The following is a 144,179-nucleotide window of genomic DNA, read 5'->3' as shown; positions in this document are numbered from 1 at the left end:
GTGAATAGATTCAAGACTGGTTCATCCGACCCTCTTTGTAAAATAAAATAAAAAAAACAACAGCATTTTTGTAGCTGGGTGTGTGTGTGAGAGCTGGAGAGAGAAAGAGACAGACAGACAGAATTGATTATTTTCTGTGGTAGTTGGCATAGCTGCATTGAGAGCTCAGTGGTGCTTTTGTTTAACCTTCATATGGCTCAGCAGTGCCAACAGCTGCACATTACCGGCCCAGTACACACCTACATTGGCTGCCAGTCAAGACTGTTCTGTTATTTTGTAATTTTAAACTGGTCACAGTGTTATCTTTGCCTTACCATTTTTTGTTTTTAGTCTATATATAGTTCAGTTTCATCTGAGATTTTATTCTATTTTATTTTAATTTATGCACATTTCTCAGTGGAAGTAGTTTTGTGGACTTGATCCTTCACAGATGCAGACTTGTGTGTGTGTGTGTGTTTGAATATACTGCCCTGGAGGTGGGCTTGGCAGTGTGACAGTGTTGTGGTTCTCGGGTTGTTTCCTGCAGGTTGAAATAGCTCATATCAGCAGAAAAAATCATGCCTTTGCATTGCAAGCAATTTAGTTTATGGGTCGCTTTGTTTTTCAGTTAAAAAAAAAAACACACACACACACACACATCATTGTGTACGGCATGTTGCCAAATTATCATGAAAAAACTGAAACACAATTACAATAAAAGGATTATTTATGCATTAACCTTGAGTCCCTTGTGTTCACAGGGGTGTGTTGTTTCGTGAATGACCCTTCCTTCAAATGAAAAAAAACAAACAAGAACCATAGAGCAAGGTTTGCAGTAATGATTGCCAGGTTGCCATTAACAACCATTATGTGAAACTGGCAACTAATTCTTGGACCTTGGTTGCCATCAGTGGCAACTACATTTCAGCATAAAAAAAAAAGAGGGACAGCAAAACATGCAGCAGAAAATTAATATTAGTGATATTTAAATATTAACAGTTACAGTTGGACAGACATCACCAGCATCTGCTTTAAAATCAATGTTCCACTAACATAACAACAGCTGCACTACCAGTATTTCGTATACCAGGAGTCGAAGGTGGACACATTAACTGATAACATGAAAGGTTCAAATTTTGTGCAGTTCAAAGAATTTTGTTCAGTTACAGTAATAAAGCAGCTTTGAAACATTTCTTAGGTCACAATTTCATTATTAAGCTGATGTATAACTGCACAGTATTTTTCAGTTTTGGCAACCAAAAGTTGATGCCTGGCAACCACTTTTAAAAGTTGAGCCCTTTCGAGTGTTCTCAAACCATTTGGCTAAATACAGCTTCCAGTTTTATCACGTCATGTTTGATCCCGTCACACACTTGCATGAGGACTGAAGCTTTGATTATATAGTACATAGATGTCCTAGGCCATGATTTATGAATAGTCACTTACAAGATAAGAGCGGGGGAGAGTGACTGCGAGCCTGTCTGCATTAAGGCCAACATTTTATCACACATTTTCTGTGTAAGCAAACACAGAGTCAATCCACTGAAAATAATACAACAGGCCATGAAAGCATTGATGAACAGCAAATTTATGACTAATAGAGTTAGAGGAAGGAAATACGAGTCTTTTGCCTGCCATATAATGGGAGGAAATGGTTACTGTCAAACAGAGTGTGGTTGCTACTATGAGAAGCAGCTGAAAAACACAACACACCTCTGTTTCAGCCTATTCATGAGACAATGTCTACACTTGTCGCTTCATGATCTCTGCGTCACCTAATGTAAATGACATGTTAATTAGAACATGCCACATACTTTGTTTTCATTAGTGCCATAAAGAAAATGATGTTTAACTTGGCTCATGCTATTCTGTAATCCATGTTGGTCATTTAAATTTAATTTGCTGCTGAGTATGAGGCATTTGCTGAAGCAAGCTATATCTTGAACACATGCCTGCACATAATAATGTCTGGTCCACTGGGGGAATTCATTCACCTGATACGCTTGCATTGCCACAAGCTAAGATTGTCTAATGTAATATAGTTATTCCTAAGTGGTATAAAGTTGTGTAAGTAAGGAATAATGCACCAATGCACTGCACCACCGTGCCGCCCCTCTTATAGTAACATAATCTCAATAATTAACTGGCGGCCATTGACAAGTAACCTATAGTAAACACAATCACAATATTTAACTGGCAGCCATTGACAAGTAATCTATAGTAAACATGATCACAATAATTAACTGGCAGCCATTGACAAGTAACTTACTGTAAAAAAAAGAAAAAAAATGTATTTTTATTGTGAACTTACTGTAAAAAAAAGAAAAAAAATGTATTTTTATTGTGTTTTTATTTTCAGTAAAAATCAAGATCAATCATGGTTATATAAAAAAAGTGTATCATGTTTCTACATGCTGCATGTTTAAAATGTTTTTGAAATCATAATAACAATCACACAATTGAAATAATAATTATTTAAAAATAATACATTGCCTCAGTGGTCTTGCCAACAACTCCTAGACATGTCATTAATAATTGTTAATTGATAGTAATGATAATGATTTATGTTTCTTTAATGGGTTCAATGAATTGTTTCCTTGCAGACATGAAACTTTCCATCTACAGAATAGTTCAGCAGCGGCCCAGGGTTCAAATCTGACCTGTGGCCCTTTGCTCCATGTCTTTCCCCATCTCTCTCTCCCCACATTCCTAAAAAAAAAAAAAAAAGCTTGAAAAAGGCCAGAATCATGCCCCGGACTTCGCCTTTGTTGTTTGATTGCCAGGTCAATAATCTGCTAGTTAGAGTGGAGAGAATTGCATCTTGTGGACCTTCAAGTAGTCTTGATAATGAAATTCAGGAGAAACTTGTCTGGATTTTTCCAACATAAAGCATACAAGCGACGTATTCTAAGTGAAAAGGGATATTTATATGCAGTGTTCATTTCAGCCAGGACTCAATATAAAGCAAACTGGGCTTAGTGAACAAGATTTAGTACAGGACACAATGGCTCCATTGTTGGCATTTTGTAGAGCTCAGCACTCTGTGTTTGGGCAGTCGTGTAACATTAAAGGGCATGTTGGCATCACTAAATTAAGACAACCTGTTCTCAAATACACACACACAGTGAAATACAGACCTTTTTGTCATTCATTGAGGTGTATTGATTTGATTCAGTGTGTAATATTGAGGCAGTCTCATTTCTCAGGTGTACTGATACTCTGACAGCACAAAGAAACCATTCATTGCAGTGTGTCTTGGTTGTTGCTGGATTTCTTTATAGTGTTTTTCAGTTTGTGTTGTATCACTCTTAAACATACAGCTTGTGGATGCCTCTGGTGTCTTTCTCGCTGCACACGGTTGCCGTAGTAACCTCAGCCTCTTGGATTTGTTGTTGTGTGGTGGACTTAGGTCAACTCGTTAGCATTATAAATGTGGCCTTTATATTTGTGCATCAAAGAAACACATTATGGGAAAATTACCATTCTAGATCTCTAGTTTCCTGAAACAGAAAACTATATAGTGTGGGTGGCTTTAGAGCCAAATTTATGGATTGGGATTATTTCTTGAAGTGAACTCAGTGACAACATGAAGCATCTCAAGGGGCTTGGCAACAAGCTGAGGTTGTTTCAAACACTTACTGGGGTAAAACTACTTTTAACTGAAGCTGAACTGAACAGTTTCCATCTGCTTCAAATCTTTGAGTTAAAACTTGGAACAATCTCTGAACACGCACAAATGAGACTCATATCTATAAATAAATGTTATATCTATCTAAAGCTGGGAGAGGCAGCAAACAGGCATATTACCCCAGATTTTTGGAATGTGACATATTTTCAATTATTCACTTTAGTGAGCTGTAGAGGGAGAAAATGAATCAATTAAAGCATCAACACATTCATTTTAATATGTAATTTTTTCAGCTAAAGTCCAACACACACACACGCACACACCTCTGACCCACAATATTTTTTCTGTTGCCTGCTACAATCAGCATACTAATGGTGAAGAGTGTTTTTCAGAGGGGCGAGTTGGCTAGTTGCCCCCAATTGCATTTGATTGGATACATTTACGTGTCTGCCCTGTGATGAGTGCAGGATGAGTCATCAAACATATTGAAATATTTTTCAGGAGAAAAGAGAGGGGATAAGAAAATGCAAGAATAATATCTTTAGCTAATATTTTTTTTTGCTTCTAACAAAAAATAACTGGATAATTAACACAAAACACAGGATAATAACTTTTTTTTTTTTTTTTTTTTTACTTCACTGTCTTTATCCAAATAACCAAAAACATTTCTGGTTCAGAGACACTTCTCTCCTCCCTTAAATGCAATTTAGAACAAAGCTGTCAGCCTCTGCCACCAGGGTATCATTTGTTTAAATCCTCTATTACACAAATGATTTTCAATGTCAATGACTATAAACAGGACCAAGTTAGAACTAGGATGCTTGAAGAAGAAGAATGCAATCTACCAACCAAGGCAGAAAACCGACTGACTTTACGACTTAGATCTCATTTCTGTTGAAGAATTAAAATGGTAAAATAAGGAGAAAATCTAATACAGTTGATTAAGTCATCATCGAAACCGTTTCCTAAGAGTCGTTTCTGTAAAACATTCATGCGTAATCCCCTGTCTGCCTGCATGGCACCTTTGGCCACTGACGGTGGCCCTCCTTTCATCATTAACCTTTACCTCACTTTCAAATTACTGTATAATAGAGTAAGGTAATCTTTTGCTCTGCTTAGAGGAGACCTTATGCACTGCATTTAGTTCATCGGTTTCTACAGCCTTCTTAAGATAAAAAAGTAATTTCTAAAACACAGACAGATAAGACCCGACTCTTTCATTTTCTGCACTATGGCATTTTGAACTTAAGGCAGAATCTTTACTTTACTATCTGTGAGTCTACAGACTATTATCCTCTGCATATTGTCATTGGCCCTACTCTTTTTGCCTAAGACACGTGCCATTGTGTTTGCCCCGAAAAAAAAAAACTCTTTTCTGAACTTCCCCTCTTTGCTTTCCGCTAGGTGTTAAAGTACAACTGCAATAATTCAAAACCCTGTGTCCTGAATAAATATGAGCTTAAATATAAAAAAAAGATTCATTCATTGTCATTTAATATTAGTGAGGAAGTGAAGGTGAGACTCCATCCTGCAGCTCTTCATGATTCTTTAGCCCCTGCAGCCATAGCAGTATTCTCAGATCTGCCTCAAAGTGACTCATCAGCCCGCGGGCCCACTCCTCTTCTCAAAGCAGGTCTGCCTGTGCCAATGTCTCTTCTGGGGGATGGAGAGTTCTCCTGATCCTTGGAGCATCACAGTTGTTTTACTTCAAGGATGTTTTCTTTGTAGGAAAGTAAGGTCACTCTACCGCCTGCTGTAGATACACAATAGACTTTGTGCTCATACACTGTTTTAAGTGATCCCATGGGCCATTCTACAGTGTGCCCGATTCACAAAAAAGACAGTGTGGCTAAAAATCTGAAGCAGAATGTAAAATATCTGTGAAGTATTTTCAAAAATATCACCAAATAGAGAAGCACTTACTGGCAGGATGAGGATGGTAATTACTACTTCTTATGTTCATCTTGCGTTTCCTTTGTTGACAGTTCAGCTCTACTGTAACTATTTCCAGTGTCCATAATCCTTTGAATGGAAGTCTTCATTGGACATTTGATCACATTCACTTTCTCCTTTGTTCAAGTTCCCTTCAGTTCTTTTAGTTTGAGTGCACCCAATAAAAAAAAAAAAACTAACAAAAGAAACAAGATGTGGCTCTACAGCCCTACCACACAGATGAGGTTAAGTAAAGACGTAAAGGAAGGGAGAGGATCGATCGGCATCAAAGTAAATGGACAATAAACTTTAATTGTTGACTTGTGATCTCCTTTGCCAAACAGAAAACGCAAAAGATCCTATACATGTCTTTGGAGACTGAAAAAAAATAAATTAAAACCCATTAAAATAGGACATTTTCAAGGCTTGGTGAGTCAGTACATCGGAGTATTCAACACGTTTCAATAAAATAGGTGAAATCAGGGAGAGAGTGCAAATGAAAAAAGAGCTTTTGACTCAGACTACAACCCCACCATCAAATCCTTGAGCGAGAAAAATCTAACGGTGGTTAGTCTGTAATTTCTTAATGCTAAGTACTAACTTGTCATAAGTCTAATTATAATCATTCATGCATAACAATAAGTTTAATATTTCCAAAGTATATTCCAGCACATAAAACCTATTTTAATGTCCGAAATGGCTCCATCCAGGCTGTGATTGGTCGGTTGACGGAAAGTGACATCGTTCCAACAAAAGGTGCTCGATAGAGCTAAATAGCCAAACCCATACCTTACTTATCTTATCCATCATTGTCTTCTGTTTTACCACTTCAACTGAAAAACCTCAACTAATTAACTTTTTTAGCCTTTCTTTATTATTGAGAATCCTAAAGAGGAGGCTGTGGACTAGTACAAAATCAAAGTGGGCTTTTTCTTCACCACTTTTGTTTTTTTTTTTTACAGTAAGCTGCTCAAGTGGCGCACAGTCACGGTCACAGTGACTCTTTCTGATCAGGGATCCTTCTGGCTTTTGTTCAGTTTCCAGTTTGTCAGCATGTGAAATATATTTTAAGGTTTCTACTTTATCAATCACGTTTTATGTCATCATTACTGTCATTTTACCATGTTTTATCATATCCTGACACCTGTTCCTTTCCACTACATTTCATTGATATCTGTATTAGGGAATCAATAAAGCAATCAAGTGATCTGTATTCAGAAATTCATTCATTGACATGTTTTCGTGATTTATTTCAAACAGATAAACAAACAAAGGGAAAAAAACAAACCTCCTCAACTGAGGTCAGAATGAAGGGTGAAATCATCATCAAGGCCTTTTAAGTTGTTTTTCCATTAAAACACAGTGGACAAAAAAAGGATACAAATAAATAAATGAAAAGCAGCGATGTGGCAAGGTGATTTCTGCGTTATCACTTCAGTGTCATGACTTCTGCTAATGAAAAATAATAGCTAATAACGGTATTGTTTGTGGAAAAACACAACACTCTATTCAACAGGATATTACAGGAATGGATAAAGAGCTGTTTAAAATCTTTATCTTGAACTCATTTAACTGTCTTTCTCTGCATGGTTGAGATTATTTTCTCCAACTTTAAAGCTATGAATTCAAAAAGCAATTTACTGCAGAGACTCTTAGCAGCCATCTATCAGCAAGCAGTGTTTATAGAAAAGTATGTTTTAATACAGATTCCCTTGGCTTGAATCTTTTTGACTGCTGATCCTATTTTTTGTTAGATTAGTGGATGTGCTGCGTCTCTGTTGAAAACCACTGAAGAGACCTTGATAGCACTCTCCATATGTTCATCTAAATGAGTTCAAACATTATGCAGTCACTTGAGTGATGAAAGACACCATCGCTGGTGAATGTTGTCAATGCTTCATTACAACCAAAGTGTGGGCATGTAGCGCTCCCAGTATGGATGATACCGCGTTAGCAATAAGACGTGGACTTGAGATGGATGAGATAGTCTGTAATAGAGTATAAGACATAATGCGGAAAATGGGCTACACACTGTACACATACAGCATTATGTGCCTATTCAACAAATGACTGACATTAATAGATGAAAAAAGTTCATCAAAAATGAAGAAAAATCACTCAGTCATTTTAAATCATCTTTAGACTCGGATGCAATTATTATTATTATTATTAATGTATTCCACACATACTGTGTGTATGGCATGCGTTGCCGTCCTCCAGTTATACAGTGTATAAACGACACATAATTAACTTTTGACTAGTCTCATTACTGTGTGGTCTATTTTTTCCTTGACGCAACTTTTATAACTGATTTCAGGGAAACTATAGAACTTGTGAGAAAACTGTGCCAACGTCTGTTTGTTGTGAATAATGAACGTGACCTGATAAGGTTGAAAAAGACGCTACTTTCACTTTAATTTATGAAGCTTCACCCTCGGGGTAACAGAATATAATATTTCTCAAATGACTTTCTGAAAAGCGCTTGTATTGTAAAACAACAGGGAATAAATGTGATGTGTGTGTGTGTGTGTGTGTTGTTGTGCTAAAACAAAAGATTTCTGGGGAGCTGTAAAATGTAATAATTCATTTTTTTATTTATTTTTTTTTGTGTGTGTGTGTTACATGAAAACATTTCAAGTAAAATACATGCAGGCTATTGTGACAAGTCTGTCTTTGCTGGGATTGTTAAAGGACAAAATGAAGACCAGCATTTTCAGATCTCTGTTGAAAAACCTTATTAAAAAAAACAGTTCAGTCCATTTCTTACAGCCTCACTGGAGGACATAAAGAACATTAAGATCATTATGAATGGCATATGTAAGCACTGTTTACTCAGCTGTTAAGTCACCCACTTAAAGCTGTGCAGTCCGCTCAACTGAGTCACCAATCACTCTTCAGTCGCACATGATGCCTGTAACGGCACCCTGCTGCCACATAACCCACTAAATAACATTCTGGGGAGTCATTCAGCCAGTGACCGACTCCCCACCGCCCCATATAGCATGAGGAAAAATCTGCCACCACCATGTGCTACCCTGGGCCAAACCTTCTTCTGCTTAACCCTAGAACACTAACGTTAAAATCAGTAACGTCGGGTATATTTTACCCGATATAATATCCTGGATAAAATACAGTTTTCATCAATTTATGTAAAAGTACAACACTGTAGGCCAAATTGTAGTACTCTTCTTTAATTTCCCAATATATAACATCACATAAAATAAAAAAAAAGGTACTGTACCATGGGGGACCCTTTAAAAAGGCAGCAAAATTATTGAAAAATTAGGTAATCCTTAACGAGAAATTTCCAAAAACAAAAAATAATAATGCAGCTTGGAACTTGTTCTTTGGTCCACCCATTCCTGGGACATGTGAGCCTTGTCTGGTGGAGGCATCACTGACAACTGTGAGAGAGATAGACAAAAAATGGCACTCTCTATCACTAACGTCAGGTGAAAATCACCCGAACGCATGCCTCTTGAAAAAACCATAGATGGGAGGAGGGAAACAAATTAATGATATCAGTGAGCAACCTGAAGCTACCCAAGGACCCATGCAACTCAAACAGCAGCAACACAATGAAAATCACATGACAAGAATTGTGTGGGTGAAAATCACCCGACGTTAGTGTTCTATGGTTAAAGTAATGTGAGGCAAGGACCCGGCAGATGCTCGCCCTGCAACAAGCTACCAGAGTGATCTACTGTACACCACAGATGATTAAGCATTGTTGGCAATAGAGATTACGACTCACCTGATGGTCTCACACTATAATGTGACTGCATTGCTGTACCAATGGTTTCCTGCTGATATCTATAGCAAAGGATATATCTCGCCAACCAGATGTTGAAATGTGACAGTATCACTAAACCTGAACCAAACTCAAAGAGACGTAGTAAAAAAATGAGCTTTGCATAGAACACAATGGACTGTGGAGACAGTGGAATCAGCAAAACCAGTCCGAAACATTTATAGAAGCTGACCATTAACAGCAAATAAACAGAGTTATATTTGGCAGAAAAAGGCTCTGCTCTTTGAGGGAGCTCTCACAGAATACGAGCAGTGACGAGGATTCTGCTGAGGGAGCTAAACTCCTTTTAATAAACACGCACATGAACATAAATCTTAGTTAAATCAACCACACAAGATACCACATAGAAAGTGTTTGGCCTGGTGGAGGGAGCTGCGACAGCTAATGATGTTGGTATGAGTGTGAGAGTGATAGGTCATAATGTCTGTTCTGCACATTTGTGTGAACAGTATCAGACTCAGGCTGTCTTAAAAAAGTGCACCTGCTGTGGTATGATGATTTAAAGATTTAAAGGTCCAGCGTGTAACATCTGTAACACCTACTGGCAATAATATTGATGATTATGTAGAATTAGTGTTTAATCACCTGAAAATAAGATTTGTTATGTTCGTGTATGTATACCTAGAGTAGGTTTTCCTACACAGAGTCCTAAATCTTACACACTGGACCTTTAATGTATAATTACTACAACTCAGTAATAAAAACAAGGAACTATTAGTCTATCAGTTTAACCGTGTAGAGGTACATAGAGGAAAACTAACTAGCATGTAAGGTGGGTGATATGGAGCTGTGTTGGGTTTCCTCCATTTTAAGAGCAACCATAAATGCACTTCATCACATTTTCTTGCTCAATGGGTCACCATAATGGCTCTTTATTGTGTTTTATCTACCACAGGGGTTTCAGAGAGTGCACTTTTACTTGTTTTTTTTTTTTCGAAGATGAGCCCCATCCACCAGTGTGCATGGATATGATTGGACTAGTCAGCCAGCCAATACTAACGCAACTTCAGTGGTCTGCATGAAATAATGGTTTGCTTATTTGCTTAAACTCAGATAATAATAAAAAAAGAGCAACACAGTCTTATAGTAACCAATCCAGCAGTATGTCGACCTGGAGCATCAATTCAGCATCAAATTGGGATCATTTATCTTTCAGCAGCTACCCCAGAACACACAAGACCAATCCCTTTGAGCACTATGCATAAGCACAATGCAGCTACATTAGTCATATTATCTGGTGCACATATAACTCCCATCACTGCGCTGTCTATTTCTGAGAAAAGTTCAGCGAGGGTGTGTTTTTGATGTTTTCTAGGGGGAGCAAACACATTAGCCAAACACTGTTGCAAGCACTGTTACCCCAAATAAACAAAGACCTTCTTTTTCCATGCTTTTAGTAGGCTGAGGTGGTAGTAAACCTGCGTGACTGATACCCAATTTTCATCTCATATGTGTTATCATCTACATGCCACCTGTTGTGCAGGTGGTGGTGTTTCTCCATTGTACAGTATAAAGGTCTCCAGTAACATCTCTCTATATGTGTTGGCCTTCAAGTTCAGGATGTATTGAATTTCAGCAGTAGAGGGCACAATGGCACTTTCACTTAATTAAACCAGTCAACCTAATGGCCAGTGTGAAAATAATTAGAACCGTCTCTTTTGCAAAGAACTATCAAGCCTGTAAAATAAAATTGTTTTCTACAGTATGGTGTCATTTCTATATAATATAAATGGTAGCCTCAATGTAGCAGCCAACTTCTCGTTAAGGTTCATATTCAATATCTTCTTTACACTGTGCCTTTAACTGATATTGCATTCAGCATACTGTATGCAGCCTCTAAGGACTAAAGTCATTTTCAAATCATAGTCCTGGATATTCAGATCAAATTAAATAAAACAGCCACTGGTTCTAGGTCTGCAGTGATGCAAGTCCTTGAAATATGCAAAGGCCTACATTCGTCTTAAACAGCATTTAGACATGTATTTAGAGCAGTTTGATGTCTTTCATTACAAATATTCAGAAAGCTGTAGAAACTTAAGGGTTTTTTTGTTTGTTTTTTAGCATTAATCTGTATGTAAATTGTACTCTACTAGCTACAGTATACAACCTGGCATGCATGGCAGACCAAACACATGTCACATGTAGTTTCCTCTAAAACATATAAGCATGTGACTAATTTGTACCAGCTGTGATTGAGATTTTATCGAATAATATATTGTGATCGTAGATATAAAACAGAATTGTGTTGACGTCTTAAAGTGAATCAGTTTTTCATTTCAAATTATGATTTTTGTTGCAGTTTCCTGATTAGTTTCTATCTTCAGAATATTTTACATCTTGGGGTATTCGTTCGTTGCATTTAAAGGAGTCAAATTGAATCCTTTCTTTGTGCTGAGATGGCAGAGGACGAATTTCAATCAAGGATTGAAAGAATCAATCAGGCGAGATGGTCTCTTTCTTCCTTCTTCTTCCTTTTACTGTGAGCACCTTCTGCACACTCCCTGCAGACCATGCCTATCTAAATGTGGACCCTCTCACATGATTAAATGTGTCAGGTAGTAGGTGGTCTGTACATCACTGCAGTGATATCAGATGCCTGGAGGCTTGTCGTGAATGTTTCGTGACAGCTTCCACATTTGATCCTGATTTTTTTTACAGACATGAACACAACATTAGCAGCTGTGGATTAGCAGCTACAAGGCTCACACAAGGCTACATTTGTTCGTACTGTTTTTTCACTAGCAAGGACCACGGCATTAACAAGATTCATTAACAAAACAAAAAAGGCTGAGTAAAGCTTGAAGTCTTTATGTATGATCTTTGATCTGTTGCTGTGTTGTGTGGAAGCTTTGGTGGGGAATCCGCCGTAGCACCTGGGCACAACAGAGGCCCCTCAGGACCCTTTGGAGAGTATGAAGGAGTGGAAGAAATTGGAAAAAGAAATGGGTTGGTTGGGAGGGGTGCAGAATACGAGAGCAAAAGAGGACAAGATGGTTAGGAGGGTATTTATAGGAATGTCGGAAGTGGAAGGGTTGTGGGGTGGCTACTGAAACACGGACAGTTTTAATCAGTACAATGTCACATAGTCGTCCTCACAGCCTATAGTTTCATCTATGCCATATCCAGTATCAGCAGTGCAGACATGCGAGAGTCTTAATTAACTTGAATGTGTTTGAAAGCTTTGATGTTGAACATGATCAAAAATGTTGAATTTTCCCAGCCGAACATGCTCCACTGACTTTACCCTTTTCATAAACAGATGCATCGCACGTTTCTCATCACAGCCAGCAAAGATGTTGTTCAATTTCTTAGCCCAGTAGTAACTCTCCAAAGGACTGGTTGTCTTTTTTGTTGAACCACCAAGAGTATTGTTTGTGATTATTAAAAGCATTCTTTTCTTCTGATCAAACAAAGCCTGATTAGTGTGTGTTGATATCTGTGGTCACTGTCCCCAGGTGGAATCAGTCGATGGGAACTGTCACCGGCTGATTTAATTTCCATAGGCTCATTCAAAGGGACTCTGGGAGACGCTTGCACCCCGCTCTCTCTCTCTCTCTCTTCATTACACTCCCAATGCACATTCCCTTCATTTCTACAGACAATCCATCTGCCGTTCTAAACCCTGTTTTGTCAAGAGTTGTTAGCTGCTTGGCCCCAGGGATGAGCACTGCGGGCTATTATTAATCTTGTTTGTTTCGTGTTTCTCTGTCTCTGTGCAATAGCGGGATCGAATGCCCAGTGGACTTCCTCTGCCACAGACATAATCAGCAATGTAAGTAAGTGCAGATTATTATTGAGACTTGTGAAGGAGGGCCGCCTCTGAGGTCTACAAGTGTCACCTTGTGAATGATTAGATATTTGCACAGAAGCAGTTTTGCTCTTGTAGCGTTGGATTTCTACCAAATTAAGTCAAAATACAAGGGCAAAGCCTGAGACAAAAAGAGACGCGTCTGAAGATAAATTTTGCCAATAGGCCTATAGACGTGCTGTGTATCAAGAATTCATTGATATCATACAGTATAACAGTTAAACACGAATCTAGCTTGATCTTTTTGTCATTTACATTTCTGCTTTGTGTATTTAATACCAAGGGAATGCTCCTGCAAATGGAATATGTAGATATTAATTAAACACCTACAGCGAGTGTGATTTCCAGTATGTTATGCTGACCAGTCAGCACTGTGAAGCCAATGGTGGGAAGGGCTGACAGAGTCAGATCCCTGATAATCACGATCTTGTCGGAGAAGGACGAGGGGGCAGAGGAGAAGGACACTGCTGATTCTGGCTCCAGATGCTTTAATCTAGCCAGAGGCAGTGAGGATTTCTGAGCACTCAAAATCAATATGTTTACACCCATGTTTCTCATGTAAGTGAGATCTGATCTGGAATCAATCGCACTTTGGTGACTCCGATGCCTTGCTGACCTCATCTTTTTTCCATCACATTAGCATCGAACAAATGAGCTGTTTCCTTTCATGCTGAGAGACATCTCAGGAATCAAACTGAAAAAAATGATGCAAAAAAAAATGCTAAAAGAATTGCACTGTGGATGTTTTTCTTTCAATTTAACTGCTGTGTATTTCCCTGAACTCATAAATCTTAAATTGTCACTGTAAAATTGAGTTTCTGCAAAAAATGTAAAAAAGGACTGAATAATAAAACAAAGTCTATTTTCTAAGAATTAATTTTGAGCACGTAATATTGTAAAGTCTAAATTGCAAAGGCACTGCAGATTGAAATTCACCATTTGGTATAGTAATAATTATAATGTACACACATTCATGACTCAATTCATCCTATAACTTTGGTGATCCCATGAATTTCCCTCTATTTGTTACATTTTAAATTTACTTTACATAACAGTTATTCATTTGGCAGACATTTTTGGCTAAAGTGATGTACAAATGAGGTACAATCTAAAGCAGAAAAGATCAAGGATGAGTCTGTGAGAATTCTTCAACACTTCCACCTGGCACAAGTGCCACAAGGCTCACGGGTGCATGAATTAACAAAGCAAATGACCTTTTTTTTTATGAGAAACAGCTGGAGATAGATCAGAGGTAGACATAGAGAGAGCTGCTAGCATGGCTGTAAACAGACATAGAACTATTCATTTGAAACAGAAGAAAATAAAAATAACAGCGACTGCAGCAGGAAATGTTGTGCACCATCACATCTTATGATTTAAAGCATTATTTGGCGTACCCACATTCAGAGCGCAATTTAAATACACACTACTGTCGCAAAGGTTCTCGTTAACAACTAAAGAGATTTACTCCTGTCTGTTTTCTCTTTCTTAGCTTCCTTGTCAACCTCTTCAGTCTCTTTGCCTCTGCCATCATGTCTGCAGAGGCTGTTGAGCCTGGTTACATTACCTGCTCCCCCAGGTTCGATTCTGGCATGACAGCAGCTGCACCACCGCCCCATCCCACACCTGAAAACATCCTCCACCCAGTGGTCCAAAGCTCTTGTGCTTCCACTTGTAAACACCAGCCATCCCCTGGTGCTTTGAGCACCCAGTCTGGTCAGTATGGCCAAGAGCTAACTAGCTAACAGCGACTACAGTGCACAAAATTTCTTTTCAATTTGTGTTGCTGCAAATCACAGCACTGCGGAGCAGCCCCGAGGACATCAGAGGGAAAACCAGAAACATTTTCTTCATAAAATATGACCCAGTTTCAACATAATCAGGGACATAGTTGGTAGTGTGTGACATAGTGGCATAAAGCAATAAGCACTTGTGGAACACAGCCCAAAGTTACATGGTGCGAGAACAGGCATACAGAGCGGGAATGACAGAGGCACCATCATTCATCTTGGTGTTATTTTAAGATAGAAATGTCAGATAATGTGGCTTTAATTCATTCTAATTTGTCAGTTATCATTGCATAGCTGATGGTTAGGACCACAAAACAATTCCAACCATGAAAGATGTCATTTATAGCAATTTATGTTAGTAATTAGTCATGTTCCATGGTTGCTGTTTTAGCATGCTGCTAGATACTAGGTGCTTTGTTGGGGGAGGGCGACACAGAATCTGGTCCCCAGACACCACATAAAAGAGGCTCACTACTATATTTCCTCGGTGGTCTGAGGTGAAGTCGATGCATTGCTCATTTGCAAACGTCTGTCGTAACACCGATGCATACATTTTCTGCTACGGTAGCTTTCGCTGCTTCATTCAACATTTTAGTATGTCACACGTAGCATTCGATAAGGGGTTATTACTGTCACTCTCCGATCTCTGCTGTGTTCAGCTTGGTTTATGTTTGCACAATGGGTTTGAAGGCAGAGCTCAGGTGTCAAATATGAGCTCTGTATACTCCATGTGATTTGGCACACAAACTTGCCAGTATTTTGCTCACCCTCAAAATTAATCAGTAATATTTAGCCCAGAGCTTGTTTTTAATCAATTTTGTTTTCACACAACATTTGTCAGATTGTTTCCTGGAGAGTGAGATTCTTTGACTAAATACTGTTTTGACGTTTTAAATGGTTTGCAGACGTATTTGCAGTGATACAAAGTCACTAGTGATCCCCGGCGGAGTTTTAAGCAGAATACCTCATTAAAACAGGTTTTGTTCATGACCCTGGTGCGATTACTCATAGAACAATTTGCAGCTACATGCATGAAAAAGCCATTAAAGATGGGGCTGGAACAAAAGACTGACATCTCCCAAAGCACTAAATTATAATTGTGTCCTTCAGATGAAGAGACCAGAAAAATACTTTTATGCCAGAATGGACATGATTGAAACTTTCATTAGGATTTGATTTCTATGGCATTTACATTGACACACACATACTGTGAATGGTGAAGAAATGTAGTCATCTAGAGATTTTTTTATTAACTTTAATGGAATAGCATGCATCTAGCAGGTGTCAATGACTTTCAACTCGCTATTGTGAACCACATGCAAGCATGTACAATGCATCCTCTTCTCTTATAGCCAAATGTAATGTTGGAAATTCATTTTGAACATGAACAACAGCTTAAATATAAATTGAAATGTGACTCATATCGATGCTGCTAATTTCCCCTGTTTTATAGTTCATTTATTATTTTGTGCATGCGGATGTAAATGTATTTCTCATTATTTCGCTTTTTCTATATTGGACCTCATTTGGCACATCAGTTATTATCACCCTCTTGATATTACCATTGTTGTAGATTCTTACATCAAAGATGTGGGGATCAGTGAGTAGAAAAAAAAGTGGGATTTTGTCATGCAGAGTCTCTATGCAAAGTGTCCCGATGCACACAGTAGGTGATGAGCCACATCTGTAGGTTACCTGTGTACTTAACCAGAGGCAAGGTTTTAATGAGCATTTACAAAACAAAGAAAACACTGAATATTAAATGGGTGGATTATGTCCCTCAAGAAATGAACACATTTTTATACAAGTACTTGACAGTTGAAGATCAAGATCGGCAGTGAGGAAAAACATGCAAGTTCTTTTTTAAGACCATATTGCACCCGCTACTTAATAATGCATATATTAATCAGTATTCAGTATGAAATAAAAATTAATCATAAGCATTCCGCTGCATATTGCAATCTCATGGCTGTGGGGCTTTTTCCCAATGAGACTTTAGGACTTATTTCCTACACAGCATCTCTTCCCAATAGAAAAAAAAGCTCATCATAATGAGCCTCGTCTTAACTAAAAGGAAATGTTCAAAAATATATACTGCATGACTTTTGAAGGGGAAGGAATCCTTTTGCAAAACAAGCTTGTCCTTTTTATTTGTATCCATTAATCATGGTTACAAGCTCTAAGGGCCCGAACAACAAACTGTACAAATAAATGAAAACCGCATCACAATCCGAGCTTCTCAAGAGAGAGCGAGGGAAACTAAGAAAACAGTGGACCACAAAGAAAAACAACAGAAACCTAATCAAGCATTTGATTATCTTGCTTGAGACCTGTTCCTAACCGGGACTTTGTCACTGAGCACTAATTTGAGTGGAAATGAATTTCTACCTTGACACTCTGATTAACAAACTCTTTTACTTGAAGGCCTTGAAAAGGTGAAAAGTGGTGGTTTTGTTCATTAAAAGCAAAAAGTATGTGAAGTATCAGCTTCCTGTCCATTATACTCTTATCTCTCTTTAGGTTTTTTATTGTAGTGGCGTCCAGCTCTGCAGAGGAGCTGATTAATGCACTTTTTTCCCTCAGCTTACACCTATTTTGTAATGATGGTTATCTAACAGTGAACTTGTGTATCTGTATTTATATGTAAAGTTTTACTCTTGGGGTTTTGTGTTGCTGAATTTGTTGTGGAGCATTTGTTCAGGAGAAGACCACTGACAGGGACAACAGGGCATACAGTACCCAATTATCCAATAAGTTGTCAGCAGTGGTTGGTGAGTTGGTGTTACTGTGTGCATAACTATGGCAAGATATTTTTTTCCTGTGTATGTGTGAGCTATTTAAGTCGTATCTTATGTAAGTTGTTTTGCCAGTGGGTCAGTGGGTCATCCTGTTGATAACCCAAACAAAGTCTAGCTGCAGTTTATGGAAATATTAGATTTGTATCTTTGTTAAATGGTTTTATGTTCAGGCTTTAGGATTCCACCGATACTAATGCGATTACTTTTATCAGCTGCAGGCAAAAGAATGATCTGGAAACAACCAGTATGCCATTGAAAGTAGTGATGCTGTTTGTAATCACATAAGAAATGCATTATAAGTTAAGCTTTTGTATGAGTGGGGTGTTAGCCTTATTAATAGCTACCAGTTGTAGATTGTGAAGCCACAGATTGGGCCTTGACACAGGTGGTTTAAATATTCTTCAGGTAAGATGAAACCTGTGAATAAATTCACTGAAATTACTGAAAGGTGACGCTCCGGTGATGATGAATTCTAATACTGTTTGCTTTTCTGCTTGAACTTGTACTAAAAGCTTCATTTTAGATACAAAGCCGGCAGTTTTGCTATGGGCACCAATACGAAAACAATAGAGCGGTTGCACAGCCAGTAAAAACACTGAACTAACACAATCAGCCGGGGATTTGTTCACTATCAGAACTGAAAATAAAGTGCAGCGATTTTAAAGGACAACTCTTACACCCTGTATGTATCGTTTAAATTCCTGCCCTCAGGAATGCCTTTAGCAAAAACCAATATTTACAGAAACTAATGTATTCCCAGTGCAACTCATATCTTAAACTCAAAAATTGTTTGACTATTATACAGTACCATGCTTGTATTATTATACTGTTCCTTTGGACTGCACACTGACCATGAGAATTAGTCACACATAGATTTGAGGTCATTCATGTATGCATATGAACCTTGAAAACTGTTTAATACATCATCTTGTGAGATGCTAAAATGCAATACTAAATAATGTTAAGCGGTTAACTGTTACGCAAAGGTTAGGAGGAACCAGCTTGAGCTAAAATGTTTTATTAACCAAAAGAAAATTCACCAATTCATCAATTTTCAAGCAAAAGTAACAAATATCTGCTGGTTCCAGCTTCTCAAACGTGCAACATATGTTATATAAGATACAGAATACCTTTGGGATTTGGACTGTGAGAAAACAAGGAGTTTTGAGATGTGACCTTAGGCTCTGGTAATTTATAATGTGAATACTTAGAGATATTTTCGAGGCAGAACAATCACTTGAGAACTAGAACTAGATTAAATAATATTAAAAGCGATTATTATTTCCAGCCTCATATTTTGTCTATAGAGCTATACACTATAGAGCATTTAAAAGGAGCCAAATAGTTATTTATTTTTTTCAAGATATCATTATTTTTCTCAGCTGGTAAAAATATCCACACATCTACTTGTAGTCCATTTAATTAAAAAAACTAAACAAAACCTGAATCCTTTCATGTCCAAGTGTAAACAGACAATTGTGTGGAGTTTTTTTCCCCCCCTGCATAAGCTGTATGAATTAAAATGTGACGTGCTGTTTAAATTGAACATTTCACTCTCAGTGATTCATTATACATGCAATGAGATATGTGATTACCATTTTGAGTATCAGCTCCACGTTCAATCATCCACTCACCACCCCAACACACACACCCACATCCACACACATACACAAGCATGTTGAAGGTCAATTAAAGGACAGATTTGCTGTTTTGATTTTTTTAAAACACTAGACGTTAAAGCCATACAGTGTCCGCGTATCTCATATTATCTTTTCTGACTAACTACTCAACATCCCTGGCACCTGTTTGGGGTTAAATGCCAAGCTGATGGGCATGTAGCCAGCGTGGATTTCCATATTAAAAAATAAATAAATAAATAAAAATACTAATGGTTCTGCTCGCAGTGATGCTGATGAAAACAGTAGCATCTAATCTCTGACATTATGCGGTATTTGCCATTATTTATTTATTTTCCGTGTTTTTCCTGAGCTCAGTGGACTTTCAAAAGCCATCTGTCAACTTACCTGTCAGCATCTGTTACCGTGACTGTTCAGCAGTTATTATCATGGCATTATTTTCAGCACAACTAAAGTAAAGGAGAAAAAAAAAATATTTTAAAGAAAAATAAATTATGACATGATATGACAGGTAGATCAAGAGAAACAGGCTGGCGAGAATTCTCTAAATGTGTCATTCCTTGACTATTTTTTTCTGTCTTTACTCCATTTGTGTTCGCACATCAAAGGAAATGCTCCATCTGTCTCGGACTGAACCGGACTCGGTGACCAGTTTCTCTCTCATGTTGCATTCACGTATAGTTTCTAAGAGCATTTGGAGCATGAAAAAAGGATTTTTAAGAGCTACATTTTACTGCTTTTCTCCTGCTGCTCACCATCTCTGTCGCACCTTCCCACTTAGTATGTCTCTTCTTTCCTCCCGTCACATACAGTATTCTGTTTCTGTATCTGCAGAGGAAATAACTCAGATGGAAGAAGGGACCTGCCAGCTGACTTCCTCATCATTCATCACAGTCTGTTTGTGGCCACTGTACGCAGTGGGTGAGTCAGCAGCAGCAACCTGCGTATCAGGGTGAGACTAGCCTGCACCACGACTCTGAGGAAGACTGAGGGGGCATTTGCGGTCTTTGGAAAAGTGGACAGCTGTGCTGCTTTTGGCATGCTGTCAGACATCCTGCTTGCTTGCCTGCCTGCTTGCCACCTCTGACCTAGCCCTGTGTGGCTTTGAATGCTAATGAGGGCAGTATATGAGCATTGTCATTGGAGTACGCTCCGAAATGTCATTAAGCGACGAGGACAACCCGTACTAATCGCTAACATCTTGAATAGGCTGCTTCTGACATTGGTGCAGGGCCTGAATGAGTTGTGATGGCTGATGATTGTTATCTGCTCACAGTGGAGACGCAGTACTCTCCTCGTTCTCCGTACTGCAGCACCTATGAATGCACCGTCACAGAAAGCCTCACATCCTGCAAAGAGGATTGATAATGCAGCCAATGGTAAAAAACATTGGTGGCAAGTTTGTAATTTCTCATTGAATGGTCATACAGGGTATCAGGAAAAGCCGTTTATGTGATGATTTGGCGAATAAGCGATTTGTCGTAGAAAATCCTGCTTATCCAGGCTGGCTTATTCACTGAAGAGTTATATAACTTCGATAAACCCCTTCCTGGATCTTACATTGAATTATGTTTGCAAGTGCACAATGCATTTTTATTCAAAACTAGACACCTGTGCAACAAACCAAATAACTTCCTGATATTATTCATACACTTTCCATTTCCCTCTCGCACAGACATACGCATGCATATTGAGTAAATGTTTACCAATTAGCATTTCAAAACAAAAGAGAATATATTAGATGCTTATCGAGTGTGTGTGTGTCTCATAATGGATTGTCATTTGGCTTATTCTGTACCCAACAAACATACTGTGTACGCAGTGGTGTGGAAATGTTTAATTTCACCACAGCGTTGGGGTTACATGTCCTTCTCAAGGGAACAGAGGCAAAATGTTTCCATACCTGTCATAATGAAGCAAGGGGGTCAGGTAACATCTAATCAGCCACCCACCAGCTTACTTTTCAGTACCTAAGCTTCAGTACCCAAACAAAATGTTTTCAATGTCATAAGGTGGTTTCAGAGAGTGGGTAGATACTGCTGCATCTACCATCTGTTCTGTTTTGGTAACAATTTAAAGATATTTTGCTAAAGAAAAGGAGAGAAATGAACATCAACAAAGCATGAGAACAAAGCCGGGTATACATTACTTACTTTGCTTTATATTCACACTGAGCTTAGCTTTATGCAGATCTGATCGTGATTGCATCCTCATCGCTGATGATTCATCTCTCACATTTTCTGGGAGTGGGGTCTCTTCCATATTCCTCAGAGTAAACATCAGTTTTTCTATCACCATTTTATTATTGTTGTTATTATGTATTCGGCTTTTGTCAAATGAAAACTTCTTTTCATTCGACAAAAGAAGTCAGTCTTCTCATTATATGTTAAACCTCATCCAGACAAACTTTGGCTCGGCAGAATGCCATCTGAAATGGCTAAACTATGTTTTCAATCAAAAACTGTGAAAGACTTAGAGAAAGACAGTTTTCAGTACTTTAGAGTTTTATATATTCAGTTCTAACACAGACCATGATACTCTAACCGTGGTTTGGTTGCCATACAATTGTAGTCTAACCTTAACCATACTAGTTCTCATTCCCTCCCACACACATCACTCTTGTTCTGTGATGTGTGTCAGCAACATTTCAGTCAGTAACAACTCAGTTTGAATACCCAGCCATCCTGGGGCGGCAGTGGCTCAGGAGGTAGTCATCAGATAGTAGTAATCAGATGATCGGCGGTACAATCCCCGGTTACTCCAGTCTGCATGTCGAAGTGTCCTTGGGCAAGATACTGTGTAATGTGTGATAGTGTGAAAGTGCTTTGAGAGGTCAGGAGACTAGAAAGGCAATATATATCCTTTGCAACTTGGAAAAAAGTTTAAAAAGTTAAAAATCAGCATGCTTAATTCATGTAACAGTAGTGTTTACATTCTTCAGTATGACACTGACAAGCCTGCTGAATCTCAGATGTAGGAGAATTAAACACAATATACTTAAACAACTCACTAGTGAAGGTCAAAGTCATTACTGTAGCTAACAATTAATGCTAAGGTGAAGAAGACGATACTGGCAGGCCCATATCTTATTTTATGAATACCAATCAGATAGTAATGGAGGGCCTGCGGTGCCCTTTCACTCAAGCAGAACATTACTTGCAGTATTAAATTATTTCTCATACTGGTTGTGTTGATGATCATATAAATTGACTGTTTGGCTCTTTAATTGAGACAAGCAATGCCTGCTATTTTTCTCTTGATTAGACCGAGCTAAGAACAGTGACCTGTCTTAATGAATCCCAAACACAGCACCTTGAAACGCACTTTCAATATTTTCTGATCTTTTTTTTATTCCATCCAACCTCGACTCCTCCTCTTGTTAGCGCAGTAAGTGGAATAAGTCGGAATAATTCATTCTAACAGAAAAAAAACAACAACAAGAAAAACGTGCAAAGTTACAGAATGTCAGCCAGTGAAAAAGTAAAGCTGAAGAAATGTTTTTATTACCAGTAATAGAAAATGAACTTACTTTCTTGTGTAATTTCTGCCAGACAGCTACAATTACCAACATCCTCATTTACATTGACGGCCCATTATACTGCAATTACCACTACAGCATCATGCCATAACTTAGAGTAATGATCTAAATCTGGCCAGCTGCACTTACAGCTTCTTTTCTATGACTCATTGTATTCGTGACCAGATTTTAATGTTCAAACCGGCCAATAAATACTGACATGTTTATGTAAAATGAGCACAAAACAGGTTCCACCAATGCTCCGCTTCCTCACTGTCGTCTGTATAATCAAGCTTGCATATGACCCGGCACTCTCAGAGAAAACCACTCTCCATCTGCTGCTTTAGGAAAACGAACCCAAGCTGTTTTCAACACATCTAACTCACACACCTGTTGCTGTTAAGAGAGACTTGCATCTTGCAAAATCTTATAAATTATCTTCCTTCTGCCTCGGCTAAATGTAATGGGCTATATCAAGTTTACCAAGGAAAATTGCTTCACTCCTTCATGCTGCTATGATTTTAGGTGATTGTGACCTTTACAGAAAATAACTTGTCATTTAGATTTTGTTAGCAACAAACTTTCTCCCATTGGCTCCTGTTGTGTTCCTATGGACACAAAGTAGTGTGGGGTTATACTATTAGCCAGAGAGAACTGATGGAACCGAGGAGGATGGAAGCTATTTACACCCAATTTACACCCATTTTTATCTTAAATGACACTGCAAACGATCCTATCTGACAATATATCTATGCAGCTTTACGGTTTCTGTGGAAAACAGCCATTTTCAACTTCATTGTGCCTTCCATATCACATCATTGCTAATCACATCAAGTGATGTCAACAATTAGTTTTAAAAAAAAAGTTGTTTTAGAGTCAGATGCTGTTTGATGGAGCTTTTCAGAACATTAACTGAACGCCATTTCTTTTCTATTAAGGTTCTGCCCATGTGGCCTGAAAAGCATTTTACCTACCTATAAAAATACAGCAATGGAACAAAGTCAATTATTATCTGTTGTGTGATTTTTAAACCATGAGGTTACTTGTAAAACTTATTACAACTTTCACTTTTATGTGTGAGATATCATTTCAATAGGAAATCATCTTTTGTGTTCAACGGTACTGCCTGTGGAAGGATCTGTTATGTCCACGTCTGTGCTGCCCCTGTTGTTGTGCCGGGTCCCGGGTACACCTGAGGCATTTACTAATCACTCTCCTGTTGAAATACTCCGGCTCTCCACTCACTCATTGCCAGAACTTTGCAGTTCACCATGCGGTAACTTCTCAGGCTCCTGGTTCCTTGTGACTATGACCTTAGTGTTTTCCTGAACTCGTTGTGTTTTTTTGTTTTCCGGTATTTCTTCTGCCTTCCTGTGTTCCTGCTTCGTTTTTGACTCTGTTCTCCCGTGCCCTAAATCGCCTGTCACTGCTCCTCTGGACCTGCTCCTCTCCCGGACCCTTTCCTCCTCCTCGCCTCCCCGTCGTCATCTGCCCTCACGAGTATCCCAGCTTCCCCCTCCTCACTTTCCCTGGACCCCATCTTTGTGCCATCTGGACCTCCCTGCTCTTACACCCCCAGTTGTTAAATAAACCCTGTTTGCTCGTAAAGTCAGCGTTTGCCTCTTTGGTCCACCTAGCTACCCGTTAATCACAAGACCTCAATATCCATCACTGAGGATGCATGATCTATCTTTCACTATTCTATCGTTTAGGTGATACCGTAGTTTTGGATTCTGTAGGATACTGATCAAACCCTCATACATCCACTCCTGCATTCATTTGCTGCAGATATTTTATACCTGGCATTAACATGCAATGTCCTCCAGGAAAAATGTGTGTTAATGCAAAAAACACATCTAAAGGTGGGCTGGCTTACGTTGTGATCAGATCCCAGCCAGGTGCAAATGCAATCCATACATCATGCGCACAGCAGGACACAGAATCACAGTTCATCTATTTAAGTCACTAACCTCTTCTGCTAGCTCATGCAGGCTCAAGTCCAGACTTTGAAGTGTGTTTCTCTCTTGAGTTGTCTTATCATCAAAGAGTGCTTTCCCTTACTACTGAACTGTGGTTGTTGTTACCGCTTGGTTAGGTTATGGTTAGATATTTCAGAGTTGAATTATTTCAGTTGGAGTAAGGTCGATTGTGGTTAAGCATAACTTTGTTATAACATTGTTTGGGCTCAGGTTAAGGTAAGGGTAAACACAAATCAATGGGAAATGGACTTATATATAAGACTGCTGCTACAATAGCAAGATAATGGAAAAATAGACTGAATGGATATAAGAATGCTGTGTTGTCATAACTAAAGCAGTGTGTAAGCACAAAAAGAGAAGAATATACATTCTTTTCATTGGATTTATAAAGCGTGAATTTCTATATTTCTATAAATCTCACTTGTGGAACTGGACGTCTGTGCATAAGCCTTATTTCTACTCTCCGAATTCCCAATTCAGTTGGCTATAAATGGATGAAGAAAAGCCCCTAACCAGCCATTTACATATTGATAGTTCTGCCTGCTCCACCACTACAGAGACCAGTCGGTGAAAAGAACAGCTAAGAATTTGACCAACTGCGTCATGTCTGCGTGGTTCTCAACAGTTCCAGAGCATCTGCGACCATGTGCATCCATTACACACACTTAGGTCCTTTTTGTACACAGCTTCTTTAATTTATTACAGGTACCTGTAAACTTTCATAGGCAGCGATATCTTAATCATCATTATTATATATGCTGTATGTATATAAGTACATACCAAGGTATACATGTACATAGATATCTGGGTATATTCAAATATCCAACAAAAACACACCTTTTTAAAAGTGCCTTTAATGTTTATCTCAGTCTATTGTGTTTTTAGTATACTAGCTCATATTGTTTTGATGACTTGATGTTCTTCTTATGTAAAGCGTCTTTGAGTACCTTGAAAATCACTTTTAAATAAAAAGTACTATTTTTTATTATTATTATTATTATTATTATTATTATTATTATTATTATTATCATACTTGCATATGGATATAGATACACACCTATGTATACATGTAAGTAAACACCTGGGTATACATGTTGGTACATACCAAGTTGTTAGCTTGAGGCAGAGGTTGTGTGCAGACCAACCAGGTGTTTTAGTTCACCAACATTGAAACATTTGACATAGAGACTTAAAAATACTGTGAACCGCATGCAAAAGTGGTCCTACCAGCAGCCGCTTGTGGTAGAGACTGATAGCGGTATTGGTATTGGAAGATGCAGTCACATCTCACTTTACTGAAAACTCTCTTTCTCCCTCCATCACCATTACCATCGCCATCTGTAAACATACATGTCTCATTAATGCATGTTACTAACTAAACTGGCTGCTGCTGTGGTCCTGCATGACGTCCACTACATATATTATTATTACTGTCATTATTGCTACCATATCTTTATTACAGTTTATAGTTTATAATTTATGATTTGCTGCTGCTGTGCATCTGTGTCTCTCTATCTCTATCACAGGTTCCACTGCTACTGTAATCATTTTATCATTCATTGTAATTCATTGTCATTTTATCAGTCATTGTAATTGTACAATATGTTTGTGTTGATTTGTTCCGTACACGTGACATCTATTGCACGTCTGTCCGTCCTGGGAGAGGGATCCCTCCTCTGTGGCTCTTCCTGAGGTTTCTTCCACCTTTTTTCCCTGTTAAAGTTTTTTTGTGGGCAAGTTTTTCCTCACTCGAACCGAGGGTCTAAGGACAGAGGGTGTCACTCCCTGTACAGATTGTAAAGCCCTCTGAGGCAAATGTACTTTGTGACTTTGGGCTATACAAATAAAATCTGATTTGATTTAGCCTTATATAGCCTGCTGCTGATCCCAACCTAGACCCTGGGTATAGAGGTGAGTGACTATGCCTGGGTAGGTATAGGGTAGCCTTTAGCAGTCCATAGATATGTAACTGACTAAATTACAGAGAAAATGTCTTTTACTCAAGAATGCAGTGAAAACATGAAGATGGTACTGACAGAGCTTATTAAGCTGTGGGTGTTGTGAGGTGCTAAATGATGTGGCTAAAGGGCCTAAATATAAGGTTGCTGATACGTTTCTGTTTTTTCTCGTATGGCACAGTATGTGATTATATTTGAAGCACAGAGAAGAAAACTAACAAATCAAAGTGTATGTGTGTCTGTCATTTGAACCCTGGCACAGAAACGGACTGTTCAGTGGACTGCTTAGAGGGGAGCAGACCACAGCGGGGCCTCTCTCAGGTGATTTCTGTTATGTCTTTTTGGCTAAATTGGTCCCAATTAGGAGATTCTTTCTTCAGACAGATGTCAGACCCAAGTAACACGAGAGGAAAAATAAGTTTTGATTTGCCATTTGGAAACTTTTGCACCCAAGAGAAAAATAATGACTGGTATGTTAGAGACATGTTTTAAAAAAACATTTTAAAACTCAGTTTAGCATTTCTGTAATTATGACAGTGGTGTGACTTGTTTTATGTTTAATCATATTGGAAATAATTGTGAGTACGAAGATATTTTTTTCTTATGTTTTCACTGCTCCCAGTTTTACTTTGCTAAAACTGCTGTAGCTTTAGAGCAAAGAAACTAATCCAGGGCTGTTCAGTTGGGCCATATTTTGGTGCTTGTTCGTTCAAAGTAACACTTTGTAATTTTTCATAACATAAATCATAAAATAACTTTTTTTTTTAATCATGTTGATGCTACACTGGCTTGTAATTAGGTGAATGGTGCCTCTGCACCGTACCCCTGTTTTTGCACTGTGTAACTTTAGAGCTGTGAGAAGTACGTAACACTCTATGGCACTAAGTCCCACACCACCTGATAGTGGCAGCTGCTATGTCTTCTGTTGTTGTTGACTAGCTAGTTTTTTTAACATAACTAACATAATCATAACAAATATGCACGTACAGCTGTCTATAAAAAATACCAATGCAATGGTTCTTTAATCCGTACAAAAACAGAAGTGTAAAAATGACACATCACTTTGCCAGGTAGTGTGGGCTGGACTATTCGGCCTTGGCCTGGACCAGTAACTTTTTGTTGGTTGCCTGGCAACTAGTCCTGGATAAAAGTTAGTCTGCTGCATAAATCTCATCTAACTATCTGTAAAAGCAAATCATCATCTTTTCAAAATCATTAAACTATTCCCTTTACAACGACGATATGCAAGCAGACAAATTGCTATATAGTGCAGGCAGCTTTTATATCAGTCACCTGCAGCATCTCTGTCATGATAAAAAATATTTTAAAAATGTCAGTTTAAAGTAAGAAAATATTGTAAGACAACTACCAGCAAAGAGAACACACGAGAGTTTAGTCTGTATTGATTTTATGTGTTGATCAAATAGTGAGACAATAACTGTGCAGCATCTGTTCAAATGTCAAAGTATATATGAAAGTATGAGTGTATCTGCTGCAAATGTACTCATGTGTAATGCCATCTGTGAATCAGCATGTGTACCAAGCAACATGAAGTCTGTCTTTTGTAAATGTGATGAACAGTAAAATGCCTACAATGGTTATTTTACTTACTTACAATGGGTTTACTACTTATTTTGGGTTTGTTTTGCAGGTCAAAAACCTTCGTGAAGTGATCCAACTTTTATTTTTAACTTTTCACAATGCCAGAGACAATTTTCAGTTTGATAATGAGCATATTTTCTGACTTCCTAAGACCTTTTGGATATTTATTATGTTCAGTTCTTGGACACAAACCTTGACCTCATCTCTGTTGTTGAACAATACAATAGACTCATTAATGTTTAATAATCAAGTTTAATTTTCCAGAGAGACACTTATCTTTTTAAAAGTCAATAGAATAACTTTCCTTAGAGAAAGCTTTTATCATCAGGCCAATTCCTCATCTTTGATGTAAGATAAAGCAATTGAGAATCGCATTAATACCAAACAAGGTTGGGTAGATTTATCTCAACCAGCTAATGAGCCTGGGAATGTTTCCAGTGTGGATAATCAAATGTAGAGGGGGAAAAAAACAACAATAAATAATTAGCATATAACAAATCCACCAATGCATGTACAAAAGAACAGGTAGACTGTGACAGAAATGGAAAGATTATAGAGGATTTACCTGAGCACATAAACAATAATGAAATACATGTGTGTCTCTCACTGATATTTATCATCATTTTCCAAATAAAAGCAAAAGAAAACAAGCAGCTTATACAGTAAGAACAGCTTGGCATTTAGTCCAGTGGACATTTGGTAAGTGGGATTCACACATATGGCTTGTAATAATACCATACCCATCAAGTTTATTGCAGACATCTAGGAGTGTGGTATTATTTCTTAAAATGAAGTCATGGTCAGTCAGGTTGGAAGCAAATTTAACAGTTTAGCCATAAAAAAAATCAACACTTACACACTGCCGAGCAGAGCACTGATTGAGACATGTGCAACCTTATCCGTGTAAACTACGTATCTATGCCAACATGATACTTAGGTCTGTGAAAATATATATAGTTCGGAGGTTAAAACGCAGTATAGATCCAATAGATAGCTGCTGTGGTAAACTATGATTACAATGAAGTTGCACTCAGTCCTTTGTGTGTCTACACTGCTTATCTCAGCATCCCCACATGTTTGTATATATCTTCAACGACCCACTTGACCTGCCCATGACATTATCTTTTTCATAGTCCTTGTTTTTCTCCTTTTATCAAACATGTTCAACGTGTATTAAAATGCATTCTGCTAAGTTTAAAACAACCTCCAGAGAAAAACGTCTAGACCATTACTTGACATTACCAGTGTCTGTTTAACGTTAACTAACCCACATTATGTGTTTATTGTGAATCACGTGCAGGAAGTGGTGAGGTATCAGTGGTAGCTTTAAATAAGTTGGCTTGCCATTTCAAATAATGAGAACAGAACAGAAAAATGATTTGATGTGGATCTGTGATGTTCAGCAAATAAGCAAATAATCTAAATCATTTTATTTGGTGTGAGTGAGTAAGTAAAATTCATTTGTAATGCACCTTTCGGAACCAACATTACAAGCTGCTGGATAATGCAAGCTTGAGAAAAATAAAACAGAACAATAAAACAGTGAATTTACCGGAGCTGGAACACAGAAGAGCGAATTACAATAATCTAAGGAGGAGGAAACAAAGATATAAATGACTACACTAGAATATGGGAAAAAATAAATAAATACATTTTTGCCGTTTCTAAGATGGAAGAAACTGCTCAAAATGAATATGTTGGTCGAAGATAACTCTTCTGGACGTTTTGGGACATTCTGACAGGGCCAATGATACGGACTTTGGTTTCATCAGAGTTAAGTTGAAGGAAATTGTCTGACATCCATTTTGTGATAAATGTCAGACAGTCTTGTAGAGTAGAGTTTTGACTGAGGTTATTAGAATTGAAGGAGAGCTAGAGCTGAGTATCGTCTGCATAACAGTGATAGGAACCGTACTTAAGTTATCTAATTAAGGAGTCATGGGTGAACATGTACAGAGATTAAAAGATTGGGGCCAAGGATTGAACCCTGTGGTACGCCACTTGTCAGCTTAGCAGATAGTAGACAGTACAGTTTGGGTAATGTGTTTTTATTATTATCTCCCAACAAGTTTGGCTAACCTCAGGGTTTGTTTACAACTCGTATGATGTATGATCACTTGTGCTTCTTGGTCTGTAGGACTTCTTTGAGAAGTCACTGTGTTTAACTGAGTCATTTAAAATCCAAGTTGTAAAAAAAATGTAATAAAACTGCAGGAATTAGTACACCCTTCCTGATGAGTTTTGACTTGGCGTAAAGTTGGGTCATGATAAATGAAAGAAGTCACAGTCCTTGCTCACTAATCATCACCACAATTAGAGCCTGACAGTGTCACACAGTTAACGTTACACAGTCACAGCATAGGCTTTAATGTAGGCCATCACAACACAGCTAACTGGTCGCTAAAGTGTGAAAACACTTGCATGATATAGGAATGATTAAATGGGTAGCCGACTAAATTACAGAGAAAATGTGTCTTTCTGCAAAGCATCAAAAAGATGCTGTGAAAACATTCAGAATTGCAGATGATACTGACTGAGCTAATTAAGCTGTGGGTGTTGTGTGGTGCTAAATGAGCTGGCTAAAGGGTCTAAATGTAAGGCTGCCGCTACTGTCATCTTTACACAGTGTGATTATTTAAAGCAGAGAATAGCACATTAAAGTGTTTGTGCCTGTCGTCTGAACCGACCTGCCGCAGACTTTCGCTGCATAGTTTATCTTAAGCAGGAGCTTGAAACAAGGATGAATCTGTTGTTAATTTTTCTGTTTCTTTTGTTCATTAAAAATGTGATGTGATTAATCCAAAATGCCCCCCCTGTGTGATTTATTGTATATCCCCTTGTTCTTGTTCCTGCACATTATTGATGCACAATTTGTATATGAAACAAGAGCAAGATTAACGACCCTTGACAGTGAAATATTAAATGATCCAGATGCAAACACACTGTATGGCTGTGACCGCTTTTTGTAATTCAATTCAAGAGCAGAAAATTTGACTTGCAAAACTTCACATACACAGGGAAATTACACTGAGATGTAGCCTTGCTGTTACTGGCAAACAACAGGGAAATGAAACATGCACCAAAAAGAAGGGACAATCAATCTAATGGGATTCTATTGCAAATTCTCTGCATTTCAGTATTGCCAGCTCTCACTGGGGGATAGTCAACAGTGGAATAGCTTTCATAGCTTTCACACTTCAGCACACACGCAGGAGGACTGCAGCTCTCTAGATCACCTATAAGCATTATTGCTTGCAACAGTGTACAATGAATATCATTTTTAATTTTATATAGAAAGAATAACAGCTTGGATAGAATATTGTGGGATCCAGTTAAAAATACAAATCAGCTTCATTAGACACAGTAATAGTCTCAGTCAAAATGACTGTGACAAGCATTAACTATGCTCATTAGGGAGGTTTCAGCCTCACTGTGATCAAAACACGCTAGCATGAGATGAATGGCACATTATGCCCCATTTATTTATAACATTTCTGTACTACACAGTAATTATTTTTTTATTCTTGACCTTAATATAGTCATGCGTCATCATGTGGCGCAGATATTTCTCTTGGAGGGAACTAATGGTGTCACCGTAGTGCAAAAATGAAGCTCGAGAAGCAAGAGTCTGTGGGTGCATTTATTTGTGCTGGAAAAGAAAGAAAGTAGAGGGGTGGATGACAAATTTGGAGGAGGGAACGTGATTACCGAGACACTGGCAGCATCAGTTGTCACTTCTGCAAAGCTTCAAAATACAGACATCCTTTTCCAAACTCCCAACTTCTTACAACTAGTGCAAGAAGGAGGAGAATAAGTTAGAGCTGCTTACACATTATGACTGATAGTAATATATGAAGGTACCATTTGACCTTCTTAGTACTTCAGTAGGTGGCCTGATGCAGTCATGTCACGTCACGCAAGATGAAAGTCCAATAACCTTTGCATCATTCTTGCTCTCAGCTACAGAGAGACATCCTGGGAATGAGATACCTGGGGAAAAGAAATTGTGGGCTGATGAGTGAAAAAAATTCACCACAACCTGTACAACAGAAACATCTGCAAAACATTAGGAGGTGGCAGGGCTGTGGACTTTACTGCATATGGATCGGTGTTTATAGCTACCAAGACTATTTCTCTAAAATAAATCCCCTGTTAATTATCATTTCTGGTGGAACGTTGGGTTAAGTGGTATGAGATCACGAGATCAAATCTCACCAGGCTTCTTAATTTAAATTATGGCAAATAATGGCACTGACAGGCGTAGTTGATGGAAAGATTCTCTTGCTCTTCTCCTAACTAACTTGCTAAATTAAATAAATGATTAAATATACAGTATGCCAAGAAAATAAATTGGAGGTATAAAAAAAAGACTTGAATTAAAAAAAAAAGTAAGACTTGAGATGAATGAATGCAGTTTTAATTTGTTTCATTAACTGGTGGGTGGATAAAAAGAAAAAAAGAAATGTTTAATATGTTTGAGCCTTAAAGTTTAAAGGAAAAACTTATTTTTTCTTCAATATTTAACTAACAGTATTATTCCCAGCACCCTCCTGACACCCTCACATATACCAACTCAAATAAAAGATTCACTAGGTACACCATTAACGCTTTCCTTTGCTGTTTTATTCTTTATATATATCCTATTTTGAATCTGACACCACTGAAATTAATTCTCACTTAGTTTCAGTTTCCTTGTGATAAACCCAGGTGATGTTAAAAAAACTCCATTCACCATAGCGGGAATCACTGGTGCTATGAAAAGCATGGAGAATAATTAAGTTCCTGGCACCAACAGATTTCCAATTAAATTTTTTAAAGATTTCAAGGTAAACTGGCACTACTGTGTGTATAAGGAATGTCGGCAGCCCGGCTCTCTCCCTCCTGCTTTAAGACATAAGTCTGCTTCCAAAAAAAGACACAAAGGCCCAAATCTCTGCAGCTCTTAAAGACCTCCCGTCTTCACAAATGCGGATGGTAAGATCCTTGCTCAGACCCATCACTTGGAAAATATCCTCCCAACTATTGTTTCAGACAACTAAATTTAAAGAGGTGCCAGCTGTTTTATAATGTCTGTAGGACTACCTCTAAAGTATTATCCACTACCACAAACTACTTGTAATCTCAACTGATGCTAAAAAAAAAGTGTTCAACAGAGCTGTAAGGTATTTTTTATTTATTTTATTAAGTAAATGCCAACTGTGCTGAGGGTGTATTTTTATACAACACCTGTTCAGATTATTTTACCTTAAGGCTTAATGTTCTGCATAATTAGGAGTGTGGCTTTGATTGACAAGTGGGTGCCATTATAGTTGACTTTGTTTCATTTAGCCCGCCTCAGCACCAATCCACGCTCGATATTTTTGGATTGCTGGGACGGCGATGGCCAGAGCTGACCACACTCGTACTGGCCACACTTATTGGTGATGATGGTCCATGTTTTATACAATCTGTGGTGGTACCTGGCAGGGATGTTCCTTATACCCCCTATTGTTTGCACTAGCACTAGTTCCCCTGCAATTTGTTTTTATATCAGCATAGGATCACTTTGTGCTTAAGATTTACTGTTATACATCTTAAACCCAGACCATTTTATACCAGCAATTCTGTCCAAAGAGTCGGCATGTTCTCATGTTATAGAGAAAATACATAAGGTCAGAAAGGTCGGCCACATTTCACATTTATTTCAGGATCTTCTTCAGCTCTTTACTGCAGAATGATTTATTCCAATCAATGTTGACACGTGAATCTTTTTTTAAAGAGCTGTATAAGGATGATATTCTTCATAACTTTTCAGATCCGTCAAGTAAATTTCAACTCCCACTCTTTCATCTTTTTCAGTGTTTTCAAAATAGACGCTGCATGAAATCTTTGTTTCTTACTTTCCTACTACTCCTCGCCTCAGTGTCAACTATCTGATGAGTTTCTCAGTTGTAAACCCCTTCAAATGTCACTTATTTCGAAAGGTTTTATAACAAACTCCAGTCCTATGACTTTTCACCAGCTACCGGTGTCAAAGCAGCCTGCGTGACCTGGGTGTGAACCTGCAGGATAACTGGCGGGAGATTGCTCTTAACAAAATTCACACAAGCTAAACTTGTGCTCATCTCACACCCATACAGTTCAAGGTACTGTTTAGGATTCAATACTTCATTTATCCTGATATCACCGACAGCCGTGACAAATGTCACGCTTTATCCTGTAATCTAACCCACATGTGCTATTTCCGTCCATTATTATTTAGCTTTTGGCAAAACTACTTCAAATTATCTCAAATATACTTTTCATAACTATTAATGGCTCTCCCCATATTGCCATATTTGGGTTTCTACAAATACACCTGGCAATTAGGTCTTCTAGCTTCCACTTCGTTACACTTCTTCATTGGAAGGCTACTAAAGCTCCCTCTAGCACTCAGTGACTCATATCATGTCCTTTGTAAAGAGAAGTTAAATATTCAGTGCGAGCTGTTCCCTGATGACGGACATTCTCGTAACTTTATTAGGTGCTTGTTCGGGATTTGTTTCGCCATAATGCAAAAGCTCTGGGATTCCAGCTTTATGTTAGTGTAGCTAATGACACACAGGCAGGGTGCCTGAGGCTTTTAAACGTGACTCTGTTCTGAAGTATGTTCAGTTAATAGATGTATGTATGGACCAGTAATGTAATTCAAGTATTACTGAATATATCTGAGATAAAACATCAGTTGCTGGTGTTATTTTTGCCATTCTTCCACTGGCTGTGTAGGTTTCTTTACCTGCAGCGTCACACAGGAGCAGAAACACTAAGTGCATCTTTAAATTAAGAGGGATGTATGCATTTACGCATATGGCACAGCAGTGGTAGCTTCATTAACATGCTGCCCAGGGGACAATGCCAGTAAATTCAAGTACAATACAGACTTTGCTTATCCCGTGAAAATGCACCACACAGACGATGTTGGGGTTGTGGGTAATTTCTAAATCACACAAGGTCCCGTGGTAATAATAGTCCCATGCGAATAGGGCTTTAGAAGGTTTTTTAATGTATTCACAGAGTGGATTAGCCATGCTGTATTGACCAGGACTGCCAACTCTGACGTATTGACTGTGGCATGGGACTCACACAATTGACACTATTCACATGCACCCGCACCGCTTGGCCTCAAGTTTTGTCAAGTGAAGAATAAATTTATAGCTGATAACGTCGCGGTGCGAGAAGAGAACACTGGCAGCCCACGACGGGAGAAGAGAGAGCAGCATAACATCTCTCCTTGTCTTCTCACATCGTGCGCACACAGGCAAGAGTGAGAGCGAGTTACCATGGCTACAAGGATGCTCTGCGAGTGTTGCTCTGAAACTTTCTCGTGACAATACCGATTGAAAACTGGGAGATAGACAACACAGGAGGAAAGCAGAGAAGTAGACAATACAGTAGGTGATCAGGGAGGTAAATGGACTATACTGAAGGCGCCTTTACACTACATATCACAGTTAGCCATTCATACACTGACGGCACTGGCTGCCATGCAAGATGCCAACTGCTCATCAGAACGGAGCTAATTACTTTCACACACACGGCACTGCCTTTGGGAGCAATTTGGGATTCAGTATCTTGCTTGACATGCAGACAAGAGAACAGGGAGGTAGACAACACAGAAGGAGAATGAGGTAGGGTTGTAGAGAACATAATTGCAGCAGACTTGTAGCCCAAGCTGACCATGGGTCAACTTCGATTGGAAGAGAACAATGGATACTTTTAAAGAACACACAAAAGGCAGTCTAAGAAAGCTTCATTTAGTACCGTATTTTCCAGACTATAGAGCGCACCTGAATATAAGCCGCACCCTTTTCCAGACTATAGAGCGCACCTGAATATAAGCCGCACCCACTAATTTTGTATTTTTGTTTTAATAAAAATGTACATATATAAGCCGCCGATATCCAGGTTGAGAAATTAGATATTTACCGGATACACAGTGTTGTTATGTTATATTTTTTCAAAATATAATAACACGAAGAAGTTTAATTTGATTTGTGTCCGATGATTAGACAGCGAGCGAGACAGACAGACAGACAGACAGACAACAGTAACAAAGAGCGAGCATTGGCCTTTACGGCAGTAAAAGTGTTCACCATGGATTCATTAACGCCAAGTTTGCAGCAGCTCTATTTCCTTCCTGGATAGCCAGATCGATGGCCTTCTGCCTGCTTTCCACGATGAGGGGGGGAGGGTGTGAAAATAATTTGCTGTTAATAATTCGTTGTGCGTGTTGTGTTGCATGTGCTAAATAAAAACTGTTGCATGTGTTCTTCTTTGCACTGACTTCCCCTGTCTGTCTCGTTTTTGCACTTCCTGTTAGAGCGCATGGCGGCTGAAGAAAAATCAATAGAAAAGCTGCATCTTTGTATAAGCCGCATGGTTCAAAGCGTGGGGAAAAAAGTAGCGGCTTATAGTCCAGAAAATACGGTACTTTAGACATACTGGGTTGGATCTGAACCAGGGGAAAAGCTTCAAGATACCATTGGCTAATTCATTATTATTTTTATTAATTTATAAATCCCCAATAATTTGTGCACAGATCACTTCTTCTCTTTAGTGCTCAGTGTTTCAAATGTCTGTACATGCCCACGGCACCATGCTAACACTAATAAATAGAGCTTAGGCTAGCTGTGGAGCAGGGGAAGGAAATATTGAAAGTGAAGCTACAGTGAATTACAGTGTGTGTGTGTGTGTGTGTGTGTGTGTGTGTGTGTGTGTGTGTGTGTGTGTGTGTGTGTGTGTGGCAGATCTTATCTAAAGTGGGGAAGAAAACCACTGGGAAAAGGGATCTTTTTTCATTTTGGTCAAACCGGCACAGTCTAAGTAGCAGGCTGATAAAGGGTTTAATCCCGAGCTCTGTCGAGGTTTATTGATTGTTGTGTTCTACATTTGAAAAGACATTTCCGTTTATCGTTTATTTTGGTGTTGGTTTTTTAAATGAATTGAAATCTGTGTTGTCAAAGTCTAGAATGCCTTCATCTGATTAAAGTGATCTTGACTACTGCATGCATTCAATCATTAGTTACTAAATATCAGAAATGTAATGGGCATTACTTGTGCCAGTGAGTTTTTGTCAAGCGCACGCCAGGTCATTTAAGCAGCTATTCTAAAAGCTTTTAAACTGGAAACTATTGACACTGGAGTGTTATTAAAAAAAAACAAACACACAAATCCAGCCTCACAGTTATGCGTTTGACATTTTAAATGTGCAGTGAACGGCTGTTCAGACACCAGAATGCAGGAAAACTGCATCCTCTAGAATTTACAGTTTTCTTGGAGAAGATCATCAGATATCTGGGTCAGGTTGGGTATCCTGATTTAGGCAGTGCTGTCTGGAGGTTGACTGACAACTGCCTTGGTTTTATGTCTTGCTTAAAAATCGTGAATCTTACAGCTGTATTTTTAAAACAAAATCCCTGGGTGTTGAGGAGGGATAACCCCAACCCCTGTGGTCAGTGACGTCACAGAAAATGTCCCCACTTACTACAATACTAAATCTCACTCCAAACTAAACTGAACAGTTGGTAGCTTGGATACTGACCGTCTCTAAAACAGATGCTTGTATGTACGCACTGCCAAACATTTAACTAACTGTCGTGGCTTTTTTTTTTTTGTGATTGAAGGCATATTAGTTAACGTTAACATGCATTTAAAAGAAATTATGTTGAATCCTGTGGGCTACACACAACTGGATTAAATCCATGTTTGTTTTGACTTGAAGTATTTTAAATTTTGTTGTTTGCGGTTTTATTTTGTTGAGTTATCTTTGTTTATTTTGGAGCATATATGCTTGTATGGTTAGAGAGACCTTTGCTGTTGGCTTTGTGTCAATATGCCTACTTTTAATGTACATTTTGTCAAAATGATTCTGGATGTAGTGACTAACAACAATAAAAAAAATGTTGCGCTCAGTGAGTCATCCACCACTAAAAAAATATGAAATTGTTGATATCCAACCAATTAGAAAAACAAAGAAGGAAAGAGATACTGTCAGCTTGATAATATAAACCTACCAATTAATATCTATGTGGATTTAACCGTAATGGACTCTCCAGGTTGATACTTTCTGTATTTATTTTTGGTCAGACTCAGAGACAAGTGTTTGAGATGATTCATGTAAAAACCATCTTTATTTGGAAAGCCGTAGGAGGTTCGTCCTCATTTCCCAGAATTTCTACAAAAGACATGGCATGTGCAAAGTTAGATCGACCCATAAAGCCACAATATCCACATTTTGGGGAAATACGGATGAAATAAACTCTATACATTTCCTTTGAATACCCAGTGACAGTAATCAGCTAGACAACCATTTGAAAGGGAGACCAACCTCCTTGGTTCACTTCTGCTTCTGGCAAATGTAGTAATTGTTTTCAGCTCCATTTATGTCAACTCCCATGACAAGATAATCGCTAAACAGGGTGTCAGTGTTACTTAGCAATGCATATCATAATGTCTGAATGTAGGTGTGAATGCTGTGGCGATACTTATCCGAATGCTGATCTGACTTGTGAAATGGCTACTGAAGTGTTGAAAATGTTATAAAGTTATAGTTCCAGGTCTTGAACGTGTTTACATTATTTCCCCATTTTTTAAACAAACCCATCCAAGCATTATTCTCATTACTGTTTGGGCAGTGAGTTTGGCTTGAATTAATGTGAATTTCTGTCAGCGTCTGAATCCAACTTTGAATTAACTGCAAACTGTTGAAATGATGCCACCTCCCACAGTCTCTCTGAATTAATTTGACAGTGCTGAATGGAGGGAACATAAGCTTGACTGTAGTGCAAACATTTATCGTCACAATTCAGAACTAATGAGAAGACGTCTGGATATAGAACAGAAGTTACTGTATGTAATCTCCACCACTTCTGTGAGGATGATTGTTTTTTTTATTATCTTGCTTACTGTACATCTGATGGATTTGATGGAGTGCTTGATTTAATTTCATATGCACAAATGTCATTTTATTGAACAGAGGATCAAGTTAGATGGCACCATGTGGGTTAGAACTTTTTTTTTTTTTGCTGCATGTAATTTAAAAGTGCAAAATCTTAATTTGGTCTCATCTACAGGCAAAAAAACAACGTTATACTTTGCTTGAATACTCTTGGTAGAGGAAAAGGTCTAATTGTTTTTACTGAACTCTAAACAAGGTGCAATATCTTGAAACAAGCTGTAAAGCAAAGTTACCGATAGTTTACAGCAAAATCAATAAAACAAGTTCCTGAGAGATATAGCTTTTCAGTGAACCGAACATTTTAAATCTCAGCACTGGATGTATTATATGGCATATTTAAGCTCATTCCTTCGCTGGAAACCTTTGGAAGCGGCTGCATTATATTAATTACACAACATCTTTTGAGCAAAACATCTAATGAAAATGGAAAAGAAAAGAAACAAATGAGACAATTATTATTACAGAGTGTTGCATTTTCAAACAATTTGCAACTCCCAGATTAGTATGAGGCGCTAATTGTTGTTACATATGCATCTTGTTGGTGGGAGGTGTAACCAGTCACGAGGGATCACATCCATAATTCATTAGGTTACCTTCAAATTTAGATCATAAAGAGGGAAAAAATACCTACATGAGCACTGTAGAATAACAGCGTGTGCATTAATATACACTGTGCATACGCAGTGTCAATAAATTAAATGAAAACATAAAAGATGGTTAATTGATTTGAGGATCGTCATTTCCATTAGCTCCAGTAAAAACTAATTGTATTGTACATATTTTTCTTTACAATGGAGCTAAGTAACCAAACAAGTCTGTTGAATTACACTGAGTTTGTGCTATTTTAAGTTGCCTACCTGTCTGTAAGCATGAACTGTAACACCTCAATTATTTCTTCATGGATGTGAAAAGGTCAAAACAATATGAGTTTTTAACAGGCCATATGCAGCGCTGGGTTAGAATGACATACGCCAAACTGAAGGTTATTTTACAAAGTCAGTTTGGCAACACTTTATGTTAATCTAGCATTTATAAACAGTACTTAAGTGATTAATGGATGTGTCAATAACTATAACTCCTTCTTTGAATTCCCATAACTGATTTATAAATGAATTATGAATGATGAATAATATAGCACATTTATTTTTAATGTTATCTTTACATTTTTTAAGTAATTCATAAAATTACTAAATAAATACTTGTTCTTCACTCTCCATGCCACCTTAGCAAAACATCTGTGGATGACGGCCACAAGGTGTGACTGAAAGAGATTTAATAAGCTGACCTTGAGTTTAGTTTTTTCTGCGCGTGTGTTTGTATCAAAGTACCATTTCCAAGGTCAAGAATTAATAAGTTCAACTTATCTTCACGAGTTTTAAACAGTGTTAAAGCTGCCTGTCAATGCTTTGCACCTGTGTATTAACAGCCCATATTTTTAAACGCACTGAGGATTTGCTCATGTGTGTATCATATTTAATATATGAATTGTTAATGAACTGTTTATACAGACTTGCTTACACTTAAAACACAATGAAATGTCCTTATCTGCTTACAACTGCATGAGTGTGTATCATGAACGGGTGATGAAGTGTCCATGTATGCCTTGTATGCTAAACACGAGTTGTCAGGTTGCTGAATTGCAGTGTGAATACTATGGGAGTTGAAATGTTTCTTACTGGGTGAATGGACTGTTGTTGGCATCCTCTCTTGAAAACATACAGTCCCTGCCATCTATGTTAATTTGTCAATATCACGTGTCATTTTTTTCTTTCAAGGGCACGTAAATGAAAGGTTGAGCGCAGACATTGAACCTAATTATGCTGATGGTTGTGGGACTCTAAAAGCCGTGGGTCATTAGCTCTCATAAAGGTCTACATGCCGTCCCCTGAGTGACGTTCTGCTGAGGACAGGGAGATGCATCTGATGCATTTTTATTATAGACTCCACAATGACTGCGGAGGGAGGTTGGTCGATAAAACAAAGGCTTGGGGAGTGTCAGGAGTGAATTGTTTTTTCAACTGTCAGGGCTGCCATCACACATTTATATTGAATATATGCTCTGTATGCAGGCCTGTATCACATATCTGCAGAGTAAGCCACTGCTGTTGTCGCAGCAGTGCGGCGAAGAAATTTGATGCATGCTTTTTTTTCTCTGAAAGGGACTTAAAAACAAGATAAAATCTGTTTGTCTGCTTTCCTTGTCACAAATATATTTCCACTTTTTTCACCCCCCCTCCAAGTTAAGTTTACAAATGCAAGACATCTGGACAACATAATTGAGAGAAACGTGCTTCATCTATTGCTATTGAAAATTGCATTTGCAAATTCTTGAACATGTTTTTGCGCTGGCTGTTCTCCCACGGGACATGCATTCATCTTTCTGCACACATAAAAGCTTGATTTATTTACAGTCTACTCCGTGCATTCGATAATGTTGTTTAATCTGATTCAAGGCAGAATCCTGGCATCCAGGTAGGGACCGCTTCTATTTGTCTGCTCTTGGATTTGGATCCATCTTTTTTTTCTCTGGGACGCAAAACAAAGCAATGTGCTGGATGTGAGCCACTACACAGACAAGTAGCTCAGAAAATGATCTTCAGCATGCATCAATCCAGCAATGATTCAGGTGGGGAGACTGAATGGAGATTGTCTGCAAAGCTCCCATTGCAAAACAAACACATTAAGGTGTCTGGATACCTGCACTACCCATAGCATTGGAGTGATTCCAGCTCATGGTAAAAAAAAAAAAAAGAAGAAGCTTCATGATCAAATGTAGTGTCTGTTTATGTTTTATACATATCTAATATATTTTGAATACGTCGAATACTAGGCCAACTTTCTTGCATAGAGTTATGTAACCACGGCATAATACATCAAAGATAAATTATGTATTGCAGAAAGGTCACACATATGGATTCTAATTAGTATTCATTATTACAACCAAACCACTACAGAAAAGCAGTATAAGACCTTTAAATGCACATAAAGAAGACTCGCAAGGGTGTATTGACAGTGAAATTGATTTTTGTCCTCCCATAGCCATATGATATCATATCTCCTATATACAGAAATACCACAGTATATCAGTAATCTCACACTTGACTGCATGGTTTTATAATGTTATCCTTCGCCCACATACAGCCAACGTATGCCTGTACGGCTTGAAGCCAGGTGACATATTGCAATGAGAGCACATAAAAAAAGTGTTTCGCAGGTGATCGCATGTTAGGGAAAATACGAAAGTACATAAACCCAGAACTAGGCATGAATGTCACATCAAAATAAAAATCCTTATTCACAGGCCAAAAAGACATTAAAAATACCTCCACAGACGCCGAGCTGTTGAGCTGTGATTTGTTTGTCTGTTCCAATGATACGTACTGCACATCTGTATACTTTTTATAGACCTTTTTTTGTTTTTGTTTTTAAGCATCACTCGACCGTCACTCAAAGCAAAACAGAAGCAATATAAACATGTCAACGGGAGCAATAAATTTAACCTCTAAATGGATGAAATATATCTTTACAAAATAGATTAATATTCTCAACAGGGTTGATCTGGATAACAGGTAGCAAAGTAATACAAGCAAGCAGAATAAGTAGAATATCCTATTAGGGGATACTGAGCCAACAGTAAAAATGTGGAATTTACTTGATGCACAAAAATGCACATTTAATTCCATCAAAGTAGACATTAGCACAAAATTTGAATTGCCAACTAAACTCAAGTGCAGAGCCAACAGTCTCCTGCATTAGATACACAGTGTGTGCCCTACCTGTGGGTTACTTGTCTGAATGAGAATGAATGCAGACAGTGTAACGGCAATTCAGTGCTGGAACATTTAACAGTTTGCTTTCATTTAAAACATCAGGGAGAGAAAAGATAGATTGTTCCATTATAAGAGTAAAGAAACCTAATTCCAATAATAGAATAAAGTGCTGTAAACAACATGACCTTGCTGCTGGGGTGTTTGTAGTGCTTGTGCTAAGCAAGGCTACTGCCTGGAATCTATTTTTTCTTTTGTTTTAACTCGACAGGGTCAATAACACCATGGACACATCAGAGATATTCAAGTTAAGCCTGTTCATCACAGACACAGAGTTGTAATTTCTATCAAAATATGTTCTTCTTTTAAACTGTGCTTGACAAGAATAGAGGACAGTGACACATTTCCCAATAGCAATCCTTTTGTTCGTCTGCATAACTCCAATTTTCATAATTGCATTGCTCAAATGGAACTCCAGGCACCTGCCCAGCAGCACTATTTGGCACTCTCCCACATGCTGCATTCAGACTCTGGATAGTGATTTTTCACACTTGCGTCGGAGATAGAAAGAAACAGAGGAAAAAAGCAAACTATTAAAATATTTATCCCTCAGTTTCGCATAAATTTCATCGACTTATCAGTTGAGGATACAGTTGCATACTTTTACAGATATTAATGTTGTAGCGCTACCATCTGTGACTACACGGAGCTTGTAGTCTCTCCTTGGTGAGTTGTCTCTAATTTTGTGTACTTGGGTTCGTCATCATGGAACGCTTATTTTCAGCGAAGAACATGTAACACAGCATATGTTCTCTGAGTACATACCCTCTCCTACGAATGTCCTTCATCTGGTGTTCCTATAAATTAAAATAGATTCACATACAGGCTAAACCAAGAACTTCTCATAATCCTAGAATAAGAGTATTCCACAGTACAGGGATGGAATGTAACTAAATACATTAACTCACAATTTTGAAGTACTTGTACTTTACATGATTATTTCCATTTTATGCTCCCTTATACTTCTAATGCGCATTTTGGAGACAAGATTTTTTTTTTACTCCACTACATTTATTTGCAGCTTTAGTTATTTGTAAATTAATACAAAATAACAAATCAACTAACAACTTTTTTTTTTAAAGGATCCCAGATTCCATCAGATTTAGGGTGAAAGTGCATGTCTTTGGACTGTGGGACCAGGAACCTTATGATTCTGAACATGTCTTTGGACTGTGGGACCAGGAACCTTATGATTCTGAATAAATACTTTCACTTTTGGTAACAATATTTTAATAGTTTTGTACTTTTACTTATAACTGTGTATTTTACACTGTACTGCAACTTTTACTTGAATACATCTTTGTCCACTGCTGATTTAGCGTTGCGCTCTTAAAACACAGTCTAAGTTTTAAAAAAAAAGAAAAAAAAACAGCAGCACCTGCTACAGATATCATCTGTTTTAGTCTATGCATTATTCTTCCATGTCAAAACCTGGTGGCTAATGTAGCCTCAAGTTGCAAGCCTCAAGCAGAGATGAAGAGCGGTCTGCAGAGATCTGGTAAGATTGCTTCTTTCTGACTACACCCTCAGATTAATTTTTTAAAACCCTTCGGAGTCAAAAAAGCTTTTATACAACTTCTTTTTTTTTTCACATACAATGTGTATTACTACTCCTCATGAGTAAACAGACTTTGATGTGTAACATTGAGTTCCCCTGCTGTTTTGGTATACTATGCTTTTCTAATCTGGCTGCTAGCCAGGCTGGCATAATGGGAACTCCCCGAGGAAGGGGCTCTTTGGCGTTAGGCAAGGCACTAGTACCACATACATCTGAAGCCAAAAGACTCAGAACCTCCTAAAATTTATCAAACCCAGCAACAGTTGCCTGAGGAACAAAAGTATGTCAGGTCATCTCCCACCTCCTGGGTCCTCTGGAGTTAATGGAAGTCAATTTAAAGTAAAAGCTCCTGCTTTGAGAATGTTAAATTTAATTCAATCGAGCAAGAACGGGGCAGACAAAATTGAGACAAATGGAATATGTATCACTGCTATCCTAACTTTAAAGGTTAAAAATCTGTCCTTTTTTTTTATAAAAAAAAAAATCTTCAGGCTAACTCTTGCCACTTCAGCAGGTTTAATTTGCCTTGGTATAAATTGTCTATGAGTTCACTGATGGGATCCAACGTCAAGTTTGTATGTGGTGTTTTATATAATGGAAATTATTCAGGTGAGTGGAGTCTAATTTAAATAATTAGTTGTGGCAAGAGGGCCTTGGGATACCTGATGTTTGTGGGAGAATGTGAATGGACTGAAGAACACTTTACTCTTAATGTTCACTAACGCAGAGCACTCCAGAAGATCCACAGGCTGAAGCAATGTAGGATATCATGCTCAAATCATGTCATAGATGTTGTATACACACAGAGAATAAAATCCTCTGCCACGATGGTGACGAGCTGATTGTGACAGCTTATTTTATAGAGCGCTCGTGTGCCCATGAGACCAAACATCTGCCAGCTCTATCAGGCACTCTGCATCTAAAAAAGACTCCAGCCAGTGCCAAGAGGGAGATAAATGCAGCAACTTCTGAATTATTGACAAAAGTCAGAGGTATCTTAATTTTAATGACATGAGGGGAATTTGAGGATTGTTGTTGCTCTTTTCAATCGGAGCAAGGGCATAAAAGCATCGTCTAATTTAAGAACTTCTAATCTATTTTAGAAACACTGGAGATCCCAAAGCAACTGAAAGCAGGCTTAATGATGGGGCACAGAAGTGTGTTGATTGTGGTGGGTAAAGCCAGAACAGATCACTGTTACAGCCATGATGAGAAATGAATGTATAATACAGGTGAGAAATTAGTATATAATACTTTCCTCTACAGTGTATTTCAATACCCCATATATTCGTGCTGTATCCATCCTAGTTATCGTTTGAATTAATTCGACTGGAGATGATCCACGTATGCAGATTTCTCGAGAAATTCAAGAAATATTCTGTAATTCCCTCTCTCGATTTCTCCCTAGCAGTTTTGCATCATTTGATAAATGGTGATAACATTCAACAATCCTCGGTGACTTGCAAATTAGCGCAAGTTGTTGGTAGTGAAATGAAAATGGATCCCTGAGCTTTGTTACAAATTATATGTAAAAGGAAAAGAAAAGAGAGGGAGAGGGGGAGATGTAAGACACACTTTCACAGAATATTCTGGGATGGTTTTTTCTTCCATGTTGGGTGAAGACAGCATGTGTTGAGAATACACACAAGCAAACGTAATAAACTGGTTTTCTCAGAGCTCAGTTTTATAAATAAATCACAATGGAGAGGGAACATCATGTTTTTCTTATGTCTTGCTTGTTTTTTACACTGAATACATAGTGGCCATCTTCTTTGGAAAGTGGTTTCCAGTAAACACTCCACACACTTCATCAAGTAAATTATTGTGACTTCCATATACCATATTAAAGATGTTGACACCATGACTCTATATTCTGGATTTCTTGGCTATTAAATCATCCACCCAAGTTCTTTCCTGGGATTCGTTGCCCTTGTGTGACAAATGAATCTATTATATTCTTCAGGAGCTTCACTGATGGTCCTAGGTGGTTTGAGCAACTGCAGTGATTAATAGCAACATGAATTTTGCAGACACCCTCTACTGGCTTCAAATAGTAACTACTACAGCCTCAAATCACTCAATTCATAACTCTCTTTTTCTCACTCTGCCAAACTAATTTTTTTCTTATGCTCACATTTCCTTTATCCAGTACTGACCACCCGAATCTACAGCTTCTCATGTCTCTCTCATTATCTCCACATTACAGAAAATGATTCTCCATCCTCCAAAATTGGGTCAACTGCTCCAACATATTACATCATGGCAAACGCCTCTTTATGTAACTGTGATAAATGAAGTCATTTGCACATATGAAACAACTGCATGATCTTACAGTGGTTTAAAAGCTAGCTGTAGAAATTGGAAACAGGGTGGGTTTAATTAACACTTAGAGTACACAAAGACGAAGTTTTCACAGAGACAGATGACAACAATAATCAATACAGGGGTTAATGGTTTCCCCTCAGGAAGTGTTATCATCCTGTTTCCTCTGTTCTTCTCAGGGGCATCCTTGTTTTGATGCACAATTTCAAAAGTGCAATGCAACCCCTTAAATTCCTGAGAGGAACCACGAGGCACATTCAATATCGAAGACATAGCTCGCTGCTACAAAATTCACATTTTACTTTGCAACATCCACCTCTTTGCTTATCAACTGTCTTCACGCCTTCCTATCTGCATGATGAATGCAATCCTGTTTGGCAACCGACTTCCCACAGCGCCATGAACACAGACTTTTCAAATCAAACCCTGCATTACAACACAAAGATAACAACTCTGACAAAAATAAAATCAAACGTACTGTTCTTTGTAAGGGATTAAGTTTTGTCATACTGTGAAGACATTGATTCCGAGGAGGCATCACGAGCATGTTAAAATCGTTTGCCATCTATCCCAAATACTTGTAATCTCAGTAAATCGGATAAAAGATGCAGCACATGGCATATTCCCTTTAATCTTTGAATCAATCACTCAGTGGTTGCCATAGATTTGATTTTAACCTTTGCCGAAGTGCCATTATAGATTCTGAGCCTCTTATTGTCTCCTAAAATGGGTTTCAAAAATAACTCATCCTCAAAAGGTTGAGTGTTATTTTTTTCAATTCTAATGGAATATATGTCATATAATATAAGATAGGTTACGTTTTTCATATGAGATAAACTGGAGAATGTTCACTGTTAATCAATGGGCTGAAAGATCATATTGTGTAACTGGAGAGCATCCATTTAGACATTTAGTCAGTGCAACAAGGACATACTGTGAAAGTACTAGAGTGGATAGATCTAGCAGGTTCAGTTTTGGTAGTAGTGAATCCCTCTTCTTTGACATTTTAGTTTCAAAGCATATTTTTTCAAAAACAAAAACAAACAAAAAAACTGATGACTCCTTTCCAGAGACTCACTCTTGAAGCCCTCTTTGCCATTTGCTGAGTGTCACCCTTTCTAAGGTTTTCCTGCACCAGCTGACAGACACTTGTAACGCCGTCCTGAAACACTAATGCAGAGTAGATTCAGAATGAAGAAACATGACACATCTGATCTGGAGAACTAAAGGAGGGACCAACAAAAGATAAAACTATTTAGGGAGAGTAATAATGGTAAAAATAGGGTTTTACTGAATAATGTAGGAGATTGAGAATCAGATAAATTATATATGGTCATAGCCTGAATTGCATTACATAATTGATGCACATAGTCGTACATTATGTACCAACTGTCAACATGTGAAATGTGTTTGAAAAAATAACACAAGTGTGATTCTCAAGCCACTTAAGGGCAAAGATGAAGGAGATACCCAGGGGACAATGCTGGTGTCATCGCTGGACTCGAATAAATCATGTATATCTCCGTTTTTCTTTCCTTTTTTTTACATCTGAAGTAAATTTTAACTGTCAGAGAAGGTGTTAGGATGCCTTTAGGATCTCGACTCCCAAAGGGTGCAAGAGATTAGAACGTCAGATGTCAAAGGACACATTATAAATGCCTCATGGCGCTACTAGAGAGTGCAAAGAAGTACTGTGGAGAGAGAAGGGTAGTTTTGAGCTTCTTTGATTCTTCAGTCGTGGCATGAAGCTCTGCGTGATGCTTTCAAGACAAGAAAAATAATGTTCAAAATTCAATTTACACTATGTTGGATGCAATTGCTTTTATGTGTTTGCACCGATCGGAGAGGGGAAAAAGCTGTGGCTCTGCATGAAAAGGCATGACTTTGACTAAATTAATCACCTGGGCGCACTTGTCAGGTTTCCATGAATGTAACTTATTGATTTATAATTAATTATACTGTTGCCTTTACTTTTGCATGTTTCAGAAAGCCACAGTGCACTGCATTCTGGAAGACTAATAAGTGTTACTGAAAATTGAGATTCAACAGGGGCTGAGAGGCAACCGCAAAATGAATCTACAACACTCATCTCATGAAGAACTCCTTATTTGCATTTTGTTTTTAATATTCTCAAGTTAAGAATTATCATGAAGAACGTGTCACTCGTCTGATTTGTTTTATTGTTGTTTGAGCGTTATTGGAAATATAATAAAACACTGTGGAGCACATCCATTTTTTTTTTGGTTTTTTATTAAAGCTATAGGCCTGGATTATGTCATGGTTGATTTCAAAACAGCTGCAAGGCAATGTTTCACAAAACACACTACATCCCAGCCTTGGCTTTGAGGAGCCATGTGGCTTATTGCTTAAATTATAACCACAAATGTTACCGTGGCCTTTTAATATGAGACTGCCCCGTTGTTTAAGTTTACACTGGTTGCCGTTCATGTGCTACTTTTGCTGAAACAGTAGTAAGGAAGGACGCTCATGGCGCCACCACTGCATGTTTCCATTATAACATTAGGGCTGCATCTCATGGCTATTGTCACTATTAATTAATCTGTCTGTTCTTTCATAAATTAACCAACAAACTGTTTGGTCTTTAAATGAGTTTGTTTTGCCCGAGCAACAATCCACAACTCAAAAGATATTCAGTTCACTTCTTGTATTAAGAAACAAAGAAAAGCAGCAAATCCTCACAACTGAGATGCTGGAGAATGTCTTTCACTTGAGAAATTACCAAAACAATTGCTTGTAATTAATTCTATTCAGTTTTATTTTTATAGTGTGAAATTATAACTGAAAATATCTCATGGCACTTGGACCTGGACCTTACTCTCTATAATATTATTTAGCTCAGGAGGTCGAATGGGTCGTCCACTAATTGGATGATTGGTGGTTCAATCCTATGGCTCCTCTAGCCTGCATATCCTTGGGCAAGACACTGAACCCCAAAACGGCTTCTGAAGGCTGTGCCATTGGTGCGTGAATGCTTTTGAATCCCTTCTCTGTAAGTCAGCTAAATGTAAATGTAAACCCAACAGTTCTCACAATGAGCAAGCACTCTGCAACAGTGGCAAGGAAAAACTTCCCTTTAACAGGCAGAAACTCGGCTTATTGCTGGGCACCAGCCGTGAATTAACAATTTCATAATATGTTTAAGAGGTTTAGAGGTAATATGAGTTACAGTTAACTTAATATGGTACAGATATGCTGGTTTGGTGGCCTCTACACATTAGGTTAAGCGTGCTGAGTTTGTTGCAGAGAGATTTATGGAATCTGATAAATGCCTGATAAATTTAAAGCACCATCCAGTTTTGGACCTAACATGATCATGACAGACAGCAAAGCTGGAAAGTATTCAGAAACTTCTGTTCAGGTTAATTGCACTTGATCGCTCAGAGTACTGTCAGGTATGGAGTACTGTTAACCACAGCAGTGCTGTGCAGTGTGCATTCAGGTAGTGCAACCTGGAGGATCGTGCGAGAATGCCCACGAGGCTGAGGGGGCTTTGAAAAGGTAGGCATTTTGGAGAGGAAGCAGATGGCCCACATTAAAAGCAAAGGGCCCTTGTGACTGTCTTCAATGGCCCTGTAGAGAACTGGGTAATTAAATGAGAAATTTAATCAGATTCCTCAAATTAAATGTCCAGCTGGATAGTTCTGCAAGAACACCACTGACTACACATTTACCTAAGGGAGTGTCACCGGTGGATGCATAATTCTCCGATCAGTACACACTCATACATGATGATATTCCAGGTGATGATTACTGCTAAAGTATTCCATTCACAGTTCTGCCAGCAGGAGGCAAAGGGACATCACTGTGTGGCCACAGGAGGGTCATTTTAATAATGGGGCCTGGGAGGAAGCAACAAAACAGTGGGATGACGTGATGGGGGGGTTTTTGGAAAAGATACAGAAAGGAAGACTGTTTCAACTTCCACTGTAGAGTCTGGATTGAGCCTGGGCTTGATTTGATGCAACATGTTTAATGCAACATATACAAGAACAACCCAGTGATCTGACATAATCCACTGACTTCTGGAGAGTCTTCCTTATCATATATGGCACGTTTTAGACAGCTTAAACCAGCCTCTGGGTTCGTTACGAGTCATTTTGCATTCAGCAAAAAAAAAAAAAAAAATCGCAAGAACCGCCTCCACCACCACCACCTCCCTCAGCTGCTCCCCGCCCCGTGCTGCTTTGGCTCCCCTCTCACAACGCAGCCTGTCCGGGTAGGATGGGACCAGTAGCCAGATATCCATGCATGCCCTGACCGCTGAGTCTACTTCCTGGATGGAAGAATGGGACGTTTCCACTTTTTCTTTTTTTTTTCTCTCTCCGCCTTTCGTCACGCCGTCGCCTCGGATAATCACTTAATAACGACCACGTGTAATCAATAATACTTCTTTTGTGTTGCCTTTTTTTCATTACGTGTAGTTTAAAAGACAAGGCGATTGATCGCCGATTGACCCCCTCCACCCTCCTCCTCCACCACCTCCTCCTCCTCTCTCTCTCTATCCACACTTCGGGAATGTCGCTATCTGGGAGCCCGCTACAGGCACGGCGGAGTCCAGCAGATTTTCAACTGTTTTTGCACACAGCTGCTGTGGCGTTTCGTTTTATTATTCCTCGCAGCTAAAAAGCAGAGCAGCTCCAGCTCCAGCTCCGGGTCGGAGGCGAATAAATGTCTTTTTTTTGTCGCCCCTTAACACCGTGCTAACCAGTACTTTGATGCTCATGCCTTCGTGGCTTCGCCGTGCCAACTTCAGCTTCGGTTGGTGTGTGTGTATGTGATTTTTCTTTTTTTTGTCTTTTTCTTAAAAGGAGAGAAAAGACTTTAAACACACAAAAACAAAAACTTTGTCACCCGTTTGCCTTCTTGTTACTCTCGATGAGTAGTCTAACATGCGGAGAATACGGGAACCGAGTTACTGGTGGATTTTATCCTTAATGTTTTTAACCTTGCCCAAACACAAAGACTGTCACCCCGGTAAGTATCATTTCATGTAAGCCTAACTATAGTGAGTGTTGAATTTGTGTTTTTTGTATAAAAAAAAGGGTAAAAGCGAGTTTTTGTTGGTGTCGAATAAAGGCATTTTTTAAAAAAACAAAACAAACGGTTACACTAACGGTTAGGGCCGAGTTTAACGTCCGGCCGTTGCTGTTAACGGCCGTTTAGCCTTCCGTGATTTGTGTGCATGTTATTGATTAAGCAACAGCGGGACTATGGCGCAAACTATCCCCGGTGTTTTTCACGTCAAAGCTGGGGCTTTTTTTCCCGGTCAGCTTTCTCCTCAAACTCCAGTTTGACCCTGACGGGTTTTTTACACGTTAGCTACAACACAGGTTATTCACATACACACACACACATACATTATGTGACATGAAGAATTCAGCATCAATCCCAGGGAAATGTAGCCACCGTGACATTCACGCAGTAGATTTGTGGTATCGGTTGAGTTAGTAGTCTTACTTTATCCTCCTAAAGGGGGGATTTTCTTAACCCGTAGTTTTGTTGTAGTGTTTATAAGGTGTCTGGAGTTTTTTTGTTTTATTACAGGCTTCCTATAGTTGTGGGTTTGGTTTAATCTGTAGTCTGCTTGCTGTCATGTGCGTAGGTAGAAACAGGGGGGGGGGGGGGATACTTAAGCGCTGGCTGGCTCGTTGGATGTGCTGTGCATGTATGAGGGGCGATTAATGCCGCTGGAGCATTAAATATAATCCTCTGAATATCACCGGTTTGGGATCACTTGGTGTTGCACTGAAATTTGTGACCCGTCAGATTCTGTGCCACCAGAGGTTTTTAAGCTACTAATGAAGACTGATGGAGGGCTGATCTGAATATTAACATATGCTGTACCACCCAGAGCTTAACACTCCTCCTGTCCTACTGGACACCGGTTTATCACAGCTACCTTGTGACTCATTGGGGTCAACTGCTATGACAATATAATATGAGACTGATCTATTTTTTTTTTTTCCACTGGAATGATCAATCCGCTCATAAATATAGTGCAATCAATGTCTTTTGGGAAACAGACATTGATCAGAGAGCAAGGAGCAGCAATTTTGGAAATCTTATTTAAAAAAAGGGGGGACTTTCCAAAATTGCTGCTTTCTGTGTGTTTATTATATGATTTTATTAAGGTTAATATAACTGGATAGAGTACGGGCTACAATTGGTTTGAGGCTAAGCATCAGCAATACGACAGGTTGGGTTTTTTTTACAAACCGGTACTGCTTTCTAAGAGTAAAAAAATGACAGAATAGGTAACACTGTATGTATATGGTATGTCTGGTGGCAACAAAGGATGATGGAAGGACCCACGCAGATATAAAAGTTAATCCTTTTTCTTCCCACATGGACGTTAAAACAACCTAAGAACAGACATAAATCCCCTGCGTGACTATGGTGTAATACGTCATACATTGTATAGAAACAACCATCTTTTTTCTGTGTTCCTGGATTTCACATTCAACCCAAAACGCATTCTTTTATTTATTTATTTATTTTGGGACGGTATACTATTTCCTGTTCTCCATTAGATTTTCCCAATAGCTCCAAATTTTGTTTTGATGGACAGCCCGACCAGTACTTAATTTTGGAGAGCAATACTTGAGGTAAAAAAAAAAAAATGGTAATCATGCGCTGTATTGACCGAAATGACATCATTGGAACTTAAATGTAAACCAAGTGGCAACCTCTGTGACTGGGAAATAAAGCCAATGCAGAAGTGCCAACAGCTGTAATTCCTCGAGCAGGCACTTAAAACGTCTTATTAAAAGCGCCCAGCTTCACAACAGGAATGTTTACAACCTGGTTCAGAAAACGCTCTCCATAGCTAATATCCCCATTCAACTGTACAGGGGGTTGCTTTTGTTTTTGTAACTCAAGCGTTCAGATGATATTAAGGCTTAAAGTTGCGCATAATCAACAGTGTGGCCACTTTGATTGACAGGTAAGTGTCATTACAGATGGGCTTTTTGGAGTATCCAGATGTCACTCGGCCCACCTTTAAGGTCTGCCAATGATCCAAGTCTTTGTTGATATTTAGATCAGCTGGGAGGCGGTAGTAGCAGTACATTCAACATGACGGCGACTAGCACCGCATCAGGCTCTGTCCATATTTTTTTGTACTGTCATTGATGTAGGGCTGTCAAAATTGCTCCAAAATGACGTTTGAATATTCCCTCTAAAAAAAACAACAACAACACATAGGTTCAAACCATTCGAATATCTATATTTGCGCATTATGTCAATAACAGTTAACAGTCAGCTCTGCATTTTTGACATCTACTGACCAAAATCCGAAGTATTTCCAAACGGGGCTTTTTAGGTTGCTTGGAGGTCCAAACCGCTCTCTCTGCTGCCGAGTTGGGCTCTGAACTTTCTGCCATTTTGGTTTTCTCTTTGCCATCTGCCTCTGCCACAGTTTTGGTCGCGTCTCACTTTCAGCAGTGAGTGACGCTGTGCAAGTGTAACTGCTGTGACCTGTCCCTGATCCGTCATGCAGTGCGCCCACTCGCAAAGCAGCCGCTGATGTTTTTTTTCCACAGTCGAATAATAATTTTCACAATCGAACCTTAACCCTTATATTTATTGGATTAAAACACTGTGAATAAGATATGCACTGAGCGAGAAATTGTATATTCAAAGGACCTGTTGGTGCTCTCTGGTGGACAAACTGTGCTCCCATATTACTACAAACAGTTTTGTAACTTCTGCCCTTTTAAAATTCATATTACTTGTCAGTTAACATGCAACATGCAACAGCAGATATAGAGAGATACAGATATATCTTGGAGATACTAATATCGGCCAATAAAGAATTAACCAAGTTATCAGTCTGGTCTTTTATTGTACTATTAGAAACAATAACAAACTTGGATTACAACAGTAGGTTCTTGTATAATCAGCTATATGTTAAATTATATTTAAACACTTTAGTAACTGGAGAGACTGTGGCATAACGTTATTTAGTTAATGTGCACTCCGACTTGTGTGTTGGATGTTTTTACTTTGTGGCACCGTTCATCCCCCATATTGAGGCAGCAGTGATGTAACACAGGAGAATGGTTCCTCTCTGAGTCACCCCTCTCTGCCCCACAATCCCCCAGTTCCATGCTTCCACGTCCTTAGTGTGCAGCTTTATTGACTAGCAGCCTTGCAAACCCCTAACACAGTTGAGTTTTCTCTCATGGCATGTCTCACCAGACCTCTGACACACAGTCGAAAGGCAGTACAGCCGGTAAAACAGCTAGAAAGTGGTGGAGAACAGATTCAATTTAACTACTCGTACAATGTCACATAACTGTATTCATTTACCGTTTTAGGCTGGCCCACATCATAGACTGCATTACCCAGCCGGAGCTTAAATTAACATGGAAATAAGATTTCAAAGGAAGGGGGGATTATTTCCTGTCTCAAGTCAATGCATAGCAGATTTAAAGGCAGAGTTGTCGATAAAACTGGCCTGATTTTCATGTTTTCCTATTTGGAGAAGCAGTCTTATCACACTAGCACAAACCTTAAAGCTGTCGTGTGGTTTAAAAAAAACTGCAGATCAGTAAATGTATATTACAGCCTTGGTTTTAAAGTTGCAGCTCTGTTTGCTGTTTGGCGTCAGAAGAATAGCTTGTCATTAATAATAGAGGGGTTCCTGATTGCATCACTTCAGTAATGACGAAATTAGGGGTTGTTATGTAAATACTAGCTATACAAAAAAAGTAAAGTATAAAGCCTGGTGATACGGCTAGGGAATAATTGGCAGCATTAAAAATATGACTTCAGTGAACAAGGATTTCCAGAATTTAAAAAAACAATTGCTTCTTTTTTTTTTTTTACAAACATAATTGTGTGTACACAGGGATGTCCCTTTCAAATAACACTAACAGTGTCAACTGCAAATAGAATATTAGTGAACAAATATATTATTAATGAGGTCCTGATGTACTGCTGTGCCAGCAGGATGCCAGCTGTCTGGACATCACTGATGTTGACAACAGCATCATTATCATCAAGCCCCTCCTTCACCTCCTCTGGATAATTGGTTCAGTATGTACAGAAGTGACAGAACATCTCAAAACTAACTTTCTCCCGGTTTTAAAAATAGCATCAGTAACATATGCTCAGTCTCGATCATGGATGGTCTCGGCACACTGTTATCTGTTGTCTCTCCACCAGCTGCCCGTGCCACCCACTAAATGGTCCGATGGGGAAACATTGCAACTGTAATCACTTTTCACTCGTGCAGATAATTCGCTGTTTATCCCTTTTTGCTAGCGATACTCATCCTTCGCTTATTACATTCAACGTTAATGACGAGCTTATCTCTCTGTCTAATTAGACTGGATGAGCCAACGGTGCAATTTTGTTATTAATTACACAGTTTGAACTATGATGGTGTCGACTTGAGACTGTGGTCTGGTTTTTGGACAACAGGGTGTTCTGTTAATATTATATTATTAGCAACCACTGTTGTGGTTTGGGAAAAGCACCCCAGAATGTTTTCTTCAAATTGATCTTCTGTAGAAAAATTGTCTAAGAAAAACAGCTACCCTTTTATTATTCTACGGTTTCCTCCATATATTGTTGTTTCTGATAACCTCAAGTTAATTTTGTCTATGCTACAACACAGTTTAAAAAAAGATAATTACATTAAATCCAGGAAATTTAAAGTAAAGGTAAACAGTATTTTCAGAGTCTGCAAAACTTTCAGAAACACTTAGGAACCATTTTCAGGTCTGAAATGATTTCTTAGTAGTTGGGTATAACTAATTTTATTCTGGTCCAGTTCTGCTGTTGCAGAATGTCTTTTAATGCTGTTTGAGAAATTGGTCATAATTTCCCTGATGTAGCCAAGGCAAGTGTAAGGAAACATTCGCAACCTTGTGTTACTTTCTGAATGCATGATTTATTCAATCATATTTTCCAAAAAGCATTTTCTGCCTGATTTTTGGCCCCGAGGCCATTGATTTGAAAATGTGTGGTCATGTTGAGCATTTAAAAAGGTATGCTTGCTGTACGTCCGTCCTAGATTGAAATACTATAGCTGTAGCAGTTACTGCAAGAAATCACTCTACTTCACTGTTTGTAGTAATTTTTCTCTGCCTGGCTTCAGAGCAATGGCACCACCATTAAGTTTAAAAGTTTTTCAGCTGTCATGGTTCAATAGTAATAGTTGCCAGGTTGCCATTGGTAACCATTTTGAGAAATGGTCAACCAATTCTTGGTGTTTAGTTTCCATCAGTAGTCAGCCTCAGGTGGCTGCTCGAGGAACTGCAGTTTTTGGCACTTCTGCGTTGGCTTCAACTCACAGCCACGAGGTTGCTGCTCTTCACATGAATCACAGCATAATAGTATCCAACAAAACCACATAAAAAAATCCCCCACAGATTTTCTATAGTATGAATAATCTGTTTAAATGATAGTTTTTTTTTTTAATTTTCCAGTGCGAGCATACAACAAGCTAAAAACATGACAGAAGATATTTTTCTTTCCTGCCTTGTGTTGCTGTTGATTAGCAGAATAACGTGAGATCGGCAGCAGGAAGTGTATCATGTCACCTGCATGCTTGTGTGTGTTTGTGGGCGTGCGAGCAGAATGCAGATGTCCTTGTAAAATTCAATTAAATTCAGGTTTATTTATGTAGTGCCAAATCATAACAAATGATATCTCATGACACTCTCCATTTACAATACCTATTAGTTTTGTTTTACTAACATGTCATATACATATTTGCAGCTCATTTGAGCGCTGTGGTACTGTGTGGCATTTCTCCGCTAATTTTAATTAACTGTACTACAGCATGCAATCTTTTTTTTTTAAACCACAGCAGATGATGTCCTGCTTCCCAGTTATAGGAGACATTAACAAACAAGAAAAGATAGTTATAGCTATACGTACATAAAGATCAAGCCAATAACAAACAAATCTGCAATAAATCGTCGTTAAATTTTATACTTATTCACAAGTGAACACGCTCAAGAGAAGTGAACTGCTCTGGCAAAATATATATGTGTATATAATAGACCCAGTGGGTAAAAATAGCTAAGCAGAAAGTAAAGAGTCACCACTGAGATGGTCTGTTCACACATCTGGTGCAAATGGGCACACTCGCAGCGTCCGGTTTCCAGGAGCCGCAACTGAACCGGAACGACCAGCGGACATTGCGGGCGAGGTCGTCCTCTCTGGGCATTAATATATATCGAAGTGGAATATTTCAGGCAGTTCATATGAACTCAACATAATGAGAACAGCGCTTTATTTCACAAGATAATTATAGTTATTTGACGTTAATTGTGATTAAACAGTTTATTTGTCTAACTTATGTTAATCAAGGCAATCAGTCATCACTTCGTTACTCGGCGTGTATGGTTGAGTTCGCTCAGTGTTTCAGCCAAGATACTCCAAGCTGGTCACAGCAGCATTTTAATCATTTAGAATGACTCATAGACACTTCAGACTAAATCATTTCATCTGTCCTAGCAACATACAGCTCAAAACATGCACGCACACACACACACACACACACACACACACACACACACACACACACACACACACACACACACATTCACAAACCGGATTCGCAGAGGATGGTTGAAACAAGGGAGGAAAAATGCTGTTGGGGAATTGAGTGCACTTAATTCTTGTGCTTCGTGACAATAGTGATTAATGTCCAGGCAATAAGGCACTGTCACTGAAGGACATATAGTGCTGCACTCAAGGACTTGGCCATATCAATAAATGTCCTGTGTCCTTCAGTCACCACGTCCTCTTTCCCCTTTAAACAGTCTTGCTGCGATGTGATACCGTGTCAGCTTTACTTACAGCTGAACTGTCAGTCAACGTTGCCTGCGGAGACTGGAGACAATGGAACCTTCAGGCTCCCTTTTCCTGCATTGTGTTATTGTGGGTCAACAGAGCATGTGTTTGCTTTGTGCTCATTGTGTTTTTTTTTAATTTGTGGGCTACATTCAAGATCGTCTTTTACAGAGGCGAGGAAAAACAAATTGAAAAGTAGGCTACCCCATCCACAAGGCTCATTTTCCATGTTGTGAATTATGGCGACAATGACTGGAAATATAGGATTATAGGCTGTGCATGTATCAAGCTCAAAGGACTCTTTTTTTTTTTTTTTCTACTCACATTTGCATAACGTATATTTTTCATTTTGAGCAGCTATAGAAACACCTGAAATATACCTGTGTACTTCTGGTCCCAGGTCACTTTAAGCTTAAAATGCAGTCTTTTCTATATAAAATGCTGTTCATCACAAGTCTATGGTTGTAACTTCTGTGTACAGTAGTTATCACTGTCAGGAGTGTCAAGTGTTTTGTTTAAATGGAACAACAGCCACAGAATGCTTAAATGAAATTGAAACGATGCCATGCAAACCTGACAGCCCTTGGATCATTGGCACTGGCTGCTGTTTTGCACAAAAAAAAAAAAAGCACCCGAGGACATTGTGTTATGCAACTGGATGTTTGAACAGCATTGTTATGTCTTTTTAGTGGGCTGCTTTCAAACCTATTGATTATTTAAAATCCTGTAAAAGATTTCTTTCGACATAATTGTTGCTTTTGCATAGCGCTGTTTGACTGTTGGATTTTTGAAGGCCGATATCAATATTTGAGATTTGAGAAAAAAAATCTGATGACACTATGTCTGACTGTGACAGAAAATATGAAGCTCGCTATGTAATACCATTTTCTACATTACTGCAAACAAGTCTTTTAGAAATTCCGTCCTCCAGTTTCTTGTTACATAAGCCGACCTGTGCCAGCACTGATATATCTGTGATAAGTGACCAAATGATTCATCAGCTTTTCTACTAAACTATAAATTCTATACTGATGAAATGAATACACAGAAACATAGTAAATTCACCCACAAAAGTAGAATATGATCTGCACATTTCCAGAAAAGAATAAAACTGAATCTCAGTTTATTAAAACACATTCTTTTTCATACGCTAACCAAAATCATCAAACACTGTGAATTATTTCCGAGTATCATTACATTTGTGTTTCACCAGCATCCGTTTATACCCGTCAGTCAGGAGAATTGACACAATAGATGAAGGTTTAGTTATCCTTGGGTCGAGCTCTCTAATTTCCAGTTTGGCTGTTGATCATTTTACATTAAAAAGTGAGCTCACTTTTCAGTTTAGACTACAGTAAAATCAATTTCTACCTTTTTAGAAAGTTTTTAACTGTAGGAAGTCTTTGCCAAGGGGAGAAAACAGCTGTTGCCGTCATCAGCGTAATACCCAAAAGATTTCTTTAAATGTTGTCATCTTTCCAAATGGGAAATCAAACTTAGCAGTGATTTTTAAGTAGCTTTCAGACACCAAAATTAGAAAGTCATGCAGTAGTGAGTGAGATAGTTGAAGGCTAAAAAAAACATCAGTCAATCGATCAGTAGACGGAAGCATTGACAAATTTTACCGCCTGGAAGATCATCAGGACGTATGATAAGCAGGTTGCTTTGACATGTCGCATCATAGTTTGATGTATTGTTTGTTATGGGATAAACACTAAGCATATGACAGACTAAAATTATACCACATATCAAACTTGATAATCACGACTCGTTCATCACGATTGCATGACATAAGTGGTAAATAAAGAGGAATAGTTGTAATCAAATAAAATTTGACCGACTGAAGCGACACCCACTTTTCCACTCCAGTGCTAAAACCCATTTCATTAATTTCTTGTCAGATGCGTTCTCTCCCCCCTCGCTCCCTAAGTTAACACCCTGAAAGATCAGTCCCCAGGCTTTTTCCTTTGGGTTTAAAATGAGATTGATGTTCTGTTTGTTTCTCTCACACACTTCGACTCTGTCTTCAGTCTCTATGGGAGCTTTTTTTTTTTTCTATTTCTAGACAAAGCTCTGAAACAACAATGGAAGGGGTCGTTGTGATTTAACCACGTTACTATAAAGACAGCAACATATTTCTGGTGGTTTTAGGCGTTTTTCAGGTGGTTAATATATTGTATCTGAATGCCTACTGTTGACTGTTTTTAGGGGAATCTCTGGTATTGAAAAAATGACAGAGGCAGCTAGTGTGAAAATCTGGTGTTAGTTAATTTCAGAGAATTCCAAGGGAGAAGATGTGCTGAGTTAGTTAGTTTTTTGGAGGCAGAACAGGAGTTTAGAGACTACCCTATCGATCCTGTTGACATGTTCCCCTTTGGGGAATGCAAATGTAACACAAACATTCAAACCCTCCTGCTAGTGAAACCCTAATTAACAAGGGATTTGAATACCACGGCCTTTTCCTTTTGACACTTTCATATTTCAGAAAGACATTGTTTTACGCTTCCTCAAAAAAGACAACTCTCATATCTGGTAGACGTTAAAGAATTTGTACGACAGTCGCGGTCAACAGTCGAACATTTGAAAAACAAAAACTAAAAAACCTTCCAGTTGACTCCTGGGTAATTTTTAGCAGCGTCTCCATACAAATTGCTGCTTATCTGTCAGACTCTTGGTGTGAGCTGAAGGTGTGACAGCTGCTGCGTGTTGTTGTCACTGTTAATCCAAACCTCACAACACACAAGTGTTTACCGCAGCAGTGGAGACCCATCCCCAGGTAACCAGTAATCACTCAGGGATTCCAGAGATCATCTGTCCCCACACTCAACAGCCAACGTGAGGCAGGTGGGAGCTAGCAACCACGAAACAACCTCAGACTTGCTGCAATGTTGAGAGTGAAATGCTCTGAATAGGCTTCATGGCAGCGTTCCTGACATTATTGAATGACATCTTAAGTTGTTGCTTTGAGATGAATCCTATGAATATTATGATTGCCCTGTCAATGGATGGATTATAGTGGGTTTTTTTTTTCTTTATTTGGTTTAAAGAGATTTCAGAGAACAGTGTTAAGGGCACTCAACTTAGCACTATTCACCATTTTGCCGTGATCCATTATTCCCATGTCTTAAGATCACAGTAGATACAACCTTAGTCCTTTTGTCCTTTTCTTTAAACTGAAGAGGCTTTCACTCGTTCCAACTTCTCAGATGTCAGGTTTTGATGTTTGCTCTTTGTCATGGTAATAAACCAACTATTTTTGTGTTTTGGGACTATTATGTCTTCAAACAAGATATTTGAAGACATCACCTTGAACTGCTGAAAATTGTGACGGGCATTTTCCACAATTTTCTGTTATTTTATACATAGACAAGTTTGAAGATAAATCGATCAAGAAAGTAAGTTAGTTGCAGCGCCAGACTTCTAGGAGAAAATTCTGTCCTTTTTTTGCAAAGGTCAGGATTCAAAGGCTCATTCCAGCGTGTCTGTCATTTGAAGAGTGTAATAAGAGGTTCATCATTACTCTGTTATGATCAATTAACCTCTAGACAGGTCAGGTCAGGCCCACATGAACAACGGTATAAAAAAGGTGGAAAAGGCACTTGGCCCTTAATCGTGACTGGAACTAGTTTAGGTATGTAGGATGCCAGTGTTTCCATAAGTGCTGTATTTGAAATTTTCATTTGCCAAAGTAGAAGAAATTTCAGTCAACAGATGGAAAATAGCAGTGACTTCTTTACTGTTGTTGCTCATGGTAAAGCATATCCAAGTATTTGTTATTGAATTAAAAATGTCTAAATTCAGTTATTTGAGTAGGCAGTGTGAATATCTCTCTGATCTTTTAATACCCAACACAAACAACTGCCCAGTATAATATCACATTTTTTTAAATGCCAATGATGACAAGTTGTTTTTCTAAGATGAAGAAGACGGAAAACATTAACATAAAAAGTTGCCTTGGATTAGAATGATATACCGTAGGAAAATATGTCCATAGCATTTGCGATTTTACTATAAACTGTTAAATAGTGAAAATCTGAGAGCCCACAGCCCAAGGTCTTCAGATTGCTTCGCACTAAACAAAAAAGGTATTCAGTTTAAAGTGATATCGAACCAAGGAAAACAACAAATTCTCATATTTGAGAAGCTGGGATCCAAGAATCTGGAAATACAGTCCTGCATTTATCAGGGCCATAAGAACTGCAGTTAAATGCACATTGGCTTCAACACTCAGTTGTGTTGTTTCTGCTTGATTAGAATCATTACCTTGAGTCACAGCCAAGTACTGCTCAATTGAATGCTGTTTTTCAGCATTTGTTTGCTCCTGCTCTCGGGTGCATTAGATCTCATGTTCTTTTAGCCTTGGATTTGTTGTTGGTGCAGGTTTGACTACATGTAGGTGAAGAAATCAGTGCCAAGGTGGCTTCGGTAACTTTTGATGTGTTGTGAAGATGTTGTGTGGGTGACTATTGATATAAATCTACTGTTGATTGACCACAACGGGATACACTTTCATATTGTAACAGATGACCACCAGGCAGCCGTGTATGTAAGCAAGGCCAAACAAGAGCGTGAGTGTCGAGGAGCCGTGGTCTGAGCAGATGTCCACCGTTTGTCATGAGTTATATGTTGGCATAGTTGATGGTCACTGTTATAGCCTTGTAATCCCATATGGCTAATTAGAGGCCATCTTATTATGATTTGCCAATATTTTTTTTTTTTGTTGCATCGCAGTACCTCTAAAGTAAATCAGTAGGAGCATGTTTGGACCACAGCTATGAAACTTCACTTATCCATCATTTTGAGTGTGACATTTCTGTCCTTTTACACTGTTTTGTATATAAAGTATACAGGATGGATTTATTAGATTTTGAGGGAACTGATCATGAGACTGTCAGACTTCAGTAATTTTACTACTAATGTTAATTATATGGGTGATTGCAAGGGTGTTTTTTTAATTTTACTCGCCTTTAGAAAGTCATGATTTGAATTTAGAGCAAAATTAATCAGTTTGAACAGTTGGAAACAAATGCCGTGATTTTACTTGCAAAAAAAGTAACAGTGGGGATGAGGGGAACTGCAGGAGACTGACAGTATCTTAATGTGAAAAAAAGAGATTGTTTCATTTTCTTGATCTCATGATTACATTTTAGCATGCTATTTTTGGGGCGATGTGATTAATAACCTGATGGGTAATTAATTCAGCACGAAAATGAAGAATACTTAAACTTACATTTCATTTCAAAATAAAGGTTAAAAAAAAGTCATTTGAGACATTATGACAAACTGCTAGTATACAGTTCATACTGTAGAAGTCATGTGAATCAGTATCCTGTTTTTTATCCTGTATCTTGTACTTTCTTCTTCTTAATCTGTGTGCTACAGACGTTTTTTTGTCTTTTTTAATGAAGTAGAACTGTATCTCACCTACGTGTTGTTTCTTTGTAAAGTAATTGAAGGAATAATGAACCGCATACAGTAGGTATCAAGTGCATTGCTTTTCACGGTTTTATCTATCGTTTCTAAATTCAGCCTTCAAATATTGATTGGAGCCCAACATCAAAAAGCATTTAAAGAGTACGGGAGGAGGTCTGACTGCTTGTATGGCCCCGGGCAGTCATGAAGAGCCTGTTTGGAAGAGATGCATGCTAAGTCGTAGTGCAGTGGTATTATTTATGGATAACATTGAGTCATTTGGCCAGTGAGCTGCAGGTTAGGTATTTTTCAACAGCACCAAGCAGATATTTTCACCCAAATCACATTTCTAAAGGTATTTGACTTCACACATTTCCTCAGATCTGCAGCTTTATTATAGTGGTATTTTACAACTGCTATTTTCTAGATGCTTTTTCTCTAAATCACTATACTGTGGCTGCGACAATAATACACTCTCAGCCTGTACCCAAGCTGTGATGAAATCACTGTCATGGCGGTATCCCTATCATATTCTACCTGTTGAGTTAGAAGCACCCATTTACATTGCCAGTAATCAACATCGCCATTCATGAACACCAGTAATGTGTGAGGAGTGTAATGTATCCACCAGAGGCAGCAGAATTTATTTCAGAATCAATAACTAGACAATTCATGCGTGGCTGTGTCCTGAGGAATGACCTCATAAGCTCTCGGCACTTAAGGGATCCAATTGCCACATATTGAAAATTGAAAACCTCACTTTACACAGTAAATTTTCCTGACACCGTCTTAGCTGCTGTGTACAGCCATGCCAGTGTGTGGAGACACGTTTAAGGATTGTTTATTGTAGTCGGCCATGGGAATGGAACAAGCTATAGGTGGTATAGTAAAGGGGTCACAAGTCCTGAATTTGTTTAATCCTGTTAATGGTTTTCATCAGCGTCCCCGATGCACTCAATCAGTGAGCGCGGTAGCCATTTAATGCACTTAATTCACCGTACCAGCATTATCCTAGAAGCACGCCCGACAGCTGATTGACACGATTGAGACTCGCAGTTGAATTTTCAGTGTTGCCGTTTTCTGTAACTTCAGCCTCTGTGTGTGAGTGGCTGTGTTTAACACTGACCTCTCCACAGGAAGTGTCCCGCTGTTTTAATTCATAAAAGAATTACTTTTGCTCAGACAATAGAACAATAGTTCTTCACGAGCTTCTTATGAATAGAGAATAAATGCCAGGATGTGTATTATTATTTTTTTTTCTCCTTTTCTTTCTTTTTCTATTGAAGGAAGAGCCGAGTACACTGGAGACTTTCATCTAGACCTTTTCGCCCACATGCTCTATCAAAGTCTGACATTTGATGTACTGTGTTTCTCACTTATTCCTTGTAGTAAAAGGTTGAAGAACAGTAACACATGACGCATTGCACTGCTCAGGCCTCATCACCTCCTGACTTCTGTAATATTATAGGGATAATGCGGATCTTCACAATATAGGGGAAGAAAACTGCAGGGGATGCAGGTGTCTGGACTGAGAGTGGGTTGTAAGTTTCTGGCAAACTTGGATTTGATTATAATGATATAGCCTTATCCACTTCTCAACTGATAAGTTTAGGGAAGGGAAAAAAGACTGCAGAGCAAGTGTTGCATAATGAAAATGTCTAGTATGCCTCCTTTGCACTTCCTTCTATTCTGCTTGCTTTGTTGTTCGAGTTCCTTTAATGAAACACAAACAGAAATGTTTTCTGTTTGGGAGGAGGACCAAGGCCGTATTGAACACAATGCCTACGCGTGTTGCACAAATGTTTTTTTTTTTTTGTCAGAATTTTGGACTTTATTTAAAAGTTGGGTTTGAGTTTTTTTGTCATTTCTCCTGTTTCTACAGTCTCTATATCTCACTATGAAGTTGTATTTTAGGCTTTCAGCGCCCCGCATGGCATTGACAAAAACATCTCATCTCAATGTGCGGTAGCACTTCCTGTCAATTAACATGATGAACAAAAAGCCAGACAGGTCTTGACACGCACAGAGGCATGCTCATACACGCAAAAATGTGTCAAGGGAAATTTTTAAATTACTTTTTGGAATTTTTTTTTTTACTTCTATTTCTCATTGAGTCAGTCAAGAAATAATGTTAGCTCTGAAATAATGGGCTTAATTTTACTGTAATATGACTATATTTCTTTGGCCCAAGAGTGCTGATGCTTTGTTTGCTGAAACAGCTTGTTTGCTTTTTTAGCTGTGTAGGCCTAAATATCTGCAGTGGGATTGGAGTAGTTGTTTTGTTATTTCTGAGCTTGATTTTTTTTATTTTTTCTTAGCCCCTGCTTCCTTTCTGTGTCGTGTCGTCTTTGGCTGATCTTGGCAGTTCTCTTGTTCCCGAGGTTTCTTGGTGTGACTGGAACACTTCCGGGGATATCTTAGCCACGTCGCCCACTTCCCGAGGAATGAAAAACACATGCGCTCTCGAGATCAAGCTCCGTTTACCCCCTTTCTACACTGCTCTACTTCACAGACGGACCCCCGACCTTGTTTTACCACCCCGGCTTGTACTGGTAACCATGTACAGGTCCACACACTACAAACTGAGTCAGATATTTGGCATTTTGAAATGAAAGAAGCCCATTTGGACGGTGTGTTTGTCTTAAAAACACGTGTCATTTCTCCAAAAGCTACACCGATGGTCCTTACGTTTGATAGTTGACTCCATGAATCATAGATAAGATTGCACACAACAGCAGCTGTCACCCCCAGTATGCACATTTGTTCCTTATATACATAGCAATTCTCCATCAAGAGTCTGCCCTTTTACACTCATCATGCCTGTGAGAAACGCGGCTCGCTTCTGTTTAGCGTGACAGAATAATGTTTGAGTTGTTTATACTGTAGTTTGTCTAATTAGTACATTTAATGATATCCTTTCTCCCTCCCTCTAATTAGGGGACAAGCTGAAAAAAAAAATGGGGATGGCTTGAGTGAACGAGTTTCCCTCTCCCTCAACGACTACAGCGGAAATGTCTGCGTATGTAACTATGAATGTAAAGCAGGCCGGCGCTTGGAGGGGAATGTGAAAGATGAAAACGCTGACTGACGTGTCGGAAAACTATTCATTTTACCCGTTCCCACATTCTGCCACATTGCTTTCATTAGGCGTACGAAAGTGATGCGGTGAAACACGTTTATTAAAATGCATACTCGTTCGAGGAAGTTAGTGTTGCTGAGTTATTTTTCACATTTTGTGTGTTTTTTTTTTTTTTCTTTCTCTTTTCTTTCTTTTTTTTTCTCTTTTGAGCATCTGGTCGACTAGTGAAGTAGTGTCAGGACACGTAATATGTTGCTGAAAGGGTGCAAGTGAGTGATGTTTGCTTTTCTCTTGATAATTAAGTTTAAATATACTGAACTTTTCTGGGTGATAATGGCTTTTAGCAACAAAAAGTAACACCAGCGTTGTGTGTGTGTGTGTGTGTGTGTGTGTGTGTGTGTGTGTGTGGCTAATAGGGATTTCAGCGGTTCCACTCTTGTGTTGTAGTTCTCCAGTTTTAAAGGTTACAGAGTATAAAACACAGGAAAATACATTTATTATCCCCTTGTTTTTTAAAAGATAAGTCTGTTGACATTCTATAATTTATTGACGGTGAACAAATCCAACAATGGATTGATCCTAAGCCTTATATATCTTATTCCTCTGAGCCATAGATCTCAATTTTTTTTGGCACACTGTTGTTCCTTTGTGACATGTCCCTTCATTACCATTAACACTGGCTTTGTAGTTTTTAACGAGTCCCACATACACATTATGCTCCAATAATTACACACCAGCATTCGTGGCTGAAAATAGTTCTTAACACTGTTTGCTCCTGTTATTGAGTGATGTTGTGTTTATATATTTCTGAATAGGGGAAGTCTGAAAGCACTGAGGGACACATTAACGCATTGTTGGTTTTGGTCTTTTCATGGGATTTGTTGACGATAACACAATACAGAATATCGGCAGCTTTATCCTCTCTAAAGCCAAATGCTGTCTGCGGACGGTTAAAGATAAAAGATTAATTGATGGCTCCCCGTGTATGACTTGGCAGTATAGTGATCTATGGAGAGCCTGAAGGTTGAAGTGAACTCGCAATCAGCAGAAGAGCCTCAGATTTGTACCTCCAACTGTCCTCTGCACATGTGGCTTTGCTAGTTATTCAAAACAAAGTAGATATGATGAAGAAAAACAGGTCTATTGTTCTACTTTTCAGGCCAAGTGTTTTATTTCCAGTGTTCTATTTTCCATTTTCAGCATTTTATTAGCAATTAGCCACCTATTGCCGTATGATGCACTTTTCCTTTGTTGTGAGTTATGTCCCATTTTGCACGGATCACATTTGTTAGTGGGAATCGTTAGACTAAGCAGTACTAATACTATTTTAAGACGGCAATCTAAAAATATTTTGATTTATTTTATTTGATGTATTTTTGGTCCCACGTCACGCTTAATGAAGCTGGAATCAACTATGTTAAGTCATTATGCAGGCTGTAGAAAGAAAGAACAAAAGAAAACTCTACTGTCCTCCGATAGTGAGCCTATAACAACTTAACAATATGTCACGTGTGTAATTTCAACTTAAAGGTAGTAGAACTCACCACCTCACGTAGATCATCTCACTCTGCCACTCCTTGTTTGCTCGACGTACATTCACTTTGCAACTTGGGACGCACTGTTTCCATAGCATATTTCCATAATTCTATTTTTCCATCAACTGTACATGACAACAAGGCAAATTAATTAGCAGAAATGCAAACAAAACATGTAAACTGATGTCCATTGCGATGACCTCCGTTCCACAGTTATGCCTGACATCAAACACATTTAAAACAGGACCTTAAAGACTCATTTTGGTAGCTGATAAAAGATAATATTGAGTTATTGCCCAGCCCTGGAGGACAAGGGATGAACCCCAGTCTGCCAGTGCCAAAGTTGGGCCCATTACACACCCATCAATCACCCACCCCCGACCTTCATACCCTCACATTTTGTTAAGCTGCTTTGAGGACACACTTACTTCTTCTGTGTATTTTCACTTACAGATAGCAGAATTCACCTCCTCACATGAACTATCTCACACTAACACTATTTGTTTACCCATATTATATGGACATTGCAGCTCAGAATGCATTTAATAGCTTAATCCATCCCCAAATAATCCTTCCGGTGACATGGATGTGCCAGTCCAGCTGTCTTTCACATACCTGACGCTTCCATTGGTGATGAGATTGATACTTTTTTTTTTTCTTTTTTTCTGGCCCCCGGTGACTAATGTGAGTTAAACGCTCCTGTGGTTGTTGTTAGGCTGCTGTTTTTCAAGGGCTCTCAGGGGTTCTAGGCTTGTTGTTGAGTGTGATATTATGGAACACATAGCACGGCTTAATGGCGGTGCAGATGATTTAACTGCCCTTGGGGCAATGAAAGAAGGGGAAATGATTTTCTATGCCTCGACGTTGTACAAGTTGTTGTTCTGTAGGTGTTGTGTTTTTTTTTGTATTTTTTTTTTTGTATATCCACAGAGGTTCCTAAAAACACACTTGGATGAAGAAATGAAGAAAATGCTTTAATGTAGAAACACCTTTTTAAGCCAAACTCTCCTTATAGAACATCTCATTGAAATTACTGCTTTAACCTACATATTTGCTATTCACTCGTGTGGTTTCTAGATTTAAGATTTCTGAACGTTTTTGAGTGCTGCACGGCTCTCGTCATCCTCCTTCAGGCCCGGCACAGACTGTGTTGTCTGCTCTGCTCTATCGGAGATGCTGTGGCTTTAATCCTTTGCCCACAGGGGACGGCTGACATGGATGAGTGTAAACTGTTGACATGGTGCTGTCTCCCATGCTCTCTGATCAAAGATGGTGTAGCCCTCCTGTTTCACAACCTGCCTCCAAATATGCTCCATGTCTCTGCCACAGAGACTCTCCCCCCCACCCCTTGTCTGTTGTCACGCTTTATGTTAACCCGTGGCGGTTTCCCCTAAAGTGAACTGATACATGTGATTAAAACAAAGCAGCTATTTATTACTTTACTGTAGCCTCTGTGACCTTCCCTCCAAGCAGTGAATTTGATCTGGAAAACACTGTGCGAGTGGCTCGTATTTAGTTTCATAGTTCATAGTTTTGGAGACAGCAGTGAGCTGACTTTTAAGTGCAAGAAAAGACTTGGCTTGATGTAGTGCTTAGTTTAATTAATCCTCAGTAATGATGCAACTATTAGTAAGAGCTGAGCTCGTCTTAAGTGGTTGGAGGTGTGTGTGTGTGTGTGTGTGTGTGTGTGTGTGTGTGTATAATGTGTGAAGATGCTGATGAAGCCAATAGAACTGGCTCTCGAAAGGTGATTCGACTTCAGTGAGTTCTGCTGTCGTCCTGAAGTTACCTTTTAACCTCACAAGAACGTTAATAATTGTGATATACAGCAGTTGTCATGGTTACTATGTTACGATGCCGCATTGCACGTACATGTTAATCTTCTGAGAAAAATCCTGGTAGGTTGGTATCCTTGGTAGATAATCCTGTGTAATTCATAAATATTATGGTTGTCGCTTTCTCTCTGCTTGGTGTTTATAGAGCCCTTTTGCTAATGTTGTGTTGAACAAACCGATGCTGAGGCACTCGCGAACAGACTGTCCTGGTGGTTTTTGGTACATTTTGGATGCGATATTAACTGTTTGTGCCAAGCGGCATGTTTGTAAAAGCAACTGTGTGAGGAGTTTTAAAACAGTGACTGCAGTATTGGGTACAATGTGTAACCAGTTGTACAAAGAACTCCAGTAAATCTAAATGGATTCAAAAAACGGCATTGCAGCGAAGGAACACTGATTTCTGTCTCCATCTCGAGTCTGTCAGATTGTCATCTCTGCTTTTGATTTAGTATTTCCTGCCATTCCCTTTTTTTTTTACACAAAAACGATCTGCTTACTCAATTGTTTGCATCCTTCCAGCAACAGGGAACCAATATTAGCCAACGCATCTCCAGGCTTTGAATGCCACTGTGGGTTTCGACTGCTTAAAGCAACACAAAACTCTCACCTGTTTTGCTTACGCATCTGATTGACAATGGAGCCAGACATTTACTCTTCTGCACGGCACAGGCTGCATCCTTCGCAAGGGCATATTTTCCCCAATGAGTTTGATTATTGCAAGTCTGAGACTATACATGCTCTCGAGAGTGTGTGTGTGGTTAAGGACAATTTGTGCCTCTAGCGTTCGCTGTAATTCTGTTGACAATGTTTGATTTCTTTCAGGCAGTTGGCCCCGGAAGCTAAAGAGACATTTTGCCTAGGAGACATGGGACTGATTGTCTACTCTCCACGAAACATAGGCTGTCTGCAATTCATGAAATTAGGTTTTCACATAGGAGCATAGCAGGGAAGCTGCTGAGGCATTATAAGGCTGTATCTGTGCATATATTGCAGACATATTGACCAGTCAATTCTTTTTTCTCTTTCCTAGGCTAGTGCTGTAAATAATTTGATTGTCGGTGTAAGAGGGAATGGAGGATCATAGAGACTGCAGGAAAAGCTCCTTTTTGTTTTGTGCAGAACCCTGATGGTGATGATCATTACTGCCCATTAAGGCATTGTGTAAAAATGATGGCACCTAGGCCGAAAACAAGGGGATTCACACAGTTGCTTCTATTTTCACCAGTTCGGTTTGTGAGGCTCGGAAGAAATTTGTCAGAATAGCCAGACTGGAAGGGAGACCCGAAGATACTAGGTAAAAGTGATCCTTGTTAAAGTGGGTTTCTGTCACTGTCACCACCCGGAGATACAGTCCCTCCTGAGACGAGCTGCAACAGCTGTAATTTGGGACAAGATTTGAGACAATTTGACTGAGTGTTTCTATTAAACTGAAGTATAGAGGTACTTTTATTTATAATCTGCAATTTTGTGCACATATAGTTTCTTTTTAAATTATATTTTATTTCATTTATGTATGTAAGTGCTGTGTTTTCAGCCCATTTGCAAAACAGAACATTAAATGAAACCATGGATTTTCAATAAAAGGTTTCAATGCCTTTTTAAAAAAAACAAAAAAACAACAACAAAACAGTAAGTTTTCATGTGCAGCTTTTGTAGGAATGCATATCGTCAAGAGCTCAGCCAAGACCATTCCCAAGAGGTTTGGGAAAGGTCGGACATGAGATGATTGCACTAGGTCATGTGCTTTAACTCATTATTTTAAGAGTATTCCATAAATTATAGTTTTATGACATGATTATTTCAAAATCAGTGTACTGCATATCACAAGAAGGCAAATGAATTACCCAAATTGCAAATAAAACATGCAAGTTAATGTTGACTGTAACGATCTCTGTTCCACGATTAGGCATCACATCAAACACATTTAAAACAGGACATTAGGGAACTCATTTTGGTAGCTGATAAAAGATAATATTGAGTTATTGCCCAGCTCTAGGAGACAGAGGATGAACGGAGTCTGCAGTGCCAAAGTTGGACACGTTACACACCCATCCATCACCCCCGACCTTCATACCTTCACATTTTTGCTAAGCTGCGTTAAGGACACACTTTCTTCTGCACTGACACTAAAAACTGGCATCGTACGTAAATCTCATCAATCTCTACAAAACACGAATTAATCTCTCAGGAGACTGCACTTTGTTTTCATCAAATTATTATTTATAGATCTTTCACCAACGTTACCGACATGTTGCATATGTTTTTGCAGATGCTGTGGAATGAGTTGCCCAATTTTCTTATTTGTTCGGGTAGTAAATGAAACTTTTCTTTCCCCTGTGGATTTTCTTACCTCTGTCTCTGCCTCCCACAGTTGCATCAGGTGGCCAACCTCACCATGCCGGAGACGGGCACCATGGGAGCACAGGCGTAATGAGGGAGAGGAGGGCAGCTGGTGACCCCTATTGGTCCTATTCAGGTGAGCTCTCATTTGTGCACCGGCATGAGCCCTCAGTAGGAGGGGAAATGTATTTCTTTGACTTGCTCACCCCTGCTCCATCTTGCTTATCATTTTTCTCTTTCAGTCTACCATTTTCCCAGTAACCCCTATTCCTGCCACTGCAGGAAACGGTATGGCTGAATTAGTTAGTTAGTATTCACATGATGGTGCACTGTATGTTTTTATTGCTCTTAATAACAATAATTAAACTAATGCACTGGAGAGAAGAAAACACTGTCATACAGCAGAGTGACTTGATGTCCATATTATTCAATATATTTTTTATATATATAGCACTAATTCATTACAAAGGTTATCTCATGACACTTTCCATATAGAGCAGGTCTAGACCATACTCTTTATAATATTATCTACAGAGACCCAATAACTTATGTTGTAACCAACTGTGATGAAACACAAAGGATTAGTGGATTGTAAAATGTATATTTATCATTCAGGTTTGGATCAAGCATACAAGCACTGTGTGGACTGAAATGCACAAGGAATCAATTTTCCTGTATCTAACTGAATAAAAAAACACAGTTAGTTGTGAACACTTCTTCAACCAGTGAAGAACTGTCTGAAACACATGGAAAAGGACTATTATGACCTCCAACATGTCATATTTTGATGCGCAGATGTTCAGCACAGACCTCCATCTGCTGTAAAGGCAATTCTGAGATTTCTTTCTAAATACATTAAATATGTTGCAAAATAGTTGCTAAAAAAATAGAGTTAAAAAGTGGAGTTAGCGGTTGAAACAGTTTTTCACCAGTTTCCATTACAAGATTTTTGTGGGCGGTCCTTAAAGGGTGGCTCGATGACACGCTGAGGCCACCCTGAGCATACCCCTGCACCCCTAGCAAATAGATAGAGATTAATTCATCTTGCGAGTGTTTACAAAGTTAGTCATGCCATTTTCTGAACTCGTCTGACACATTTCAGTCGCTTAAAAATTGCTGCTTGACTGCTCCCACAAGTGGGTGTGGCTTCCGCACATTCAGCGGACACCCCCTCACAGTCCTGGAGCTGAGAATCATTTTAACCCGATCTTGACACCTAATTTCATAAACTTGTCCACATCTTTAATCCTTCAAATCTAGCTCGGTGGTTAATAACACTTTCTTCTTTGGTCTGACAAACTCAGAACACATATATTCTAATTTACACAGACTTTAAAGCCAAACTACTTTTTATTTTTGTATGTTTTTATTTTTTCATTCCTGCCTCGGTTAGTCATATATTTGTTTAATGCCAAAGTAAGTGCTTCTGAGACTTCTGGCTTGCCTCCTCTTCTAATCTGTAAGCCATCTACCTTCATAAACTAGAAAGACCGACGAAGGTGGCACCCACACTGAGCAGTCAGATGTATGCGCTAATGGATGATTCATTCTGTGCACTTTTTTATGTTCGTTCTCAGAGTAGTACGTGTTTGCATGCGTGTACTAGGGCGGAACAGTTGTGGTGTTTTTCAAGTGGCAAAGTGAGAACTGTGTTCACTGAAGTCTTTAAGGGGCAGCAGCTGAGTTTAGATTTACATATCAACAACTTTTTATTTATTTTTTTACTGTGAAAGACATGCAGAGTTCAGACAGATTTTTTAACTATACATTCTAGCAGTATTTCTGCAGTATTCATGCATTAAATTAGCACCCACTTCTCATTTAAAAAAGGAAAACAAAGATAAAAAAAGCTCCTTCTTCATTATAAATGTCCTTATGTTTTAATAGTGTGTTTTTTAAATGTTTAGGTAGGCGTATGTAGACCGGGAGATGTGTTATTTGGCTGGGAACAGTTCTGATAAGCACACATCAATGTTCTTTCACAGCACTGCTTCACATTCAGCTTTCACACCCAAGTGCAAACACAGTCCTCGGTTGGCCATTGAGGAGCTCCGGTGGGAAATGGGGGTTATGTACTTTCATTGAGGGCACCTCATTGGAAAAGATCAGGATGTGAGGAGCAGTCAGTAAAATTATATTTACAGGTTCCAGGGTGCAAAAACATCACCCAGCAAATAACTAACTCCTCTTCTCCTGGAGTGAATCACAGCCCTGAAACGTATTATACTGATGGAATATTTTGTTTTTGGCACTGCTGCAGCGAGGGGAAAAATAGTCTGTGTATGTGTGTATATTTGGACTTTTCACATTTTGTTTGGTCAGTTCAATTTTACTTTTATCTGACAATGTTATATACTGTATGTCAGGGTTGTGCAGGCAGGCATGCTTAGCAAGAGGCAGGCGGGTGACTGGGAAAAGATAGGATCTCTTAATGTTTTCTTTTTTATTATTTCTATATAGAGCGGGTGGACGAAAAAATTAACAACGTTGGGTCAGGGAACTGGCTGACGGGCTGATTTCAGACATTCATTTCAGGCCTGTGCAGAGCACTATTTCCTACCAGTGAAGGCAGCTGGCTGATTGTACTGCGAAAAAGGGAAGCATTGAGGGAACACAGAAATGTCCATTGCTTTGGAAAGGTAATTAGTGGCTAAGGCTGTGAATGGGGGACAGACAAGCGTGCCTTAGCAGCTAAATGGTTATTAAGGGCATTTGCTCTGTGCATGTGAGTGTAAAAGAAATGCACACAGTAGGGTTAGCCCGAAGCTTAAAGGTACTGGCGCAAAATAGAGCTCAGCTCGAGGAGCTAGATGAATATAGACGTAGTACATAATATATAGGAGAGTACATCACCCATTGTTTCACACATACTTTACACGCCCTTCATTGTGTTTCCTGCAGTCTACAGAGCTGTTTGAGGAATGTGGAACAATATGAGTCTCAGAAACTGGAGCAGTAGTAATTTAGAAAGTTTCTTAAATCCTTAAGTTTGTTCTGATCAGATTTTTTCAGTTGTAAAAGTTTAATTCAATTGTGCAGGATATGTTAATATAAACAAATGCCACATTGTTTTCCAAGTGTACTTTAAACACTTGGTAGACTCATGAAATAATGATATTGATATGATCAGGATCAAAATATATTCCGTCGTTTTCCGAAACGGAAAGATTGCTCAGCCCTTGTATTTTACACATTAGCCGAACGCACCGAGGGATGAAGCACACAGTGTAATGAGAGCTCCCATGACGCGTAACCTTCCTGTGTGCTTTGGTTATGAACCTCAATGTAAGTAGCCACGAAACCTACACCCTGAAATTTGATTAAAAGTTATTTAAGGCATGCTGTGTGCGTCTGCGTGTGTGTGGGTGCGCGCAGGCATTTTTCATAAGAGGGATGATATCATACTCCCCTATAAGACTCCCACAGGAACAGGGCTATGCATCATTTTCCCCTTTTTATATCTCTGCAGGTTTTCACATCTTTTCCGTTAGTTCCCTGGCTTCCTTTATCGGTACTTTTATGTTTTTGACCATTACAGACAGTAGTTTGCGTATGATTGCACTCTTGTTGATTTTATTGTTCTAGTTTAATTACAGCACAACAGTTGGAGTACCTTAATGTGCATTTGCAGAGGCATTATGCGTAATCCCCTCGAACTGTGTTGAATGAAAAACCGAGCAAAGAAATAAATTAGAAGTAGAAAGGTATAGATTAGCACCTCGAAGACAGTCATCACGATTTTTTAATTTTACAGCATTATGACAAGTCCCTGAATGAAGCAGATATGATTGATATGAAGCAATTATGCATAATGGAAGATTTATGTTCTTGCTGTCAGATTTGGGTTAGAAAAAAACTGGAAGGAGTTGGAGAAATTAAAAATACAGGCAGGAGCACATGCCACTGTAGCTAAAATCATTTGGAGAATATAATAGTCCCCCTCCACAAATGAATAATCCAGCTTTTAAGACAATACATCTCTGTGCCTTTTCACATTTTTAACTCAACTCCAAGCTCTGCACAGATGCAACTCCCACTGCCTGTTTTCATCCAGCAGTCATGCATGTTTGGATGGAAGCCACCCTGACGAGCTGTTGTAGCCACTGAAAGAGCCTGCGATTGTCAGATACGCGTGGATTATATTTCCCCTCAGCCTGACTGTTTTATTCCACTTCACCGAGGTTGCCCGTGATCATTAGCAATCTTTCCACTCGTGTCTCACATAATGAAGTGAATGAAGTGTCATTTTCAATCAATTGCTATGTTGATCCAACTTAATTAGTACTTTAGAGGATACAAAACAAGATTAGGTAACTCGCTGTTCTCGATTGCTGGGGCTGTTTGTTTTGGCTTTGAATTAACCTGCGATTCTACTGCTGCACAGTTTTTGTTTTTTTTCTAGCTGCTTATTAAATTCCCCCACTAGTTCAGATCCATCACATTATTCTCTTAATTTTTTTTTGTCAAATATTTTTATAGCTAATAGTTGAAAATTCAGATAAACCTATCAATCATGCATTATTCTGCAGTTGCACAGTTGCTCTCATTAATCACAATTTTTATTAGAGACAGAGTTGTTTGAACAAATACACCAGAGGTTTTCAAAAGGAGTTTCGGGGGTTGATTTCAAAACGTGACCACGCTTCTTATTTTGGTTAGTTGCTTTTGACATGTTAAACCATATGATTCATCTAACCTTAAATTGGCCGGGTGCTTGTGAAAGCAGTGCACTTTGTCTCTTGCGGCATGACACCCCCCCTACAAAGGCTGGAGGGAAAAGAGCAATGCCATGTTGTCATGGTGCCCGACAGAAGGAGCTCTGCCTCCTGGAGGTAATGAATCGAGAGGAGGATTGCTCCCGGTAGACCTCCATGTATGAGAAGCACTTGACTTTAAAGCAAAGCTCCCTGACTACACAGCCATACAGGGGGTTGTGCATGGGGTGAAAAGTATGGGTAATACTATACAGGGATTGAGGGACATAATCCTCAGGGATTAAGGTAAAAATACCAGTCATAATATCTGTTTTCTTGTGAGTTTGTCTGATTAGAAAGATGGAGTTAATCTTTTTAGAATAGCTCTGGAGATCTTGCCCCGCTGCTATTGATGAAATGAGATTTATTGTAAATAATGATGTTTTGCTCCTGATTGTTTTGAACCAATCAAATAATGGTTATTAAAGCCATTGCAGGATTTGTTTTGTACCATGAATCATGATACGTAATTTTTGTTGTCCAAATGAACACGACAAAGCAATTGTTAAAATCTCATTTCTGCCAGAATGAAATACTCGACAATGGCAGCTGAAAATCACAGTTGAATTAAATTTCCAGCTACCATGCGATCCGATGACATTAGCATCATTAAAACAATACGTTGTGATTTTTCAGACAAAGTAATTGTAAGATTTGTTTTAGCCATCGCAATATTTATGCATTACCGTGATTAAACATAATATTCAAATGAGTTCAAGAAAGTCGCTCTGTGGAGTTCAAAGTGATCTGGTGACCGCAATCACAATAAATTCACATAAACCTTCAGTCTATTCAAATGACCAAAACCTTGCAGTGATTCTTGCTTCACTAACTGATTCACCATGCTGCTGGGGTGAATCAGTTTGTGGCAGATGCCAGGCCTCCACTGGCTAAAATCAAGTTAAGTCTTTAAAGTAATAGGTTTTCCTGCTCTCCAGAGGGACTGTAGATTGTGTTCTTTATGGTGTGTCACTCCTAACGACATCAATAGTAAATTCTGGTCAAACAAATACATTTCATTAGCGGCAAAACTGACAAAAATGATGTAGTGTTGCCAAAGTCGCTGTTTGGAAACCCATTATGTGTTTGCATTTACTAAACACAATAGTAAGTCAAGGAGCTTTGTCAATTCTGCTAAATCCTCTGACATACTCAAACTAAAAGAGTCGGCTTTTGTAGGAGGGAGAACAGGTCATCCACTGATGACAGGGTTGGCAGTTCAATCTTCGTCTCCGTCTGTTGAAGTGTCCCTGGGCAAGACAGTCAATCTCAAATTGCTCCTGATGAATCAGGCCGGCACCTTGCAAAGTAGCCCGCTGCCATGCGACGTGGGTGAATGGGTGAATGAGAGGCAAATTGGATAAAAGCACTATATAAATGCAGCCACTCACCGCTGAGCCATTTCAAATCGACCAGTTAGAGCGACTCTCTTCGGAATACCGGGATTTGAGGCCAACGCACACTGACAGGCTCTGACAGGCGGTAAAACACCTGCATCCCTTGATTTCTATGTAAGCCCCGCACACTGGTGACGTCTTAACATCGTCGCCAGCTGGGACGTGTCACCTGTCCAGAAAAGCAGCAGTTTTATCACATCCCACCCCGCCCTCAGTTGGCACAGCCCGGCTACTTTACCCTGACTACAATGCCTGTCTGTATGGTGCATTGGTGTGTGCTACAGGTGTCAGATGACGCACCGCTATGTGACATTACTCTCTGTGGGTTGCACATCTAGATTTGTCTCCCCTTTTTCCCCTTTTATTTTGAGAACAAGAGCAGTGATCATTTACAGTACAGTCAAACTCTTAGGATCTTCTGAACTTTGTTGTGCTCATCCTGCAACATTCCTCTACTGCCTCCTGTAGCCAGAGTGCTATCTGGGCTTGATTAATTTCCTCCTCCTGGGAGAACAGAGAGAGATTCATCTGTCTTACACCCCTGCATTTGTAGTCACAGCCATTCTCTGTAATGATGGAAGCTTAACACAACATCATCTATATTCCTCCAGTCTTGCTGATGTGTTGTATCAACCTGTAGATGTACCTGCACTCATTTTCTGAGAAAATGAGAGGTGCAGGAGCACTAATTATTAAAAATGAATTTTGCCCGGGCCCAAGCTGACTCATTATTCATCTTGGTTATTGCTAGCAGTTCGGATCAGCCTTCGTGTGCCAGAATTGGTCCATTTGTCTCTGTCAGGGGTGGGCACTTGACAGATGTGCCAATATGGCTGCCGAAGTTCTGTGCTGGGGGAGAGGCATCTTAATTCTCCATGATGTATCACACTGGCAGCAACCAATTTAGCAGAATTGAGCTCCAAATCATCTTACTTCCCACTGCTTCTGACAATCTGTTTCCTTTCTCTCGATGAGGTAAATATATTAAGGATGGAAATAAATTAGGGATTCCTACGCCCTGAGCTAAATCAGTGAGTTTTTGCTGCAGTTGATTGTATATTGTCATGCTGGCAGGTCCACAGAACGGTATCCTGGGTCCGTGCCATCAGGATACATAAAGCATAAAGCCCAGAGAACAGCAACTATGATAAATGCTGCCAAATTCTCTGGTTTCCCCGTTTAGGGCAGATTGATGTATTGGACCGACAGGTTTGTTGTGTAAACCTAATTAATTTAATTTCAGGTGTCACATGGCGTTGGTGTGCCTTGTGGCAGCACATTAGGACTACTTGGCGGCTTGGGTCCAACATAATGGATGTAGACACGCTTGGCCTGCCGGGATTTGAATATTGAGGAAGTGTGAGATTGCCAGCCCACAGATTTCCTCTCTAATGTGGTTATGCTGATGAGCTGGAATGAGCTAGCTAGCAGCTCAGCAAATTTTTAAACTCATAATCATGATGACTTACTTTGTAATGAGTGCATATCCACCCCCCAAGAGGTGAGGAGTTAACGGTAGGGGCAAAAATGTTGGAAGAAGTGCAAACTCTTTGCTTGAATTATAAAACAGTGTTTGATTGACAATCACATGCTCAAGCGCTACAAGGTGTATCGGCATTAGATTTCACTTATAAGCCAATGTTGTAAGCGTACAGATGACATTTAGCACTGCATCACTTCTAGATCACTGAGCTTCCCGGTGCTTGTTGTGTCGTTTATCCTGTGCTACTATCTAGTTTACTGAATTACACCACTAACTATTGATTCCTGTCTGGATTCTAAATTATAAGGACACCGGCTGTGTAAACATGTAGCCATTGTTGTCCCTGCTTAGCTTGCAGAACATCTGCAACATAGAAGAATAATGACTGCTGAGGGGGCGAGTTGAGCTCACAGAGGGCAATAGCTCAGAGTGGTTCTTCTTTTCTTTTTTTTTTTCCTCTTTGCACTGTGATTTTGTGAGCTAATGATGGTGACGACGGTGGGGTATCCGATTTTAAACATGAATCTTATCCTCAGGATAAATATTGGGTCTATAATTCGGTTCAGCAATCGCACTTACTGTTGGATAGCTTAGAAGCAAGTGAAACACTCGTACATTACCCCCATGAAATCCGAGACAAGCAGCACCATTGTCTTTCTGCAAACCCAGAGACATTTATGTTAATTTAGGGTGATCCAGCATCATATTCTCAGAGTAGCAGGCAGGAAAAAAGATCACTCAGGTCTGTCATTCTTTGTCTTGTAGAGTCTCATTATTCATTTAAGTCAGAGCTCATATACCTGCTAGGGGGTAATAAATAATGTAGATGTATCATAAAATTATTGGGGTGGAAGCTGTTCTTTACCTTTTTTATAAAATGTGCAGTTGTCTGAACCTTTTGTGCAATCTGCAAACACCCTTACAGATTATCTGCTATTTTCCATTTTGCAGTTATTTTCTTTTTCTGAATACTTTTTTTTTTTTTTCTTGCCTTAAGCAGCAGAGGGGAAAACGTCGAAGCTAGAGGGCGAATAACTACTGTGCATACATGTGCACATCACTGCCTCTGCCATTTCATGCTATTAGTTGCTTTGGTAACATCACCGAGCTCAAATTTTTCATTTTCGTTTAGTTGCCATTTACAGCACGCTCGGTTCATGCGCCTGTAGGAATGTGTAGCAAAGGTGCAACTGAGGAGATAGACTGAGAATTTGTACTTTTACAGCTGATTTCGTTTTTGTATTTTTTTTTTTTTATGTCCATACCTAGTGAAGACCTGCCCACAGCAACTTTAATTATGAAATTAATTTAAGTGATCTTCCCTACCATTCACCTCTCCTTTGGAATTGATGTCCTGTTCCTCTGTGTCAGCTCCCTCCTCCCTTCTATCCCTTAATTTCCCTCCTCATCTATCTTTGCTAATGCTGGCCGCATCTCAGTTCTGAGCAGGGGGTTTCTGCGTGGATGCTATGGGGGTAGTGAGGAGGGTGAGACAGACTGGATTAGGGCTGGATTTAAAATGGCTGCTTGCTGTGCTTAGCTCAACACTCATCTGGGGGGATGTGGTCATGTGCTATCTCGTGATTTGTGGCCTAATTAGCGGTTTTGGGGTACGCAGGGCTCAAGGACTTGCGCAATTCCTCGGCCTTAGTTTTAATTTCCTCCACTGTTCTTCCCTCTTTGTCTATTGGCTAAACACATGTACCCACATACACTCTCCCACTCTAAAGCTGTATAAAAAAAAAAAAAATACAAGCAAAGGATGACTGTGAAACTGCACGAATAAGCAGCAGACAGAAGGGTTTAGCTGTGCGGAGAGAGGCTCCTGCATACAGCCAATTTATCATCATCATCTGCTGGAATAAATAAAAGCTTGTCTGTTTAGTTCAGGTCAAAGTGCACAGCTGTAGCTGCAAGTTACAGATAGGAATTTGGCTGAAGTTGATGCTCACCTCCGCCAAGAAGGTTATGTTACGATGACCCCTGGCTGTCTGTTTTGGTCTCAAACCAACATATCTCACACTAATGGCCGGATTGACTCGGAGTTCGTTATGATCGGCTGCGATCTCTTCAGTTCAGAGTTCATGCATCCAGACATTGGCTGTAAACACCGTTCTGTAAACACTGTTGAATTATGAGAGTAATGGTTAGCTTTGGAGATTAGTAGCACTTGGTCAAGGTTGGTCATGTTTTTGCCTCACATATGTGAAAGCTTCACGTTGATCTAAACATAAAAATGTCACGCGCTACAACTTGTGCAACTAGTAGCACTTTTCTCGGAAAGCGCCGTTTGCTTTGTCAGTGGATCTCTGTCCTGTTTCATGAAAGCGTGTTTGTGCACATTTGTGTATTCCTGTTTTCGGCTTATAGGGAAATAAAATGGCTTATGAGCCTTTTGGAAGATAATTATGATGTCAGGACAGTGAATGGGTCTCTGTATCAGTCCCAACCAGCTTGTGTACATGTGATTTGCAGAGCTTATCTCCACTTTGTGATGAAAGATGAAAATCTTGATGCATGAACTATATACGTTTCCCCGATTTCATTCCCAATCCGTATCAGATAGTGAAAATTAGGACAAATATTAGATTCTGGCTGTGTCTTCCACACACATACTGTACACTACATTCAGTATGTATTGTTCACAATATCTGTAACTATCATGTCACACTTTAGACATTTCGAGAGGCAATAAGCTTTTATATTATTGCAGATTTAGGGAGGATTATTGAGACATTTTTGGTTTTCACAGCATAAAATGGGCATTGCAGAACAAAATGTCTAAAATAGCGGCTCTTGCGAAATAAGGTACAAAAAGGTGAAATAAAATACAGATATCGTGTCATCTGAGGGTTCACTTTGTGGGAAGAGATCTTTCACCTCTACCTGCTGACAGTGGCTAATGGTCTGCTTAGTGCTGACCTCAAGCTGTGCGGGTCATCCTGACGCCATGACAGGCAGGTAAGTGAGAGGTTTTTGAGTGTCTCACAACCTCTGTCCCCTGGGAGACAGCAGCCGGCCTGTCTCCTTATGCCTGTCCTGGTTTTATCGCTCTGCAGTGACCCACAGTCAAGTCATCCTCCTGCCGTTGTGTCCCTTTAGTCAAAGGGATGACGGCTCTCTGGCAGGCATCTACCGCCGCCCCGCTCCCTTTTCTGATGGCCAGCTGCTTTATGCGAGACTGGTGACACAATTGGTTCAGTAATCTTTGGGATGTGTTTGGCATTTTCGGCCACACTAGCTGCATGGCTTTAGGCATGGCAATGACTGTCTGTTGTTCCACCGCTTTGGTCTAGACTGAGATTTCTCATGGATGGATTGCCATGAAATGTGCAGATGTCCATGCTGCCCCGAGGATGAATCTTATTGACTCTTATCCCCTGACATTTCCTGTAGTGCCACAAAGCAGGTCAAAGTTTTAACCTGTGAAATGCCTCCACATCTGCTATATGGATTGCCACACAGTTTTGTACAGACAATCGTGGTTCCCAGAAGATGAATCTTAATGACATGATATTTGGCTTTTTTTTTGCAAAGCCACCACAAGTTCATACAAGTTCTACAATTTGATTATTTGCCATGAAATCTGGTACAGACTTTCATTTCCCCTCAGTGTGAATTGTAATCATTACGATGATCACTTAACTTCCATCATCATACTTTAGTTTATGACCAAACACCCACAAAATGAATAAAACTCTAATCATCATCCGCTGTACTTTAGTTTTAATGAGCAAATATCAATTTACTAACATGTTATAGTCGCGACAAATGGTGAGCTGTAAGACTATATGTCATCAAATTTGTCATTTTGCAGGAGGGCGGGGTAAGAACTGCACAAAACAACACACAATAAAATCAGAACAGTGAGTTTTGGACCATGAAACCATTTCAGCTATGCAGACATCTTAATATCACAAAGATGAATGGTGTATTTCACTTTATAATGACCGCATGTGAGCTTAAGAACATCAGAGACCACGCTTCCCCTCATATTCAAATGGATTAAAACGATTCGGACTGACGAGCAAGCTTTTGTCATTGTTGAAGTTTGGCACTTTTGCGAGTGAGTTCAGAAAGTGGTAACAGTACGTCCTTTCGAATAGTCAAGTGCGGAGGTCTTAGCTTAGTGGAAGTTCCAGGAGCCAAAGAAGAGATAATTAAACTAATGGATGGAGCTGCATAAATGGAATATGAGGCTATGACAGTTCAGAAAATGGTGATGGCTCAGAGAGAGAGAGATAAGGTACTTTGCTGAAAAGAAGCGTAACAATAGGAATAGATGGAAATGGTGATGGGACAAATTACAGATGGCTTCTGTTATATTTTTACAGCATGTGTGCATGTGTGTGTTAGTGCACAGTCTTAAGTATGCAGGGTACTGATTGGTTCAGTTTCGAGAACCAGATTTCCTCAGAGTAAAACATACAACATAAATACATATTGTGCAGATGTCCTCATACAATAGTGTCTCATCTACTTCAGCCTCAGCTCTTCATCTCCATCGGGAGGGCCCTCTGATTTGAATAACTACTGAAACACTTGCTAATTATTCCTTAATATAATATTGACTGTGATTTGAGTACAATAGCTATTTCTGATATTAAAACGTCCATCACATGACTAGCTGCAGGACATTTCTGATTGCTGATGTCGGCGGCTGTGCTTCCGACAGCTGATATGAAACAGTTGCCCTTGGACAAAGCAGAGTAATGTAGCATCACTAATCAGTGTTTCACTTTGCGGCTCTACAGAGGAGGTCTGTGTTCCACTCGACGGAGTGCTCACCTCTCTCTCCTGTTTACAATTAGCGAGAGATTTCCTTACAATGATGCAGTATTGGATTGGTGTCAATGTGCACTGACACAGAGAGGGCAAAACTCCAGAGAAAACATTTACCGCTTTTTATACTGTGTTGGGGGAAAAAAACAACTTTTAGAGATGCAAGCACACAGTGCAGCTTATAGGACAGAGCTTTCATGTACTGTAGCCTTTTTTTTAGTTATTCAAAACCCTCTTTCCTCAAACTGCGTCATTAGCCAGATAAATCTGAGGTTTGTAACCCTAAACTAAATGAAGTAAATTAGAGGGAAGTGTGTTATTAAAAATCTTCTACATCAAATATAGTACTTTCAGAGACCAAACTCGTTTGAGCTGGATCTAAGTAAAAATCTCTGTAGAGGAAATGATTTGGTAGAACAAGTAAAGTTTGCCTAAGAAGCTGTGTTGAAACAAACTGTTATAGAGAAGCTACAAATCCTCAACATGGGAACAGGAAACAATAACTCCTGCTTTTTTTTTCTTGGCCATTTTCTATTTTGTTAACCACATGAATGGCCTCGATTGTTCCTGACTTTGGTTGCCCTTTTCAAACTGAATTAAATTACTTCAGGAATAGGCAAGTGTATCTGAGTCAAAGTTTTTTATGAAATGCATTTTATTTTAATTGGATTACTGCTTTGATAATTGTATTAAAATTAGTGAAGATGTGTTAAAACAATTGTTGACACAGTAAGCTATACCCCAGGGGTACAATTTCATGATTTAAACTAATTAAATTAAGGGTTCATACTGACATAAACTTAGGAACAATGAGACTGTTTTGAGTTGCATACTATTGCATACCCAAGGCACTGGATACCAGCACATTATAGCATCATAACAATGCAATCATGCACACTTTAATTGCATAACTAGATGTTTAAATATACCCCGGAGCGAAAAAATTTAATTGCCGCTTCCAGTGTATCTCTCCAGAAGGAGGCAGATTATTTTTTGGCCCAAATGTAATTACTGGTCAGTATTTAACTACTACAGCTTGATACTTTGATTACTTAAATTAATCTTTGTTTTAAGCTTTGCATACTGTGGAGATGATGAGCTTGTTTTTGTGTGGAGATCATCATTTGACACAGTGAATGCACAAAAATAATGAACAAATTTGTCTACTTAAAACCCAACAATTGTTGTAGCACTCAAATTGTCCAGCACGCTCAACTCAACCACTGATCAGACTAAATCCACATCTAAGACCCCTGATGCACCAGGTTGGCTTTACAGAATTAGTGCCAACGAAGGCAAACCTCTAGATAAAGTGTTATTTAACCACATTGGCTGTTTTTACAGCACAACTGAACTGAATTTAAAGTTCAAACTAAATAATAAAAAGTGAAGTGTGAGTCAACTCATAAATTAAATAATATCATCTCTCGACATTGCATTCTTTTACTATTCAACAGAAGGCCAAAACAGAATACGAAAGGTTGACTGTAATAATTCTGCACTACTTACTGAGGGACATATACTTGAGGAGACAAAACATGCAGAGCACTTTAAACATAAAACATTCTTGTATCAACATTAGCACGCAGAAACATTAAATGAACTGCTGGCAATGGACCTTGGAATTTATTTAAGAAAAAAAGCTAAGAAACTCTAAAATCAGTTGAGTTGTAATTTGTAAAGGTTAATTTTGCATTCCAAGTAAGAGGGACAGTTAATAATTTCATCAATTAATAAAATATATATTCTATATATTAGAATGAACTATACTGATAAGTATGGATATCACATAGCAGTGTATTTAGCTTCATAAGCCATTAAAAGTGGAGAATAAACATGTTAACAGAGGGTTGGTAACTGTCATGCATTGAGATTCTAACTGCCCAGGTCACATCTCTTTCTCTTTGCTTTGAAAAGTTGATATCGTTGAGTACAAAAAGATATTACAACCTACAGCTGTTTGATCTGACAGCGGCCTGTCCACCTGCTGCCTTTTCTCCAATCGCTTGCCTTGCCTGTCGCAGAACAGCAGCTGTGCTGTGAGGCAGAACAAACAGGGGACATGTTGAAAGTGATGGCCGCAAACTGCACCCATCTCTTCTGTCCCCAGAATGCTCGAAGCTGGTTTTGTAACACCCATTGTATTCTAGAATAGAGGTGTAACTCAGACAGGCCTGTTAAATGTGAAATGATGCGATGTCACTGTATACTTGATGATTTTGTCTTGAAGTAGCACAACTACTTGATGCAAGTTAATAGAATAAATGATTATCCAGAGATCCCATTTGTAGGCGTGTTGGCCCTTTGCCATATTGAAGAGGAAACTGTTAAGAGTTTTTGAATTGTAGGGGAAGCTCTTCCTCATGGGACAGAATGTATTTCTGTCCCTCTTTTTTTCTTTACACAAGGTCCTGGAGATTATTTTTACAGACTAGGGGATGTTGTACTTATGCAGTGGCCAACACCCAAGAACAGGAAGCCACAGTTTCTATGAAAGTCCACGAGATGGAAGCAGATAGCGCCAAGGGAAAACAATATTTTGGCTGGAGCTCATTCTGGTGGCCAATTAGACCCCAGTGCCTGTATGATTTACCACTTCCTCTACCTGCTTTTATGTGTTTGGGGCTGCTGTGTGGAACACAATGACCCCTGATTAAAGATTGAGCTTAGGCTCTGAGACAGCAGTGGCGCCATTCTTATCAGATGCCTACTTCTCAGAACTCAGCAAGACCACCTGAAATCATTGGTTGTATGGTTTGTCACGCTGACATACTCGGAGTCAGCGAGCACATTTAGACTTTAGTTTATATATTGTCATCTTTTGTAAAAGGTTCAATATGATTCCAATAATTCTGGTGCTGCTTTTACTTCCCAAAGATCTCGTTTAGGCGCCTAAACAACAGTATTTGATCTCTTTGCAATGCTTGATGCATAAATGCGTTTACAAATCGGTACTGACAAGAAATAACACTTTAATATTTTAAAGGGAAGTCAACGCATTAAATTTTAACTCAAATTACACCCATGATCAACTTTGAAACTGAGTATATCTAAGGGTTTGAAGTCAGTAGCTAAGTATTCTGGGTTCCTTTGTCTTTTAGAGCATGTACTGAGACACATTGTATATGCAGAGAGACGGATGGATTGTTTGTCTTTTCCTCCACCCTCTTCTGTGGACACAGCCTGGAAGTGAAGCCCGGATCTTGAATGGCTGGGTGGAGTGAGGGGTATGAGGTCACACTGTTAATTGCATAATGAAACATGTCTGGGTTGAGATAACGCATCAAAGAAACCGTTATATAACCAAAAATAGGAAATGACTTAAATTTGATTGAAATCTACAGTGCAGACAGACAATATCAAGACAGTGATATTCTTTATCATTCCTTATCTCTTATGTCAAAAAGGTTCAGAAACAATAACATCTAGGTAAGATTCATCAACTTCCTTCAGCGACTTATAAAGAAAACGTACCTCGTTTTTCGTGATTCTGTTTGAGTGGGTCCATGTTGGACAGTGTAGGTAGACTTACGTGTAAATAATCCACCAATTTAAGGAGAGTGGAGTAAAACAGTGGTCTTAAATGAACAGTCACATCTAGTTTTTTATGGGCAAACAGTCGATTGCTCTTGACTGGCCAAGTCATTTGACCACAGTCCAAATGAGCATGTATTGCACTTGCTGATGGCCTGACTAAAGGCAAAAAAACCACTGAAGCTAGTAAGAAGTGAAAGTAGCTGTAGAGGGGGAGGGAGGATGTCGTGTCTCTGCTGATGTCTCTCGGCACTTTTGAATGCAGAAGGATTTGCAGCCAAGATAGGAAAAAACTGTGCCTTGATACAAGTTTATTTTTACGTGTCTAATTGCTATCTGTTCCCATGAATTCAGGCGATTCTGTTGAAAAACGGCAACACATTTCAAATCCATTGGGTAGAGTACAAAATATATTCACTAAGTAAATTTAAGTTGTTAGGACTTTCTTTGGATGAAAATCTCCCTTTGAGCTGCTTCTTAGTCACAGGAACTATGCTAATAATGATGGAGATGCTGCTTGGTTGAATTATGAAACGTCTGCTTCATGGTCTACCTTTCAAGTAGTGGGAATTATTTACTATACTAGTAAATTGTCCATTTGTCTTGGGCGTCATTTTTTCAAGGCCTTTCTTCTGTTTGGTTGTTTCCTTTCGGGTGTGAAATTCACCATTATTCAAAATCAACATTAACACTCTTGTTTGACAGACAGGGAAAGTCTCCAGATTGTTTAACTTGAGTCACACATGCCATATCTTCACGCTGCAAACTGGCAACCTAAAAGCTGCTCACTTCAAGGTAAAGGGAAAAAAAAAAGAGATGTCAGTTTCTGGTGGTGGTTGCGTGCCCGCTGGTGCCTGTCAGTTTGTCTAACATATCACAGAAAGATAATGGCGCTCTACAAGAAGGCAGAACTCAAAGAATCTATCCAGCTGGGTTGTATCTTGACTTTACCCTTTGTCATCATTTGTCCTCTAGTGACGATTGTTGCACTTTCTTTTAAATCTGTGTTTTTTGTTAATTGCCCTAGGTAATGGTAGTGTACAGTATTTCTGGGGTAATAGGGGTCATACCCCTGTTTTTATATCTTGTCTCACTCAAGGCAAGGTTCTGTATAACTGGGCTTTTACTGAGCCTCTTCCCAGCATAGCTCCATATTATGGTTCATCACATAAGGATGTCATTATTAACTTCTATGGAGATGAGACATTTAACCTCCACTTCTCTCTTTAGAACATTTGGCTTCAGTCCCACTAATTGGTCATTAGATTGCTATGAAATGCTTAAGGGAAACTGCTAGAACTACAAAAGATTATTTTCTTGATGCTGGTTTGCTTCATGAGCTCTGTCGAGATGACCGCTTAGTCTGATCCTTTTTGTTTCAATCATGGGAGCTTGTCTGAAAAGCTGGCTGTTTTTTTTTTTTTTTTTTTTTTTGGACAGTTCTTGATAAAGGTTCAGTGAAATCTGAAGAACTTTGTTTCTAATGTAGTGGCAGAAATAGTGTTTGTGCTTGAAGATTGTTACTGTACAAGGGATTAATTTGGCCTACAACCTCCCATGGCAGGCAGACAGCAGCACAGAACAGCTTTTGGATGAGTCTGCTAGAAGCATAGTGGTGGCTTGGGTTACAGTCGTAGGACATGATAGATGAATGCAGATCTTCCAGAGTAATAAAGTAGATTAATATCTCGGTGAAGTACCACTTCAGACCACCCTTGGAAGCGGTCTGGGGCCCAGAAATCTGACTCATACGTTCAGAACCATTTAACAAAACTTGTGTCTTATCATATCAGTCATCACCACAATCTAGAGTAACTGGCGTTGTGTTATATAAAAACCAATTTGAACTTATGTAACATGGGTCAGTAAGTGACCTGCAGCATCAGCAGAAGGGAGTGCAACTTGAAAATGACTCTGGCAGAGTTTCATTTTGATGGTTGAGATAGTACAGGATTATTGATGATCCACTGGATCTGATGATTCATTGGATCTTGTCTGCTTTTTCTGTCACTTTGGCTTTGGCATTACACTCAGGGTGGAAGTAGTTATCTTATCTGAACCTCCTGCCAGCTATCTCCCAGAACAGCTAGACCTTTAATCACCTGTCACAGTTGGTGACTGCACTAACTCCAAGGAAGCTGATACTGTAGTCGCTCAGGATAGAATGATGGAAAGTTGTAATTATGGGGGCTGTATTTATCATATTCATCAAATCTGTTAGTGTTGTGAAAGATCTACAGAGGAGGGGAGTTGTGGAGTTTGACACAGATAAAGGGAAGTCAAGAATTGGTGTATACAGGAATGAGTGTAACCTATAGTAGGCCAGTAGTCAATTTTAATAAAACTGTATTATGATCATGATCATTTTCAGTAAAATAGGTGAGGGAAATGTGCTTAAATACCTTTTTTACGTGTTTTGTGGATTAGAACAGAGCAGACAGATGTGTTGCTCCAGATGTGGGAGCAGCTATGCTACAACACTCCGTTCTGTCCCACAGCTTCTTCCATTGTCCCCCGACTGCTTCAAGATTCAAAGATTCATGTGCTATAGGAATACAATTACTCCATGGCCATACAGTAGTAACATAGCAACATTTTTTTTTTTTAAAGTATATCTTTATTAATAATTATGCTTCACATCTTATTCACATATACAGCATTTTCTCTTCTCCTTTTTTCCCCTTTTTTCTCCCCCCTTTAAAACAGTAGTTACTATATTAACTATATTTTGATTCTGTTATAACCTGCTGTGATGCTGATCTATTTTTTTGTACTCTTGTTTGTCAAATCTGGTGAATTTGAATATGCACACAACAAATGTCATTATATTTTTCATTTATTAATATGTTCACGAGAAATTTTAATGAATTGCATTACTCAGATTGAAATCCATGACTGTAAATGTTCAAGTACTTTTATTGGCATGTACACAACAATTACAGCGAAGCAGTCTTTCGCAATAAAGTTCTTGGATCTCGGGCTCCCTTCAGTTGTGCTCTACAGATATATTGCCTATAAAAAAGTGTACAAAGAAAAATGATTTAAGTGGAACAAAATCTAATTAGAATCCAAGACGTAAAATATCGCAGCAGCTAAAATATAAATTGAATATTATTTTAAAGCGTAAAATATAATTTAAAATAATGGAAACTGGAGACCGACCACAATGCCTTTCAACATGACATTGTGACCCATGAGTACTCAGTTGTCATTACTACATTATGACGTTTAGTCCACATCCATCTCCCGGCTCTTTCTTCATTTTGTTCTCAAATTCAGACCTGTACAATCTCGTGACTCTATCACAATGTCCGTCCACTGATAGATATACGGGCACCTGCTAGTATTGGAAAAACATCACAGTGGTATTTCCCGCTGAGGTATGTGTCTCCAGGACCACATATTGCCATGATGACACACACACTCACTCACAAGGTGAAAACAATATCAGCCAACACTGTCGCAGCATGTAACCAATGCTGTCACGGCTGGTAAATATAACATTATTGTAGATTGTTAAGTAATGATGAATAAAATGTATAATGTGAAGGTTGTGCAATAATTAAATATGTATTTACATGAGAGGAGATTTTACCTTGTACATTCATTGTAGCTCAACCTTGTATCCTCCCTGAAAAACAGTCTAGACTATCTACTTGTAATGACTAATCCTGCCTAGTCTTGTTTACTCCTGATCTATATTAATTCTTCAGTCAATAATGGCAATAATCATTAGTTGCAATCTGCAGATTATCTTCTTGATTAATTGTTGGATCTGTAAAACATCAGTTTATTTTTGCTTTAAAAATGACTTAAGCAGTTCGTTGATTATTAAAATTGCTGCTGATTCATGTTCTATTTGGACTAATGCAGCTCTATTGCAAAGCTAACCTAAACCTACCTCACATATATTTAGATTTTATTAATCACATTTGAAGGCCATAGCAAATAGCACATTTGCTACATTACATTTGCTACACATTTAGCAAAAATGATATCTTGTTTCTGGTCATCCTATCTTGAAGAAACATGGATGTCCGACTTTCTACTCTCAGCTTTCCAAATATTGTCATTTTCATTAACTTGCTCAGCCTTAATTCTCACTGTTGTCCCAGAGAAGGAATACAAAAAGATTATTTTTGGTGCTTTTACTTCTTCTACCTTTTGTCCATGACAGTCAGAACAGTCAGTTCTGACAAGGTCAAATAAATGCACCTATTTTAATTTGAAGTGTAACTGAAGACTCACTCATTCATCATCCTGCGTGTCCCCAGCAGTGACCCCAGATGCCTTGCCCTTGTTCCATTCTTGCAAACTGTGCTGATATATTGAGTACCTGTTCCTTCAGATCTCCTTTGAGAAGTTAGATGTTGGACAATGTTGAGAAAAAAAAAAACCTTTTAAGAGCACTGAAGTGGACTGCAATTATTTTTGCGTTTTATAATTCCTTGGTTAAAAAAAACAAAAAAAAAACACTGTTCTTCATTTCATATTCTCTCACTTGTCTTTGAAGCCTACTGACGCCCACTGAGGGCATTATGGTTTTTACCTTCATGGTTCACTGATAATTGAGGCGTCTTATGCAGACTGGCCAATAAAGGAATCTGACAAGAAACTCCTTTTGAAAGTACACTTCCCTATGAATATAAAATCATGCACACACAGAGACAGAAGGCTAATTGTTGCAATTGATGATTCACTTTCATAAACATTCTTTCATTTGCGTGAAAGCTTCCACTGTTTATCTCAGTAAGACTTCTGTGGGTGTGGTGAAACTTCTCAGTGACGTTTTTTCTTTTTTTTAGTAATAGAAATATATTCTACTTGTTTAACTGTACAGTAATGACAGCAACAAATGACCCTGTCCTTGGTGGTTGTTTAGTCACACATTTCACTCTGGTGTAACATTTTGTAGTTTTGGCAGCGTGACCTCATTTGGAGTCGGGAACATTCAGATACCAAAATTGGCTGCCCCAATTTTGCCAGAATGATTTTCCTCACTTTGATTGTACTTACATGCAGTTAGACTCTAGGTATTAGTGAATCCAAGAAGTTATATCCACCGTGGCTGGTTGTTAAACCCGCTGCAGTTGGGAGACAGTATCTTTATTGTTAAATGCTCATAATTGGCATCGTTAAGTAGAGTCTGCTCTCTTTTTCTCACAGTTCATTCAGCTATGCGCTGAACTCTCTCCCTTGCCTTCGTCACATCCCAGCCATTAGGTCACAGAGCTGCAAGGAAGCATGTAAAGAGATCTGTAGGGCAGAGACAGTGGAACGAAGCGATGCTGGAGGAAGGGACAAAGACTGTTGGTTTGTTTTGCACAAAAAAATATTGCAGTTTACAGTGGATAGGAGAGGGATATGCTTGTTATGGCAGAGAAGTACATGGATTTGTATGATGCTGGAGTTCATTTTGAGTAAAGGAGCCAGGAAAGCTCTCCACTTACACAGTAAAGGCTCCATCCATGTGGAAGATCCATATTAGATGAATATATACTGCTGTAAATAGGTAGAATATGTATCTACATTGTCCGCATCAGGTATTTCTGGCTCATTTGAAGAAAAAAGAAATGTGCTAGCGGCATGACTTTATGAATGGATATTTTGATCTATCTGGCTTTACAGTCCACCACACAGCAGGAAACACACAGGTCGGCTTAATGGATCTGAACCATCAGTGCTATTAAGTGTCCCAGTAACCAGCACACACAATAGCAATTCCTCCTCTTACTTAAGTGCAGCAATCATTAATACACCTACTAGTTTCCTACTATGACATGTCAAAATGTCAAAGCTTACGCAGTCTGAGAAGCTGAAGTTTCTTTGGTGTTTACACAGTGACGGTTTATGTAATAAATTTACCCCAGTTGCACTTGTTTTCTCTTCCACATTTTGATTCTTCCAAGTTTGACTAATTTGACTTTTTCCTGCGAGGTGATGTTGTCGCCACGTTGGACCTGTTTTCACTGAGAGATCACATACATTTCAATAAGTCTATGATTTTAGAGATGCCAGAAACCATCCTAAATATTACTGGCTAATATAAGAGAAAATATCTGTCATTAGTTGGTCATCAGTTGACAGACTCAGTGGATATTTCCGACCCGTCCTCACCTTGCACAAGCCCCGAGCTCATCAGCTGTCTAACCTGGACATTTGATACTCCCCAGTGCTGCAGTGCCTGTGTCTCCACCATCTGGGGTGTTATCAGCATATTGAAACTGACACCAGGAATGTTGTTTCAAAATGTTATCCGATGCTCCTGCATTCACTGAAAGAGTTTTGCAGGAGACACAAGGCTTGATCTCACTTACCACTGCTCCATCTAAGACAACAGTTGTGACCCTCCTCTGTGCTCCTGACACCGTGCCTCATTTCTGCTGGCCATGTTTTGTTGTCACTGCCACTCATACATATGGACTGATCAGCGTAGATTTTTTTTTTTGCAAGTGCCAGTGTGCCAATTCTGGGAGGTCTGCCAGGCAGCATACAGCATGGATGCTTTCTCTCCGAGGGACAAAACGGAAATGACAAGGCAATCGCCATTCTGTCAGCATTACCATGGTAGCACAGGCAAGGCTGTTTATCCCAAGGTTAATGGGATGACGCCTGGAACTGAAAGTGCCAGATTGAGAGAAACATGTGCCTGTTTTACTTAAAACAAGTAGATGGCAGAGAGTGGTGTCAGAGCACACAGAAGTGAGCCCAGAACAGGATTGGATTGGATTAACAAACAGTACACACATTATAAACATCTCTGGGCTGCATTCAAGTATAGATCCAAAATAACAAAATGGAGACATTATTGAATCTCTCTCAAAATCCTGACGTAGACGTTTTGTCATCAGATCTGTGCCGAATGTTATTGAAACTGAGACATCCGTATGTTTCATAAACAGTTATTGTTTACACATAATGCCACTGACACATTGTGTGAATCCTTCAAGGATACCACACACACACACACAAATGAGTCATGTTTCATCCATCTCTTGCAATCAGAAGTTGCTACTTCCTACTGTAAACAGCTGACCAGATTAATCAGTCCATACTGTTTATTTTAGACATTTCTGTCCATAAAGGTGCTATCATCGTTTCCAGGGCGAGCCTGGTATACAAATACACTACTGATAGTCACTGTGAAGCAAGTGAAATATATTTCAATGTATCTTTCATTAGAAAGAGCAAAAACACATAGAACAAATAATAGCACGGCAAGCTAAATACTCTAAAATCAAAAAATCACACCTCACTTTCACAGTTTCAATAAATATAGAACAGTACAAGCTTCACAGAGGTAGGCTTTGTTGCAGGGCTATTGTATTGTTTTGAATTACACCTTAGAAGTGTCGAAGATGATGAGAGACGGATCATTTGCTCAGCTTATCTTCAGGTCAAAACAGATATAAAAAGAAAAAGAAAAAAAAAACCTCCTTCTACTGTGATTAACATTCAGCTGTGATTCGTGTTTTATTTTATGGTAACACTGCTAATTTATGTACCATTCAATCTCATCTCAAGCAGCTGTGTACTACAGTCCAGCTGGGCATCAAGTGCTTTACACAGGTAGTTACTGTACTAGCCCTATAATCAGACTGATTTTCCCATTTCCACAAATCAGAGCCGTATGTGGTATTTCAGGAATCCTCACCCAGGGTAGGTTACTGTTACAGAGGACCGGACTTTACCCAGCAACAATGGTAACCGATAAATTCTGCCAAATATTGTTACGTTCATGGAAGGCGAGCTGAAACATCAGCGTAACTCACTCATCTTTGTCCATCATAAGGATATAAAACTATCAGTATACTGCATGAATTGCCTTATAGCAGCTATAAAGATTTTCATTAGAACAAATGTGTCGTGCAGCCAAGTGCGTGTGTGTACGCGAGTGTGCCGTTCTGTCGGAGCCATATGCCGAATATAGTTGCAAATGTGGCGTGTAATGTTTTAGATAAATCAATCTACAACATTTTAAAACATGTACTTATTTTTAATTTGTTCACCTCAGCCTGATAGAGTGGCATGGCTTGCGCGGGGGAAAGTCTTAACCACTAGGATTATAGTCATTCTGATGGATGGCAATGAGACAGATTAATCGACTGCTGTGCAACCCTCACTTATCTGATTGTAGCGCTGCTCCTCCCTTTCTCTTCTTGAAAGGCAGAATTATATCTCTTGCAGTACAGTAAATGGGATGTAATGTGTGTTTTAATGGAAAATTAGCCAAAGATGACACTTCTCTCTAGTTTCACTTCAACCTGTGACACATTTTACTCGGTTCAGTACACTTTGCTTCTTGCATCATGCGTTTCTGATTTGTTAAGCTATTGATTTTGTTTTTGTGTCGTTTTTTTTTTTTTTTTCATATTCTGAGTCAACATCTATTCTCCTTCCAGTTGACCTAAGAAATTATAGTTGTTGTGAAATATGTCAGTCATGTTTTGTGAGGCCCTGTATATCTCAACAACACGTGAAAATGTTTTTTGTAGTTTGCCACGATTCACTCTAGAGGAGAAAGAAGAAAAGCAAGAAAATGGGGCTTGAAATTGCCCACTGGAGAACCATGATTTTTTTTGATTTTTTTTATTTTTTTTATTGTTGGTAGCCCACATAGCTCACTTTGTCGGTCAGGGGAATGGTAAATGTTCAAAGCAACTGGAGGCATTGTACTCTAGACAGCTCTGCCAACGAGAATATATATTTTCTTCAAACACAGCTGGGATGGGAGTAAGTCGTATCCAATTGTACAAGTGCCTCAAGTGTGTACTACTTTATCAACAATACTTATCCAAACTGTGTAAATATACAGCTAACCCTACACAGTTTCAGTCTGAGCTCCATCGTTTGTCCTAGAAAACATTCAGAGACGTACTCTAAAAAATTCATACAACAGTGTGAGCAAACGAGTGAACTAATATAATATTGTCTTGATTAATAGCCTGACCCATGTTGGATTTTTAAGGCTGATGCTGATATTTGGTAGTTTGGTAAAAAATCAGATAACTATATGTTGGCTAATGATAATGTTTCTTAAAATAAAAGCATTGTATTATATTTTTTGTAATATAATAGACGGGTTTAATAGATGTCAGTTGTGTTGGGATTTTTACACAACATGACTACGAATTGTGAGTTAAATATTGAATATTTCATCAACCCAACTCATGAGGCTAAAATAAATGAATCTAGCTTTGCTAGATGTGGAACTTTTTTTTTCCATGTGTACCAAAATTACAGGGTAGTAAGTTATTAGAGTTTGTAATGTTATGGCTAAGTTGTCAGCAAACATAAATTAAATATAATAGATCAATGTGTGTATTATTTTTCTCCATAAAAGCTGAATAGTTTTTTTAAATTTATTTATGCACCGACCACTTTTCATTAAAATAAGTTAAATAGTCACTTCATTTATATATAAGCAGCTTGCCTCATAGTAATAGTAGTGTATTCATAATGGGCTCTGTTCCAGGGTATGAAATATTGGTGTTGTTCTGGTGCATGGACATATTGCTAAGTCTAAAGCCATGACTGACAAATTTAATCCTGCTTGCTAATGCAGTAGCATTAATTAGAAATGCAGCTCAAATCCATGTGCCTTCCAGACCTCACCAGTCTATAATCTTTCAGGTGGTGTTTAGAAGACAATTGATTTTAATTTAAGTCACTGGACAAATCTGAGGTATTTCCAAGGGCTTAACGGTGTGTAGTGCACCTTTTTTTTCTAACCTGGTGACATTCATTGGAGGTGAATGAAATGATTCTTGTTTTTGTGCCTGACACACCTCGTGCATGTTTACGGTTGTTTTCTGGTTGACGTGGTGAAACATTGGATATTTCAAAATTAATCCTGAAAGGCACCGTCTCTTCGTGGGACTGAAGCACAGTGTCATCAGCAGCAAGGTGTTTATTCAGAGCAAGACGTAAAGCCAGTCTTGATACGGGGTGTTTCAGTAAAGAGGAGTTCTCATATCATTTTCATGAGCCAGTAGCAAAGTTGCCCTATATCTGTTGGGAATGGGATCATGAATATTGTGTTAACCCAGAAAAGTTAAAATCCATGCATGCTTCCTTGTTCCCCTGATCCCACAGCTTTTGTTGTTGCATTGGCCCATTGTACCCGAGAAGAGATCAAGGGGACCCCTGTCGGTTGTGGATTATTCCTTTGTAGAAGCGACACTGTAGGGGATAGAGGATTAAAAGAGCAGAGAGTGGATGGGGATTGTATAGGAAGTTCGTTTACAGCGTTTTCTGCACATGAATTGTTAAAGTGGAGTATTTTCTCTTGGAATAGCCCATTTGGTGTAATGTTTCTTTAGTTTTTTTTTTTTTTTTTTTAAACACATCCAAGGCAAAGAACCCACATTAACTCTGAACACATACTAGGCTCAGTTTCACTAAGTGTAGCACTGTAGGAATAAGCCTCATTTGGATATTTATATCATATATGGACAATTAGCGCTGGGATTGCCTCTAGCCAGATGATGAATTTTCATTGTGTTTACATGTTTTCCCAGCTGTTGGAAGGGTTTAGAGGGCACAGCAGCTAAATGAATACTAAAGAACCATTGTCCTCTTTTTTCTCAATTTCCAATAAAGGGCATATTGAAACCTGGCTGTTGCTGTAGCAGTAATATTGTCAGTGTTTATAATTTTGTGTGTGTGTGTGTGTTATAGCCCCAACTCTGAGACAAAGGAGATTTCTGGGCACCAGTCTGCATTTTTCATAAGCTCTTGTTTCTTCTCTGTCTGCAGGAAGCCATGGACCTCGAGGCTGGGCAGCCTCATACCCAGAATGTGCCGCGAAGAACCAATCACCTGTGGACATTTCCGATGAACAAGCTTCGGTTTCAGAGGAGTATCAGGCGCTGGTGCTTGAGAAGTTCAGTACTGAGTCCTCCAACCAGACCACCATGAAAAACACAGGAAAGACAGGTATGCATCACCAAAGCTGTTGTGGACTAGCACTTTAAAACTCACTGATTACAAAATTTGCAAAATACAAAATTTAAATCTCGGAGGTCGAGCTGGGCAGAGATTCAGCCATATAGTTTAACTTAAGATGTCTACCTCTTTTACACATTTGATTTCTGGTTGTGTGGTTCTCAGCCTGGGAGCCAGGACAGCCAAGGGGGTTGCCAAATGATTGTGGAGAATAAAATAAAAATAATTTCTTAAAATACATTCAACATAGGGGACAGAAACTCACAAACACTAGATAGTAAAGGCGATTTACTGAGGCTTAATTGCCTCCAGTGATATAAGAATGTATTTCATTTACTATTAGTATTCTTTTAGGCCTAAAGCACACATGTGGACTTTTAGCTGTGAAGGTGCTGTTACTTAAATAAATCCGAAAACCTAACCTAATTATTCTGGGCCAGGGAGGGTGCCACAACTCTAAAAGGTTGAGAACCACTGTGTCAGATCATCGCAGGCACCGGCAGTGTTGCTAATTATCCAGCAGGAAAGCCTGATGGCAATATTGGATAGCCCCCTGGATTAGCTGAAACCAGACGTTTCATGTGGAGATTTTGTTTTGAATGGTGCAAAAACAAAACAGTAGTGACTTTATAGAAGAAACAATGATTGAAACAGGGATAAAGTAAAAGAAAAACACAAAAAGAGACAGGAACAGGATGAGGTACAGGACATGAAGCATCTATAAAACAAAACAAACAAGGATGAAATAGCCATGAAATGGTGGTGGTGGTGATTTTATCTAGAAACTGGTTTAAATTGGATTTCCACAGAATGTACCACTCCACAAAACATATTTAACATGAAATTAAAAAACTCTATATTCAGTGATAAAGGATGTTATCCTTACCACTCACTACTAGTATCGGCCTTCATGCTTTTTCTACTGGATATTTTGCAGCTTAGTTGATTAACTGCTATTTCAAACCATTGCCTTTTTTTTTTTTTTTTTTCCAATCAGCTAATCTGTAGACCATTTGTGTGAAAACCCTGACCTTAATTGAGCTCCTCTGCTTTTGGCACTGTTCCTCTCAGAGAGGAGTTTCATGTTTTGCGTTTGATCGTAATGAGAGTTGTTAGCCCCCGTGACAACCAAGGCCACTGGGACAGTCGTGCGGTGCTCCGAGCTGCTTATTTACAAAGATGGAAATAACATGGCTGGCTGTAAATTTGGGCACAGGGAGACAATTTTGGATAGCTAAGCAGTGTGAAAAGCAGGATAATTGAACAATATTACCACAAAATAATATCATGCCAACAACATTTAGAAGAGGACAACTAAATATTTAGCAAGTCACCTCTCGGTGTCGTGGAACTGATTAGTTTGCTCTAAACGGTAACTAGGTTTCCATTAGTGCTACCCTTTTAGAAAGACCATGACATGATAGACTGAACTCACAGAAATCTAAAATCTTTTGATTGAATAGTAAATTTAAGTATTACCTAAACCAGATGAATATAACGCGTGTTCACTTCAAAAATACTTCACTAATCTCAAATGACATTTTAGACGTTGAATACGCCACAAATTCACAAGTTCTGTTGAATTAATTGGTTTTCTGATTATTAGCAGTAATCTTTCTTCCACCTCTGTATTTTCTGGGTTGCACTGACCTGCTTTATCATTCATGTCAGATGTGGATGAATGCATTCATGAACCACGTTTCTTCTAACAAAGATCCGTCCTTGGGTGTTTGTTGGAAAACTGAGCCCAAGTTGTGAATGGAATGTGTTGTTCTATGTCCTTGCGAGTTGTGTTTTGTTTTCCACATCATGACTTGTGTCTTTTTGATATGTTGCATTTACCAAGTACACAATCTTTTTAATGTGTCCTCCTTGGCAGTCTTTTGTTGTTGAATCCTACTTCGCTTCCACTTGAAGATGATGTCAAACATTGCCAAGCTCATTGTTGTCATTGCATGGTTGTCACAGTGTTGAGGTCCTCTGGAACCAAGCAGAGATCTGTCTATTACACTTTGCTTTATGAAAAGTCAAGAGTACAAGAACTCTTGTCATAAGCTGCAGTGAGTCATATTATATATCGTTGTATCCATTTTCATGCAGTAGGCTTCCAGTGTCAAATGTTTAATCACAAACATAAAGCCTGAATATAAAGTAGCAGGCTATGTTTTTCCCACCAACTCGGGCAGCAGGAACAAGTTGTGGGCACAACATTGACATATGATCACCTGGATTGACATGGCAAGGGTTTGCTTATTTACACATCCAGCAGTTAAACATCATTTATTTGGACTCTGTCCATTATTCGCTCTCCTTCCTGAGGGAAATATCAAGCTGTTTAGCTGCTAAATCTTTTACGATGTTTGCCAGCTAGTCACTAACTCGCAGGTAGTGCACAGTAGGAATGCAACGATTATAGACTTTGATGCTACGATTTTGAGTCTGAGGGGAAAATCCTGGTTTCACGCTTATAATCCATCCATTTATTTCACAGTACTGCAGAGGCAGGTGTATAAAATCACAAGAGCACTTTTGTTTGTTTCCTGAAGTTCTAGTAAAAATGAAAAAAAAAGGAAATTGAGAACATCTCTTATGTAAGTGTTATGTCCTTGAGGGGACTGCATGTGCCATTTTGATGAGCTTTAAATGTATTAATGGTGCAGTGCTCATTTTCCTGCCTTATGACATTTATTGGTTTACATTGCACGGAAAGCCCAACTTTTGACTCACCACGACTTCGCACCATTACCCCATTTTAATCTATGGTTAATAGTGAAATCAGTTCATCACTGCATCCCGGGTGATGAACTCATGTTCACTGTGATTTCTGCCATGGGGGGGAGCGATGTGCTGTCACTACCAAGGTAGGCCAGCAAATGGGGAAATCGACTTTTCTGGCCAGGTAATAAACACTGCCGACAAGCAGTCTCTTGCATTCTCATTGGTTCTGTCAACAAAACCTCAGCGATCAGGCCAAGAACCACACAGCGAGTGGAACTTTCTCAACATCGAAAGTGTGAAGTGGGTTTTTAGGGCTTTTTTTTTGTTGAAAACACTTGCATGCTACAGCTAGAGTTCATGTGTACAAGACATCTGAACAGGAACTAAGTTTAATATATTTGACGATATTGTTTAAGACAAGAAATTTTAACACGATGGATGCGGAATTTTAAGCATTTTTCTTAATAATCATGGCCATATTAAACAACGTGTATTGCTGTCTCCCACGGTGTCTTTTTTCACCAGGGGATACTAAAGTCGAAATGTTGAAATCCTGCATGAAGGGGCTTTAACATACTATTTAAAAGTCAGTGTTGTAATTAAGAACAGAGTGAATAGATCTTAAAAGTTCATTGAGACTTGTTTCACAACATTCCCTTGTGCCTTGATCCAGTTTGTGATCGAGCTGATTGGCTGCCATTCAACCGGCGTTCTTCAACAAAACATTTCTCAGTAAAATTTCAAACGACTCCTTACCAAATTCATGAGGAAACGGAAAACCCCTGGGACATTTTCATTGATCAAGGATTTACTTTCACACACACTATCCTTCTTTCACTGGCTGTGATTCAAGGTCTTTTTGGCTTAGCTTCTAATTCCTGCTCTGCTGTTGGAGGGTTCAAACACACCCAGGGCCGCATTTCTAATAAAACTCCCAGGGCCAGCCAGCATCTCCTTTCCTTAACGTTCCTTGTGTTGCACACAGGATTATGCTCCTTCAGCAACAGCAGTAAAGTTTATTACCATACAATATACTCGACATAACAAGTCGCACACGTGTGTCATGCAACGGCTAATTCTGTCCTAAGCAGACTCATTTTCACTTTGACTCGATGCTTTCAGTTTTGGAAATCTTCTGCATCCAAGACCCTTTTTCTCTCATACTATGGGCCATCAGCTTAAGCAGCACTGGCACATTAATACTGCTGGCAGATTCTTTCTTGCCTCGTGACAGACGATCATCTCTCATCACAGAAGGTCTCTCCTTCTTCAGATCTTCTTATCTCCTCCCTCGTTTTTCTCTTGATCTCGTTTTCATACCTGCCAGTAATCATCACATGGGGATTTGTTTTGCTTACCTTGATTTGATTTTCCTCTCTGCATAGCTTGTCCAACATCTCATCTGTGTACTCACAGTGTTTGCTTGTCCACATTCTCATGCTCTTGGTTTGCTGATTAAAAGTGGGCTGTCCATATCCACAGAGGCTTTCTAAATCCCCCTGTAACGGCAGGGATCAGCCGACAGAGCACTGGCTCTAATCTGGCTAATGATGTCAAACGTAGACGTGGTAAATACATTAACATGTAGCCTCGGCCAGGACAGCAGAAGGATGATAATCTGCCTTGTCATGGTGGTGTTTTAGATGCCATGAAAAACTGGCAAATTCAACCGTACATGACACTGCTGAGTACATTTTCAAATGTCGGCGTGCTCAACCTTTAAGGTGAATCCAAGTAGCTGCTGTCACGTTAGAAATCTCATAACAGCGGTAATGTCTGTGTTTTGACTCTAAATTGTGGAAAGTTTTATGACCCTTTAAAAAAAAAAACAACTCTCAGATGGCACTGCAGGATTTCAAACGTGTGTGGTGATCAAGCTAGGAGGAATAATATTTTTCTCCACTGGAATTAGACATTTTAGAGATACTGGACCCCTTTTCTGGCAGATGGCATTGACATGCAAAAAGTGTGGCGTGTCTTCCCCTCTGTGATAATGTCGTTTGATATGGTCAACTCTCTTTATAAGCGAAAGTCATAATTTTTGAGGGTATTAAAGTTCATTTGTGGCTGCTGAGTTTAATTTTGCTGAAATATCTTTCACAGTTTTGGGTGTTTTTTAGTCTGCTTCCCTTCCTGAGGGTTCTCATAGACACAAAAGAGAATATTGGATAAAAAGATATGGATTGAAGACCACTGGGAACCTAACTACATCCTACTGAATAATCCAAACCAGCAAACCCACATTGAAAATGACCATTCCACAGAACGACAAAATCATTTTTATAATTCACAATATCATTTAGGTTTCACAGTTTGTTTTAGTTTTTTATTTTTGACTGAAACTGTGACTATCAATATTCAGAGAAAATGCTCACAGAAATGTTATTAACTCATTTCCACAGCAAATTGGCAGCAATAGAGACCTCTGGCTATTTAAGCAAGTGGTTGTCAGAAGACAGCTCTAACATTAAAATCTACCAAATAGCACAAAATAATGGTGTATTTACATGTTAGTTTATCTGGTGATCTCAAGGGGTTGAAAATCGGATGGGATTGATATTCACACTTTTTTAAAATGAATCAGTAACTGTAGCAAAATCAATCATATCATAAAATTTTGTAAGTTCATTTGCACATTCTTGTGTGTATTGATGGAACATCCATTATCATAAATAACAGTAGTACCGCATAGCAAATCTAATTCTACAGTCTTCTGGACCACCGTGCATTTGAAAAAGTCGTGAACAATGTAGAATCTTGTAAGAATCATGCATGAGGGGAAAGTTTTTCATATGCTGTAGAATAACAGGGACATTACAGCCTTGTGAGAAGCTTGCAGGTGGAAGAAGACCACAAAGCTTGTGAACGTCATTATGTTGTCCTAGAGAAACATTCAATAAGTTAAAGGAACAATGTTTTTAAAGGATGGAAGGTCAAGGAAGAGGGTGCTGTGTGCTCTGTCTGTCTGTCTGTCTGTCTGTCTGTTGAAAGGTATGTCTGTGTACATCCATTGTGAAAGTGGCCATCTCTGACTTTGTATGCGGCGATGAAACGATTCCCTGCATAATGGGTCTTAATGAAACAAACTGTGTCAGGCTGTGGGTTGCCAGGTACCAAAATTTTCCTCTCGCTGCTCTTAGTCCAGATCATTTGAGATCATTTCACAGCTTCGTAGCCCTTTTTTTAAATACCCTCTAATGAAAGGACAAAAGCACATTTGCGAGTCCTAATTGAAACATCTATTTGTGATCATTTCATATTAAAAGTCTTCGCTCAGTGAAACATGTTTAACATCCATTTGCATCAATACAAGCTGATGTAGAAAAGAGATTAAAACGAATCAGAGCTACCCTTTCATCGGGTTTTGATTGCCTCATTTGGGTTTCTGTCCAAGGTTTTAGTTCATATTGACAATGTCACAGGGAGAAACGATGGCTGATAAATTAATCAGTGAAGCAAGTAGACATTGCATTTTACCTTTTTATTTATTTATTTATTTATTTATTTATAGGAGAAACCAGCCAGTTTGTGTTTGATATTTTGAGATAATAAAATGCATCCACTCAGCATCAGAAGCTCAAAGAACAAACACCACAGAATTGAAACGTGTTATTTTGAGATGATTAGATAATTGAGTTATCATCACAAAAAAAAACAGATGAGAATTTAGATAATGAGAATTAATTTGTGAACTTGAGATAATGGATACAAATTAAGATGAACAGTCACTACTGCGCTGCTGTAAAATCAATTCTGTGACTAATAATCTCCTTTTAGCTGCCTTTGTATGATCATGCTGCATTTAATTTTACTTTTTTTGTTTGATTCCATCTTTCTTTTTTCTCCCTCTAGTTGCTGTTCTCCTGAAGGATGACTACTTCGTAAGAGGTGCTGGATTGCCAGGGCGTTTTAAGGCTGAGAAGATGGAGTTTCACTGGGGCCACAGTAATGGATCAGCAGGCTCAGAACACAGCATAAATGGCAGAAGGTTCCCTGTAGAGGTAAAGCATCCTGTCACTACAATACACTTTGATAAATGAAACAAAATAGGGATATTTAGGGTTAACACTGAACGTTCAAGGCTTTCTGGGACCAAAAAACTGTTTGTCAATGCCTTGAGCAGCAACATGAAAATTAAAATGCACTTCTGTTTGTTGATGAGGCTTATTTCTTTGTGGCATGGATTCAATAGTTATGGAAACCTGCAGGGATCACAGGCTCAGGAGTGACACAGAGTTAGTGCAGTGTTGAGACATATCGATGGTTCTAAAATCCAGTTTTACCTTCACTCCAAGAAGCACCACCAATGGCCGAGGATTGTTCAGACATTTGGAGAAAACTAAATTCCCCGTGGTGTTAGGAAAAGACTGTTTTGTGCTGCATTATGGGGCAGGATCCAGCATGTCCTGGGCTTAAGCCGTACTATTCTAGGCCTCTGCTGCCTCAGATCTCACTTTTTGAAGAACAGTGCAGGCATTAAAATATCTAACACATGACAATATAAAACACAATATATACCAAATCTGTTTATTCACAGTCAAGGATATCACATCGCTGAAAGCTGAATGAAAAGGCGTAAGAGAAAAGTTTTGTTACAGATTACTTTTCTTGCTTTTAAATTGATTTTTTCACAAGGTCACAATAGATTTCTTAATTCCGTTAATGCCAAAACAGCGAGCAGACAAAAGAAACAAAGGGAGAAGAGACTGCAAGTAATAAATGAAAGCAGAAAAGAAAATCACCAACTCTTGTAGCACAGATATAAAGGGTATTAAGCCTGAAACCTTTTGGTATTATTTATTCTGGCTCCTGGATTAAAGCAGAAAACCCACTCTTTTTCTATGGTGTGGAGAATGAGTTATTAGTGCCTTTCAATGTTTTTTTTTTTATCATTTACAATGCCATTCCTATTCATTATCTAAAATGGATTTGCAAATGTGTCATACTCTTACATTTTATGCGGTTATATAAAATATTTTTTCACCCACTCTATTGTCAAATGGTTAATAATTAGTGTAAATATAAAAAATATATATATAAAAGGAAATTACTGTAATCTCCAAGCACGCAGCTAGAGTCCTCCTGTGTTTGTTTCTTGGCCATGTTCTTTGGAGCCCTCTCTGCAGGCACGGCTTTTGATGCTGTACGGCTGAGTAATTAGATTTATTTTTGCCACATCATTTTGTGTTCAGCGTAGTGTTAAAGGGCACTGGATTATATACAACCATTATAAAGCTGTTGTGCATATGGCTGCTTTGATGGTGCGCTTCTAAATAAGACGATGGAGTTTCACTTTAATGACCAATTTGAGCAGCTGTTAGAAAAAATGCTGAGCATGAACAAGTAGATTATGCCCTCCAGATGCATCATTTATAGATGTGAAATATAGATTTGAAGCTTAGCATGTCGTTTGTGTAGATCAAGGTTTTTGCATCGACCTCTCTGTCAAATCAGACGGATTCCAAAGCTAATGTGCTTGAAATTTAATACAATGACGCTCTTCTTTAAAACATAAGGAACACAGTTGATGCGTGGAAAGATTGTGAAATAGCATAAATATAATTACAAATCGATTCTGATCTTTAGTTTCTTTTATTGCTGCAAGTGAGAGTGTATATAATTTATAATATATAAATTAGGGGACCAAGCCGTAAACATTGACAGTTACAGGATAACTGTGTCATGGACAGTGTGAACAACTAGCCCTATCCATTAATTTATTGAATTAATTAAGTGAGTTAAATAACCTTCAGCCTAACCTTAAAATTGATTTCAAAGAACACATTTGGAAAAGTAAAAAAGAAAAACGAAGGATGAGTCTTGGTCTTATTGACAGGCTACATCAGACAAAAAAAAAGGTTACTTGTGCTTATGTGTGGAAGCCTAATGAACGGCAGTGATCATGAATGGATGCAGAGGAGGTCTGGGTTATTTTTCATAACTAAAAAGGCAGATGAGCCTCTTCTGGTACCATTTATTCACAACAAGAACAACACACATGTTAAGAACATGTAGCCCAAATCTAATTGACTTGACATACACTATAATGGGGACTGAGTTTGTCACAGTGGAGAAATATTCAAAGGAATTATCACAGTGGAAAAAAAAATGGGACCAACATATAACTAATGGCAACATAAAAGTCATATTCTCATGGGATGACCTTGACTGCAGGAAGTACAAAAAAAAAAATATTCCATCCACACATCCGCAAAAGATATTTCCTGTTAACTCTATGCTGTATGCACATGGTGCACCATGTACGTAGAAACGGCACAGAGTGGGAGGTCTGTTTTTACATTATTATGATTATGAATATTACTCTCTTTATCAATAAGTCACCCTACATATATCAAACATGATGTATTATTTCACAGCCGGGAACCAGAAGGTGAAAGAGTGAAATCGAATGATGAATAGTTGAAGGGGAATGTGTTTATGCAGGATCTAGCCTTTGGCCATTTAACCGCTTCATCCTGTGAGATGTGGCATTTTCATATTTCATGCTTATGCCTTGACAGAATTTGATGCATTTGAGATTATATTAGATCTGACACCACATGCGCAGCAGAACTCTACCCTTTTATAAATGTTTGTGTTTGATAAACCCAGTGATCTTTCATAGCGGAGGCTGGCTTTTGTTTTGTTGCGTATATGTTTTGTTCTCCGATGAGTTGAAGCAACATGACCTTGGAGGTTGAGCTCCAGGACTTATTTGTCTCTGCTAAACAGAGACTGTTTTCCAATCTGCTGTCTAATTATCTCTCCACTCCAAATGAATCACATTCCACTCTGACTCTCTGGTAACACACTGCATAAAGCATTTAGTGCTACAGTGGAGGGAAAGGAAAAAAAAAAATTTAAAAGTGTTTATCCGACCTGCCCAGAAGCTTAAAAACACACAAATGTAGTTCACACATCGGCACAAAGGGTAGAAAGACAAATTTAATGAGCTGTATTATGAAGCCGCTCTCCCTTTGTAACATGGTCATGCAACAAAAAGAAGAAGAAGAAAGAACCTATGAGCTGCTTGGCCTGTAGCTCCAGAGCTTGACATTAATCTAACCACGGCCTTTTTCGTGGGAGTGAAGTGAGGAAATCGATAGATGGACCACCTGTTTGCTCAAACAATACAATGAAAAATGAAACAGTGGATTTTTTTTATTTTTTTTTCTGCCTCAGGGTACCATAGGGAGATCTTTTCTAATAATATATTAGGGTGTCACCGAGGTTAGATTAATTATACATGGATTACAAATCACACCTAGAAAGGGGTATGTGTTTGCACACATTACTCCGGATGTGTTGGTGTCAGGATGGGTGCACATTACAATACAGAACGAGAGCTCCGCCGGCTCTGAAGGCACATCTGCAACAGAACATTGATTAAGAATATACATTAGGAGTCTCAGATAAGTCACGACTAATGGGGATAGTTAGGGTGCCCCTGAGAGTTTTGGCAACACATATGAAGCTGCAAGTGCATGAAACTCACCGTAGCGAAAACACACCTACAGAAAATCCATAAATGTGATGTGTGAACTAAAAACTGATGAAAAACACCTGAACGAACATGTCGTTGCCATGACACGTGGAAGCCAACAACCAAACAGTGGTAGAAAGGCCAATCCGAAGTATATAGTATAGTGTTTACTATAAAATATAGTATATAGATATTACTGCTTACATCTGCGGTAATATCTGAATCAAACAATCAGACTTGGCAAATGTTTTCTTTGCCTGCTTGTTAGTTTTTGCCTGTTTGCATCATCGTCATCAAGTGTCTGAGCCATAGCAACAGTGACGCACCATCAACACAGTGAATATGTTTTTTTATAAGGAGTCATGTGACAGGAGACCAACGCCTGTATTTGTCAGGTATTTGTTTAATTCCACTTAGCTGTATTAGTACTAGGTCAACACGACAATGGGCATTACAGTACCTCGTAAATAAATCGTTTATGTAATCCACTCGTCGTTTTGTGCTGTCCTTTTTTTTTATTGTCTATGAACTTCACTGTTCTGAGTCTGCAATGTGAAGTTTCATATATTTGTTCAGCAACACCTTCTGTACAAATTGTGTGACACTTGATTCTTCTTGAAAATGAGTGCTCTAGCACTTTGTAGGTGCCAGAGTGAAAGGATAGCATAAATGTGGTTGGAGTGAGAGATTCATACGTTTAAAAAAAATACAGACAAAAGACACAATTACCTGTTAACAACAAAACGCTGCAGTAGCACAGTTGTTTTAAAGAATAAAGTAGGAGAAAAAGAAATAAATTCATGCTGCTGTGATAAATATAAGATCTCTCTCCGTACACAAACTTGTTTATTTTCTTCTCTTGCCTCAATATGTCCCTGTCTTGGGAAATCATGCCAGACATGACTTTCTTTTTCACCTGTTTGTGCTTAAATGGATCTTGGGAATGCAGAGCAGCTTTCAGGCTTTGGTGTTTGCACTCATTTTGTACTGGAAACAAAAAATTCAGGACTATAGAATGAATTTATACTAAAAAAAAAAGGGGCTTAGGAATTGTGGACAGCATGGGCTGTCTGTTCTCCAGAGAAAATTATGAAGCTCAAATAATGTTTTGTTGTCTTTCCTGTTACCTCGGCTCTCTCGCAAGCTGTTGTTAGTTGCCTGTGCTCACTATTTTCAGATTTGTCTTAACATATTTCTCTCTACAACATCAGCACATTTTGTACTGATAAAAAACAAACTTGTATGGATGTGTCTGAATGTCTTGAGAGAGCTTAAATGTTGGTCAGACCACCTGTCTGTCCCGCATAAAATCAACAACTTTCAATGATATCCGTGGATGTGAATAAAGTCTACACCAACAAGGGATTTTGTGTCAGAACTTAGAAGCATACACTGAAACCAAGCGTGCAATCAACTGATTCAAATCGCGTTTGGCAACATTTATTTTTATTGGCTGATATGAAAGTGTTTGATAATTGAATATCACATTTTCCAGTGTGCTGTTAACAAGAGCAGGTCACATGAGCTAATGTCAGTGAGTAAATGAAGCCTAAGGGGGCCAGCTTAATTGGGTGGTGTAGTTAATAACATCTGAAGGGTGATGAATGGCCAGAGCTCTTTCTTGCTGAGTTCCCAGACAACAAATTAGTTCAATTAAAGGCTGCAGTTAAAGGAACTCTGAAGGAAACTGATCACTTAAATTCGTCTAAATTATCTGGATTGAGTCATTTTGTACCTGGTTCAGGCTTACGGTATGCATTAATGGATTTATCCTTATTTATAGTGCATTTATTTTTACGTTTAGCATCAATTGCAGCTGGGGGGGGGGCGGGTTCTCGTAATTGTCCTTGGAAAAAGAAAAAAGGCAGGCATACCCTTTAATTAAATCAACATCTAGGACCTTTTTCTTATTGCCAATTAACTCGGTTCAGTGACATGAAAGGGCTTTTCATTTTAAAGAGACTGGAGACACTGAGATGATGATGGACAGCTACAACTGCTACTTTTAGAATCATTTGATGATTTTGATGAATGATTAAAAGCCTACCATTCTGTCAGATCTCACCACGGGAAAAGAGCACAATCCTCCGGTTCTTCCTCTGTGCTTGTGACTGTCTCTGCGAGGGCAGTCGCCCTGAGGAATGGGATGCTGTATTTCTCGAGCCATCCTCCAGGAGTGGCAGAACACAAAAAGGAATGACACAGATTATGGGAGATTTATGAGAGTGATAAATACACCCTCTTTTATGTCCCTCAAAACAGCTTTTCATCAGCTCCTCAGCAGTGTGTCCGAGTGATTGATTACATGACAGTTGGTTCTCCTTGTCCACTCCTCAAGCTGTTTATGCTCTGTTTCCCAACCCAGATGCAGATCTACCTTTACAATTCAGACGACTTTGACAGCCTCAGCGCTGCCATCAAGGAAAGACGCATCATTTCTGCCATGGCGGTCTTCTTTGAGGTAAAGTATGAGCGGGGCTGGAGGTCAGGACAAATGTAATCTGAAGAAAACCACGAGTACACAAGTGTCCATGCTAGCGTCAGTCCACCACTCTTGTCTGCACTGAAATAACTCAACAACTATTGGATGCATTACCATGACAATTGGTGCACACACTTATACTCCCCCTCAGCATAAATTGTAATCACTTTGATGATCCCCTGACATTTCATGTAGGCGTAACAGGTGAAACATTTCTATCTGTCCAATACTTGGTTTCTAACCAAACAGTCTAAACTAAGATGAATATGTTGACCATTATACTGTTGTTAAAACATACTATTCTCACCGATATAAATACCTTCCTTTTCTCAGGTTACAGTAGTCGTGAATTGAAGGAAACCTCTTTGTAATGACTTGTTAGTATTCCCAAGCCAGAAAATATCTTTCTTTATAGGCTTCTAAATTGATGTCACATTCATGTACATGACCAGTGCTTAGCATTGAAGTAGTTACTAAACCAATGAAACGAGTGGATAAAAAGAAACTGATTAAAAAATAGCAGAACATGAAAAGAAATGAATATAAAAGGACACTGTAAATCATTTAGGCTTGTGACTTAAAGGGAAGAGTTGAAATTCTGTTAGTCCAATTATGAAAAGGATAAAGATGTAAATACTTTTTGAGGTCAGTAAATGATAGATATTTATTAGAGGTGATCTTTGCCACTTGTGGTGTTGAGAATTTCTTTTCACCTAGAAGCTGGTTATTTCTTCTGTTCGGTGGCACATTACAGATTGCTTACCGAGATACTACAAATTGTCCCCTGAAGGTCTGCGCACAAAAGCTCTTAATGGACAAGAATGGTCCTAATTTCTGTTAACTGTAAAAAACATCTCAGAGATTTATGAACTGTGAAATGCACACACCAGCAGCACTGACAACCGCAGGGCCCCCTCTCCGCGTTATGCTCTTAATTTCTATTAGCAGTATGTTGACGATTGATGGCAGGTGATCAATGCGTGCTAACATTCAGCTTAATAGTATATAGGGAAGGGTCAGCTCTCAGGAAGAGGGAGGCTGGAATGGGGACACAGGTGTTTGTAATGTAGGACTACTCTCAGACAGTGATAAAAGCATGTGTGTACGAGGACCTAAATGCCTCCGCTGGGTCCTGACAGCCCTATTGCTTACTGCAATTAGCACCACCATACACAATCCGCTGAATAGCAGTTTACAGTGTGAGGGTTTTTTAAGCGGGCACACACACATTGGCTCAGATTTACCATTTCTAATCAATGAGGAGAGTTCTTTCTGTGCTCCCCAAAGGCCTATTAATGGCCTCTAAGGTGTGCATATTATCCACATTCAGCATTCAGTTCCACACAATTATTCTCCACTGACTGACCTGAATTAATGTCGAGCAAGGGAAGATTGGGCCCTGCATCCCAACTCTGTTTTGTCCAGTCTTGTCTCTTAAGTAGGACATTGGGAAAATTGTACAATGTGAGGCTGAGCAATATTTGCCAGTCTTCAGTCATGGCAAAAAAAATTACCAGTAGGTCCTAAGGAGGGAATCAACACTGGTGTTGAGTCCTCTGGAGGCAGTATACCTACTATATATATATATCTATATATATATATATATATATATATATATATATATATATCATAGTTATGCTTAAAGAAGAACTAATTACTGCTGATTAAAGTGTTTAATTTTTGTCTAATTGCAGTCAACACCAGAAACAACAACCTTGAAATAAAGACTGCTTTAACTCTGTAGTCAACAAGAAAATCTCAACACAAATTGAACACAGAGGTTAAGTGAACAATGGCAGCAGATGGTATTAGATGCTTCTAGTTTTTACTGTTGAGATGTTGCCCTGATTGTGTCCACCCCCTGTATGCTCATATTGATTTGTCTTTAGTATTTACGGCAGATTACTATTCCGGTTTTGTAATCCTTGTTGTAATTCTTTTCTTCGGCCCTTTTCCTGCAGCTGGGGCAAAAAGACAATCCAGCTGTAGATCCAATCATCCAGGGATTGAAAGGAGTAGTACATCACGGTAAGTAATGGGGGGAGCAACTCCCTTATAAACACTGTCTATAGAACAGTCTTATATTATATGATGTGTTCTTTGTTCCAAATCTCCTCTACATGAAACAGTACTGTGGGATTTAAATTCATGTGGGATATCCAAAGAGCAATTATCCCTTACAAAATCACTCTGGCTTTTCTGTTGTTCGTGTTTTCGTTGATCCTAGAGGTAAATTCCTTATGGCAGTGCAGACGCTGTGCTCCTCCTAACCTCCCTCGAACAGACATGGATGCTGTCGCTTTCAGCTGCTTAAGTATCAGGCTTCATTTTAAAAAAATAAACGCAAATTGGAGTTTAAACACAAAGACATGAGCAGAGTTTAACTTCAAAAGGAGGCGAAATTTTCAAGATTTCGCCTCTCCCTTGCTGTCCCTTGTGGCTTCAATCACAGAGAAAGAAATATTAATTACATCCAAGCCTCAAATGGACAGGACGGTTTGATTCTGCCTCAGACATACACATATGAGCTCATCCGGAGTGTGTCTTGCTGCAGAGCCTCTATTCACATTTAAACGGTTAATGGCTTGTGTTGTATGCCAGGGCACAATTCATCATGGCATGATGTCTTAAACGAATGCTGCTGCGCTGGCTTTACTGCATGCATGACTTATGCAGACCATAAGCAGATGTCTAAGCATGACTGTGTAATCTCGCTGCATCTGGGGACTCAGCCCGCTCTGTTTACACGGACACGTATGATTCGTTTTACAACCTGCCACTGGCGGTCTTTATGCGAGCATAAGCACACGCTGACAGGGACATGTAAATGGATGCGGATGTATAGACACATTGCGTAATTGCTCTGTACCGATTGTGGTTTCACAAGACTACTGCTGGGCTTCATCGAGTCATCTCTAATTATGATTTCACTCTCTGTACTTTCTGGAGATGGATGTTGTTCAATGTGCGCTGGTGAGGGTATTGCTTTGGGTTGAAAGGGCAGAAAAAAAAAAAACTTTTGTAACTTTCTGAATGAGCAGGAAAAGAAAAACATGAAAAAAAAACTTGATTCTTAATAAAACATGTGCATTGGCCTCAGAAAATGGATCACTTTGTTCAGTGAAATTTCCACAATTTCAATGAAGTAATTGCAATACAGAAAATAGACTTTAGTTTTCGGAGAATAGAGGTCTGTTTTCAGCTGGGAGGCCATTTCGCTTGTCCTTTTCATTTCACAGATGTACACCCTTTCACGTTATTTTATTATATAACCTTGATAAAGGCATGCCGAAAAACACTGCTAGGTTATTTTCCCCATCAGTCTCCGAAAGAGGTTGAACTCTGTGCTGTGTAACTACACAGATGTTCGTGCTAACACCGCTGTATCTCTCATCTCCCAACTGAAAGAGGAGGTCTGTGTGGGTGTGGTTATTTTTTTTGGACTCTCTTCCTGCTGGCTGCTAAATGCTTCTCACCTCCTCCCCCGTTTTGGTGGTTGGTTTTCCACTGGCTCGTTATCCCACAGTCATCCATCCATCAGCATCTCAGCGGCCCATGAGCGATAGGGCACGTACGCTGTCTGAAAACGCTGAGAAGAAAGGCTGTGAATACTGAATTTGACTCTTAGTGCAGATGAGGCATGGTGGGGGTGAGGCTTCCAGTGCCTCGGCACTATCACCCTAAAACCCGTTTTGTTTTGTTTTTCTCGCGTGTGTTTTGTTTTTTTAGATAAGGTCACGAACCGTGAGAGATTGGATTTGGCGTAAATTCGGCTATTTGGGTTTTTCTCATTAGAATTCAAGGGTAAAAAAAACAAGGCCACTTGTATAGCCCATGCAACGTATTTGCAGGAGATAAAAGGATCTTTCTCTGGATCGCAGACTGATTCCTGCATGTTTTGTTTGTTTGTTTTTTGACACATCCATCTGATCACGGATAGAGGATAGAACAGATTATTTGGATCTGTCTTAATCCCCGTGGCCCATGCCACAGTTGTTACGCGGAGCAGTGAAGGCTACCACCTAGCCATAGATCAGCTGTCAGAGCAGGCCATTTTATCTGACTCCTCTCCCTTTGGTCCTCTCTCAGCCCATCTGAGTACAGAGATCTGGCCAGAGTGATAACAAGCGCTGAGCCTTTTAACTGCAGTCACCACCATTCCACGAATGGAGGTTTCAGGAAAGCGGTAAAAATGCCACAGAGATAGTGAAATGAAACAACCTTGCAAATGTAAATGTACCTCAAGATATGCAGGGTGTTATCTATATATATATATTATTTTTATTGTTTTTTTGTTTGTTTTTTTGTTTTTTTTTGTGTGTGTATTGACGAGTATTTATCCCCTCCTTTTTATCCAGAAAAAGAGACCAACCTCAGGTCATTCATCTTGAGAGATCTGCTGCCATCATCAGCGGACAGTTATTACCGATACACCGGCTCTCTGACCACACCACCCTGCAGTAAGGTAGTGGAGTGGATCATCTTCTCCAGGCCTGTGTATCTGTCCCACTCACAGGTGCGTTAAGTCCACACACACACACACACACATGCCCAGACAGCTATATTCTCCACGCACAGTCAGATTCCATTTGCACGCAGTCAGTGGATCACATGCTGTCCCACAGTGTCGACGCATAAGCAATTTCTTCCCCCCATCAACCGCTCCTCTCTCCATTCCTTTTTCCCTTGTTCCTCCCCAACTCCTCTGCATATGAAATCACAACTGCCTATATAGTGGATGATTAAGCAGGAAGGGGAAGCCAATTACTGGTATTTGAATGGCCGCATGAGATGGCTCTTATGTATTTATCATGATGTTTGTCTCAGACAGTGACTATAGGGTCTTAAATAGAACGCCGCTTCATGAGGAGGCTGGTTATCGCGCTGCTGAAGTCGTTCAAGTGCAGAAATGTTCATTAATTTAAATGTCTGTCGATCTGAATTATTAGAGTTAAAGTGTTGACGTGTTAAATGAAAAACGCAGCATTTAAAATCACTCACTTGTGTGCTGTTCGACAGCACAACTCCAACTGTATACGGTGTTTGTGATTTTCAGAGATAATATATGCCAAATCATGCCCCATGCTTTTTGCTGATCCCATACACAGTCCTTTGCTGCATCTTTTATACATACAATTCTTGGGTTACCCAGCTGCATATCCTCTAGAGCGTTGTGTGCTGTAGAAATCTGCAGGGCTCAGTGGAATTTCTATCAACATTCAGGAGTACAAATCTTTTGTTCAGAAATGACTTTTGCTGCAGGAATATTGACCACGGCCACAATGTTTGTGACGCTCGCAGATAATCTTTTATGAACCTGTAATTCATTTCTCCAAGTACGCATAGGACACATTGATTCCACTGTATCTGTAATGTGTAGTCATTACAGCGCGCGGCAGGAGATCATTCATGGCAATCAATGGCCACAAATTTGCCCCATTGAGAAGTTACAGCCCGGTAGGTAGCCAGGATGATGATTGTGGACCGTGCTCGCTGGTACCTGTGGTGTGAATGTTTCTCACAAACACTGTGCTCTTGTGAACAGTCAGCTGCTGGCGAGCGGCTATAAATGCAGTTCTGCATGATATATTATGTTCAGCACACACACACACACACACACACACACGATAACAAATGCCTTAAAATTTGCCTCAGTAGCTGTTCTCTCTTTCTTTCCATCTAGCTGGAGGCCTTTTATTCCATCTTCACAACAGAGCAACAGGATCACGTCAAGTCTGTGGAGTACTTGAGGAACAACTTCCGGCCCCTGCAGGACCTGAACAACAGGAAAGTCTTTAAGTCGGCCGTGAAAGATGCATGGCAGAAAGATTTAACGGAGATGGTGGGAAGCCCTCATAGCACTGAGGCTTCAAGAGGTAAGCTGTTTTCTGCGTTGTATAACACTACTAGTTTAACACAGTGATATTATTAGTTATTATGAATTGCTTAGTAGTCAGCCAACTGTAAATTGAGGGCAAGGCAACTGATATTACTGTTGACTGTAGATTATTAGTACTTCACACAAATTATGTCTAGGCTTAGAATCTAGGTTAGATCAGTAATCCTCACATCCCATCCACATCTACCTGATTATTTTCTGCTAGTACAGCCTCAGAATGTGTCTTAATTGGCTAAGCACAGCACACTAACACACTTAGTTACTTTTCTTGTGTTTGTCAAGCTTCGAATCTCGCACGGTAAATTTGCATGTTTGCAGTGATAATGGTGGCACATTTAGTTAGTTTTTTATTTTATTTTGCCGGCTGAAAAAAAAAGTTGTGCATATTCTGTTAGTTAGTTAGGTAAATGTTAAAGTCATGGATTGGTTAAAAATGTTTTGTCTACCTGACTTTAACTGTCTTGTCTTAAATAAAAAAAACAATATTAAAGACACACGTGATTGCTACATACATCCTCTACAGCTGTAGCTTACACTTCTATCCCCGTGTTGTTTTTGGCTTTGAAGACTGAAAAACACCCCATCACCCTTCAAACTGTTTGAATGCAAAGTATCAGTCTTACTAGAGTGCCATGCAAATCGCGTTGACAAGCCTGCCATGGACAGTCACTGTTAGAGGTTTATGAAATGGTCATTTGGATTCCACACTACTGCTGAAACTGTCAAACTCTTACAAATATTGTCCAGTGATGCCCCCATACTACTGTAGAATAAATGAGATAAAATAACACGTTACTAAATTATCAGCATGGGATAAATATGAGTGCCATAAATACGGTATTAGTCCTAATTATTTTTGGCAGATATTATTTGTGTTCTTAGTCTTATGTGACGATGCATCATCCACGATGTGTGATTTAAAGTGCTGGCAGCATATTATCTTTCATTCTATATTTATTTCTCCCTATTTTCTTTCATGGTCAAAAACATATGGACTGCAGTGAAAATTATTCATGAAATCTGAGATAGGTCCAAATTCAGGAAGCTCATCTTGATGCTCTGCCTGGCGACCCACTCATGGGACCCATGTGAATCAGTGGGTCAGTGAATATAATCGGTAACCTTTCTTTTTAGTGGGGTAAAAATAACTGACAGAGCACAATCTGAATAAAAGGCAGTTTTTTGAAATTGTTTGGATTTTGGATAAAGCTTACAGTGCGTTTCATTGTCTCATTATTCTAACTCATTTTTATATCAAAGAATGCATTAATACAAAGCATAGGCCTTATGTAGGCCTTGACTTAGAGTATTTTTGCTTCCTCTTTCTCTTTTTATGTGTGCATCTTGCACTGCCTGCTTTAACAGAACAGTACAGGAACTATGGAGACTAATGAGAAAGGCTGCTGCGCCTTAAAGTGGTGTTGTCGGTGTCTGGCAGGGAGAATTGATTGGGAATGCTTGTGATGAAGTTGGAGCACTCTAACAAGGCCGATCAGCAATCATCATTAATATGTGGCATAGCTAAAATAGACCCATACAAATTAAGTTGTGAAATTGCTTTTGTGGCATGTCAGTAGGCAGAATGAATGTGGACCCAGTGTCTCTCCATTTTTCCTCGCTTCCCCTCCCTCTTGCTTGTTTTCCCTTTGTTCCTCTCGCATTTCTATTTCACTGTGTGTTAAAATGTAAGAATCCATACTTAATGGGAGGCGCTGGGAGTGTCGGTCTTATCTCCAGGGGTGACATCTGTCAAGGTCGTCTGAGGGGGGTGAGAGGGGAGTATTTTATCTATGCACAGTAGTAAATGACGACTTTGCTTGTAAATATTGTGAGAGCCAGGGCCACACCTTAGCTGAATATTCCATTAGTGTGGCTTTTATGACCATGGAATTTGTTTGTCCATTTTAGGTGCATAGCTAACCTTTTCTGATGTAAAACACATGTTGGAGATTCATGGTTTGCTCAGCAATGATGCAAAGTATATAGGGCAGTATTTATTATATTGATTGTGTTTGCTCTAATACTCTATATCTATATCACCGTGTGCATACAAACCATTTTCTCAAGTGGAGACTGATTTAGAGGTTCTTCTGTTTAGGATTTAGTTGCTATAGTTTCTTGTTTTGTTCACCTTACTGTACAAAACTAAAATCTATTTAATATAATGCTAGATAAAATCCTGATATTGCAAAACCTTTATCTGATGAATGTTTTTAACACAACAACTGTTAGTTACTACTTGCCAATCCATTGTCTCTCAGGTAGCCAATCATTCATCCAAGCAGCATTATTAATAATGATGCACGATATGAAAAATTTAAAACCATACCGATAATCATATTCATATTTCAACCTGGAAGTCCTCCGTACGGGGCACAGCGTGATGTGCATGCACAATACAGACGATCAGCGTCTGCCAGGAAGCACCACTCCTAACATGTAGCATACCAAAATGACCGGGATAAAAACTCAGCTAAAAGCTCTACCAAGCATTGCTACCCAAACGGATCACAGTTTAATCCCCAAGCAATTATCTGGGCATGCATGAAAACAGCGCATGTCCACTTTAGAGCGCTTCAGCTAATTTCACCACTACAACCAAACCACACCAACGTCGCGTGAAAGCAGAGAATCTGCTGATTACAAAGATATTTGTCTCATCACTGTGCGACGAAAACTCGGCAAGATAGCCCCCAAAAAGTAACAAAAAGAATCCACAAAAACCAATACCAATCCACAAAACGATACAGTATGTTTTATATTTGCTGTTTTGTGTCAAAAGTTATATTCCAGCGTGAAAAGACGCTGCAAATGTCTCAATCAATCACGAAGCTCCTGGTTGTTACATGAAGGCAAAGAGGCTTTAAAAGTGTAACCTCTTGGTGTGATATACTACCTTTGGGTTTACTTCATTCTGGATCGTCATTGGTGGGTCAAAGGTGAAGTCTAAAATGTTAACCAGTGTGGGATTAAATAACATCTGACGGTGTAGTTGCTCATTGCAGTGGTCGTGTAAAAATGCAAAAGGCCTATTTAGAGCCAGTGTTTAGTTTCTCAGAGTAACATGGTGGATTTATGGCTTCTGTAGATATAAAAGTCTCATTTTAGGGTAACAAAAGGTTATTTTCAGGCCATTGGACACTTATGAAAACGTAGTTATGAATATTATATTTAATTTCTGACAAACTATATAAACAGAGCTGTCTAAATCTTATACACTGGACCTTTTTATGACTGCGGTGGTAGCTGTAAGGAGAGGCACACTTTATAGTCACCATAGTTGTGTTTTAGCCTACAGATGGCTCGACACATAACTCTAATCTCTTGCCAATTGTTGACGTTAATATCGGTCATCCTATCATTTTTGTGTTTTCGATTAAATTGTTATCTTTGTAATAATTCCAGTGTCTGCACACGGCCTCTTTAAACATATTGTACATCAAGAAGAAGTAGAACCGCTGTTTGTTGACAACAGTCCATTCATCCTCTTTATGGTGGAAGCTGCCAGGAGAAAGATTCATGTTCTGCTCTGAGTGGTATTGCAGACTGAGGTGAAAACCCACTATGAGGCTTATTTTGGGAAGTTATGGTGTATGTATTCACAGAGCAAACAATAGGCTTTTTTTTTTTTTTTAAAGAGCTCCTACCATGTTAAGTACATCTAACAGTGATGATTATTCAAAATGTGTCTCAGTTAAAGATATTTTTTTTAAGTTGAATCGGAGAAGAAGCAACAAAATCCAATTTTCATTCAAATATTGAGCAATTAGAGGAGCACTAATTAACTTGCTGCATATCTGCCATTATGTCTAATGGTTTTCATAAAATTACCTGCCCTGGATCGATAAAGTTTCTTATTAATACAGAGAAAATGCAATGAGAATCACAACACTGTTGTATTGCAGAGTGGAAAACATTTGTCGATAAGATATGTATTTGTTGCACTGCACGTCTCCTCCTGCTGTTGCTGTTGGTGTTGCTAGTGCAACAGTGTTGACGTTGAAAAGGATGATGACTGCCATGCCAGTAATCATGTAGGCAGTAAAACCACGATGATGTCTTCAGCTGTTGGTAAACGACTTCTGTTGAGCTACTGAGGTTGACAATGGACATCTGACGGGTTATAATACATTTCACACCTGTCACACCTCATCAACACCTCAAGATATTCTTGCTATTGTTTTGTCTCCCCTGTGCGCCCCTCTGAATGATTTCCTTCCACCTCGGCTTCCTATCACATATCAGGGTACATCATTTGCACCATAGCATCATTGTGTAAATGGGGAAAACTGTGGTGACAATTTCAATTTGACAGAAACTCTGTGTGCACATAATCAGTTGACACTGGTTCCTGATTGCTGTTGCCCTGATGTGTTGAGAAGCATGTCCAGATTGTCCCTTACTCATTCTGACAGATCCCTTGGTAAATCTCCATGATGCAGCCTACACTGCCACCTTGAGGCTGACACGCATGTTTTCCTTCATCCTCCCCATATACATCCTGTTTAATTTCACACAGACAGGAACTTGCAAATTACGTACAGGCAGGAAGTAGTAGTATTATCTGTACCATATGCTTAACACTACACCTGGGTGTTTGTCATTCTACCTCTCTTGCAGTGTTGGGCATGAAAAAGTGCAAAAAAAAAAAAAAAAAAAAGCATCCAGACTTGACAATCTGCACTGACGACTGAGGTTGTGCCTGACCCCAGTCGAGCTTCCAGGAGTGTTTTTGTTATTGAGTTACTGTATTATCTTACACTTTTAGAGGACGCTCAAGTGAAAATTGCTTTTGAGTCAAGTCAGCATTAGACAGCAATAACAGGCTTGTTAAAAGGCAACCTGCATTCTGCCTCCACACATCGACAGACACAAATACATGTGGTCAAGCAGTCCTCCCAACCACAGCTTTCTATTTCCCCACAACTGCATTCATACGGTGAAAAGTGACACCCTTTTTTTTTTCTCAGTAGTCATTTTTCTTTTCATGCCTCACCTTTATCTTACTCCCCCTCTTATTTCTGGCTTTTCAGTGTGCAGTAGTGCCCCAGTGAACATGAAGATCCAGCCCCTGAATCAGACAGCGTTGATGGTGAGCTGGGAACGCCCCCTTACCGTCTACCACCCACCCATCACCAGTTACATGGTCTCCTACAGCTGGGTGAAACGTGATGTTGCAGATGAAAAGACTTTCACCAAGACCGGGGACCAGAGTATGGTGAGTCTTATTATCACCTACCTACGTCTAACAACTATTCATACAAGGTCAAAGACAGCTTGCTTGCCTTCCCTTTTTCTAAATGTCTTTTTCTTGGATGTGGTTTAAAACAGCTGATTGGTTTTTAGAGCCTCAGATGTATCTGGCAGGATCAGAGGGTGGCTGGATCAGTGACAGTGTGAAGACGAGGTGACAGGTTGTGATGAACTCTGCGTTTGGCTGATGGTTGATATGAGGGGCCCAGACACTGCTCTGTCACTCACCTGTCTAAAAATAGACACGTAGGACTGTCACACACACTGACAGGTCTAACCGATATACAAACATAATGTCCTGACAATAACAAATACACCTGTGGCCTTTTCTGTTTATTTTTTTAAGTCTGTATATGCTCAGGAAAAAAAAAACCCAATCTAAATCAAATAAGCTTTTTTATTACAAACTAACACAATAATTCAGTCTGTTTTTAGGCAGTGGAGGCAACTCTTTAAACACAAACCGCTGTCTTTTAGCAAGCAATGCAGACAACTGTGCAAGTGTAGTCCTTTAGATCCCAGTGAAGTTTCTGACAGCAGTGATCATACAGTTCTGCTTGTGCGCCTTAAGCATCAGGTTGCCACTTCAGTTCTTACTGTCTCTCCATCTGAGCATTCACTGTCTCTACAGAAATATATATCCCCCCCTACCCCCTGCAGGAGGTCATACCTAGAGGGTTGTTCTTTTGCACATTATGGAGTGTATTCTTCTCCCTGGAAACATATCTTCCATTTGTGGGAATCCAACACCCAGCTGTGCATCTCTTTAAAGCCCACTCACCCCCAGCTGTCTTGACAGTCTGTATGGCTGTCTCTTTAGATATAAACAGTTCAGGGGCAAAACACTCACACACTGGTTCATAGACCTGGGGTCAGCTCCCTGGTGTCAGTACTACCACCTACTTGGTGCCGCGTTCCAGTAAACACATTTGTCATTGTCATGGGTGGGGAGCTGTTCAATTTTCTATCCAGATACGAAATATTATCATGGTCGTAGTCATGCGCAGACATTTATTATACGATGAAGTCTGTGAGCCCATCGTAAATAAAAATCCATATCAATTGTCCCACAATCTGCCTCAAAGTCAGCCGGAGCTGAGAGAAAATGACTCATGAACAACTTATGCTATGTTTAGTGTAAAAAGTAAACTCATAAACTGTCAAGAAAGAAAATAGAAAGGAAAATACAAGCATACACCTTCTCAATTCAAGTTTTGCCCAACTAAGATGAACTTAATTGCCTGGTTAACTCATTCAAATGCATCAGAAACAGAATTAAAATCACCAAGCATCTTCCTACTGTTCCAACAATCCTATCTTAATCAGTTTATATAGGCCAATCGAGCTCTGGTTTGGCCGATATAAATCCTCAAATTACCAATTGAGATGTGAAAATATTCTGATAAAATTGACGTTTTTGTAAAAGGAATGTGGCCTGGTGGCTTTAAAGAGAGTGTAGATAGTGGTGTCAATTCCCCATCGGAGAGGACTGTCTGAAGACAATGTAAAGCGGTGAAAATAATCTAAATATAGTGCACACTTAATCTGATATTCATCTAAAAGACACTCCGCTGCTCCCCGGTCCACAGCGGTACATAGCTCTGCTTCCGTGCCAGTAACCATGAGGGAGTACTGAGATTTTTGTGGATGCTAAATGAGACACTCAACTTTGATATCATACATGCATTTTCACTACTTCAGGCCACATTCCCAGAAGCTTTAAAGTGTGGTGTGCAGACTGGAACAAAAATGAAATGTATAATATTTGAGAGAAGATTTTACTCAGGTAATTTTAAGTTTTGTGTGAAAAACCCATATCAGGCGCAAAATATTATCCCGTGCAGCTTAAAAACTAGTCCGGAGAAGATCTTTAACTAAAGACTGGACTAATGCTGTCCTCAGCATAACTTTACATTTATATCCTCTCCTTTTAAATAATTCTAATCTCATTTAGCGCCACCTCTCTGCATCTTATTCAGAAACCAGCCGTGACACTTCTGTATAATGTTAAACACTGACACCATCTCGCCGCAATTTCAGTCCGCCTGAAAGAAAGTGTACCCGCTACATCCAGCCTCCCCGAGCTGAATGTTCTGACCTTTTAACTCTATCAGCCACGCTGCTCCCTGAGGTCCTCTGGTGGAGCTGTCATATCTCTACAGTGTAGTCTTCATTTTCTATCTTCTGTGGTCTTGACAGGGACACAGGAAGGTAGAGAATATTCTGTTATCCGCCATACTGTTGTATGATTTTCCTGAGGAGCTTAGGCATAGAGCTTAGGCATAAAAAAATGACTTTTTTTGTAGCCTTGCAAGCTGAATGATGCAATTAAATGATTGGTGAGAATTATTTTCTAAAGATTGTGCAAAGCTGTCTTAAACATTTATTATAGATTGACTGTTTATCAAGGATTAATATAAATGATGCATTTTGTTGTTGCATTCATGTTTTCACCTTCATGCTCTGTTTAAGAGCTTTGTAAGTTTGTAATCAGACATTCATTGCAAATGGAGAACGATGAATGTGTCCATGAGGTGCTCTATGTAGTTACACCCCATTAATACAGTCTTTCAGTCGTTTACTGACAGTATTCTGTTCACTCCTCTCTCTCTCTATCTCTCTCTCTCTCCTGCCAGTATGTCTTATTTTGCTCACTTCATTTCCATTTCAATTTTCAGTTTCTATCTTTGGACACCTTTTTATCAGAATTATTTTCGAGCAATACTAGCTCTGCAATACCAAAGGCAATCAACCATCCGTTCCGAGGGCCATTTTAATATAAGTAAAGCCATCTGCAAACTGCACAATACAATTAAATTAGACAGGAATGGAGGTTTTAAAATGGCATTGAACTTTCAGGTTTTCAATTTAGGTTATGTGTCTCCTCAGTATTTTTATCAACACATTCACACATCATGCACGGCGTGTTTTTCGACTTGTCCTAAGTGTGTATGTATGTATGTATGCATCTTTTCTCTTACAGAAAGCAGTCATCACTAACGTGTCCCCTGACGTCCTGTACCTGTTCAGAGTGCAGGCGGTGTGTCAGCATGACCTGCGCAGTGATTTCAGCCAAACGCTGTTGTTTAGAGGTACCTGGTCAAAGCCTGCAGCCATTGACTCATTGTGTATTTTTAAACTCTTTTGCCTGTCAGACGTGATAGATTTTTAAATGCTCGCTTGCCTGTCTGTTTTTCAGCGAATACAACAAGAATATTTGAAGGCTCTCGCATTGTGAAGACTGGGATGGTGAGTTGACCAGAAGTTGGCAGTGCCAAATTTCTTTTTGTGTTTTAGTGACATTCACGCAGGTTCTGTTGGTTAACCAGTTTTTTTCTCTGTCTGCCTCTCTCAGCCCACAATTTCCCCAGCATCCTCAGCAGACATGGCTCCCATCAGCTCTGGTTCCTCCACTTGGACGTCCTCTGGCATCCACTTCTCCATAGTCTCCATGGCAACAGGGATGGGCCCCTCCTCTAGTGGCAGCCAGGCCACAGTGGCGTCAGTTGTGACGAGCACCTTACTGGCAGGCTTGGGCGTAGGCGGCGGGGTCATCTCTTCGTTGCCAAGTTCTGTTTGGCCCACACAGGCGCCCCAAGCCACACAGAACCCCACCCGTCCATCCGCCCCGCCTGCAAAGTCCAGCACTGAGCAGGCGGCGCCACAGGGCTCCGATACAGACACCCCATCTGAGGAGAAACAAGCTGCACATGAGGGCAAGGAGGAGGAAGAGGAGGGGGAGAAAGAGGAAGAGCAGGAGGACGGAGAGGTTGAAAAGAAGAAAAAGAACAAGACTGCACCTGATAATGAGGAAAAGCAAGCAAACAGCACCGTGGTCAAAGAACCGTTAATTCCCACCCCTGCATCCACAGCCAAAGAGAAAGGAGAAGAAAGGCCGACAGTCAAAGGCACCACAGTACCTGCAAGCACCCGTGATGACCAGTTGGTCCACGTAGAGAAGCCCACAGATGTAAATGCCATCTCCACTCAGGAGCCTCGTAATGACAGTGCAGAGATGCAGATACCCCAGAGCTCCACGCTGCCCCCGTTCATTGTTGATGGGAAAGGAATCTGGCCTTTCTCTGTCCACACTGGTGAGCAGACCTCTTTCTCCCACACACATATGAGACAAGTTTCAGTTTTCACATCCCTTCTCAAACAGAAAAAAAATCCCATCTGAATTCTCGGCGAGGCTTGTTCTTGTGTTGTCAGCTATGATACAAGACAAGGCTTCTCTGCAATGCAGAATCCTGTCAACACTGCCAACAGTTGTGGAGCCCAGTTTAGCATAACAAAGAACTTGATTTAAGACAGTAACTACACTGGTTACCATCTCAGTCAAAGGTAAAGCTCCAGGCTTTTGTGTCACTACAACACAGAGGCCTGAAGGCAGAAGTGAGCCGTCTGCCACAGGGGTTCTGCCTCAAAGAATTCCTTTGAGTTTGCTTTAAAAGACTGTTTTTGTCAGTTTTTTATTTTTTCGCCATCAGGTTTTATCATAATCAGTCTCAAGTGAATTGTTTTTTGTGGTAAGAGTAATGTATTTGTTTTATCACTCTGGGCCTAGTGGATTATTGTACCCTACAGGCTTCTCCAAAAACTAAGCTAAATATTGAGGTGGGACTAGTGTTGGTTCTTGATTCTTTTTGGACCTAGTACTGTTTATCATATCCATCAATACTTTTTCTCTTGAGACCATTTTGTGTGCTTGAAAATAAAAATAAAAAGAATAAATATAATGGTTAAAGCCTAGAATTTGAATATTTCAGACTTTAACGACTCCCAGTGGAAGCGTCAAAAAAGATAATTTGGCAGATAGCGCTGCATGCAACACCAACAAAACTTTTGCCACCAGAGTTTTGATTTGAAACATGCAATAATTTCACAGAAATCCTACTCATTAGTACTTTAAAGTTGCAAATGAGTTTGTGTAAGTCACTAGAATATTCTTTTTTTTTGTGTGTTAAGCATCCATGTGCATGTGTTACCTTCCAGACAGGACCGTCTTGTCCAACGTGACCCGAGCCCCTCACCCCGGTATGGGCAGGATGGTGTGGATCGTCCCCTTGGTCGTGGTGTCAGCTCTCACTCTGCTCTGCCTCATAATGCTGCTGATAGTGATGGTCTACTGGAGGTGAGTTCAACATACCTAACCTCATTCCAGAAGGGAAATTTTGCTTCTAATGCCTCATCTTGATAAGGGTATCACTGGTACCTCCCTCGGGAGAATGAAAATTGTGCCGCCCCACACCCACCCCAACCCTGGTCAAACATTTTTTCACTGAGTTAAATGACACGCATGTCTGGATTTCCCAGTCAGTCTGCTCTACATTTAGGCGCCATCTAGTTTGGATGTGTCTGCTTGATGCATGTGTGTGCATTAGTCTCAAGCAGCCTGGCAGTAAAGCTTGCTTGCACGTTGTACATCAAGCCCATCACCCACCAGGCTGAGGGTCAGGAGACCTGAAGGTCCTGCAGTGCCAGCAGGGGTCCCAGCTGTGTATTCATCTCCTGGGCTAATTTCCAGCCGCTCTATTGGAGCCCCAGTAATTACACAGGCCAGGCCACTGGCACATGTGGGATGGTTAATGAGTTACAAATCGCACTATGGGCCGTTTCCTCAGCTGGTCCCGTGAATATTTAAATTTTGTTTTATTTACAGTCTGATTTGAAATGTGTAAAATGCATTTCATTAATTCTCTTTCTCTGATATTTTTAAGTGCGATTTCGCTACAGCAAATGTTTACGGGCCAACATTTTACACTGGCATTCTGTGGTGTCAGATAATATAAGAGTGCTGTATAAATAACAGCCTGGTTATCAGCTCCATAGAGGTGTTAAAAAAAAAACAAACAGACAGTCGGAAACAAGATGACTGTAGCGGATTCAGTCGGTGGATGAATTACTGAGCGCTGAGGTATTTGAGTAGAAGCGAAGGGCTGCTTTGAGATTAGAAATGGCCATCACAGCTGTTGTTGTGACAACTCTGACAGTCTGCAGACAATGGCTGCTTCCCCCAGGGAAAGGACCATGATGGAAGATGAAATCAACCCATTCACACTCTCTTTACTCTTCGTGCTCCACGGTATCTCTTGGTGACAGTCCTGCTATTAAAGCCAAAGAGTTCCTCTGCTCGCAGTTGTCTTGGTCATTAACAACTTAATATCCCAATCCATTTGATTATTGTGTTTATGTAAAAATATGCGATCAAGTTTAATACCCTTGTCTTATTGTGCATTTTTGCTGTTAATCTTAAGTCATGAGTCAGTCTACAGTGGAATTAATTGCTGGTGCTACAGAACACATCTGGCAGCTTGTGCGGCTCGAGGTGTTTGTTTAAAACTCACAGATGTTCAACTTTGAAAGAAATCCCATTATGTGTTTTTGTGACTCGGTGCTGTTTAAATTGGATACTACTCTGCAGTTATTATTTTTTTAATTTTCTTTGTTTTACAACTGGCAGCCATTCAGAAAGCCTATTTTATCCTAGTTTCCATTTCCTCAAGAGCAAAATATTCCTTTGAGACCATGGGAGAGAAACAAGGAGGAGGTGTCAACTATGCTGGTTAGTTAGCTGTACCACATCTGCACCCACAGGGAGCCATTAGATTGAGAGGCTGTGACGCAAACCGGACGGAGGGGACGACGACTCTCCTCCCTTTTTTGTTTTTCACCTATTCCTCCCTCTCTCTCTCTCTCCCTCTCTCTCTCTCTCTATCTCTATCTGTCTATCTTTTAAATGCAGTGAAGTCTTTTTTTTATTATTATTATTTTTGTTCCATTTCTCATAAAGAATGACCAGCATCTGCTCCCTCCTCTGCATCAAGTACAGGTAGGATTATTTGGGAAATGCTGGCACCGGGGTGAAACATGGGTCTTTTTCATATTCATTCATTAGTCTACATTGTGTGTATGAGGAGGGAGTCGAGGCTTGAGAGAGGATGTGCAAGGCATTCGTGACCCTAAAGACTCCTCACTTACACACCATGTCTGTTTTTATGAACTTCCTAAAAACTGATGATTTTTTATTTTATTCACACTAATTGCAGGGAGGTATGGCTTCAATGTAGGATGTTTTTAGTGATGTTTTACAAAGCTGTAATATTCCTGGAATAATTTAGATATTCTCTAAAGATCACGGCTACCTTCATGTCATCAGAGTACTGATTTGCAGTTTTTCAAGGTGTATGAATCTTAAAATGTGTAAAATTTCCCACTGGGACTTTCCAACAGGAGGTGCAAAAATGCTTTTAAATAACTGGAATTACCTTTTGAATAATGAACGTCAAAAGTTTTCACATGGACGTCTGTGTACTGAGCAGCGATCACACACATTTTCTCGTAAAAATGCAGCTTTTAAGTTGATTTTGTCGTCCTCAAAGTGAAGTGGGACCTCTTGAAAAGAGGCGTGCATTGCCCTGAAGAGAGAATTTGTGTTTGGCTTAGTTGTCTTCAGTGAGAATAAAGAGCTAAATTTGGCTCCGCGCTGTGTGTCGCTATGAGTTGTTTACCTGTTCCCTGTAGTCAGCTCAGACTGTTTCCAGGAGCTGCTCACTGCCAGCGATTCTCTCTCTCCTCTCTCTCTCTCTTTCTCTCTCTCTGTGCGATCAGCTGTGTCTTAACTACTCTGGGGTTTTCATTAGCAGTTTTCTGTCATTGCCGTGTCATTCCTTTCAACTTTTTAGATGCTGACAGACCGGATCTGAGAACAATGGCATAACGACTCCCTAATAGACTTTACCGTGGCATCTCACTGTACTTCTCTCTGTGTCCCTGCAGGAGGTTTTTCCAGACAGCTCACTTCTATGTGGAGGAGAGTAACTCTCCACGAGTGGTGGCCAATGAGAATATACCAGTCATACCTATACCAGGTAAGCTGTTTTTCCTTTTTTATGTTAAAATATTCATGTGATGTGCAGATATATTTACGATTCACTATTTCAGTTTTCTAAATCAGTGATTCCCAACCAAGGTTTATTATTGTTTTGGTGTATGTGGAAATAAAATTGTAGCTCAAGAAAAAAAACCCATTACATTTACAAATGGCATCATATTTAGTCTGCTATAACACCAGAACGCGTTTTAAGACTTTGTGGAAAACAAGTTAACAAACAAGCAAAGAAGTTTTAAAATTTTAAAGTAAGGAATGAACATTTCTAATGGTAAGCTAAAGGTAATAAGTAAAAGTAATGCATCAGTGTTTGAAATAAATGGTGTGCAGTGGAAGCAGTGCTTGGGTTTCTTTGTCAGGACTGTAGGGACTGTAGGAAAAATAATGTAGAAAAGTTTTTAGCCTGAAATTTAAAACCAGAAAATGACAAATATGACAAAGGAATCCCGACTGACTTGAAGTCAAAACATATCCACAAGCCACCATTAACTGACCTCGAATGGTTTTTCCTCTATTACCCCAATGTTTCAACAGTTTCTGTTGATTTACATATGAAATGACTCTGGGAGCACCTCCGTAGGAGTTGTGTTACTGGCTTTTTGTCGCCTTTTAATATCCCAGGCAGCAGAGCAGTGGCAGCTAGTCGATATCAGACTTTACTTTCACAGTCGCTTAAAGCTAGGGGACATTTCAAGGCTGTGATATCATAGTTAAAGAGCGCAGCGGATGCTGGTATCGACTTCACATTCATTAGGTTTTTATTGCTTGTCTTTTTTTTTTCTTCCTCCTCTTTTTTTTCATTGTTTCTTTTTTTTTATTTTACTCTCGTAGAAACTCTGGAAATTTCCTTACAGCACATATATTCTGAATGACTGAACATGTACTCGATTCAAGTTGAAAATGGGCAAGATAATGAAGTTCAGAGAACAGTGACTTTATAGTGGAACAGAACTGCAGCACTGTTATATTGCACATAGTGCTGTGGGACATGTGAACATACCTCTATATAGTTTTATATCCAGTCATGAAGAACTCGGCCTATTCAGCCACACTTCATTTCAATTTATAACTCCTAAAGCCACATTTCACCTAGAGCTATTCTGATGAACTGATTAAACCGGTAAGTCTCTAACGAGTACAGAGCAGGAAAGACATTTTGATAAATGGACACATTAACAAACCAGAATTCATCTTGATGCTGTAACCACTGAGGCAAGTAAGAGCCCTAAAGGCCCCAGCTGCGAGGGTGCATAAGTTAAGACATTGGCCAGGATCAGCAGCGATGACAGCTGGGTCCCCTGCACTATTGTCCCAGTGTGATGGTGACTGGCCTTATCTGCGATCCCTCATGTGTGATTTGGAGCTGATTTGGCTCAGAGGAGACAGATGCTCCCTCATATAAATGCTCAAAATACCAAATTTAGACATTTTTGATTGAGGTAAGTCTGTTGAAACCGAACCAAACTGCCTTTTATGTTCTAATCTTTTTTGCAATTGTTTCTTGTTATTAAGAAATGATGATGCATTACTTTTGTTGCACAAAGGATAAATGACTATAAATTGGTAATACACACTAGGAACCGCCACACAGACACAAATCTTCGCTAACTGTTGTGTGTTTTCTCTTGCAGATGACATGGAGGCCATCCCCGTCAAGCACTTTGTCAAACACATCATGGAGCTGTACAAGAACAACCTTCAAGGTTTCTCTGAAGAGTTCGAGGTACACTTTCCACTTGAACGATGATCGTTTTTGAACAAATATAACACAAAAAAAGTGCTTTTAACATTTGAGTTGTGTTCAGTTGGTACAAAGGAGAGAAAAATACAAGATTTCTGTCTTTTGGTCCTGCTTTGTGATGTGGATTTTCCTCCTTTACTCCTTACTCCTTTTCCAAGCGGCCTTGGTCTGGTTATTTGTCTGCACCACGTTCCAATTAAAGCTTTCACACCAACCTAAAGAAAGCGAACTTAACGGGCAAATGCACAAGAGTTGATTTGAACTGAGCTAACAGGATTCGCACACATCCTTGAAAAGCCCTACATCTCCTAAATCCAATTTCATCCCATAAAATCTCTTTTAAAGTCTTATTTTTTTTTACTTGTGAGAGGTCTTAGACTAACTGAGACATGTCAGAGTACTTTATCAACTACCTTTTTTTATTACTCACTTCTTTTAGATTATGTCCCGCATTCACATAACTTATCACACTCGCTGTCTCCAACATTCACGAACCATGAACAAAAGAGAGACGAAGAACAAGCGAGTATAAAGAAATACCAGGAATGATTACACCTGTGCTTGTTCTGTTGAGAGAATGGCATAAATAAATCTTTGTTTAGGTCTTAATCTGATTTTAAAAATGTGAGGCAACCCAGACTAAACAAGTTAGGTGTGAAAGCACCCCGAGACTGCAGAAAAGTATATATATTATATATTTTATTTTAAGTTAAGTAAATACTGATAGCTTGTTCAGCACATTTTGCTCCATCCCTATACTGTGCTTATGTAGTCTGCAAATGGGCCCGGGTCTGAACTGCGGTTAGGGATTATTTTATGCATGTGTTTGTGTGTAGGGTTGCTAATTTTGAGCAGATGGTTGAGAGAAGGATGGAGAAGAAAGATCAAGAGAGACGGAGGTTAATTAGAAGAAGGTCTGTCTGCTGGTTGTCTGGATGGGAACACATTCTCTGTGTAACCAGGTTAAGAAACGTGGCAAAAGCCCCACACCCAGAGGATTTCCTTCTAATTGGGGTCATTCGATGTGAAGCCTGTGCGCATAATTGTCCAATGCAGCACAATGAAGCTGTGTTGGAGATGATTGTTGTATTTTAGAGGTGGGTGCAGTGTGGCATAGTGAAGAAGAAGAAGAAGAAGAAAAGAAGACTGTCCCACTGGAGGCCTGAGTTCAAGCCCCAGCGGCTATAAGCATCTGCTCTGCTGATGCGTCCTTGACCGAGACACTGAATCCCTGCTATAGGTTCTGCTTTGCAGTCTGTCCAGAGTTCTGAGCTCCATATGCAGGGGGCGAGTTTGAAAAAAATAATTCCCCTGAAAGACTAATAGCATCATAAAAAATGAAATCTACAAAAGCACTGTAAGAATTTAAGTAAATATGTCCTCCGTAGAGAGAGGGTAATTCCATTGCACCTTCTCTCCTTGTTTTATAAAAATCCATCTGTCTATTTGTCTCCAGGAGGTCCAACGCTCCACAGCAGACCTGAAAATCACAGCCGAACACTCAAATCATCCTGACAACAAGCACAAAAACAGATACATCAACATTGTGGCCTGTGAGTCGTCTGTTAAATCTTATTATGATGTCTGCAGCTGAGGAAGCCAATAATGGTTTTTTTATAACATGTTTTCATCCTTTAAATAATTCGCACAAATCTGTCAATGCTTTCCTTAGATGACCACAGCAGGGTGAAATTACGAGCTCTGGCGGGGAAAGATGCCAAACATTCGGATTACATAAACGCCAACTATGTGGACGTGAGTTTTATTTGACATGTTTGGTGTTTTCTGGTTTGGTTTTGGTGTTTTGTGTTTTGAATGTCGTGAAATTCACTTGCACGGTTGAAACAAAAAATAATAATAATGTATTCAAAGTGTTGAATGCCATGCTGCTATCTTTGTTTAAAATATTAATTGAGGTATCAAAATCATAGACCAGACAGTCCAATAAAAACTGGTTCTCTATTTTAAAAAATATTGATTAATGTATAAATATTTACAATTTCTGTCAGCTGAAGGAGAGGATTTCATGACCTACCAATGTCTTGTGTCAGTAAACCAGTCATATCAGCTATATCAGAGCTTGTGGGTAATTTATACGGTATTGATTGCATCTTACCAGTAAATATATTCCACCGCTCTCCTCTTTCAGGGTTACAACCGGCCCAGAGCTTATATAGCTGCTCAGGGTCCTCTCAAGTCTACATTCGAGGACTTTTGGAGGATGGTTTGGGAGCAGAACACTGGAATCATCATCATGATCACCAACCTGGTGGAAAAGGGCAGAGTAAGTGAAATTGAGTGAAACTGAGTAAAATAAATCCCTCACAGTGATGTCTGTATTTCAGATACGGTGTAACACTCATTGTGTCCTTACAGAGGAAATGTGACCAGTACTGGCCGATGGAGAACAGCGAGCAGTACGGAAACATTGTGGTGACGCTGAAAAGCACCAAAGTGCACGCCTGCTACACACTGCGGCATTTCCTTATCAGGAACACGAAAGTTAAAAAGGTAACTCGCGTTGTGAAAAACTTTATTTCAAATCTGTTTAGTCGGAATGAGGTTTCACTTTTTAAAACCGGATCAGCTGTTCGTCTTAGTTAGTGTTTTGTCTTTCTAGCAAACATCAGTAATACAATTCAATTTAAAGCAATCAGTATATTAACAAACTTTTTTGTTGTTGTTTTTCAGTCCACATATTTACATTTCTACATTTTCAAACATTTAGTAACACCTGTGTCTCAATGGTGCATCTATTTTTAATTATGCGTTGCAGTAAATCTCCACTCAGTAAACACTTCTGTTGGAAACGATGCACCCAGCTCCGAATAGTTTCCTCCATGTACAATAAAGTCTAGTGTGTACATTGTATTCTCACCAGGGTCACACGTCTGCTCTTATCTTTTAGGGTCAGAAGGGGAACCCTAAAGGGAAGCTTAATGAGCGCATCATAGTCCAGTATCACTACACTCAGTGGCCTGACATGGGAGTACCAGAGTACACCCTCCCCGTCCTCACCTTCATCAACCGCTCATCAGCGGCTCGCACTGCAGACATGGGCCCCGTCCTGGTGCACTGCAGGTACAGCACTTATTATTACCAAGCTCCCGGGCTAAATGAATGTTACTTAGGACTGCTGATTCGCTTAACAGCTCCCTCTGTGGGTCTGCCATTATGCTCATATTGCTTTGTGCTCTGCTCTTCAGTGCCGGGGTTGGGCGCACGGGAACGTACATCGTCATTGACAGCATGCTACAGCAGATCAAGGACAAAAGCACAGTCAGCGTCCTGGATTTTCTCAAACATATCCGCACACAACGCAACTACCTAGTTCAGACCGAGGTAAGAAATTCTAAATTTCTTACTCTAAACGTGTCATCTCTGATTGAAGACTTTTATCGATAAAACAATATTAATGTTTCACCTGGTGTGTCTTTTTGGTTTCCTCCTATGGAGACCCACAGAGTTAAAAATGAAGATTGAAATAAGATATTAAGATATAAATATACAATAATTAGTGAAATAATGCTAGACAATTTTAATGTATTATTTTTTGTTATCACAGGCAGTGATTGAAAGTACAGTTAGTCACTAAGTCCAGTCACAGACTGCTACATTGTGGAGGAAGATATTTAAATTTTTACTCCACTAAATGTATGTCACAGGTTTTGTTACTAGTTATGTTGCAGATTCCAATAATTAATAGAAATGTTATATTTAAAGTGTTACTTACACATTAATGGATCCATAATAATATCAACAATATAATCTCCTGTACATGATTCTGACTATTCTGCACAATAAGTAGTTTAAGTATATGTCGATGCTCATACTTCTGTGCCTTTACCTAAGTAAATCAATTAAATGCAGCATTTGTAACAGAGTATTTATACGCTGTAGTATTGCTTTATATACCTAAGTAAAATATCTGAGTGCTTCATCCTTTGCTGATTGTTGTCATCTTTTTGCAGTGTCTGTTTTTATGTCACGATGCCTTTTCCCCGATGCTCACTTGTCATCGCAGTCTTTCAAAGACAAACAAGCTAAATTCAATTAGATTTGGTTTCAGGGTCATATTATTCTTTATATATTCTGTATTTATTCATATGATTCTGAAAACACTCTCCGCCTTCCCTCAGGAGCAGTATGTTTTCATCCACGATGCTCTAATGGAGGACATCCTGAGCAGAGAGACAGAGGTGCCCGCCTGCCAGCTGCACAGTTATGTCAACAGCATCCTCACGCCCAACTCAACAGGCCGCACACAGCTGGAGAAGCAGTTCAGGGTGAGTAAATCTTCGAGGAGGTGGACAGGTCCGGTTAGACGAGCTGTCAGCATCTGCAGTTTGCACCACCAGCTAAAATCGAGGTAGTCTTTGTATGAGAAGCTTGTTAGCACTCGCATAGTGACTTTCCAGTATCCAGTCCGGGAATAGATTGAGAGTGTCTCTGATGTTGGCTGTAATAAAGTCTGTCACCCCTGCTGCCTCATGCAAAGCATGATGAATGTTTTATCAAGCTCCTGCTCTTTCAACATCAAGAGGGAGAAACTAATTGCTTGCACATAATGTCACTTCCTTCTGAGAGGCACATGCAAGTTATTAATGTGAAGGACTCGGTGTTAATCTTGGGTGTTAGCCAGTATTATATATTTATTTTCCGTGTTTGTTTTTAATTCACAGTCCCTCTCGGTAACTAAAATCTGATCTTGTGGTCTTTGCCTCCTCTCTCGCCAGCTTCTTAGTCAGTGCAACACGCGCTTTGTGGAGTGCTTCAGTGCCCACAAAGACAGCAACAAGGAGAAGAACCGCAATTCCTCAGTGGTTCCCTGTGAGTATTTTATCTGTTTTACCACCGCGCACTTGCACTGGAGCTGAGGTGAACCAAGGTCATGTCCACAATGTAAAGCTGCTGCAGTGCGCATACAGTTACCGAGTTTTTAATCACAAGAAACTGTGATTAAAAACGATATGTATATTTACATTTGAAGGATAAAACCTGTTCTGTTGGTCACCTTTCCTTCCCTTTTGAAATAAAGTAAAGGAGCCTTTTCATTCTCTGACATAATACTCAGATAATTCATATCCTAAATTTAGAATCTGTTTCTATAATCCTGTAAGTAAATCTTAATCTATGTGTTCTCTGCACCCTGACGAGAGTGGGTGAGGGCTGAGGGGTGTGGGGGTGTTTCTATAGCAACAACAAGGACTAGTAATGAATGTGTGCATTATGAGCCAACGCGATATTATCGAGGTCTGGGTTTGCAATTGAAAGTGTTTTTCTTTCTCTCTGCCTCTCCACAGCGGAGCGAGCAAGGGTCGGACTCACCACTCTGCCTGGAATGAAAGGAACAGATTACATTAATGCATCTTACATAATGGTACAGTGTGATGGGTTCGTTGTATATTTTGAAGAGCTTCATTGGCAGGTCCGACAGTTCTCGATGATGATTTCTTAAAAAATGATCAGTGGTCTGTCAGCACTGATACTCGTCTATCAGCCTGAGCGATCTCAGCTTTAGAGAGGCTAACAGCTTACCTCTTGTCACCTCAGGGTTACTTCAGGAGTAATGAGTTCATCATTACCCAGCATCCTTTGCCTCACACCACCACAGACTTCTGGAGGATGATTTGGGACCATAACGCTCAAATTATTGTCATGTTGCCTGACAACCAGGGCCTGGTAAGTAACCACAAAACTGATATTTTTAATTTAGTTTTTTTTTTTTTTTATGCTGTTCATTTTAGGGCAAATCTGTAATCTAATCTACATAAAGACAGGAATCATGATGACAGATAAATTAATGAAATATTTATAAATAAATGTACATTACATGAGCAATACATATCTTGTTTGACGTGTTGTTGTTTCCCTGCAGGCTGAGGATGAATTTGTTTACTGGCCGAGTCGGGAAGAGGCCATGAACTGCATCTCCTTCACGGTCACACTCATCAGTAAGGACAGACTGTGCCTCTCCAACGAGGAGCAGATCATCATCCACGACTTCATCCTGGAGGCCACACAGGTACCAAGAGCTCTGCTTTGTTACGATGGTCGACTATTGCGACGTGAGGCATCAAGTCAGGAGATTACTATGATGTGTACAAGAAACATCACATTATTCACATCCTGCGTGTATGCGTGCTGCTTCAAACGACACTCTCCTCCTGCGTGTGTGACAGGACGACTACGTTCTGGAGGTGAGACATTTTCAGTGCCCTAAATGGCCCAACCCTGATGCTCCTCTCAGCAGCACCTTCGAGCTCATCAGTGTGATCAAGGAGGAGGCCATGACTCGAGATGGCCCCACCATCGTGCACGATGAGTAAGTCTGTCCTCTGTCAACAAAGGGAAATGCAAACACACGCCATTAGCAGAACCATATATCAGTATGCCAATTTTATCCGCTGACACTGCAGACATATCAGTATCAAGCTCAATATGCTCTAATATAAAAACAGGACATAATGCTGAAAAAGATGCTTGGGGTAATGTAGATCTATTAAAATGAATATACCGTATTTTTCGGACTATAAGTCGCACTTTTTTCATGGTTTGGCTAGCCTGCGACTTATACTCAGGTGCGACTTGTATATATTAAAACGTATACGGTAATTTCACATGTTCGTTATTTTCACACTGACAGCCGCGAGGGGGCGCTCTAGGCTTGTGTGCCAGTATCTGCTACTCCTATTAATCCTGTACCACTGAAAATTTTTAATTTAAAACATCAACTTATAAAGACAACGGAGAAAGACTGAACACAAATGCCCCCCAAAAAGAAAATCATATTCTGCAGATTACAAGCTGCAAGTAGTGAAATATACAGCCGAAAACGGTTATCGAGCAGCAATCTCCACGCCCAGGTAGTTGCCAAGGCGATGAATATAAATGACTTTGCGGAAAAAAATGCAACATATATGGTTTTTTTCTTCTTCATTATGCTTTTTTGGCTGGTGCGATTTATACTGGAGCGACTTATAGTCCGGAAAATACAGTATAGATATTTAGAAGAGTTAAATTAACAGTGAAGTCTGTTTTTCAGTGCTCTGGTTTATTGTTAAACTGTAAAATATCCTGCCTCTAATTACGTGTCTTTGGTGTTTGATAACCATGTGTGAGGGATCGTTCCAAAATGTGGGTTTATATGGAAAGTATATGAAAAAAACATCGTTTTTTTTCTCTCTAATTTTGTTTTAAACTTGGAGATCATACAAGAAATAGAAAAGATGTTGTCCTCTGGGGTCCAGTGTATTCTCCTGAGATCCGAATCTGTAGATTAACATACATCTGATTTTTATCACATCATGTCGGTCTTGCTCCTTGGCTACATTGAGATCTGCATTTTAAAGGTTTAACAGTGGCAAGAGCATCCTGAGATGTTTAATTACCATTGCTTTGTTCTTGTTGAACTGCACACAATGGGGAAATAAGCCACTAAATGCTCAGAGCTTTCTATGGCATGTGGTTTGAAAGTCTTTGAGCACTTAGAATCTAAAGGCTGCTCCCACAACAGACAAAAGCAATTCTGAAGTCTCTTAGTAACCAGGCAACCATAACAACTTCTCAGTCTTGTCCCTCTGCGCCTTCAGCACCTAAGCCGCTATTTAAGAAAACATCAGCTAATTAAATAGTCTTCATCTCTGAAGGTCCTGACACTCAATCACACTTCGCCCCTCACTGACTTAAAGCTGTATCTGAAGTTGTCAGATACGAAATAACAGGCCAATCCTGTCTCCCAAACCATTTACATTTACATGACAGGACGCTAATTGCTCACAACCTGAATCCTTATGCCGGAAGATCACACATTTCATTCTTTCATTTGCCTGGTGTATTTTACTCTGACAGCCAGAAGTGAACATATGTTAATAACTTCACACTCTGCAATTAGTTAAGGTGATGATGAGAGCAAGCAAAAAAAAAACTACAAACAGCCTCACTCACTGTCATTCGGGATGGAGTTTTAGCGATTTAGCAGGTGCAAAGTTGTTTACCGAACACCTAAACAGGACACTTAGATAAATAATTGTTCCATGGAGCTGATTGTGTACATCTCCACACAGGTATGGAGCAGTGTCAGCAGGCATGCTCTGTGCCCTCACCACACTGTCCCAGCAGCTGGAGAACGAGGGGGTGGTCGACATCTACCAGGTGGCTAAGATGATCAATCTGATGAGGCCGGGAGTCTTCACTGATATAGTAAGTTCACTTTTATGCCAAATGCAAGTAATCAACTCTGATGTTTGCCTCAGCTCTCCTCTGTATTTTAGCTTCTTTCAGCTTTTTTTTTTTTGGTTTTCCTGTCTGCTGCTTTACTGTTTAGTTACTTCTCTTATCAGGCTCATTTCCTGCAGCAGCAGGTAGCTCAATTCAGCCAGATAACACCTGCGATATATGCCAAGTACACCACCTACATGCAGACAGCTAGCAGGCAACACAGTGGAGCACTGAGCAGCTTAAAGACTCAGATGTTTCCCTCAGGAGGTGGTGGAGACCAAAGAAGGAGCTAAAAGTAAATATTGCACTTGCAGTTAATGCTAATGCTGGTTCTGCTGGCCCCAGGTCACATTTTTCTCAACCTGTTGAGAGCAAGACCAATATTCAGCTCTGTTTTTTTTTTTTGTTTCCACCTACTCCTGATTAAAATATGTCGGGCGTGATTCAATGTTTGTATCAAAACCACTGATTAAAGCAGTTTTTAAAGAAATGTTGTGATCTTGTGCTTGTGTCTGTGTGTTATAGGAGCAGTACCAGTACCTTTACAAAGCCATGCTCAGCCTGGTCGGTAACAGAGAGTGTGGCCTGAGCCCCATGCACATGGACACTAATGGGGTGGTGGTGATCGCAGACGAGTCGGACCCTGCAGAGAGCATGGAGTCGCTCGTCTGAGGACATTCCTGCAGGCACTTAATTTGTAAAAACTCGAGAACTTTTCTGAGGCCTTTTTTGCCAGACTATTGATTAAATGAATAACCTTATTACTTTTTATACTGATAAAAGTTTTTTGATATTTATGTTTTTGTCCTTTATTTCTTGTCTTAAATGTTATCCTGCTGAGCGTTTGCACCTGTTTTTAAGTTGACGTGAGGAAAAAGCAGCTCTGTCCGGTTTGCACTATACTATCAGTGTTACTGCCTAAATCCAGTGAGTGAGAAGGTTTCACAGTGAAATCCTAGCATCACGACACAACTGGGGATCTTTGGACCGCATTGAGACAAACCTGAAGCATGAAGACCAGGATGAGTTACGGCGATCCACTTCTAATATTGTCTCACAACAAAACAACACATCACAGCGTAGCCCAGCATGCATTATGTCACTTTGCCACCTCGATCTAACTAACTGTTTTGAGGCTCCGCTCCACATGGGTGAAACTCTTTATCACATGTCAAGAGACTATTACCTGCCTAATATTCATATATTGTCCAAATATCTCACTGCTGTCTTGTATAATGTACTTATGGCTTATTTTGTGTGTTACAACATCTAATGTGAACGTTTATTGCTTTTTACAGGGATTTATATTGTTATATTGTTTATCCTTAATAGCCAGCCAATGCTTTCGTTTTTTTTAATTTTTCAGTATTTTTGCTTATTTGTCCACTTGCCTTGATGTAGATTATTATTTTTTAGATTATGTACCTTGTTATGAATTATCTACATTTTCATCTTCAACTGTCAAAGCTCCACTGTTAACAAATGTAATGGGTATGTGTATTGATGCAGTACAATGTCTACAAAAAATATTCACCCCACATAAACTTCCATATTTTACTTTATTTTACAACATTAAATCTCAGTGGATGTGACCATGGTTTGCTTTTGACACTGATCAGTAGAAGAAATAAATGCCTGCAAATTGATCTACATACACTAAACCAAAACTTGAAGTCTTCACAACTCATCAAGACAATATTTAGTTTAAAAAAATTGTTTTGGCAACATTACAGAGAGTTGATGTTTATCTTTGTACGTCTGGACACGTTTGCAGAGTTAAATGAGGACTGTGAGTGAGTGTGATTTTGTTTTTTTGAAGACATTCCTGTGTATAGCTGTGGCTTCATATTTTCGTCACTGATCTGATGAAAAATAAATCTTCTTGCCGTTCTCTCATTCAAATCCTTTCGGGATTTAAAATAAAAATATATATTTTACTGCATTCACTTTATCCTCACACGCCTGCTGCAGAGAAGCATCTTCGCCATGCTTCACGATGAGGATGGTGTCATCCTGCACGTGCGCAGGGTCTGGCTTGAAGTCGGCATAGCGTTTATTATCATCAGCCTATAAAACACTGAGCTTTGAGTGTTTTCAAGGCTTGTTCTTTGACAGTTTTCCCCATAAAGCTGCACTTGGTCAAACACCTGGACAGTATCTCCTGTCTCAGCCATTAAACCCTGCAGCTTCCTCAACCTCTTCTCCACACACACTCAGATTTTGAGGATGACCTGCTCTAGGCAGATTTTAGAGCTGTGCCAGAGTCTTTCATTTTTTTCTAATCGTATTAGGGATATCCAGTGCCTTGGAAATGTTCTTATATCCTTCCCCGATAAGTACTTTTCAGCAAACTTGCCACATAGTTTGAGTATGAATTTGTTTTCAAAATGTATTTTTTGCCAAGAAATTGGCAAAATAGCTGTTCGTATATTTAACCTAGA

The 144,179-nt window shown here is 39.3% G+C and overlaps 1 protein-coding gene across 1 annotated transcript; it reads left to right on the top strand.

Annotated features, from left to right (window-relative positions):
* Positions 1-51,307: 51,307 nt before the first annotated feature.
* ca16b (carbonic anhydrase XVI b) lies at positions 51,308-143,675 on the top strand. The gene is made up of 29 exons (XM_019262508.2): positions 51,308-52,116; positions 73,186-73,290; positions 99,863-100,042; positions 106,622-106,770; positions 112,618-112,713; positions 114,696-114,762; positions 117,093-117,250; positions 118,418-118,610; positions 123,667-123,851; positions 126,870-126,978; positions 127,086-127,135; positions 127,242-127,980; positions 128,882-129,020; positions 131,666-131,757; positions 133,409-133,500; positions 134,975-135,071; positions 135,191-135,273; positions 135,668-135,802; positions 135,895-136,029; positions 136,427-136,599; positions 136,725-136,860; positions 137,658-137,804; positions 138,255-138,348; positions 138,822-138,898; positions 139,072-139,200; positions 139,397-139,543; positions 139,701-139,843; positions 141,585-141,720; positions 142,264-143,675. The coding sequence occupies exons 1-29, from the start codon at positions 52,032-52,034 to the stop codon at positions 142,408-142,410; spliced, it is 4,218 nt and encodes a 1,405-aa protein (XP_019118053.1). The 5' UTR covers positions 51,308-52,031; the 3' UTR covers positions 142,411-143,675.
* Positions 143,676-144,179: the final 504 nt, after the last annotated feature.

Source organism: Larimichthys crocea, chromosome VI (assembly GCF_000972845.2).
Source record: "Larimichthys crocea isolate SSNF chromosome VI, L_crocea_2.0, whole genome shotgun sequence".
NCBI classification, from domain to species: Eukaryota; Metazoa; Chordata; class Actinopteri; family Sciaenidae; genus Larimichthys; species Larimichthys crocea.
Note: the sequence above shows the minus strand (reverse complement) of the source record. Positions and strands in the feature narration are given on the sequence as shown.

Bases quoted from the DNA above. Each gene is read 5' to 3' on its own strand.
- ca16b (XM_019262508.2), top strand. From the start codon at position 52,032: ATGCGGAGAATACGGGAACCGAGTTACTGGTGGATTTTATCCTTAATG. The intron at 138,349-138,821 runs GTGAGTATTTTA...GCCTCTCCACAG, and splicing joins CAATTCCTCAGTGGTTCCCT to CGGAGCGAGCAAGGGTCGGA. The intron at 139,201-139,396 runs GTAAGTAACCAC...GTTTCCCTGCAG, and splicing joins TGCCTGACAACCAGGGCCTG to GCTGAGGATGAATTTGTTTA.